We start from the raw sequence: 121,084 nt of genomic DNA on the forward strand, positions 1-121,084 counted from the left end.
CTTCTGGTGATCATGACCATGTGGTTAGCCATGTGGCCTTGCCCAGATGCTGGCCTTGAAGAGAAATGAAGGAGACCTAAGGTAGGATGTCTGATCTGGGCCAGGCTGAGATGAGCTTCTGAAGGCAGGATGGTGTCTGATGTCCTGTCTGCTGGTAACAGAATGACTGACAATCCCTTAAAGAAAGGATCTGGGGTGGGAAGATCCATTTAGCTGACCACCTTGGACTTGGTGCCCTGCCTACAAAGACCCAGAATCTCACTAGGCCTCTGCTGTTGAAAACTAGATGTGTTTTCCTATTTGGGGATGTCGCATGTTTCCATTCCCTTATGTAACAAATATGCATTTACCATCCACAATGTGTCGGTTTGCTATTGATGAAGCATTGATCAAAACAGACAAGAGGGGGTGCCAGAGTGGCTCCATCAGTTAAGAGTCCTACTCTTGATTTTGGCTCAGGTCATGATCTCAGGATTGTGGGATCGAGGCCCTGCATTGGGCTCTGCGCTCAGCCCGGAGTCTGCTTATCCCTCTTTCTCAATTTCTGCACCTCTCCCTGTTCTCTCTCTCTCTCTCAAACAAATAAATAAACTCTATCTCTCTCTTCTCTCTCTCTCACTCAAATAAATAAATAAAATTATTTAAGTGAGAGAGAGAAGAGACAGAGAGAGCGCACAAAAGCAGGGGGAGTGGCAGGCAGAGGGAGGGAGAGAAGCATGAAGTTTGTAAGTATACAAATTAAAACTCAAGTTGAGAAGAAAGGTAGAGTGGGGTGGGAGTCAGTGTCTAGTCTTACATAGGATGACTAAGGAAGGTGTATTGAGAAGGTGATATATAAGGAAGTAAGACAGGAAGATTTGGGGAGAAATTTTCCAGGGGAGGGGGGGAACAGCAAGTGCAAAGGCCCTGAGGTAGAGTTTAGAACTCTGGCCCCTTGCTTCCTGGCCAGGACTCTACCCACCACAGTATCAATCCAGCAAAGCCTTGGGGGCCCAAAAGTGGACAGGCTCAGCCCCTGGGTCAGGGCCCCCCATTTCCCTCTACTCCTGGACAAGAGTCTGGTGCTACTAGGGTTATGGGAGACATTGCACTTCTCATTGCCAACCGTGCCTCAGTGAACAGTCCACAAGAAAAAGGGGCCTCCGAATCACCAGGCAGAGAAGGAGGGAGGCAGGCAGGAGGTCAGAGGTCCTTGATGTGGAGCTAAACAGCCTATCCTGGGTCAAAGTTCGCATGCCTTTGCGTGAGAAGAACTTTGGCTAGGATTCCCTAGCCATCGATCCATTTGCTACCAGGAACATGGGGACAGTGGGGCAGTGGGGAGGGGAGAGGGCTCTGGGCTGAGGGTCTTGGCCCAACCAACAGTGTTTGGTCAGCACTGCTGAAGACTGCGGTGGGCAGGAGGCAGATGGAGAGACAGTAAAACCCACAATAAACCCCTCTCCCACGGTGGGGATGGGAAGCACGCCCCAAACACAGTCTATGCTGAATCTGGAAATGCTCCAGGAGCTGTGAGAAGGCTGACATCTTGGGATGGGGGCAGGTAAGGGGTTCTACCAGAGGGTAGACTCAGAAGAGTGTAAGGGGGACATTACAGGCTTGAGGAAAGGGCATGGCAATGAAGAGGTGGATTTACCTGTTTAATGGATTATTAATACCTTGCAAAGACTTAGCTTATCAATCTATTTCCTCCAGGTTGGTGTTTGTTCTGTGTTAGGGCATGGAGGAAGAAATGACAGGTTGGTTTGAGGTCATAGCAAGGATCAAATGCCCTAAGAGTTACTATGGAGGAGTGCTGGAAACATAGATCAGGAGACATTGAACTAGCTGTGGGGAGGACTTGGGGTGGGGTAAGGGCTTCTGAGAAGAAGTGATGTTTTAGCTGAAATTGACTGATTGATTTATTTAAAGATTTTATTTATTTGAGAGAGAGAGCACAAGCAGGGGTTGGGGGGAAAGAGGGTGCAGGGGAAGCAGATTCCCCACTGATCAGGGAGGCCGATACCAGGCTCCATCCCAGGACCTCAAGATCATGACCTGAGCCAGAGGCAGACCCTTAACTGACTGAGCCACCCATGTACCCCTATTTATTATTTATTATTTTTGTTTATTTCTTTAAAAGATTTTATTTATTTATTTGACAGAGAGAGATACAGTGAGAGAGGGAACACAAGCAGAGGGAGTGGGAGAGGGAGAAGCAGGCTTCCCACTGAGCAGGGAACCCAATGCAGGACTCGATCCCAGGACTTTGGGATCATGACCTGAGCCAAAGGCAGATGCTTAACGACTGAGTCACCCAGGCGCGCCCCTATTTATTTTTTTAAGGAAGATTTATTTATTTATTTTAGGGAAAGAGAGAGAGGGAGAGAGAGCAAGGGCATGGGCAGTGGGGGACGAGCAGAGGGAGAGAGCAAATCTCAAGCAGACTCCCCACTCCCTCTCATGACTCTGAGATCATGACTTGAGCCGAAAATGAAGAATTGGATGCTTTAACCAACTGAGCCACCCAGGTGTCCCCTAGATGAGATTTAAAATAGGGGAGATTGGGGCGCCTGGGTGGCTCAGTGGGTTAAAGCCTCTGCCTTCGGCTCAGGTCATGATCTCAGGGTCCTGGGATTGAGCTCCACATTGGGCTCCCTCCTTAGCAGGGAGCCTGCTTCCTCTTCTCTCTCTCTGCCTGCCTGTCTGCCTACTTGTGATCTCTGTCTGTCAAATAAATAAATAAAATCTTTAAAATAAAATAAAATAGGGGAGATTAGCAGTAGAGGTGGTGGGGCTCCCTGCTCAGTGGGAAGCCTTCCCTTCACGTATGTGCTCTGTCTTTCTAATAAATAAATAAAAATTTAAAAAAATAATAAAAAGTGTGACACCTTAAGATTAAAAAAAAAAAAAAAGAGGAAGTAGAGGTGGTCAGGCCTGGTAGGTTCTGCCAAAGATTCTGGTTTCCATCTAGATGGGAGCCACTCAAGGGGCATGGTTGCGACAGAATGAGAATTTCACACTTTTGGAAAGATACCTGTGGATGCCACAGGCTTGAGAAGGAATTGGAGGGAGCAACAGGCAAGTGGGAACCAGGTTTGGAGGCTATTTTTACTCTAGGGAGCAATGATAGGATCCCAGGGGAGGGTTCGGAAGATTTGCAGTGGGGTTGGACAGCTGTCAGGGTGGGTAACCTATCCTCTGTGATCTTCCTTGCCTCAAACCCCAAAATGTGTCCATCTCACACACAGGAGATGTTTCCCAACGGGGTGTGCTCTGCACCTGGGGATGGGGGCACTCCATGCTAAGAGAAATCCCCAGTCACAAGATCACTGCCATTTCCAGGGCCCCTGGTACTGTTCCTTCCCTCCGCCTCCGCCAATGACTGCCTTTAGGGGCCCTTGAACTTGCTGTCTCTTCTGCTTCCATATACCTGTGTGTCTGGGGTCTTGATTCCACACTCTTGCCTCTGCTTACTGTCATTTTCTCAGTGAGGCCTTTTCTAACTACCCTTTTTTTTTTTTTTTTTTTTTTTTTTAAGTAGGTTCCAGACCCAACATGGGTCTTGAACTCAGAACCTCCAGATCAGGAGTCCCTCCACCAACTGAACCAGCCAGGCGTCCCTGACCACCCACCCTATTTTGGAATTGCAATTTTCCCCTGGGGTGATTTCTACCCCTTCTCTCCTTAACTTTTCTCTAAAGCATTTTTCACCCTCTGACATTCTCTATGAGTGATCGGCACCCCGTCCCCGCCCCCCCGCCCCCGTCCCGACCTCAGAGTAAGCTCTATGTGAGCGGGAGCAGGGTCAGTTTTGATCACTTGTGGATCCATCGCCAGCATGCAGAACAGTGCCTGCCACATAGTAGGCATTTGTCCAGTGTTTGAGTGGAGTGGTGAAGGGGCGGGATTAACCTCTGTTTGCGGTTGGGCCAGCGGATGGCGGTGTCATTCGCTGGGTCGGGAAGCACGGTCGGGTTGGGCGGGTGAAGTGGTTAGTTGGGGACAGGATGAGCAAGACACGCAAATGCGACTTTTCCCTCCTGCGCGTTCTACAGCCCGAGGGCTCGGCACCGGCAGCGTCCAAGGCAGCCAGCCAGGCGATCCGTGTGGCGCTGGGGCTGCGTGTCCTGCCACAGGCGTGGACCACAAATAAGACACGCGCAGGCTCCTCCTGGCAGGCAAAAGCCTAGCTCCGCACGCAAGCCCCGGCCCTTTGCACCGCCCCCTCCCACCCCCCACCAATCGCGCACCCGCCAGGCTTCGCGGTTCCTCTCCCTCCACCCTCACCTCCAGGCTCGCCTAGAGACTGGCGCTTTAAGAGCCCCGCCCCCGACTCCCCTCCCCCTTCGCGTGACTGTGCCGGGACCCGAGGTGGGGAGTCTGGCAGCTGGGTGGCTGCGCCAGGCTCCAGGCCCTTCTCACGCGACTCCCGGGCACCGCGCGCAGGCCAGGTGGAGCGGGGATGGGCCGCGTGACCTCTGCCCCCTGGAGGGATGTACCAGACAAGTGCACGCTAGCCTGGGGAGGCTTTTGCGCTGGGCGTCCCCCTCCTCGGTCCCTGGGCCCCCTCTCCTCCCCGGTCCGAGGGTCCCCCTCTTCTCGGTCACCTGGAGCTGGCCGCACAGCCCGCTCGATTTCTCCGCCCCGCCACTAAGCTGGCAGCCCCGGAGTCAAGAGGGAACCTCGAAGGCCTGTGGGTCCCCCCTGGAGGTACCCCCAAAGTGGTCCTAGAGCTAGTGAGGGCCAGTGAGCGCTCAGCGAGACTGCGCGTTTCCATCCATTCCCGTCTATCTATCGCCTGTCTATCGGGGAGCTCAGACTTCGGCCAGTCACCCCGGCTCTGGGGGCTCTTGGGGAATGAAGCCAGCCCTTCGGCGCCTCTGGCCTTCCGGCCCCGGTGACCTCAGGGCTGGGGTCGCCCTGCTTCTCACGCGAGCCCGGACTCAGTAACCCCGGGGAAAGAGGTCATCACAAGGCAGCCCCGCCCCGCCTGCCAGGTCCCCGTCAACTACTAGCAAGAGGGAGGCACTTGCAAGCCCAGTGTCCTGGGGATGCAAAAATTAGGGTGAGGGGTTACCGCACCCGGGTCTGGAGGGCTTCCCATACCGTGTCTTTGGGCGGTTTGGGGACTTCTTCAAATCCCCACCTCAGGTGGGGTCTGCGCTGTCCGTGGGGACCTTGAAACTGGGGTCTCAAGTATCCCCAGCCATCTCCCCTTTTCCTGCTGGCACTTGGATGACGAGTCCCCATAGTGAGTTCTAACCTGTCCCTGAGTTCCCCGAACCCAGTCTAACCCCCACTTCCCATCTCCCGTTCCTCCCCTCTATCCCCTCTATCCTAGAGCAACCCCCTCTTCAGTCCGCCCCTCCCTCTGCCTAGCTCCAGGGGGTGTGGCCAAGCGCTCCAGCTGTTTATAAAGGTGGAAGCGCTTTTCACCCTCATCCTGAAGGTGACAGTTCCTAGGAGCCTTCCCTGATCTTCTTTGGGGTCTCTGGCTTAAGAGACCACTCGTCCCAGCTCACTTCAGTACCTCCTCACAGCCGCAGGTGAGTGCTGGGGACTTCTGGCTTGCCCTTTCCCTCCCAACAGCAAGAACATTTTGATGCCTCTTAGGTTTTCCTAGGTGGCCGCTGACCTGGCACCTCAAAAAAGGAGGCTAAGAGCGTCCTTAGTGACCAGGCACTCCATCTCCATAGTGGGAAGACTGAGGCCAGGGGAATAACAGGAATTAGCCAAGGTCCCACAGCTAGTGTCAGAATTCTAGATTTTCCATGGGCTCCCTTCAAGGACTCCGGGATTCAGCCTTCAGTTCCATTCCCACTGACTCTCTGAAAGCCCTCTGGGCTTCCCCATCAGGGTCACCTGGGAGGCTGGAATATGTATACCGTATACCACTGCGGGAGGCAAGAATGATGTGCAGCACCTTGTTCAAGCTGTGTGAGGAGGGGGGCTTCTCCCTGGGTGGACAGGTTGGATGGAGGGGCAGGTTGGGCTCTTATCTGTTGTACCTTGCCTTATCTAAAAGCTACCCCTGGCTGTCTCAACCCTCCCACCCCCAAGGCCTCGCTTGTCAGACCCAAGATGTGCTGGCTAGGACAAGAGATGCTGATCTGAATGGGAGTCCTGGGCACTGCCCAGGGCCCCTCCGTATCCCACTAACTGCCTTCTCTGTCCTGTGCTCGGGGGCAGTCTATGGGAGAGCCCACCGAGAGTTGGACTGTCAGTCCCTGAAAACTCACCAGTCACATCTTTCTTGGCCTCTTACTGTTGTGCTAAGGCTGGAGGTCATCTGGGCACCCCGTGTGCCGAAGGGAAACCATGGCACCCCAAGACCTGTCCCTACGTCACTCAGGGAGTCAGGGCTTGAAGGATCCAGCTCCTCCAGGAGGCCTCCCTAGACAGATGGCTGTATAAGGTAGGACCCAGGCAATCTCCCCATCTTGGGAAGTTCTGTGGGGAAACCAGGATTCAGATGGGGAGGCTCCCCAGGTCAGATCTGGATTTTCTCTTTTCTGAGATCTAACTGAGCCTCCTGAATCAAAGATCATATTCCCACCTCCACCCCAAGTGATATAACTGCCAGAAAGGCAAGATGACAAGTCCAAGGCCTGTGGACTTGGAATGGGGAAACCTGGAGCTCCTCATCTCCAGTCCGGGACACGTGGCAGGAGCCCCAGTCAGAGGCCCATGTCTTGAAGAGAATACTCAAGGAATTTGCACACCCTTTCTAGAACAAGCCTAGAGAGAAAGTATTGTCTCCACTTCTGTTAAATTTAGATTGATTCCTAATTTCCCCAATTCCAGTCTAGTGTTTTCTTGCAGCCCTTATCTGGTGGGAGTCTTCCATTTATTCTCTGTTCTCTGGTGACTAGGAAATGGGGGAGGCAATTTCTGTGACCAGGAGCCTCAATGTAGCTTGTCTCTGGTTGCTTTCAAACCCTGGGTCAGTCTGACTCAGAGAGCCTCATGAGGTGGAGTAGTGTGGCTTAGGCAGTGGCCTTGGGGTTCCCTGTCCCTTCCCTATCCTGTCCCAGGGTCTGGTCTGGCAGGATTCCCTAGACCCTGGGATGGAGATATAGAAAATGGAGAGTTCTAGGAGAGAATGTGACCACTCTTCAAAGGGAGGTAGCTGTGACAGGAGCTCCGGAACTTCCTAGGGAACTTTCCCTAAGAGGTCTGAGTCCCAGCTCTGTCACTGAGTGGTGGGTGACTTTAGTCAAGTCAGTGGCCCCTCTGGAGGTCAATGTCCCCAAATGTGAAATGAGCCAAAAGGAGCACATGATCCCTAGTTCTCCTGATATCCTTGTTTCCCCAAGTGAGGTGGATAGTACTCAAGGGGGTTGGTGGTGACGTATGTCGATTATGTGTTTGATAAACATTAGGGGGAAAAAAAATCAAACCTGTACTTTGACACAGATATTTTTGTTTGGGATGATGCTATGTGGGTAGATTTAAAGTTGATTATATTTTATTTTTTTAAGATTTTATTTATTTGTTTGACAGAGATCACAAGTAGGCAAAGAGGCAGGCAGAGAGAGAAGGAAGCAGGTTCCCTGCTGAGCAGAGATCGATGTGATGTGGGGCTCAATCCCAGGACCCTGGGATCATGACCTGAGCCGAAGGCAGAGGCTTTAACCCACTGAGCCACCCAGGCGCCCCTAAAGTTAATTTTAGAAAAGCATAAAATAAGTGACAGTACAGGTGCTATATGAGAATCACAGACTGATGTGTAGAAAACCCTTTTTTAAAAAAATTATTTTATTTTATTTTATTTTATCTTATTTCAGTTTAAGGGGGCTCCACACTGGGCTTAAACTCACAACCCTGAGATCAAGACCTGAGCTGATATCAAGAGTCGGATGCTTAACTGACTGAGCCACCTAGGAGCCCCAAAGAAAAACCTGTTTTAGATAGGTGCAGCAGTGTTCTGGAATTGGGCACTTTGGGTTGGGAGTGTGGATCCAACACTGTGTGACCTTGTGCTAGTTACTTAACCTCTCTGAGCCTCACCGTAGTCTACCTTATAGGCTGTGGCCAGGACTGAATGAATGACTGTGAAATTCTTGGCACATGGCGGCATCTCAGCAAACAGCTTCTCCCATCTTCTCCTCCCCTTCATGTCCAGATAGCTGTTCTGGATAGGAAAATTTCTCCTTTCTTTGACCAGCATGCTGACACTTTAGGACATTGGTTCCTCATATCCCCCCATCTGATATCTTGGTCTTTTCTCCCCACCCTGCCTCTCAGCAGTCATCTGGAGAACTCTACACTGATGATGTCCTCTGTGTCCATACTCTCCATCCCCATCTCGGCCACAGAGTTTCTTCTGGCCTCCTCCGTCTTCTGCCTAGTGCTCTGGGTGGTCAGGGCCTGGCAGCCTCGGGTTCCCAAAGGCCTGAAGAGTCCCCCGGGGCCGTGGGGCTGGCCCTTGCTGGGGAATGTGCTGACCTTGGGGAAGACCCCACACCTGGCGCTAACGAGGCTGAGCCAGCGGTACGGGGACGTGCTGCAAATCCACATTGGCTCCACACCTGTGCTGGTGCTCAGTGGCCTGGACACCATCCGGCAGGCCCTGGTGCGGCAGGGGGACGATTTCAAGGGCCGGCCTGACCTCTACAGCTTCACTTTGGTTACTGATGGCCAAAGCATGTCCTTTAGCCCGGACTCTGGACCAGTGTGGGCTGCACGCAGGCGCCTGGCCCAGAGTGCCCTGAAGAGCTTCTCCACTGCCTCAGACCCGGCTTCCTCGTGCACCTGCTACCTGGAAGAGCACGTGAGCAAGGAGGCAGAGGCCCTCCTCGGCAGGCTGCAGGAGCAGATGGCAGAGGCTGGGCGCTTTGAACCCTACAGATATGTAGTGGTGTCGGTGGCTAATGTCATCTGTGCCATGTGCTTTGGCAAGCGCTATGACCACGATGACCAAGAGCTACTTAGCTTAGTGAATCTGAGTAATGAGTTCGGGGAGGCGGTTGCCTCTGGGAGCCCCATGGACTTCTTCCCCATCCTTCGTTACTTGCCCAGCCCCACCCTGGATTCCTTCAAGGACCTGAATAAGAAGTTCTATAGCTTCATGCAAAAGCTGGTCAAGGAACACTACAGAACATTTGAGAAGGTACTGGCTGGGGAGAGGCAGGTGGCTGTGGGAAGCAGTAGGGTTGGGGCCGGAAGGTCAGAGACAACTGGAGGAGTAGGGGGTTTGGCAGGCTCTCAGGGACTTCGCCCTGGGATTTTGAGGCGAGCGGTTGAGTGGACTCCGTCCTTGGCAGGGAAATAGAACTTTTCCTTGATTGGCCTTTCTATCCTTCCATCAGACAGCAATATTTACTGAATACCCAGTCTGTGCAGGACCCAAGGCCAGTGGTTGTGGGCAACAGAGAGTTAAAAAGCTGTTCTCCTGGCCTCATAGATGACACCTCTGTCTCTGGGGTCCCTTGAATTGGGGCTGCCAGCATTCCAAGGCAGGAGAGAGCCTTAAAGAGGCCCGAGAAGTTGGTCTGGCAACCTTGGGGTGGTGGGGTCACCTCTTGAATGAAGGTGCTAGGGATGTGACGAACCAGGCCTAGTGGAAAGGTAGGCCTGGATTTGGGATCTCGTTCACCTGTGGGCCTTCCCTACCCAGGGCCACATTCGGGATATCACAGACAGCCTGATCGAGCACTGCCAGGAGAAGAGGCTAGATGAAAATGCCAACATCCAGCTGTCTGACGAGAAGATTGTTAACGTTGTCTTGGACCTGTTTGGAGCAGGTATGAGCTACCCCTTCATGCCTTTCCTATGCCCGGATGCCCAGACCTGCCAACTGCTTGAGCTTTCCCTTTGTTCTCCACGGGGCAGGATTTGACACGGTCACAACTGCCATCTCCTGGAGCCTCCTGTACCTGGTGACGAACCCCAGTGTGCAGAAAAAGATCCAGGAGGAGCTGGGTAGGTGGGGGCTTCCTTTGAAGTGCTCAAGGCAGAAGGCCTGGCCAGGTTCTGGGCAGCCCCTTCATGCACATAGTCCTTTTATTTTATTTTGTTGTAAATATTTTGTTTGAGACGGTGAGTGAGAAAGGAGAGCACAAGCTGGGGGAGGGAAGGGGGAGAGGGAGAGGGAGAAGTGGGCTCTCTGCTGAGCAGGGAGCCTGATGCGGGGTTCGATCCCAGGACCCCAAGATCATGACCTGAGCTGAAGGCAGATGCTTAGCAGACTGAGCCACCCAGGCGCCCCACATCGTCCTTTCTGTTCTGCAGACACAGTAATTGGCAGGGCCCGGCAGCCCCGGCTCTCCGACAGGCCCCAGCTGCCCTACATGGAGGCCTTCATCCTGGAGATATTCCGACACGCTTCCTTCGTCCCCTTCACCATCCCTCATAGGTGAGGCCCCATGGATCGACTGGTGTCCCTCCAGTCCGTGCACCCTATCAGGGCCAGTGGGAGGGACCAGTGTGGGAGGCAAGGGGATGTCCTTGTGGTCCTGAGCCTGATTGGACTTCCTTCTTCCCCAGCACTACAAGAGACACAAGCCTCAGTGGCTTTTACATCCCTAAGGGACGTTGTGTCTTCGTGAACCAGTGGCAGATCAACCATGACCAGTAAGTTGAGAGGAGGCAAGGGCAACTCTGCCCTCTCCCGAGCTCCAAACCCTGCTGTCCTCAGGCCACTTGGCCATCCCCTGCCCTTCCAGGCTGGGGTTCAACCCACTGGATGCTTCTGAGCCTCTGGGCTACCACTTTAGCTGCTTCTCTCTGATTACAGGAAGTTCTGGGGTGACCCGTCTGAGTTCCGACCAGAACGATTTCTCACTCTTGATGGCACCATCAACAAGGCACTGAGTGAGAAGGTGATTCTCTTTGGTATGGGCAAGCGGAAGTGCATTGGTGAGACCATTGCCCGCCTGGAGGTCTTTCTCTTCCTGGCCATCCTGCTGCAGCAGGTGGAATTCAGTGTGCCCCAGGGCACAAGGGTGGACATGACCCCCATCTATGGGCTGACCATGAAGCATGCTCGCTGTGAGCACTTCCAAGTGCGGGTACGCACTTAGGGAACTGAGAACCCTGCAGCCTAGACTCTGCCTACCTGGCCTGTCTGGGCAGCCGGGCTGGCCCAGGTCCAGGGGGTGTTCTAAGCCTCAGCCAGAAACCCACAGATATTGGTCTGGCTGGATTTTGCTGTCTGGGCTGCAGGCAAGGCTGAAGGATCATGCCTGCCCACCACCCTGGACATGCTGCTCTGCGTACTGACCATGGACAGTGGGCACAGCAGGAGCCCCAAAGGAGCAGATGGAGCCTTTTGGAATTGTGCTTGAGCCAGGAGGCTTGGTTGGTTTGGGAGGTCCTAAGCCCCTGGAGAGCTTGAGGGAATGCACTAAAAGGCCATAAACCCAGTGGCTGGCTGGCTTTCTGTGAGGGTGGATTGGCTGGAGAAACATTTAGAGCAGGCCACACCGGGGCCTGTCCAATCCCTCTGACACTTGGAAGCTGTCACTAATGAAGGGAAGAAGCATCTTCAGATCTGCTGAGCGATCTGACCACGGGGTTCTGGGCCACTGTGATGCCTTTTGTGTTCTCCCTGCAGGCAGCAACAGGGCTGCCTCCCAGCCTTGGAAGGCCCCTGTTCCTGTCCAGGAGGGGCTGGGGACTTGGACATGTCTAAGAGGAGTAGAGAGCAGAGGGAGGGCCCAGATTCAGACACCAGAGACCAGTTCTCTATGCCCTATATAAAAATGCCTTTTAAAAATGTTTGTACGCAAGAAGCTTTTTTTTTTTTGCCTGCATTTATCATACATAAGAACTTAAGAACAACTTACTGAGTGCAATAGAGAAAAAGTCGAACCCAAGTATCCAGAAATGTGTAAGAAACACCTACCTTGGGGCGCCTGGGTGGCTCAGTGGGTTAAAGCCTCTGCCTTCATCTCAGGTCATGATCCCAGGGTCCTGGGATCGAGCCCCACATCTGGCTCTCTGCTCAGTGGGGAACCTGCTTCCCCCTCTCTCTCTGCCTGCCTCTCTGCCTGCTTGTGATCTCTGTCTGTTAAATAAATAAATAAATCTTAAAAAAAAAAAAAGAAAGAAACACCTACCTAAGCTAAATAAAGATATTATCCAGCACTCCTATTGTGGAAATTTTTTGATTCTTGAGTGAATCCGTCACTCCTCTACCTGCCCAGTCTGAGCCCAGTCTCATGGTGGGTTTTACTCAGGGAGGAAGAAGAGGAAGAGGAGGCAGTGAAGAGGTGAAGCCACGGCTCTCAGACACTCAGCGTCCAGCTGGGGCCCAGGACTACCACCTCACTGCCTTCCTCTAACTGATCACACACCAATGAAGTACATTCTCTAGACCAGGCACTGGGAGATACACAGCAAATAAGACACGGTCTTGGCCTTCAGAAGTCTCCCAGACTCGTTGGAGGAACCAACTCCTGAACACATCACCCAGTTCATTGTGATGAGGGCTCTACCAGACAGATGCATGGAAGATGATGCCCTGAGCTGGGGCTGGGTGGCAGGGGGAGAGAGAGAGAGAGAGTGAGTGTGTGTGTAAGGGGATGCTGCAGATCTTGGGGATATCGATGCAGATTCTTCCTCAAAGAATGAGAGGCAGGGGACGCCTGGGTGGCTCAGTCTGTTGGGCCTCTGACTCTTGATTTTTGGCTCAAGTCATGATCTCAGGGTTGTAAGATCAAGCCCTGCCTCAGGCTTTGTGCTCAGTGAGGAGTCTGCTTGAGATTTTCTCTCCCTCTCCTTCTGCCCCTCTCCCCTACTCACATTTTCCCTCTCACTGTCTAAAATAAATAAATAGATCTTAAAAAAAGAAATGAACAATACTAAACTGCAGTGTCTGGGAATACACACTTGGCAACAACTCTTACAATAAGAAGGAAATGATTACTATCAGGATATAGAGAGTGGTCGCTCTGGTGGGGAGGGAGTGTGTTATAATTGAAATGGCCATGTAGACGGCTTCCAGGATGACCGATAAAGTTCCATTTATTTTTTCCCCAAAGATTTTATTTACTTATTTGACAGAGACACAATAAGAGAGGGAACATAAGCAGGGGGAGTGGGAGAGGGAGAAGCAGGCTTCCTGCCAAGCGGGGAGCCTGATGCAGGGCTCGATCCCATGACCCTGGGATCACAACCCGAGCTGAAGGCAGACACTTAACAACTGAGCCACCCAAGCGCCCCTAAAGTTCCATTTCTTAACCTGGGTGTGGTCCAAAGATACTTGCTTTATAAAAATAAGAAAAAAAAAAACCCAAAGTATCTTGTACTTCTCTTTGCTTTTTAGAAATGTAATGAATATATATGGTCAATCCCCTTCAACCAAAGACCACCAAGAACATACTTGTAGTGACACAAGCTGGGTTTATAATTCATTGCAGGCAGTGAGGGAAAACGGCCACCACAGGGAACTGTGGGGTGTCCCAATAAGAGGATGTTAGAATCTCTTACAAGATTTGGGCTTTGGCTAAGTATTTTAGGGGAAGGTTAGTTCTAGATTGGATTCTGTTAGAAAGTGGAGACAATTCTATGCTTGGGTGTCCTGTGGGTAGCAAGCACTGTGACCTGGCTTCTCTCAATGCTTAGACAAAACAAAGAAGTGGCCTTATGTTTTTTTTTCCTATATTTTAAAAAATTTTGGTAGAATACATATAACATGAAATTTGCCATCTTGGGGCACCTGAGTGGCTCGGCCGGTTAAGAGTTTGCCTTCAGCTCAGGTCAGGATCCTGAGGTACTGGGATTGAGTTCAGGCTTTGGGCTCCCTGCCCAGAGAGGAGCTTGCCTCTCTCTTTCCCTCTGCTACTCCCACTACTTGTGCTCTCTTGTTCTGTCTCTGTCAAATAAATAAAGAAAATCTTAAAAAAAAAAGAAATTTACTGGGGGCACCTGGTGGCTCAGTGGGTTAAAGCCTCTGCCTTCCGCTCAGGTCATGATCCCTGGGTCCTGGATGGAGCCCTGCATTGGGCTCTCCGTTCAGCGGGGAGCCTGCTTCCTCCTCTCTCTCTCTACCTGCCTCTCTGCGTACTTGTGATCTGTCTGTCAAATAAATAAATAAAATCTTGAAAAAAAAAGAAATTTACCATCTTAACCATGTTTTTTTTTTTTTTTTAAGGTTTTCTTTATTTATTTGACAGAGAGAGATAGAGGGGAAACACAGGCAGGGGGAGTGGGAGAGGGAGAACAGGCTTCCTTACCGTGCAGGGAGCCCAAAGCAGGGCTGGAGCCCCACATGGGACTCAATCCCAGTATCCTGAGATCATGACCTGAGCCGAAGGCAGACGCTTAACCCACTAAGCCACCCAGACATTCCCCATCTTTTCCTCATTCAATTATTTCTAGTTTTATACCCATGCAGCTGGAAAAGATACTTAGTATTATTTCAGTATTCTTAAATTTGCCATGACTTGTTTTATGACCTATCATATGACCTATCTTGGAGAATGTTCCTTGTGCACTTGAATAAAATATGTTCTCAGCTGCTATTGGATGGAATCTCCTGTGTATCTGTGATAGGTCTATTTGGCATAAAGTATGATTCAAGTCCAATGTTTCCTTGTTTTTCTCTCTGGATGATATATCTATTGTTGAAAGTGAGATTTTGAAATCCTTCACTATTATGATATTGCTGCCTACTTTTCCCTTCGGATCTGTTAGTATTTGCTTAATATATATTAGATGTTCTGGTGTTGGGTGATATATATATATATATATATATATATATATATATATAATTATTATTTCTTGTTGATGAACTGACTCCTTTAGCATTATACAGTGACATTCTTTGTCTTTTGTTAGTATTTTTGGCTTGAAGCCTTGTTTTGTCAAAATACAGCTACCTATGCTATCTTTTGGTTTCCACTTGCATTGAGTATCTTTTTCCATCCTTTCCCTTTGAGCCTCAGTGTGTCCTGAAAACTGAAGTGTTTTTTTTTTTGTTTGTTTGTTGTTGTTTTGTTCCTTTTTGTTTTTTGTTTGTTTTTGGAGAGGAAGAGCCTGGCGAGGACTTTGTGACCCCAGGAAAGCAGCTGCTAGGGAGCAGCACCTGGAGCCAAATGGGCTTCTGAGGGCAGGTAGGAGACGTGGCCTGCGGAGCTCGAAGCCGGGCTGGGTCCCAGTGGCGCTCCTTCCTGTTCACGTGATCTTCACCAAGTGTTGTAAACCGTAAAAAGTAAAGATCCGTCCGCCTCCGCGGAGGAGCAACAGGAGGCCTCCACAGAAGAGCTCACTAAGTGCCCGACTTCGTAAGCACGAGGCACCCAGCAGCTCAGTTAAGCCTCATCACGGCTGCGCGCGCAGGGACCGTCACCCCCGTGCTCCACTTGAGAAAACGGAGATGCAAAGATGGTAAATACCACGTCCGCGTGGTCCGTGGGGGCGGGGCCGTCCATACATTATTTCAAATCCTCCTTTACTTCCAGTCGGGGCATGTCGGTAGCGGCACCTGGGAGAAGGTCAGGTCAGGGCTGAGGTTGGAGAACTCGGAGCACAGCTTCCTCACGCCTCCCTCTCTCCGGCCGGAAACACCTGTTCTCACCTCTCGCTCTTTGTCACGCCCCCTGCCGGCTGGGTAGCCCTGAAGGACGCCGCCGGGGCTGCATTTCCCCTCTGGCCTCCTTCACGCGGAGAGGCGGAGAGAGGGCGGGAAGCATGGGGTCAGGGATGAAGCGTGGGTGCGCGCTCCGTGGAGAAGCGACCTTCGTTTCCCAGCTCATGCTTGAGGCCACATGGGCCTGCAGCCTGGAGGCAACAGAGAGGAAGGGACCCGTGGGCCCCGGGGAGGTGAGTGGGGCTGACTTTGTCGGGGTGAAAGGGAGATGGTCCGAACGGAGGCTCAGTGCCGGGGCTCACATCAGGCGGCTATCAGCTGCCTTCAGCCAGGCCTGCTGGGCTGCCGGGGACCTGGGAGGGAAACCGTGCAGGAAGGTGGTACGTGGGGAGCTGGGGCCCGGCTGCAGACCTTCTAGAAGAGACAGTGCTTCGCCTTGAGGAATGTGTAGGCGCTTGCTCCATATGAAAGTAGGGAAGGGCATTCCAGGAAGCGGGAACAGCATGCACAAAAACTGCGGCGCCTCAAACCCTGGCTGTGTTTAGGGAGCTGTGGAAAGCCAGGTGTGGCCGAGGCCTGGAGGGCCCGGGAGTGGGGTAGCAGCAGATGGGCCTGGAAGAGAGGCCGGGCCAGCTCATGGACACCACCGGCCTAGAGCTGGGCCTTTGGGAGTGAAAATGGACAGCAGGGGACTGGGCCTGTTGAGGTATGGGCTTTGGAATGCCCTTGTGTCAGAGATTGTGGAGTTGAATGGGAAGGGGGAGATTCTAGAAGGGGGTGGGGGGAGAGGCAGAAGAAGAGCTAGCAGGAGACTGAAATACAGTTTGAACATTTATTCTATTATTTTATTTCTTAAAAATATTTTATTTATTTATTTGAGAGAGATCAAAGTAGGCAGAGAGGCAGGTGGGAGGCGGGGGGGCGGGGGCAGGCTCCCCGCTGAGCAGAGAGCCGCCTGCAGGTCTCCATCCCAGGACCCTGAGATCATGCCCTGAGCGGAAGGCAGAGGCTTAACGCACTGAGCCACCCAGACAGCCCGCAGTTTGAACATTTAGCCATTTCCTCCTCCCCTACAGACAGTGTTAGTTGGATCTTGGTTTTTTATCCCTTCAACCACTTTATGTCTTTGGATTGGAGAATTCATTTCATTTACATTTAAAATAATTTTGGGAGTGCCTGGATGGCTCAGTTGGTTGAATGTGCTCTGGTCCTGGTCCCAGAGTCCTGGGATTGACCCCCACATGGGGGTCACATGGGGCTCCCTGCTCAGTGGGGAGCCTGCTTCTCCCTCTCCCTCTGCAGCCCCCACTGCTTTTGCTCTCTCTCTCTGTCAAATGAGTAAATAAAATCTTGAAAAGAAAAATAATAAAATAAGATAATAATTGAGGGGTGCCTGACCGGCTCAGTTACTAGAGCATGTGACTCTTAATTTCAGGGTGGTGAGTTCAAGCCCCACCTTTGCCATGGAGGCTACTTAAAATTAAAAGAAATAATAATAAAATATTTAAAATAATTTTTGATAGGCGAGAACTTACTAATGCCATCTTCTTAATTGGTTTACTGGCTATTCTGTAGTTCCCTTGCGTCTTTCTTCCTCTCTCTGCCTTCCTTTGTGAATTGATGGTTTTCCATTGTGGTATGCTTTGACTCCCTTCTCTTCATCTTCTGTGAATCTACTGTAGGTTTTTGCTGTGTGGTTACCACGAGGCTTACATAAAACTTCTTCAAGATATAATCATCTCTTTTACATGGATAGCAATTTAACTTCCAATGGATACATAAACTCCATTCTTTTATGCCCTCCTTTTGTTTTTGATATCACAATTTACATCTCTTTATATTGTGTATCCATTAATAAATTATTGTAGCTATAGCTATTGTAATCATTTTGGCCTTTAACCTATTTCTTTGTAAAATTCCGGTATAATTAAATGTAATGAGTGTTATATAGGTTTCAGGTGTACAATATAGTGATTCAAAAATTTTATACATTACTCAGGGCTCATCACAATAAGTGTCTATCCTTTAACTTTTATATTAGAGTTAAGTGGTTAACACATCACCACAGAACAGTATTAGAGGGGTGCCTGGGTGGCTCAGTGGGTTAAGCCTCTGCCTTCAGCTCAGGTCATGATCTCAGGGTCCTGGGATCGAGCCCCACATCGAGCCCCGAATCGGGTGCTCTGCTCAGTAGCAAGCCTGCTCCCACCCCACACCCGATTCTCTGCCTGCCTCTCTGCCTACTTGTGATCTCTGTCTGTCAAATAAATGAATAAAATCTTAAAAAAAAAAAAAAGAACAGTATTAGATTAGATTGTTAGGAAAACCCCCCCTTTTTTTAAATGATTTTGCTTATTTATTTGACAGAAAGAGAGATCAGGAGTAGGCAGAGAGGCAGGCAAAGAGAGAGAGGGAAGTAGACTCCCTGCTGAACAGAGAGCCCAATGTGGGCCTCCATCCCAGGACCCTGAGATCATGACCTGAGCCTAAGGCAGAAGCTTAACTCACTGAGCCACCCAGGCACCCCACTTGTTAGGAAAAGTCTTTATCTTGTACAGGGTTTAACTTAAAATAGCTGATGAAATATATGTTATTTAATATGTTCATCAAATTAATTACATTTTAAGATTAAGAATTAAAACTTTAAGTACTATTATCATCCAACATTGTGGTATGACTAAATCTTTACATATATTAAAATAATAATGTCATTTATCAAAAAATTTAAATATGAGGGGCACGTGGGTGGCTCAGTGGGTTAAACCTCTGCCTTCAGCTCAGGTCATGATCTCAGGGTCCTGGGATCGAGCCCCACATCGGGCTCTCTGCTCAGCAGGGAGCCTGCTTACCCCTCTCTCTCTCTCTGCCTGCCTCTCTGCCTACTTGTGATCTCTCTCTGTCAAATAAATAAAATATTTAAAAAAAATTTAAATATGGTAGGGAAAAAGGGACTTATAGGTAAAGGAATATTATAGGGTAGAATATAAATTTGCTCTGGATATGAAGAAACAAATAATATTCTTTGTCCTCTGTACACTCTACTCAGACATACAATTATATTTTGCCTCACCTATGTACATACTCTCAATTCTCAAAAGTCTCCTTTCTGTTTCCCAGCTGCTTGTTCCTATACTCCCTGGCTCTTTTATTTATTTTATTTTTTATTTTTTCCTACATTGTTCTAATAAAGCAACAAGGATTCTTTACTTCAGGATTCTTTACTTCTTTTTTTTTTTTTTAAGATTTTATTTATTTATTTGACAGAGACAGAGAGAGAGAGAGATCTCAAGCAGGGAAAGCAGTGGGCAGAGGGAGAGGGAGAGAGAGAGGGAGAAGCAGACTCCCTGCTTCTGGGGCTGGATCCCAGGACCCTAGGATCATGACCTGAGCCCAAGGCAGACAATGGACTGAGCCAATCTTTTTTTTTTAAATCAGTCAGAGAGAGAGAAAGAGACCACCAGTAGGGAGAGCAGGGGGAGCAGTAGGCATAGAGAAAGGGAGCCCAATGCAGGATCATGATCCAAGCCAACCACATGCCTTCTTCCTTACACTACCACAAGTTATAGATCAGAAATTGAGTTTTCTAGAAGGAGCATCAAAAAGCTTCAACAATGAACCATTACGGACACTCATCAGACTATACTAAATGACCAGGTCAGGACCTTTCAGACCTTTTTAGTCCAGAAACAGGGTCTTCATGAAAGTAGACCGCTCTATCCCAAGACTTTTCAATCAAGATCAATACCCGAAAATAAGGCTAATGATTTACCTTTTAATTCTGCTAAAAGATACATTGTTAACAACTTAAACCTTTCTTTAAAAGGTAAATCTTTTGGGGTGCCTGGGTGGCTCAGTTGTTAAGGGTCTGCCCTCAGCTCAGGTCATGATCCCAGGGTCCTAGAATTGAACCCTACATTGGGTTCCTTGCTCAGAGGGAAGCCTGCTTTTCCCTCTCCCACTCCCCCTGCTTGTGTTCCTTCTCTTGCTGTCTGTCCAATAAAGTCTTTAACCAAAAAAATCACAATGAGATTGCTTCACAGCCAATAGAATAACTATAATAACTATCATCTAAAAAGGAAGATAAAAAGTGTTGTGAGGGTGTGAAAAAATTCAAACCCTTGTATATTGATAATGGGAATACAAAAAAGCAGCCACTGTGGAAAACAGTTTGTTAGTTCCTCAATAAGTTAAACATAGAATTATCATATAACCCAGCATTTGCCCTCCTAGATAGATACCCAAAAGAACTGATAACAGGTGTTCAAACAAAAACTTGTACATAAATATTCATAGCAGCAATATTTATAGTAGCCAAAAGGAAGAAACAGCCCAAATATCTATCATGTGATAAATAGATAAACAAAATGTGGTTTGTTCATGCCGTGGAATATTATTCAGCCATAAAAAGGGATGAAGTGCTGGTACATATTACAACATGGATGGATCTCAAAAACAATATTCTAATGAAAGAAGATACAAAGTCCCTGTATTGTACTAATCCCATTTAAATGAAATATCCAGAGTCAGCAAATCCTTAGAGACAAAAGACAGATTAGTAATTGACAGGGGTTGTAGGGAGAGAGGAATGGGGAGCGACTGCTTTATGGGCAGGGTTTCCTTTGAGATGATGAAATGTTCTGGAATTAGTGGAGGTGGTTGCGCAACATTGTAAATATGCTAAATGTCGCTAGTGATAAATTTTATGTCATATGTATTTTACTTAAATAAAAAAAAATGTTCAGGGGTGCCTGGGTGGCTCAGTCAGTTAAGTGTCTGCCTTTGGCTCAGGTCATGATCCCAGGGGCTGGGATCAAGTCCTGTGTAGGGCTCCTGACTCAGCAGGGGGTCGGCTTTTCCCTCATCCTCTGCCCATCCCCCTCTGCTCATGCTCTGTCTCTTGCTTTCTCTCACTCTCAAATAAATACAAATAAACACTTAAAAAAATTTTTTTTAATGGAAAAAAAAAAAAACCTCATAGGGAGTGGGACCCTTGTGGAATCTTGAAGTAGCTTAGTTTGGGTCTAAGAAACAGTCAGAATCTTTTCTCGTGTCTGTTAGAGCCATTTAGAATCTCCGTTTCTGTTAGAGCCGATCAAAATCTCCTGCATTCACTCAGTGTAAAATCTATCAGACCTGCTCAAGCATTGCTGAGACTCTGAATGAACACAGGGCTCCCTTGCCTGGCAAGTTTAATTCATTCCTATCTTTCAGCTGGTCTTGGTATCTTATGAATAGGGCCAGCCTCAGCTATGTGATCCTCAGCAAGTGACTTCAATTCCCTGGGTCCATGTTTTCTCAACTATGAAATGGGGTAATACTTCCTACCTGTTCTATGTTGTGTACATGTTGCATATGGTAGGATGAAGTTGGTGAGGCCACAGGAGGAAACAGGAATGAGGCTTGGATGGAGGACATTTGTATTCACAGGTGCCAGAGAGGGGGTCACCGCACACCACGAAGGGCCACAAGAGAAGGGCCTTGTTACTTGCTTTGGTCAATAGAAGGAATTGCGGGGCGCCTGGATGGCTCAGTGGGTTAAGCCTCTGCCTTTGGCTCAGGTCATGATCTCGGGGTCCTAGGATCCGGCCCTGGGGGTCTGCTTCCCCGCCCTCCACCCCCCCCACCCCCTACCCCCGCTCTCTGCCTACTTGTGATCTCTTTCTGTCAAATAAATAAATAAAATCTTTAAAAAAAAAATAGAAGGAATTGCAAGTGATAGTGTGCTAGTTCTGAGCATCCTATTGTCCTTTCTTGGGCTCCTGATACCACCAAGAGCAAACCCAGGCTAGTCTGCTAGAGAATACAAGACTGTGTGGAACAAAGAGCAGTCAAGGCCACCTTCAACCAGACAGACCCTGGCCAGCCTTCCTTGAGCAAGTCCAGCAAAGATCAGCCATTCCTAGCCCAATCTGCAGAACTATCCAACTAATCCATAATGAGCTAATAAATCATTGTGGGTTTTTTTGTTGTTGTTTTTTAAATATTTTATTTATTTATTTGACAGACAGAGATCACAAGTAGGCAGAGAGGCAGGCAGAGAGAGAGGAGGAAGCAGCTCCCTGCTGAGCAGAGAGCTAATGCGGGGCTCTATCCCAGGACCCTGGGATCCTGACCTGAGCTGAAGGCAGAGGCTTTAACCCACTGAGCCACCCAGGCGCCCCTCATTTTTTTTTTCTTTTTCTTTTTAATATTTATTTGTTTGAGACAGACAGAGAGAGAGAGAGAGAAAACATGAGCAGGGGAGGGGGCAGAGGAAGAAGCAGACTCCTCGATGAGCAGGGAACCCTATTGGGGCTCGATCCCAAGACCCCAGGATCATGACCTGAGCCGGAGGCAGGCGCTTAACCCACTGAGCCACCCAGGTGCCCCAAATGGTTGTTAATTTTAAACCACTAAATTGGGGGGGGGGAGTTTGTTACATAGCAATAAATAACTGATACAGTGTATTAATTTGGTTTCCTTGGTTGAACAATAAGCTTCTTCATGGCAGGACTTATTTGTTGCCTCCATCCCAGCTTTTAACACCAGGGATGAGCACAAGGTTGCCATTCCATACATCCTTGTTGATTTCTTCCCTAATAACTTTCTCTGTTGATTGGGTGAGTTGGAGCCCCTTATTTTGCTTGTCTAGGTTTACTTCTCTCTTGTTTACACCTCTGTCTGCTTTTCCACAGGCTTGGGTCATGACTAAGTAAAGATGTATATTGCCCTGTTGGGGCTTTTTCCCTGAGCATTTCTTTCTTTCTTTTCTTTTTTTTTTTTTTTAAGAGAATGGAGAGGGAGCAGAGAGGGGGAGAGAATCTTCAGCAAGCTCCATGGCCAGTGCGCAGGGCCTCTCAGGGGGCCCAATCTCATGATCCTGAGATCATGACCTGAGAGGAAATCAGGAGTCTGATGTTCAGTCAACTGAGCCACCCAGGTGTGCGAGAGATGTTAGAGTTTAAGCCGATGGCCAAGAAAGAATTCTTGAGACGTCTTTGGTGAAAAAAGGTGGTTTTATTAAAGCATGGGACAGGACCCATGGGCAGAAAGAGGTGCACTGGGGTAATGAGGAATAGCCCATTATATACTTTCAAGTTGGGAGGGGGTTAAGGATAGCTCAAGCCTCCCAGGTATTTTGGAAAAAAGTTTTCAGGATCCTGTGGGGCTAGCTATTGTTAGGAAAAGGTCATTTATCACTATTTAGTAAAAACTCAGTCATGAGACCCTTCAGATGTATATCAGTGGGTCATATGCTTGGAGGACAATTGCCAAAATGCATCTTGGGGGATGGAGATAAAGGAAATTTCCAAAGGAATTTTTATGTGTTAAGGCAGACTTACAGGATCCTGGGGATTGGGCCTAAGATTGCCTTTTGCTCTTACCAAAGTATTAACATCAAAACAGCTGAGTTTCTAGGGGAATGTCACTCTGCCTGTTTCAGGGACTTGTCACTGGGCTTCAAGTAGTAGGGAAAATTAATAATTTTTCTTCTGCCTTTGTTTCCCAAATCACTGAGCAGACTCAATCTATGAGACTCAATCTATTTAAGAAAAATGCAGACTCATGAAACAGGCCATGAAATTCTTGGGTTTATCACAAAATTTGTTTAAAGGCTCTTACCCTGCATGTGAAACTATTCGTTGATTTCCCACTTGGCACTTCTCTTAAAGGGGAAATGTCAGTGATCTGAGGATGTGGTACACAGGTGAGTGGTAGTAGACAATAAGGCATCACGGAGATATACAACCTGTAGTCATCATCCATTTGGGCTGTGGGGAGCACCCAGAGGTGTCCTGAACTCAATTATTCTGCACCACGAGTTTAACCCTTGAGGTATGCTGGGGGAGGACAGCTGGCTTCTAGGTCCTCAGGAGCATAATGAAGCCGAAAGGGAGCTCACCGTCTGGGCCATCTGCCAGAATGACCTAGGAGGTTTTTTTCCATGCAACCCCCTCCCTGCTGACCTCTGAACTTCTACTGTGTCCTGCTCTGTACCTGTGTAGTGAGATCTTCTCTCCTGAGTACTTAATAGCAGGCTTGCAGGTTCTGGTAAGGAGAATTGCAAACCTGTGCACCCCTGCACAACCCCTAAGGCTTGCCTGGGAACCTGTGAAGGGAAGCAGGCACTCCTGAAACTGTTTAAAACCCCAAGGCCCAAGCAGGAAATGGTAAGTCAGCAACACCATTTGAAAAGGCCAACTGTAGGGGCGCCTGGGGGACTCAGTGGGTTAAGCCTCTGCCTTCAGCTCAGGTCATGATCTCAGGGTCCTGGGATCAAGTCCCACATTGGGCTCTCTGCTCAGCAGGGAGCCTGCTTCCCCCTCTCTCTGCCTGCTTCTCTGCCTACTTGTGATCTCTGTCAAATAAATAAAAAAAAATCTTAAGAAAAGAAAAGGCCAACTGTAGGGGAGCCTGGGTGGCTCAGTAGTTGGGCATCTGCCTTGTGTCAGGTCATGGTCCTGGGATCCTGGGATTGAGCCCCTGCATTGGGATCCCTGCTCAGCGGGAAACCTGCTTCTCCCTCTCCCACTCCCCCTTCTTGTGTTTCCTCTCTTGCTGTGTGTTTTTATGTCAAATACATAAATAAAATCTTAAAAAAAAAAATGAAAGGCAAACTGTTGCTGGGCCGGTGGACCTCCCGAGGATGCAGGAGGACAAGGGGAGGGAGGACGGGAAGCTGAGCCGCTGGAGCTGGGAGCCACATCCTGGGTGAGGGGAGTCTGCGGCCTCAGCTGGGACCTTTGTCTATTCTCTTCCTGGACATCCTTTCCAACAGAAAACACACCCTCCCTTATTACCCAGCACAGTTCTACACACCCTGCCCTATTACCCAGCACAGTTCTACCTTCCCCTGGTTCTTTATGCTCATAATCTATCCCTGCCTTATTGAAAAAATGAAAGCATTCTCTCATTTAGACATCGGGAAAGGGGGCGCCTGGGTGGCTCAGTGGGTTAAAGCCTTTGCCTTCAGCTCAGATCATGATCTCAGGGTCCCGGGATGGAGCCCCGCATGGAGCCCCGCATGGAGCACCCCCACAGCATTGGGGCTCTCTGCTCAGCAGGGACCCTGCTTCCCTTCCTCTTTCTGCCTACTTGTGATCTCTGTCAAATAAATAAGTAAAATCTTTAAAATAGAAAAAAAGAAAAAAAATAGACATCAGGAAAGGAGCTTGACAGAGAAGGCCAAGGAGAAGGTAAGGATCACAGGGTGTGGCGAAGAGGTGTAGTGGTGATGTAGTTTTGGAATACAGGTGAGGTTCGGTGGGGTGAGGTCTGGAGCAGATGACCAAGAAAGAATTCTTGATCCGTCATTGTTGCAAAATGGTGGTTTTATGAACGTACAGGGACGGAATGCATGGGCAGAAAGAGCTGCTGCCCCAGGGTGGTGAGGGGTGGCTGGTTTTATACTTGGGAATTGGAGGTGGGTAAGGAAAAGGGAGGTTTCAAAAGAACTTTCATATGCTAAAGAGGACCTACCAGATACTGGAGGCCTTGCTATTAGTCAAGCTAAGGTTGTTTTTCCCTCTAGTAAGACATTAACTTTAAGACAGTTGGGAGGTTCCTGGAGGAATGTCACACAAATCCCACCCAGGAGTGGGGGAAGGAGGTTGCTGGGTGTCAGCCTGTGCCTTGTCTTCAGTTAGCCTTCTGCTCCCTCATCTGGCCTGATTCCCTCTTGCTGTTAGCAAAGTATTGATATTAAGGCAGCTGAGTTCCTAGAGGAATGTCACTTGACCTGTCAGTGGGCCACGGAAAGTAAGGAAATTTAATAGTTTTTCTTCTGCCTTTGTTTCCCACATCACTAAACTACTTACAGCCCATTGACAAATCCCTGAGTCAGGTAGAGTCTGACCTTCCTCAAGGAATACACAACCGCCTTAAGGTATTTATCAATGGGCTGCAAGTTTTTTTTTTTTTTTTAAGATTTTTTATTTATTTGTCAGAGAGAGAGGGAGAGAGAGCGAGCACAGGCGGACAGAATGGCAGGCAGAGGCAGAGGGAGAAGCAGGCTCCCCGCCAAGCAAGGAGCCCGATGTGGGACTCGATCCCAGGACGCTGGGATCATGACCTGAGCCGAAGGCAGCTGCTTAACCAACTGAGCCACCCAGGCGTCCCAGTTTTTTTTTTTTTTTTTAAATTTTATTTATTTATTTGACAGAGAGAGATCACAAGTGGGCAGAGAGGCAGACAGAGAGAGAGGAGGAAGCAGGCTCCCTGCTAAGCAGAGAGCCCGAGGCAATGCTTGATCCCAGAACCCTGGGATCCTGACCTGAGCCGAAGGCAGAGGCTTTAACCCACTGAACCACCCAGGCGCCCCTGGGCTGCAAGTTTTAAGGAAATTTAATTTTACCTAAATATCTTTAGCCTTTGTTCTAATCTTGGAAGCAGCCAGTCACAAAAACCCACATGCTGTGTGATTCCATTAATGTGTCTGTAAGAGGTGACTCTGTGGAAACCCCCCCTACCCCTTTATGCATGGCAGCCCTTTCCCCATTTGCCCCTCCCTCCCCCAAGCCCCAGGCAAGCTCTAATTTAATTTGTCTCTACATTTATCTGTTCTTCTGTTGATGGACATTTAGGTTGTTTCCATCTGTGGCTATTGGAAATAATGCTCCTATGACCATTTGTGTACAAAATTTTGTTCCAACACAGGTTTTCAGTTCTCTGGGGTGTATACCCAGAAGTGGAATTGCTGGGTCATGTGGATATTCTAACTTTTTGAAGAACTGCCAAAGTGTTTTTCACAGCCCCTGTACCATTTTATGTTCCCACCAGCAAGCTTGAGTACTTTCCTCTCCCTTTACTCTCAGGGACTTTTAAAGGAGTCTTCTTTAATTTTTTAAATTTTTTTAATTTTTAATTTTTAAAGGAGTCTTCTTTAAAATTTTTTAATTAATTAATAATTTGTGAGAGAGAGTCAAGTTTGAGTCCAAGCTGGGGGGGGTGGGGTAGGGGCAGAGAAAGAAGCAGACTCCCTGCGGAGCAGGAAGCCCGATGGGGGGCTTGGTCCCAGGACCCCAGGATCATGACCTGAGCCCAAGGCAGAGGCTTACCCCACTGAGCCACCCAGGTGCCCCTAAGGAGTTGGCACAGTCACGTCAGTTGTTCAGGCTGTAATCGTCTAGCCTGTGGCTACTCTTTTGGGAGGATTGGAAGTTAGTACCCTGGCCATGGTGGTAATATTGATGAAGTTCTAGAACACAGGTGAGGTTCGGTGGGGTGAGGTCCGGAGCCAATGACCAAGAAAGAATTCTTGAGACATCTTTGGTACAAAATGGTGGTTTATTAAAGCACGGGGACAGGACCGTGAGCAGAAAGAGCTGCTGCCCCGGGGGATGTGAGGAGTGGTCTATTATATACTTGTAAGTTAGGGAGGGGATTAGGGATGATGTAAGTCTCTAAGGAATTTTGGAAGCAAGGTTTCTAGGACCTTGAGGGGCTAGCTATTGTTTGGGGAAAAGGTTATTCTTTACCAGTAATAAAAGCTTCTTGTGAGACCCTTTAGTTGTGTATCAGTGGACCATATGCTTGGGAATGATTGTTGACACTATCTTGGAGGTTTAGAGATAAAGTTTCCAAAAGGAATTGTTAAAGTAGACTTACAGGATCCTGGTTGGGGATGGGGGTTCAGTCAGGCTAGGATTGCTCTTTGCCCTTAGCAAAGGCTTAAGGTGGGGGTAGTTGAGTCCCTAGAGGAGAGTCACTCTGCCTGTTTTAAGGGCTTGTCAGTAGGTAAGGAAATTTAAATAATTTTTCTTCTGCTTCTGTTTCCCACATCAACATGACCCAGAAATTGGTGTCCTTTCTTTATTCCTGTTCTTTTATAAAGTTGTCTTGGGCACCGGAGAGCCACCTAAATCACCAGGACAGCTGCTAATCTTAAGATTCCTGCGTGAGTTTCCTCCTCATTGGTCTAATGTGGTCCTCTCCACATCCCTGGTGTCACCTCTTCCGGCCTCGAGAATGCCACTGTGAGCCGGCTGAAACCAGTACCTGATTGAATTGAAACCCAACTAGGCACCCTTTCCAAGGAAGTTGGCTGTAAAGGCTGCATGTGTTGGAATGTCACTTAGGCCATGATGGAATTCTATCTTTACTATTTTCTGTCAATGTCCTCTAACTACTTAAGCTACAAAACTGGGTACTTTCCTCTTGAAAAACTTTTTTTTTTTTTTTTTTTTAAGTTGAAAACCTTTTCTAGTGTTTTCCATGGGTTAAAAACAGCGGGTTCTTTGTGGCCTTCATGGTGGGGCCTTCAGCAAGACTAGCCAAGCTGCGGTGCAGCCTTTACAGTAAAGCAAACTTGGTCCATACATCAGCACCCATCATAGTCTAGAATGCAATGGTTAGGGGTGCCTGGGTGACTCAGTTGTTAAGTGTCTGCCTTCGGCTCAGGTCATGATCCCGAGGTCCTGGGACCAAGCCCCACATCGGGCTCCCTGCTCGGCGGGAAGCCTGCTTCTCCCTCTCCCACTCCCCTGCTGTATTCCCTCTCTCACTGTGTCTCTCCGTGTCAAATAAATAAAAATAAAATCTTAGAATGCAATGGCAAAGCTGGGGAGCGGGGGGGCGGGCGGGGGTAGAGGTGGGCAGGCCTTCATCCTACAGACGTTTATGGCAGGTGGTGATCCCAGCAGTTTCATTTGAGGGATCCCTTGGGTCACTTTGGCACTAGGAATCTCTGACAGTTTCATTTGAGGGATATCTTGGGTCACTTTGGCACTAGGAATCTCTGACAGAGGTGGGACTCCACCCAGGAGTTGGGAGTTGGAGGTCAAGGGTTGGGGGATGGGAGTTGGGTCGGAGTGGTGCACGTTGGGGGGTGATTTTCTTGGTAATGGACCTTCTCTCAGTCCCCAAGGACACTCCACTGGGATGCCTATTTAACCCACTGGAAACAATTCAGATTCCAAAATTTAAGAAGGGTACTACATGGCCTCAGTAGGATCTAGCAGTTAGATCTCTTCTGCAGGAAACAGGGCAAATAGATGGAGGTAGCCTAGGTCCTTCCAGACCTTTGGGGTTCTAAATCATCTAAATCTAAATACCTCTTGCAGAATGTGTTTGGTCATAACCAAACTAGTAAACTCCTTCCTGATATACTGGATGATAATGATCTAAACAGGCCTCTTCTGAATAAACCCAGATCGGAGGAAACACAGGCCATCCCTGACAAAGGGGATGCTGCCTCTCATTGTTCTCCTGATAGATGTAGGGCTTCTCCCTCATTCATTTCCCGGGTTAATGACTATAATTGGAACCAACTGTCTGTTAGTTTACCCCAGGATGGGGGCTTTAAGGAATATTCCCGGGGCACCTAGGTGGCTCAGTCAGTTAAGTGTATGCCTTTGGCTCAGGTCATGATCCCAGGGTCCTGGGACTGAGCCCCATGTCAGGCTCTCTGCCTATCAGGGAGCCTGCTCCTCCCCCTGTTTGTGCTCTCCCTCTCTCTAATTAATAAATAAAATCTTTTTTTTTTTTTTAAGGAATATTCTCAAGCAGCTGTCAAAACTCCCTTTGTTTTGGAATAATTCTGTGTTCCCCAGCCAGATGTGGACTGCCTATTCCTTCTTATTGGCGGGAAAATATGGCATCTGCTCCTCTGTTGAGCTGATTGCCTCTACAACTGGAAACCCTTTCTCTGCCTCTGGCCATACTTTGCCTCTTCAGTCTCCCCTTTCCCTTTGTGTTTCTGCATCGCCTTGGGTGCAGCCTGCATAAGTGGCTTCTAGACCGTCCTCAGTGCCTTTGCCACCTTTGGCTCCTTCTCCTCCCCTCCCTGTCCAGGAGCAGAGAGCATACTCTGGATTTAACACCGCCCACTTCAATTTCTCCACCAGTGTCTCAGGTAAAAATTAACGATGGGGAGCAAACTCACGACTTTTAAAAGCGAATCCAGGTGGAACAGAGTTCGGTATTTAAACTAATTTAAGTTTTTGGTTTAATTAAGGTAGCCCTGTCTTTTAGAGTTATCAGCATTACATGTGAAACTTTCATTCTACCAAGAATTGAAGGTCAGATAAGCTTGTGTTATCTCTGTTGCAATTTTATTTTTTTAAAGATTTTATTTATTTATTTGAGAGAGACCGAGCTCAAGTAGGCAGAGTGGCAGGCAGAAGGAGAAGAAATGCAGGCTCCCGGGTGAGCAAAGAGCCCGATGGGCTGCTGGAATGGGGGGGGGGTGGCTACTTATTACGTCCCACATCTGCAACTGATCAAGGATGGGGTCCACGTCACCATCCACTCTCTTCTCTAAAGCCCTCCGCTCTTCTTTGGGGATAAGCCCAAGGGGTGTAGAGGGAAAGCGGGAACTTTTCATCAGGACTGCGCCAGAGGGGAGTCCCCCAGGTCTCTGGGCCGGAGAGTGGGGCAGGACCCCAGCTTCAACCAAACCTCTACCCAACAATAGTAGGCGGGGCTCACAGAATGGACGCCCATGCGCAGTTTAGAAAGGCCGCAGCGCCTGCCCTCGCCACCGACTCCCAAACCCTCAAATTTCCCGGGCGCTCCGCCCCCCAACCGCCCGCCCTGTAGTTGCCAAGGCGTCGCGCTGGAAGTGACCTCACGACGGTGGCGTGGAGACGCGGGGCGCTTCCGGCCGCCGCTGTGGGGGTGGGTTGTGGAGAAGCCCCTCAGCCTCCTGGTCTTCTCCTGTTGCGGGTTGGACTTGGCGAGGTGTGCGGAGGAGGCGGCGGCCAGACGGCGTGGAGGTGGGAGCGAGGCGGCGTCTGGGCTGTGGGTACTTGCGGGAGGGGGCTTCCGGGGTTGCTAGGTGGGTTTGCTTTTAGGCTTCTGGGTTCCAGGCCTTGTAGACTTTTATCAAGGCAGGCGCGAGCTGGGGACCAGGTCCTGGGGGTTGCGTCAGGGGGTATGGTTTGAGGTGGGAGACTGAGGGCAGCAGGGTTCTAAATGAACCGGGAATCGTGTGAATTGTGAGGCATGAGGGGCCTAGGCTCTTGGTTTCGCCTCGTTGATGGCCGCTGCAGCTCGCCCACTGTTTGCTCCCTGCCTCAGTGTCCTTTTGCACAATGGAGTAGGGTGGCATGGAACAGCTCGGGTGCCCCAGCCGTGACCGATAGCCTGAGGACGGAGGTGAACTGGGGTCTGAAAGGGAAGGTGGTTGAGAAATTAATGATACCTGCCAGGGTGCAGCTTCCTGATTCTTTTCAGCTGTAGGTTTAAGTCTGAGCTTCTTCAAGTGTTCTTTGTGTGCTGTTGATTGAATTTATCAGTAGTTGGCTTGTTGAGTGGTTCAAGTGTTTTGGTGTGCAAGGCGTAGTCCTCGCCTGCTTGGCCAGTTTTCAGTGACTCTCCCAATTCCAGAGCTAGGAGGAGTCCTTAACAACTCTCGTATGGTTACTGATGAGAAATCAGAATGGTTTTTGTTCTCTTCCCTAGCCAGTCTAGACTAATTTCAGTCTGCTGTCAAAATAGAGGTCTTTCTACCCCATCAGAACATAAATGACCGTCTCTAAGCCGGTTAGTATTACAGCTGGAAACCTCAGATGGATTCTAGGCTTTTTTTTTTTTTTTTTAAAGAATGGCAGATTAGGTGTACCGAGTTCAAAATTCCTGTTGGTTTCTTTGTATGAAATGAAGATGGTTACAAACATAACTTTTTGATTACTAAGAATTTCTTTGATGGAGCTTCCTTGTGGGGGTAGGGCTGTGGGACTAGCAAAGTGTGTTTCAAACTTTTTTGATCTGGGACCCACGGTTAGATACATTTACATTATGGCTTAATGTGCTCCCAGCATACGCAGAGTACACACAGAACCCAAAAGTTTACCCTTTCTGCATATGATCCCCTTTGACACTTTCTGTTTAATTAAAAGAAAAAAAGTTGATTGCAACTCACTAAATTGACTATATGTCTGACCACTAAAGACCCATAGTTTGAAAAACAATGGACTAGAAAATGTTTAAGATATTTGTAATTCCTGAGATGCTGTAATTAACGCAAAGTGGGAAATGTGTCTTTTTCCTGTCCTTTATAGGCAGAGGAGCAAGGGTACTAGAGTTATAAATTCTGTCAGAACAACAGGACAGGACATTCAAATTGGTATCTCAAAGGAATGTAGTGATAGTGTGTCGGAATTTTAGCAAGGCATTTGGTAAGTCTTTTATGAGGACCTGGTGGGTGAGATAGGGGAAGTTGCTAGAGTAGGGTAAAATTAGATGGAATCCTGGTTTTGAGCATCAGTGTCGGGAGGGGTTTGATTTATGGATACAACTTACAGTTGGGATTCTGGTGAGTTGAGGCTGCATCACTTTCTTTATATACAGTATGTATTTAAAGCCTTATCTGGAAAGTTAGATTTGTTGTCTTTATGAAGTGAAGAGAGAAAATATCATCTGGTTAATCTCAAGATTTGTCCAGTGCAGTTTAATGAAATGGAAGGGTCATATACGTGTGAAAAATTCCAGTTGGGTCCAAAAAATGCAGTTATACCAGTTAATGAAGGTAGAGATATGACTTAGGGGCTCGAGTAGAGTCTCAGTCATCTGAATCAGTCACATGGTTAGAGCTGATGTGCCCTACAGTAGTAGATAACATTAGGAGAATGTAGAATCTAGAAGAAGAAAGGAAGGTTGACCCCAGCACTGGTTGACTCCGTCCTGGAGTAATAGGTGTATGTCTGAGTACTCTACAAAAATAAATTAACTTGGGGGTGAAGTTAAAAGGATTTGGAATTCATCAAATTTTCAAAAATAATTTGTGTGTGTGTGTGTGAAGATACGATGGAGTTGATTTGGCATGAATGATTCTTTTTCCCTTGTTACTCGGGTCTTAAAACATTTTTTAGTGTTCAGAACATTAGAAAATCTATGTATCTCTTACACTTTAAGTTGGCATTTGAAATTTTTCATCATGAATTTAAGTAGTCTTAATAGTTCAGGATGTAATTTTTGATGTGTAAATATTGGCTTTTAAAAAATAAATACCAAGGGCGCCTTGGTGGCTCAGTTGGTTAAGCGTCTGCCTTTTTTTGCCTTCTTCCACTCAGGTCATGATCTCAGGGTCCTGGGATGGAGCCCCGTGTTGGGCTCCCTGCTTGGTGGGAAGCTTGCGTCTCCCTCTCCCTCTTCTCCTCCCCCTGCTTGTGCTTGTGCCCTCTTTATCTCTGTCAAATAAAAAATAAAGTCTCTAGATAAAAAAATAAAAAATACAAAGTTATCTAAATACACAATTTGATATTTTTATTTTGTTTTATTTTTTTAAAGTAGCTCCATACCCAGTGTGGGGCTTGAACTCACAACCCCCAAATCAAGAGCCACATGCTGTACTGACTGAGTCAGCCAGGAGCCCCTTGATGTTTTAAAAATGTACAAATAGCTTTTTTTTAAAAAGATTTTATTTATTTATTTGACAGAGATCACAAGTAGGCAGAGAGGCAGGCAGAGAGGAAGAGAGGAGGAAGCAAGCTTCCGGTTGAGCAGAGAGCCTGATGCGGGGTTCGATCCCAGGACCCTGGGATCATGATCTGAGCCAAAGGCAGAGGCTTTAACCCACTGAGCCACCCAGGCACCCCCAAATAACCTTTTCTATATTAAAAAAACTCTTCTAAGATATGTATAAATGGTGTATTTACTTGAGTTTTGGATATTAAACCAGTCTTGTGTTCCTGGAATGGACCCCACTTAGTCATGGTGTATATATTTTTTATATGTTGCACAATTTAGTTTGCTAAAATTTTGTTAAGGATTTTTGTGTCTGTGCTCATGAGGGATGTTGAAATTTTCTTACTATGTCTTTGGCTTTAGTATCAGAGTGATAGTACCTTCATAATGAGTGGTGAAATGTTTCTTTCTCTTTTGTTTCCTGAAAGAGTTTGTGTAGCATTTTTTTATTTTTCTATATGTTTGATAGAATTTACCAGTGGACTCTTCGGGGCCTGGGCTTTTTTTTTTTTTTTTTTTTTTTTAAGATTTTATTTATTTATTTGACAGAGCACAAGTAAGCAGAGTGGCAAGCAGAGCGAGAGAGAAAAGCAGGCTCTCTGCTGAGCAGGGTGCCCGATGCAGGGCTTCATCCCAGAACCCTGGAATCATGACCTGAGGTGAAGGCAGCCGCTTAACCAGCTGAGCCACCCATGCGCCCCTTTTTTTTTTTTTTTTAAAGATTTTATTTATTTATTTGACAGGGAACACAAGCAGGGGAGCAGCAGGCAGTGGGAGAGAGAGAAGCAGGCTCCTTGTGGAGGAGGGGGCCTGATGTGGGGCTCAATCCCAGGACCCTGGGATCACGATCTGAGCCGAAGGTGGATGCTCAACTGACTGAGCCATTCAGGAGCCCCATTTCTTAAAAAAAAATTTAATTTATTTGAGAGAGAGAGAGAGAAAGTAGATGCATAGGGGAAGGGGCCAAGGGAGAGCGAGAGAGAATATCAAGCCGACTCCTCACTGAGCAGAGAGCTGGAAGGGCCCCATCCCTTCACTCTGAGATCATGACTTGAGCTGAAATCAAGAGCCAGAGGCTTAAATGACTGAGCTACCCAGGCGACCCGCTTTTTTTTTTTTTTTAAGATTTTATTTATTTGACAGAGAACAAGCAGGGGGAGCAGCAGGCAGAGGCTCCCTGCTGAGCAGGGATCCCAATGCGGGACTCGATCCCAGACCCCTGGGATCATGACCTGAGCTGCAGATAGCCTCTTAACTGACTGAGCCACCCAGGTACCTCCTGCTTCTTTTTTAAGTTCGTTTGTTATAACCTCTACACCCAACATGGGGCTCGAGCTCAGGACCTCAAGATCGAGAGTCATATGCTCTACCCACTGACCCAGCCAGGCACCCCACTAATTAAGTTTCTCTACTTGATACAGGTCCATCCAGATTTTCTATTCTTGAGTCATTTTTGGTAATTTGTATTATTCTGGGGATTTGTCTGTTTCATAGTTTTCCTTTTTTTTTTCTTTTCTTTTTTTTTTTTTTTTTTAACGATTCATTTATTTTAGAGAGTGTGAGAGTGCAGGAGTGGGAGAGGGAGAGAGAATCTCAAGTGGACTCCACGCTGAGCTCACAACCCCAGCCGAAAGGGAGTCCAGGAGTCCAAGGCTCAACTGAGCCATTGAGGCACTCCCAAGTGTGGCTGTGTTCTGATTCACCTTAATTGGTAGTGGGGCCTATTTGGCCCATGGGCTGTAGTTTTCAGACTCATGTCTGAAAACATATTACTTTAGGAGTAATAAATTTATGGTTAAAAATCTTTTATTGATAATCCAATTGTGTGAGCTGTTTAGGTTTATAAGAGTATGGAAATGGATTCCCTTGCATATCTTCGTGTACCCCTAAAGATGTGTGTGTTTCAGTTGAAGATTGGAACTTCATTTCCAAGATGTAGAGAATTTGTTTTTGTAGTTGCATTTTTGTAGTTTTGTTTGGGTGAGAATGGAGGTGGCCCTCATACTATGATTTTCTAGGGCCTTAACTCAAGTCCCTTATCCAGTCAATATTTCCACTAAAAGGAGACATTTGAAATAAAATTTACTAATACTAGAATATATTCTATTATATATATGCTGTAATACATATCATCTCTGTGTCTCAGAACACATCCTTAATGTGGAAAAAGTGGTAGTTTAGCATTTGAGCAAATAGTCCATAATACTCTAGGACTTCCTATGTAATATGGCCAGAATAATGGGTACGTTTGTTCCCCACAAAGACAAATACAAAAATGTTTAACTCTTTATTCTTGAAAGCCCCCCAAACTGGAAATAACCCAACTGTCTATCAGTAGTAGGATGAGGGGCTCCTGGGTGGCTCAGTGGGTTAAGCCTCTGCCTTTGGCTTGGGTCGTAATCTCAGGGTCCTGGGATCGAGCCCTGCATTGCCCCCCCCCCCCCACCGCCTGCCTCTCTGCCTACTTGTGATCTCTCTCTCAAACAAATAAAATCTTAAACAACAACATCAACAACAGTAGGGGGGGTTTATACATTGAAGTATATATAGTTACAGAATACTGTGTAGCCATGAGAAAGAATGAACTATTGCTACATGCAACAACAAGGATGAATTTCACAGGTAAATATTGAGCAAAAGAAGCCAAACATTTTATTTTTTTTAAAGATTTTATTTATTTATTTGACAGACAGAGATCACATGTAGACAGAAAGGCAGGCAGAGAGAGAGGAGGAAGCAGGCTCCCCACTGACCAGAGAGCCCGATGTGGGGCTCGATTCCAGGACCCTGAGATCATGACCCGAGCCGAAGGCAGCGGCTTAACCCACTGAGCCACCCAGGCGCCCCGAAGCCAAACATTTTAAAAGAGAACCTTTATGATCCCATTTACATGAGGTTCAAAAACTGGGATCGAGCCCCGCATCAGGTTCCCTGCTCAGTGGGGAGTCTGCTTCTCCCTCTCTACTCCCCCCTGCTAGTAGTGTTCCTCCTCTCGCTGTTTCTGTCAAATAAATAAAATCTTTTTTTTTTTTTTAAGGATTTAATTTATTTGGCGGAGAGAGACACAGTGAGAGAGGGAACAAAAGCAGGGGGAGAGAGAGGAGCAGGCTTCCCGCTCAGCAGGGAGCCAAATGTGGGACTTGATCCCAGGACCGTGGGATCATGACCTGAACCCAAGGCAGAAGCTTAACGACTGAGCCATCCAGGCACCCCCAAATAAATAAAATCTTTAAAAAAAAAATTGTCTGTCTTGATGTAGGTGGTAGTTATATAGGTGAATTAGTATGCAATAATTCATTCAGCTGTACACTTATAAAATGTAGACTTTATATATAGTATACCTTGATGGAAAGGTAGAATGTGAAAGGCATCAAAGGCTGGTCTCCTTGTGGCTCCTAAATCTCCTGCTTCAGCTGTTGTTCTTCTTTTAACATAAAGGTGTTAGCCCTATAATTGATGAAGGCTCTTTCCTTAGTGTGTTCATCTGATTAGGAACCCAGATGGTGACACTTGTTTTAGATTCACGGTTTTCAGTTAATAGAGGAATTTTCTTTCTTTCTTTCTTTCTTTCTTTCTTTCTTTCTTTCTTTCTTTCTTTCTTTTTATTTTTTAGATTTTACTTATTTATTTGACAGACAGAGATCACAAGTAGGCAGACAGGCAGGGAGAAAGAGGGGAGGAAGCAGGCTCCCTGCTGAGCAGAGAGCCCAATGTGGGGCTTAATCCCAGGACCCTGGGATCATGACCTGAGCTGAAGGCAGAGGCTTTAACCCACTGAACCACCCAGGCGCCCAACAGAGGAATTTTCTTTATAGAATAAACCTTTTTGATGAGTTTTGAATAATGCATTAATGTTGTATTTTACATAGAGGGAAGTTTCTGATAGTAACAAGAAAGGGCAGTTTGTTACATGTTGAGTAGTTACTTTTTTTTTTTTTTTAAGATTTTATTTATTTGACAGAGATCACAAGTAGGCAGAGAGGCAGGCAGAGAGAAGGGGGAAGCAGGCTCCCTGCTGAGCAGAGAGCCCAATGCGGGGCTCGATCCCAGGACCCTGGGATCATGACCTGAGCCGAAGGCAGAGGCTTAACCCACTGAGCCACCCAGGTGCCCCGGAATTTTGTAGCTCTTAATCACCTTCACTTATTTTGCCTATCCTCCCAACTCCTACCCCTCTGGCAGCCACCAGTTCTCTGATTCTTTTTCTGTTTGTTATTTGTTTTGTTTTTTAGATTCTACATGCAAGTGAAGTCATAGGATACTTGTCTTTATCAGACTTATTTCATTTAGCAGAATAGCCTCTTGTCACAAATGGCAAGTTCACATGCATTTTGATGGCTGAATAATATTCCAGGGTTTGTGGTGTACATTGCATCTATATCTTCATCTCTCAGTGTGCACTTAGGTTCATTTCCATTTCTTGGCTTTTGTAAATAATGCTGCAACGAATATAGGGGTGCATGTGTCTTTCCCTTTTTTTTTTTTTTTTTAAGATTTTATTTGTTTATTTGACAGACAGAGATCACAAGTAGTCAGAGAGACAGGCAGAGGGGGGGGGGAAGCAGGCTCCCCGCCGAGCAGAGAGCCCGATGTGGGGCTCCATCCCAGGACCCTGGGATCATGACCTGAGCTGAAGGCAGAGGCTTTAACCCGCTGAGCCACCCAGGCGTCCCACTTTCCTTTTTAAAAAATATTTTATTTATTTATTTGGCAGACAGTGAGAAAGGGAAGACAAGCAGGGGGAGAGGGAGAAGCATGCTTCCTAATGAACAGGGAGCCTGTAGTGGGGCTGGATCCCAGAACCCTGAGATCATGACCTGAGCAGAAGGCAGATGCTTAACGACTGAGCCACCCAGGTACCCCTCTTTTTTTTTTTAAGATTTTATTTATGTATTTTGAGAGAGAGAGAGCATGAGCAGGGGAGGGTCAGAGGGAGAAGTATGCTTCCTATTGAGTAGGGATCCTGATTTGGGGCTTGATTCTAGGACCTTGGGACTATGACTTGCGCCAGAGGCAGATGCTTAACTGACTGAGACACTCAGGTGCCCTGCGTATATCTTTTCAAGTTGATGTTTTCATTTCTTTGGGTAAGTATCCTGTAGTGGAGTTATTGGATTGTATAGTATTTATTTTTTTATCTTTTAATATTTTATTTTTGCATGTGCACATGTGTGCATGTGAAAGAGAACAAATGTGTGTCCACATGAGCATTGGGGAGGGGCAGAGGGATAAGCAGACTCCCCGCTGAGCAGGGAGACTCCATGCCAGGACGCAGGCAGTTGCTTAACCAACTGAGTCACCCAGGCACCTCCTGATTGTAGTTTTGATTTGTATTTCCCTTGTATTTTGATTAGTGATGTTTCATATGTTGGCCATCTGTGTCTTCTTTGGAAAAATGTCTGTTTAGGCCCTTTGGCCATCTTTAATCAGATTGTTTGTATTTGTTGTGTAAGTTCTTTATAAATTTTGGATATTAAACCTTTATTGGGTATATCATTTGCAAATATATTTTCCCAGTAGTAAGTTGCCTTTTTCTTTTGTTGGTTTCCTTTCCTGTGCAAAAGCTTTTTATTTTGGTTCAACATAAGTGCCTTTTTTTTTTTTTTTTTTTTTTAAAAGAGAGCGAGAGAAGCACACCCGTATGCAGAGAGGGGCAGAGGGAGAGGGACAAGCAGAATCCTTGCTGAGCGTGGAACATGTCACAGGGCTCGATCCCAGGACTCCAAGATCGTGACCGAGCCAAAGTCACGCTTAACCAATTGAGCTACCTAGGCACCCTTTATCATTAGTCTTGAAGATACATGTTGAGTGAGGAAGAAGTAAAAGTCTTTTTCACATCTGATTAATTTCTGGTATTCAAAAAAATTCTTGTTATTATGGCTTTCTTCATCTAATACAGGCATCAGAGTAGGATTATGATGGAGTATAAGTGATAGGAATTGAAATTCATACTTTTGTGATATTAAGTAGACAAAGTCTTGTTAGGACATTGGAAATAAGCCTAAAGTGTATTTTTGCCTTTTACCATCATCAGTATTGTGGAAATTGTGTTGTATTGGAAATTTACCTGATTTCTTAAATTCTTATATTGTTAATTGAAGCAGCTGAGTTATGGGTATGTGGGGCTCATTATGCTGTTCTGTCTACATTTGTATATGTTTGTAATTTTTCATAAAGTGTAAAAAAAGTCATGATTGAGTCTGCTAATGCATTATTTTCTGTTCTGTCGGCGTAGTTTTCTGATATTGCTTAGTTGGATCACTGGAAAACAACCTGAGTTTTCTCTTCAGGTTTTTGTGTTTCTGATGGGTCATACTCTCCCCCCAACAAGAGTGTTTTTTTATTTTCCCTTCATTAGACTCTGTATTTTATGTAGGTATGTTTCTTTTTTTTTGGTATTTATATTTTTTGAGAGAGAGCAAGTGAGCAGGACCAGGGGTGGGCGTGTGGAGACACTGCGCTGAGTGCAGAGCCCCATGTGGGGCTCAGTCTCACTACCACAAGATCATGTCCTGAGCCCAAACCCAGAATCAGGAGCTTAACTGACTGAGTCACTCAGGCGCCCCTTATGTAGATATATTTCTGAAATTGATATTTGAAACCAGCTCGAAATGCTATTTTTTATTTTTCATGGAGAACACTAAGCAATATTTCATTTTGTACTTAATACTGTATATTTATATTCATGTGCTATCTCTCCTGACTTCCTTCTGTGTGTAGGGCAGTGTTTGATTCCATATCTTATATAGGATTTTGCATAAAGGGTATTATGATTTTATTTTATTTTATTTATTTATTTTTTAAGATTTTATTTGTTTATTTGAGAGAGAGACAGTGAGAGAGAGCATGAGCGAGGAGAAGGTCAGAGGGAGACACAGACTCCCCATGGAGCTGGGAGCCTGATGTGGGACTCGATCCCGGGACTCCGGGATCATGACCTGAGCCGAAGGCAGTCGTCCAACCAACTGAGCCACCCAGGCGTCCCAAGGGTATTATGATTTTAGAACCATTTCCAAGAAGGGCCACAACATTTAGATATAAATAGATACTCTAGATTTTCAGCGATTAACTTCTGTCAGATTTTTTTAAATATAATTTTTATTTATTTATTTATTTATTTATTTGACAGAGAGAGAGAGAGAGAGAGAGATCACAAGTAGGCAGAGAGGCAGGCAGAGAGAGAGAGGAGGAAGCAGGCTCCCCGCCAAGCAGAGAGCCCGATGCGGGACTTGATCCCAGGACCCTGAGATCCTGAGCCAAAGGCAGAGGCTTAACCCACTGAGCCACCCAGGCGCCCAAACTTCTGTCAGATTTATTACATGTAATTCAGTCATTGATTGGATAAATATTTTGAGTTTTTTCTCATTGTAAGCACTCTGTTGGCTGAACAAGACAAAGTTTCTTGCCCTCATGAAGCTTACATTTTAGTGGGGTGATAGAACATAAACCAAAAAGATAATTCATATAGTGACGAATTTTGAGATAACAGAAGGTGAGGTGTTGAAGAGTGATGGGGAGTAGTGACATTAGATTAGGGTAGCCAGGGAAGGCCTCTTTGGGGGGTGGTGACATTTTAGATACCAGAAAGACAAGATAGAATTAGCTTTTCATAGAGTTTTGTTGTAGTGTCTTTTATTCCTTTTTGTTGTTGAGTAGCATTCTGTTGTATAATACCATAACTTGTTTATCTCTTCTCCTTGTTCCCAGTTTTCCTGCTCTTATGAATAAAGCTGCTGCGTACATTTGTGTACAAGTTCTTTTGTGAATATGTTTTCATTTTTCTTAGGTAAATTCTGGGGATGAAATTTTGGGTCATAAGTATGTGTTTAATATTAAAAGAAATCGCTAAACTCTTTCCCAGAGTTGTATCATTTTACATGGTCAGCAGTGTGAGGGGGTGGGTCCGGTTGCTCCACGTCATCACACATTTGGTGTAACCTACCAGCCCTTTTAATTTCACGCCATTTTAGTGGGTGTAAATGGTATTTTACAGTGTTTTCCCCAACTTCATGGTTTTTTTAATTGTTGTAAAATACATATAAAAGTTACCATTTTGGGGGCACCTGGGTGGCTCAGTGAGTTAAGCCTCTGCCTAAATTAGCTCAGGTCATGATCTCGGGGTCCTGGTATTGAGCCCCGAATCGGGCTCTCTGCTCAGCAGGGAGCCTGCTTTTCCCTCTGTCTCTGCCTGCCTCTCTGCCTACTTGTGATCTCTGTCAAATAAATAAATAAATACATCTTTAAAAAAAAGTTAACCATTTTTAAGTGTATAGTTCATGGCATTGAGTACACTCAAGTTGTTGTGCGACCGTCACCACCACCCATCTCTAGAATGTTTTCAGGCTCTCCCAAACTGAAATTCTGTACCCATTAAACAATAATTTACCATTCCCTGTTCCCGCAGCTGTGGCAGCCACCTTCTACTCTCCGTCTCTGATTGAATGGTCTCTTGTGATAAGTAGTCTCTTGACTACTCTAGGGACCTCATGCAAGTGGAATCATACACAATTTGTATTTTCGTGTCTGACTTATTTCACTTCTCATAATGTCAGGATTCATCTGTGCTGTAACATATGGTCAGAACTCCTTTTTAAGACTGAATGATGGGCGCCTGGGTGGCTTGGTTGGTTGGGCGACTGCCTTCGGCTCAGGTCATGATCCCGGACTTCCAGGATCGAGTCCCGCATCGGGCTCCCAGCTCTTTGGGGAGTCTGCTTCTCCCTTTGACCTTCTCCTCTCTCATGCTCTCTCTCACTCATTCTCTCTCAAATAAATAAATAAAATCTTTAAAAAAAAAAAAAAGACTGAATGATATTCCTCTGTATGTGTTTACCACATTTTGTTTTTCCATTCAACCATCGTGGATATTGGAGTTGTTGCATTATGTTTTAATTTGCATTGCCCTGATAATTAATGATGTTGAGCAGCCCTCCCTGTGTTTATTGGTCATTCAGATAACTTCTTTTGCTCATTTTATTTTTTTTTAATTTTTAAAAAGATTTTATTTATTTGACACAGAGAGCGATCATGAGTAGGCAGAGATGCATGCAGCGGGGGAGGGGGAAGCAGGCTCCCCGCTGAGCAGAGAGCCCAATGCAGGGCTCAGTCCGAGGACCCTGAGATCTTGACCTGAGCCAAAGGCAGAGGCTTAACCCACTGAGCCACCCAGGTGCCCCTGGATGTAAGTCCTTTATCAGATGTATCAATTGTGAATGTTTTCTTCTTGACTTGCTCGACCCTTTTTTTTTTCCCTCTCTTGCTTTGGGGTGGTAAGAGAAGAGGGCAGAAGTTTCTTTTTGCTTCTTGAAGTACTTCACTTGGCTGCCTGGGGGGTAGCCTCCATTGAGGTGATTTTGGGATGTGGCTAGGTAATGTGGAATACCTTCCTAAATATTTTATTACATTACTGTTATTTTGTTATTTATTATTTATTTACTTACTTTTTTGTCGGGGGAGAGGGTCTCCCAGTGCAGGGCTCAGTCTCACAACACTGAGATCATGACCTGAGCTGAAATCAAGGGACGCTTAACTGACTGAGTCACCCAGGTGTCCCCTTGATGAGTAGAACTTCTAGATTTTGATGAAATCTAATTCATCGGATTTTTTTTCTTTTATGATTAGTACTTATTTGTGTTTTCTCTAAGAAAGCTCTCTCCTCTAAGGCCACTAAGATACTCCAATTTTTGTTTTTGTAGTAGCTTTAGTTTTACCTTTTATGTTTAGTTTGTTTCAAATTGATTTTTTGTATCTGGTGTGGGATAGGAATAGGAGGTTATTTTTCCTCATATGTCCTGTTCTAGCACCATTTTATTTTTAAGATTTTTATTTTTTTTGACAGGGAGACCCAGGGAACAGCGAGAGAGGGAATGCAAGTAGAGGGAATGAGAGATGGAGAAGCAGGCTTCCGTGCTGAGCAAGGATCCCAGTGCCGGGCTCGATCCCAGGACCCTGGGATCATGACCTGAGCCGAAGGCAGCCGCTTCACCACTGAGCCACCCAGGCACCCCTCTTGCACCATTTGTTGAAAAATACTTGGATTTCTTCATTGATTTATCTTGGTGCTTTGATCATTAGTCCGTGTGGGTCTGAATCTGGATACTCTTCTGTTCCATGGATCTATTCACCTATCCTTGCACCAACACCATACTGATTTCTTTCTTTTTTAAGATTTTATTTATTTTTTGGGGGGTGGTCAGGGAGAGGGACAAGCAGACTGTATTGAGCACAGAGCCCAACTTGGGGCTCAACCTCTTGACACAGAGATCCTGACCTCAGCTAAAACCAAGAGTTAGCTGTCCAGCTTTGTCACCCAGGTGCCCCAACACCTCACTGGTTTTCCAGCTTTATAGTATATCTTGAAATAAGGTGGTGTAAAACATCTAGCCTTGTTTTATATTTTCATGATTATTTTGGCTAGTCTATTTTGCATTTCCGTATACAGTTTATTTTATTTTTTAAAAGATTTTATTTATTCATTTGACAAAGACACAGCAAGAGAGGAAACACAAGCAGGGGTTGTGGGAGAGGGAGAAGAAGGCTTCCCACCAAGCAGGAGCCTGATGTGGGGCTTGATCCCAGAACCCTGGGATCATGACCTGAACCGAAGGCAGCGGCTTAACCCACTGAGCCACCCAGGTGCCCCTCCAGCTGGGATTTTTATTGATATCTGTGTTTGATCCCTAGATCAATTTGGGGAGAATTGACCAACATTATCTCTTCGTTTATTTATGTCTTTTAATTTTTCTCAGGGGTCTTTTATAGTTTTCATTATAGCGTTCTGCACATTTTTCATTAGGTTTATTCCTAAGTACTTGATGTTTTTAAATACTATTATAAATGATATTTTAAAATTTCATTTTCAGGGCATCTCCATGGCTCAGTTGGTTGGCTTTCTGCCTTCATCTTCTGTCATGATCCCCAGGTCCTGGGTTTGAATGTTAAATAGGACTTCCTGCTCGGGATCATGACCTGGGCCAAAGGCAACATTGCACTGGGTAGGACATACAGTATAGTGTTGAATAGAAGTAGAAGTGGTGAAAGTGAACATCCTTGCCTTGTCTTAGTCTTTTGGAGTAAATAAGTCATTATTTCACCATTAATATGATGTTAGCTGGAATTGTTTTGTAGATGCCACTACCCTCCCCTTTTTGATATCACGAGTGGATGTTGAATTTTGTCAGATTATCTTTCGGCATTGTGTGTGTTTTTTTTAAAGAAACATCTTTTTTTTTTTTTTTTTTTAAAGATTTTATTTATTCACTTGCCAGAGATCACAAGCAGGCAGAGAGGCAGGCAGAGTGAGAGAGGAAGGGAGGCAGGCTCCCTGCCGAGCAGAGAGCCTGATGCGGGGCTCGATCCCAGGACCCTGAGACTGTGACCTGAGCTGAAGGCAGAGGCTCCAACCCACTGAGCCACCCAGGAGCCCCTGTTTTTTGTTTTTTGTTTTTAGATTTTATTTGAGCAAGATGGAAGTGAGAGAGCATAAGCAGAGGGAGCTGCAGAGGGAGAGGGAGAAGCATACTCCTCACTGAGCAGGGAGCCTGATGCGGGGCTCTATCCCAGGACCCTGGGATCATGACCTGAACAAGGCAGATGCTTAACCGACTGAGCCACTCAGGCACCCCTATTTATTTATTTATTTATGATTTTATTTTTAAGTAATCTCTGCACCTAATGTGGGGCTTGAACTTACAACCCTGAGATTGAGAGTTGCATGCTCTACTGATTGAGCCAGCCAGGCAGCCGTATGTTTTCCGCATTTACTGATTTTATACATGATTTCCTCATTTATTTTGTTAACGTGGTAGAAGACATTAATTTTATTTATTTATTTATTTGACAGAGACACAGTGAGAGAGGGAACACAAGCAGGGGGAGTGAGAGAGGGAGAAGTAGGCTTCCCGCTAAGCAGGGAGTTCAGTGCAGTGTTCAGTCCCAGCACCCTGGGGTTGTAACCTGAGCCAAAGGCGGACGCTTAGCGACCAAGCCCCCAGGCACCTGGCATGGATTTTTTTTAGTTAAACTTTTTATTTGAGATACTCGTAGATTCGTATGCACTTGTAAGGAATAATACAGAAAGATTCCATATACCCCTCCTAGTTTTTCTCATTGATAACATCTTCAAAAACTGTAATACAGTGTCACTACCAAGATACTGACATTGATGTTGTCCAGATACAGATTATTCCCACTACTATAAGGATCCCTGGGTGTTGTCCCTTTTATTAGCCATCCTCATTTCCCTCCTGCCTCACACCCTTCCTAAACCCTGGGAACCACTCATCTATCTCCATGTCTGTAGTTTGTAGTTTCAGGAATGTTAACATAGATTGATTCCTGCAGAATGTAACTTTTTAACTTTTTCTCCATGGTATGGAGGTACCAGTTTGTTTAACCATTCAGGCATTGAAGATCATCTGGGTTTCTAGTTTGGAGCTATTTTTGTGAACTTGACTTCCTTTCTCTGGGATAGATGACTAGTAGTGCATTTGCTCAGTTATGTAATGGTTGCATGTTCATGTTTTTTGTTTTTTTGTTTTGTTTTAAATAGATGGCCGAATTGTTTACCAAAATGGCCACATCATTTAATAGTCTCATCAGCAATGTATGAGGAATCCAGTTTTTCCATTTTCTTTCCAGGACTTGGTGATGTCACTGTTTATTTATTTTAGCTGTTCTGGTGGGTGTGTAGTGATCTTCACGGGAGGAGTTTTAATTTGCCTTTCCCTAATGGTTAATGATGTTGAACATTTTTTCATGTGCTTGCTTGGTGTCTGTTTATTTTCTAGGTTGAAATGTCTTCTTGTGTTTTTTGACCTTTTTAAAAATTGGATTGTTTGGTTTTTTTAACTACTGGGTTTTGAGAGTTCTTTATACTAGATATTAGTTCTTTGTCTTTTTCAGATACGTGGTTTGCAAATATTTTTTCCCAGCCTGTAGTTTTTGTTTTTTTAAATCTTTTTTTTTTTTTTTTTTTTTAATTTGACAGAGAGAGAGATCACAAGTAGGCAGAGAGGCAGGCCGAGAGAGAGAGGGGGAACCGGGCTTCTTGCTGAGCAGAGAGCCCGATGTGGGGCTCGATCCCAGGACCCTGAGATCATAACCCTGGCCGAAGGCAGAGGCTTAACCTGCTGAGCCACCCAGGCGCCCCTGTAGTTTTTGTTTTTATCTTCCTACCAGGGTCTTTACAGAACAAAACTTTTTAGTTTACAAGAACTCCAGTGTACCAGTTTGTGTTTTTATTGATTATGCTTTTGGTATCTAAGAATCTTTTGCCTCACCCTAGATCTTGAAGGTTTCTCTTATGTTTTCCCTAAAAGTTTTATTGGTTGACATACTACATTTAAGTCTATAATCATTTTTAGTAAATGTGTAAATTATGACACTTAAGTCAAAGTTTATTTTTACTGATGAATATCCATTTGCTCCACCACCATTTGTAAAAGCTGTGTCATCTTTGTTGAATTACTTTTGCACTTTGTCAGAGTCAGTTCAGGGATTATTTTGTGTGGGTCTATTTCTGGGTTTTCTGTTTTATTCCATTGATTTATATATCTGTCCTCCTACCTGTACCATGTAGTCTTGATTACTATACCTATATAATAAGTCTTGAAATTGAATAGACTGATTCCTCCCATTTTCTTGTCAGGATTGATTTAGCTATAAAATAGTTGCATAGTTTGTATGATTTGATGTCTAGGTAAATTTTATCTTTACTATTTGTTCTTTAGAGCATTTATAAAATTCAGTGTTATTTTTATTCACTAATATGCATGCTCCTACTAAAAACAGTAAAACAAATTTTTTTCAATTCTAGTATAGTTAACGTGCAGGGTTATACTAGTTTGAGGTGTACAACATAGTGATTCATCAATTCTATACATAGAGCTTATCAAGATGAGTGTACTCTTGATCCCTTCACCTATGTCACCCATCTCCCACCCACTTCCTATTTGGCAACCATCTGTTCTCTATAGTTGAGTCTATTTTTTATCTGATCTCTTCCCCCCCGCCCGCTGCCACCCTGCTTTCCTTGTTTGTTTTGTTTTTTAAATTGCATATATGGGGGCTCCTGGGTGGCTCAGTGGGTTAAAGCCTCTGCCTTCAGCTCAGGTCATGATCCCAGGTTCCTGGGATCGAGCCCCGCATCGGGCTCTCTGCTCAGCGGGGAGCCTGCTTCCTCCTCTCTCTCTGCCTGCTTCTCTGCCTGCTTGTGATCTCTGTCTGTCAAATAAATAAAAATCTTAAAAAAAAATAAATTGCATATATGATTGAAATCATATGGTAATTGTCTTTCTCTGACTGGCTTATCTTTTTTTTTAAGATTTTATTTTTTTATTAGCAAGAGAGAGCAATGGGGTGGGGAGGGCAGAGGGAGAGGCACAAGCAGACTCCCTGCTGAGCAAGGAGCAAGACAGGGGCCTCATTCCCAGAACTTTGGGATCATGATCTGAGCTGAAGGCAAATAGTTAACCAGCTGAGCCACCCAGGTGCCCCATGACTGGTTTATTTTGTTTAGCATTATACATTCTCGCTCCATCCATGTTGTTGCAAATGGCATGATTTCAGTTTTTTTGGTGTGTGTGGCCAAGTAATATTCTGTGTGTGTGTGTGTGTGTGTGTGTGTGTGTGTGTGTGTGTAAACACCATACCTACTCTTTGAGTAAATACCCAGTAGTGCAATTACTGGATCATAGATAGGTTAGTTCTGTTTTTAATTTTTTGATGAACCTCCGTGCTGTTTTCCACAGTGGCTACACCAGTTTGCATTTTCATCGAAAGTTTTACTTTACTTTATTTATCTATTTGTTTATTTATTTAAAGATTTTATTTATTTATTTAACAGAGAGAAAGTGCACAGCAGGAGAAGCAGTAGGCAGAGGGAGAGGGAGAAGCAGGCTTGTCTAACGGGAGGGCCCATGCAGGGCTTGATCCCAGGACCCCAGGATCATGACCTGAGCCGAAGGCAGATGCTTAATGACTTAGCCACCCAGATGCCCCAAAAGTCTTATTTTTTATACTTTACTACTTCAGTTAAGGATGTGACAGAATATGCAGTATTTTTTTTTTTTTTTAAAGATTTATGTGTTAGGGCACCTGGGTCGCTCAGTCAGTTAAGCATCTGCCTTTGGCTCAGGTCATGATGATCCCAGAACTGGGATCAAGCCCTGTCTCAGGCTCCCTGCTCAGTGGGGAGTCTGCTTCTCCCTCTCCTCTGCTCCACCCCGCAGTCATGCGTGCGTGTGCATGCCCCCCCAGATCTTTAAAATAAATAAGAAGATTTATGTATTAGCGTGCATGCACACAGAAAGGGGGGCCAGGCGGGGAGGGATAGAGGGGGAAGGGAAGAATCCCAAGTGGACTCCCCACTGAATGCAGGATCCTATCTCATGACCCTGGGTTCTATCCCACAACCTGAGCCAAAATCAAGAGTCGGATGTCTAATGAACTGAGCCCAGGTGCCCCCAGAATATGTATTATTAAGTTTCAGATTCTGACATAATATTTGCTGAGTTTAATGAAAGGTTTCTCTGTTTCTCAAGATTTGCATGACTCCTTCTCTCTACAGTGGTCTTACATCAGAAACATGGCTACAGATTGGCTGGGCAGTATTGTGTCCATCAACTGTGGAGATAGCTTGGGTGTCTATCAGGGAAGAGTGTCAGCCGTGGATCAGATCAGCCAGACCATTTCTCTCACCCGGCCTTTCCACAATGGAGTGAAGTGCCTCGTGCCAGAAGTCACCTTCAGGTGAGTGTCCTGACTGATTTCTTCAAATCTAGCCTGGTGGTCTGTGGAGCTTGAATCTAGGTCTAGTTGCCGACATTCTCTTGGATAGGGCTGCTTTTGAATAGTGTCTTGTCAGGGGTGAGATTTTGCAGTCTTAACCCTCGTAGTCTAGCTGTTGTTTCAGTATAGACTTTGTGTGGTAATTAGCTTTCAGCTACGAATCAGGGTTTGTGAAACCTTTTTCTTAGCTCTGTCAAGCCCTCAATATTCTTATTTAAATGGGCCAAATTTGGAATAAGCTTTCTATTTTCTTTCCCTTTTGTTATTTGTGTTTTCTAAGGCCTTTACTGATCTCCCCACCCCCACATTAATGTACCTCTCTTTGTAGATTTGTGTCTTAATTTATCTCTAGAAGCACACTGTCACCGATAGCTGATGTCCTTAGTTACAGGAACATGTGTTTTTTAGTGTTTGTCTGCAGATTTCAAGTTCACTTGTCTTCACATCCCTCTTTTCACCAATTTGTCACAAAATCTCCATTCTTAGGTTAAAATGGCAACAAAAACAACAACAAAACAGTCAGGCAAGAACTTCCTTGACTTTCTGAACAATACCTTCACTTAATCTTTTCTCTAGGAGTATCCATTCTTAATGTCTTAGCCCTTCTGAAGACTCAGTAGAAGGCATGCCCTCTGTGTTTAGGGCTACCCTTATCCCATATGCTTTATATACTATCCTTTTCTGTCTCCTTTGACACTGTTCTCTGTCTCTTTTGTGTCTTCATTTTCAACCTTCATACCTCATTTTCCTCTTTGCATTCTAACATTCCCAGCCTTCCCCCACAGGTCACACCCTCCTGCACACCCACATCCACTTACACACATGCACACCCACACACCTGCCACATCTTGGTGTTTGCCATTAGGTGCTGCCCTGTCATTTCCCTTCTCTTTATACCCACAGTTCTTTTCAGAGCAAAACAGTCTGCTTTCATTTCCTTTGTGGCCTCATTCTCTAGTCCTTCCTTAACCCCACATTTATCTTTCTTCTAACTTTATCATCTTGCTGAATGAGCTCTTGCCAAGGTTACAAATGACCAAATAGCCAAATTCAGTGGCAGTGTTTTAATGCTAACCTTAGTCAGATGCTCCCTAAGTGTTGAAGTGCCCTCTTTAATTTCTCTGTCACCCCTTTGGGTTTTCTTTCCATGTATTCCTCTATTCCTTTACATCCCCCTGGCACCAGATTCCTTTTCTTCTCACTTTTTAAGATTGGTTTATTCAGGTTTTATTTTTTATTCTTTTCTTAGTCTGTAATCTCCCTAGACCATTTCATGTGTACTTCTTACACATTAATGAAACTCCAGATCTTTTTTTTTTTTTTTTTTTTGAGAGAGAGAGAGAGAGAGAGAGATCACAAGTAGGCAGAGAGGGGGAAGCAGGCTCCCTGCTGGGCAGAGAGCCCGACTTGGGACTCAGTCCCAGGACCCTGAAATCATGACCTGAGCCGAAGGCGGAGGCTTAACCCACTGAGCCACCCAGGCATCTGGAGACTCCAGGTCTTTAATTAAGACCCATTATCTGAACTCGAGACACTTAGTCTATTGGCCATTTCCAGGTGGATATCCCAGAGAATATCTTACATTTAAGAATTTCAAAGCTGAGCTCATTATATCACCTGTAGGTTTCTTCTTCCAAAGGTCTTCCCTTAATTGGTGGCTAATGACAGCTTTCCAAATTAGAAACTTAGAATCATTGTAAATCCTTCTTTCTCTTTGTTCATCGTATTCAATTAGTCACCAAACCCTATGGATTCCAAATGTCTCTTGGGTTCATCCTCTCCTCTCCCTTTGTACTGTCACTTGTCCTGTTTATCCTCTCTTATTTCTTGCCTGGTCTCCTATTGGGTGCTTTTCCCTCTAGTTTTTCCACCTTTTCTATAGTCACCAGAAAAGTCTAATGTGATTATGATTTAGTCCCTGATTACCTCCACAGCTTTACCTCTTGGTGGTTTTCCACAAGCATCTTTCCCGTTAGTAACAACATGATGTTGGCACTTTCTCAGGTGGGCCACATTTTCTCAGTCTCTGATAGCACCCCCTGCTACACTGCTGGGCCAGCTCTTATATTCCCTCCCTGCTCAGGCTTTGTTTAAATGTTTCATCAGTTTCTGCCAGAGTAGCTTACATATTTTGCTTTTGGGTTCTTTGGCCCCTATACATGCCTCTGTCACAGTATTTAACACTTTTGATTATCTACTTGTTTTTTCCACTGACCAGACTCTTCGTTTTGGGCATGTGTTGGTTTTCGTCTCTATCTAGTTCATTCCTAGCACAGGGAAGACCATATAGTAAGTGCTGTATATATACTTATGGAATGACAAAGTGAGTGAATGAATGAAGAAAACACTATTAGGCATTCTGAAAATCTAAGATGCTGGTGATAGTTTTGTGATTAATAATAGGTCTCTTTAAAGGCCAGTGCTGTCACTTGTCTGTTGTTGCTGAGCCTTATCTTTAAGTATTCTACTACTTTTCCTCACTTTTGCCTCTGATACTTCAATGAAATGGAGCCCTGGATTAAGAGGTACAGATTTCCGGGGCGCCTGGGTGGCTCAGTGGGTTAAGCCGCTGCCTTCGGCTCAGGTCATGATCTCAGTGTCCTGGGATCGAGCCCCACATCGGGCTCTCTGCTCAGCAGGGAACCTGCTTCCTCCTCTCTCTCTGCCTGCCTCTCTGCCTGCTTGTGATCTCTCTCTGTCAAATAAATAAATAAAATCTTTAAAAAAAAAAAAAAAGAGGTACAGATTTCCAGTTACAATTAAGTCATAGGAATGTAAAGTACAGCATATAAAGTAACTTTATATGGTGACAGATGGTCATTAGGCCTACTGTGGTGATTATTTCATGGTATATATAAATATCAGATCACTGTGTTGTATACCTGGAACTAATGCAATATTGTATATTAACTATACTTCAGTTAGGAAAAAAACAAAAAACCACTGGTCTGCAAAAGTGTAGCTGGTTGCTATTGATCCCAGTTTCATAATTTTTATTACTGTTAGACTTTGTGTGTGTGTGTCTGTGTGTGTTTTACACTGCCTGTATTATTTTTTAATGTGGTAAGGTAGCCACAACATAAAATTTACCATTTTAACCACTTTTCAGTGTACAATTCAGTGGCATTAAGGACATTCACATAATGGGCAACTGTCACCACTCTCCATCTCGAGAACTTTTCCATCCTCCCACACTGAAACTTCATACCCTGTAAACTAACTACAGTCCCCCTTCCCCTGGCCCTAATAACCACCTTTTTACTTTCTTTCGCTATGAATTTGACGGTTCTAGATATCTCATATAAGTGGGATCATTTAATCACTGTCCTTTTGTGATGGCTTATTTTACTTAGAAATAGTGTCTTCAAGGTTCATCCATATTGTAGCATGTGTCAAAATTTCCCTCCTTTTAAAGGCTGAGTAAATATTTCACTGTGTGTTTGTACCGTATTTTGTTGAGCCATTCATCTTATGGGGGGACTTGGGTTTGTACCTTTTGGTTATTGTGAAGTATGTTCTTATGAACATTAGTTGTGACACCATTACAGTTTTGAGACTTGGATTCTTTTGTGTATTTCAGGGCAGGTGACATTACGGAATTAAAAATTCTGGAGATACCAGGTCCTGGAGAAAACCAACATTTTGGAGACCTTCATCAGACAGAATTAGGCCAGTCTGGTGTTGGGTACCAAGTGGGTATCAATCAGAATGGCACGGGCAAGCTGGTGAAGAAGCCAGCCTCTTCCAGCAGTGCCCCTCAGAATATCCCTAAGAGGACAGATGTGAAGAGTCAGGATGTTGCCATTTCCCCACAGCAGCAGCAGTGCTCAAAGAGCTATGTGGACCGGCACACGGAGTCCCTGAGTCAGTCCAAAAGTTTCCGCCGTCGGCACAACTCTTGTAAGTTGGATCAAGTTGATGTTTCTTCTTAACCTTGTGTTTCACGGGGCGCCTGGGTGGCTCAGTGGGTTAAGCCTCTGCCTTCGGCCCAGGTCATGATCTCAGGGTGCTGGGATCAAGTCCCACATCGGGCTCTCTGCTCAGCAGGGAGCCTGCTTCCTCCTCTCTCTCTCTCTCTCTCTGCCTGCCTCTCTGCCTACTTGTGATCTCTGTCTGTCAAATAAATAAATAAAATCTTTAAAAAAAAAACAAAAAAAAAACCTTGTGTTTCAGGCCTATAAGCTCTTATCCACTGCTGTTCTTTAAAGAAATTCTTTATTACCCTCATAAAAAAGGATGCTGGCAGAGCTTCACAAAAATATAGCATGATCGACTTCATGCAGGGCTAGTCCCTCAGGATATTAAGGGAAAGAAAATAAATAAATAAATAAAATAATAAATAAATAATCCTTTAAAAAAAAAGGAAGGGATTGGCCTATGCCTCTCTGTGATCAGACAGTTTCTAACAGACTACAGTTTTAAATTTGCTGTATTCCCTGTCCTTACACATCAAGGAGTAAATGTACAGGTGTATTGATTGCCCAGTTTTGTTTGGCACTAACAAATTGTTGAATGCCATTTAATCACTATGGAACCATAGGTAATTCACTAGAATGTGATTTGCTCTTTAGCATATTCAGTTATGTTATATGTAATGTTATAAAAAGTGAAATATAGGGGAACCTGGGTGGGTCAGTGCTTAAGTGTCTGCCTTCGGCTCGGGTCATGATCCTGGGGTCCTGGGATCAAGCCCCGCATCGGGCTATCTGCTTGGCGGAAAGCCTACTTCTCCCTCTCCCACTCCCCCTGCTTGTGTTCCCTTTCTCGCTATGTCTCTCTCTGTCAAATAAATAAATAAAATCTTAAAAAAAAAAAAAAAGTGAAGTATAACATTCACCAAAATCTGTATGGCATCTGTCTTAGGGCCAACATTTTCAAGTTTTGAAGATGCCTTGATTTTGTGAACAAGCTGTTGAAATTTTGGAAATTAAGGGGCGCCTGGGTGGCTCAGTGGGTTAAAGCCTCTGCCTTCGGTTCAGGTCATGATCCCAGGGTACTGGGGATTGAGCCCCACGTCAGGCTCTCTGCTCAGCGAGGAGCCTGCTTTCCTTCCTCTTTCTCTGCCTTCCTCTCTGCCTACTTGTGATCTTTGTGTCAAATAAATAAAAATCTTAAAAAAAATTTTTGGAAATTAAAAAAAATATATTTCTGGACATTTTCCTTCATTGCTTAGGTAACTGTCTGAATCGGGGCACCTAGGTGGCTCAGTCAGTTACGTGTCTGCAGTTGGCCCAGGTCATGATCCTGGGGTCCTAGGATCAAACTCCTCATGGGCTCCCCACCCAGTGGGGAATCTGCCTCTCCCTTTCCCCCTCCCTGCTGCTTTTGCATGTGCTCTCTCGCTCTCTCTCAAATAAATATAATCTTTAAAAAAAAAAAAAACAAACAACTGTCTAAATTGACAATAATTGAAAACCTGAGAGTGAAATTGAATTGTTACTTTGGTATCCTTGGAAAAAACTGTAGAATGCTTGGATAGAAAATCTGTTCTTTCCATTTCAACTTTAACCCTCACTACTTTGCTTTACTCTCCCTTTCTAATTTTTAAAAAACGTTTATTTATTTATTTATTTTAGAGAGTGAGCTTGCACGTGCCTGTGTGTACAGGATGAGAGGAAGGAGGAGCCAGAGGGAGAGGGAGAGAATTTTTTTTTTTTTTTGTAATTTTATTTTTTTCAATGTTCCAAGATTCATTGTTTATGCACCACACCCAGTGCTCCATAATACCCACCACCAGGCTCACCCAACCCCCCAACCCCTTCCCCTACAAAACCCTCAGTTTGTTTCTCAGAGTCCACAGTCTCTTATGGTTTGTCTGAGAGGGAGAGAATCTTTTTTTTTTTTTTTTTTTTTAAGATTTTTATTTATTTATTTGACAGAGAGAGATCACAAGTAGACAGGCAGGCAGAGACAGAGAGAGAGAGGGAAGCAGGCTCCCTGTCAAGCAGAGAGCCCGATGTGGGGCTCGATCCCAGGACCCTGAGATCATGACCTGAGCCGAAGGCAGCGGCTTAACCCACTGAGCCACCCAGGCGCCCCGAGAGAGGGAGAGAATCTTAAGCAGGCTTCATGCCCAGAATTCGGACTCTGAGATCATGACCTGTCCTGAACAGAAACCAAGAGGCGGGTGCTCAACTGACTGAGCCACCTAGGTGCCCCTACTCTCATTTTAAAAAGCTCTTTTTCTTGGGTTGCCCGGGTGGCTCAGTGGGTTAAAGCCTCTGCCTTCGGTTCAGGTCATGATCTCAGGGTCCTGGGATCGAGCCCCGCATCGGGCTCTCTGCTCAGCGGCGAGCCTGCTTCCCCTTCTCTCTCTGCCTATTGTGATCTCTATCTGATAAATAAATAAAATCTTAAAAAAAAAACAAAACTCTTTTTCTTTACCAAAAACATGGACTTGTTTGTTTAAAGTTCAAATAGTCAAGCAGTTTATAGTCTCATGTGCTTGGAGACAACCTTCATTAGCAATTTTTTCCTAAATATTTTTTCCTCCTGTTACTAACATCTTACATTACTAAGGTAGATTTGTTATAATTAATGAACCAATGTTGATATATTATTATTAATTAAAATCAGTATTTCATTCTCATTACCTGTTCTCATTGTAGACTTCTGTCCCGCACACCACCTTACATTTAGTAGTCATTCTCCTCTTGCTTCTGATGGTTTCTCAGACTCTGATTGGTTTTGGTGACCTAGACTATTTTGATGAGTGCTGGTCAGGTATTTTGTAGAATATCCCTTCATTGGTATTTGATGTTTTTCTCATGATTAGATTGGGTTATGTGTTTGGGGGAGGAATACCAAGGTGATAAGTTATTTTCATCACATCGTATTAAGGGCATGTGATATCAGTATGGTTTATGACTTGATGTTGACCTTGATATCTGGGCTGAGGGAATGTGTGTGTCAAATTTCTCCTCTGTAGAGGTTTTCCCACCCCCTTCCATATTGAAAGGACATCTGTGCGTGCAGTCCATACCTAAGGAGTAGAAAGATATGCAGCATATCTGCATAAATTATTCGGAATTCTTCTACATCAGAGATTTGTCTCTTCTCCCCTGTTTACTCAGTTATGTATTTTTTATCAGTAAGGACTCGTAGTTATCTTCTACCTTGGGTTATAATTCATCACTGCTTTATTTTAGTGCTCAAATTGTTTCTGTTTTCGCAACTGGTAGCTGTTTTAGTTAGCTCCTTTGTTCCTTTGACATTCCCCTATTCTTTTGGGGGGGGTGTTCCCTACTACTTCTCTACTTTCTGGCAGTACAAGATGCTCCAGGTTTATCTTCTTTATTTCCTACCCTACCCTAGAATTAACCATGTCTCCAGGGAGCCCTGTTTCTTTTATTGGAGAATGGTATTACAAGCCACTACTATCTGGGTGCTAGATGTGCTCATTGCTACCGAGTGTTGCCTTTTGGCTGACAGAGCAAGGAAATAGGTATCTGTATACATGTATAGACGTGTATCTATTATTATTTTCTATATGACTTTCTGTACTATATTAAGTTAATGTGAGTTCATACGGTTGTGTCCAACTCTAACCCATTACCATGTCGCATCATTCTAGCTGCCTCCTTTTTTAATGTGTAACTTCTCGCTCTAACAATGAGAGACCTGTCTCCTACTATCTGCCATCCATTGGCTTAAATGATTCCATTCTGCATGGATATAGCACTATCAGAGTTAACAACCTGCACCCACACTCCCTTCATTGACTTTTTTTGTACATTTGTAGCAGATTGTTTTGTCCCCTTCTGCCGTCTGTCTTGGGATCCTCCCACCTCCTCAATGGTATTTTAAAAATTTGCATACACTAAGGCTAATTCTTTTTTAAAGATTTTATTTATTTGAGAGGGAAAGTGAGAGAGAAAGAGAGCATCAGCTGGGGGAGGAGGAGAGGGAGAAGCAGACTCTGCACTGAGTAGGGAGCCTGGGGCAGGGATTGTGTTTAAACAGCTGAGACCCAGGTGCCCCATGGGCTTATTCTTTGTGCTCTTAAGTTCTTTGGGTTTTAACAAATACAGTGCCTTGTATCCATCATTACAGTATTGTACAGGATCCCTGTTTCACCATTTCAGTCCTTCCCCATTATCCTCCACGACCTCTCCCCCACCTCAGCAACTGCTGATCCTTTCACCATTTCTCCAGTTTTGCCTTTTCCAGAATATCACATAATTAAAATCATGCAGTATGTAGCTTTTTGAGACAGGCTTCTTTCATTTAATATGTGTTTAAGATTCATTCATGTTTTTTTTTGTGGCTGGATAGCTCATTTCCTTTTATTGCTGAACAATATTCCACTGTATGGATGTGTCCAAGTTTGCCTATCCATTTATCTATCAAAGGGCATCTTAGTTGCTTCCAGCTTTTGGTGATTATGAATAAAACTGATATAAACATTTGTGTGTGGGTTTTGTGTGGACTTAAGTTTTCAGATCAGTTGGGTAAATACCTAGGAGTGTGGTTGCTGGATGTTACGGTAAGAGTGTCTTTCTAATTTTTCCCCCCTTACCAACAATTATACCAGCTCTCTTGAAAGAGTGCAGTTAAGTTCAAAACAAATAATTTATTTGATCTTTACTAAGTCATTGGTAAAAAAGTGGGATCACTCTCAAAAGCATTCCCTGGTAGATGTTTCTTCTGCTTTTGCTGGTTGGTGTTCAAGTGCACATAAATAATGTAAAGAGGTCATGGCACTGAAATGTTATTCTAATTCAGAGAACTTCTTTTGAATCCAGGTTAGTGTGGAAAATGTCTGTGGCCTGGGAATCTGATGATGAGATGTGGCTCAGAATTGGTTTATTTTGGAAGGTAGAGTTGCCTTTATTTGTTCAGTGAACCCTGAGTTCACTTAGTAGACTGGTCTACCAGAGACTTTGCATTTTATGTGGCATTTTAAGGATTCCAAGAAAATAGAATGGTTTCTTCCCACTGTAGTTGTAATGTAGATTATCAGTGTTTTTCTCATCAATGAATGAAGAAATGGAGGTTAAGTATTTTTCTCATTAGAGATATGTAAGTAGAATTTTCTCTCGTGTATGTGCATTGATACTGAGACTAGTAGATTGATAAAGTGTAGGAATATAATAATCTCTCTGGTTTTTAGTGTTCTTTCAAGGTTAATGATGGGTTGTAGAGGATTTGTTGGTTCTGGTTACCTAATCCAACATTGATGAGAGATTTAGCACAAGCAGATTTTAATCTCTTCTTTAGGTTGTGTGTATATGTGGGGTAGTTATGGAGGATAGTTCCTGTGACCTTGGCTATTGAACTGAGCACTGAGTGTATTTGTCATGTAGCTGAATGGAACATGAGTGCTGTGGAGTAGAGGGAAAATCATTTGAGACCAGCTAAGGATACAGGTCTGTGTATAGTGTGTTCAGTGTAACAGGGACCGCACCATCCGAGGTTAGAAAGTTTTTATGGTCCTACTGAGGTCCTACTGTGACTTAACTCCTTGGGTGTGCTTCATCCAACAGGCTTGAAAACCCTGGTGCTGCTGCTGGAGCCCAAGAAGTTGACTGATTACTAAGGCCTGGAATTTGGGGAGTTGAAAATAAGGTCCCAGATGCTCTCAGTCACTTCCTCGTGAAGCCTGTTGAGTCTGACATTAAAACATTTGCAGTTTGACCTTCAGGTGCCCTTTAGCGTGCTAACTGCAGGACAAAGTTCCCCTTCACAATATGTGTGTGACAAAAACCAATAAATAAGTGGCAGTGAGGGTTACACAACAATGGGTTGTTGTTAAGTTATCCTGGCCAAAGGGCTTTTGTGCCAGAGGCTGGCAGCAAAATGGCACAGGAAGGCGGCCAGCCTCTAGTCTTAACACATATTTGGCCCTTGTAATTGAAAGGTAAAGAAATCTGCAAAGCGCTGTTTATCTTTTCCAAGGGAAGTGCTTTTCTCTCTTAGTGGCCAGAGGCCATTTTAAATACAGAGCCAAGACCTTTGGGCTGAGTAACCCAAGTATCGAGACCACTTATTCACCCAGGACTTCCTAATATTTGTATTCACTGTGAGCAAGAGGAAGAATAGGAAGACAACTAAGCATATTGGCCTGCCTTTCGTTTACTTTATTTTGTCTTCTCTTTTTCTTGCTGACCTGTGATGTCAGTATTTCCTCTTGGGGGTTTTTTTTCCACTGTCTGCTTTCCGGACAGTATTTGGAACATAGCTGGTCCTTAGTGTATATTTGTCAAACGAGTGAATGTAAGGTCTGTCTTTAGACAGAGCATGAGGAAAAACACCTGGTACTTTCTAAAGGCACAATCTGGTTTGGTTGGAAGTGGTGTTTGTAGAGCCTTTAGGCTGAGCCAAAAATGGCTTCCCATTTTGCTGCTTTTACCCTGCCTTCTCTTAAATTGATTAATTGCTTATTTTCATCTGTTGTTGTGATAGATCCGGGATAGTTCATGTCACTTCCTAGTGGGCACAGCTGAACTCCTTTCTTCTGAAGCCCCTGCCTTATGCTCCCTCTTGTATTACTGTTGACAACTTCATCTTCCTGCCCTTTTCAGTCACGCACAGTTTTGATAGATCCCTTTCTTTCCCATAGTTAATCTCAAGATGGCTTTTCTTTTGTGACCTCTTTAGACTCCTAACTTTTGTTGTTTTTTTGGGGGTGTTTTTTTGGTGTGTGTGTGTGTTTTGATATGGCTGTTTTTATTCAGAGATTTGTCTATTTATGATGGGTTGGGCATAGAATTGGGTGATGGTCTGAATGACATGGTTCTGCCCTCTGCTGGCTTATGTTGTCCTTGGGGAGTTAGAGTAAGAACACAGATAACTGCAGAACAAAGTAGGTGCAGGCGGTCCAGTGGGGATGATCTTTCAGCTGCAGCGATCAGGGTGGTGTGTTTGGGCTGAGTCTGTAACAATACGAGTGAGAAATAGCGTAAAAACTCAGCAGTAGGGACGGTGTAGATCAATAGGGTCTAACCTATAAAAAAATCATATAAAAAGATATTTGGAGAAATCTTTCATGAAACAGAACTAAGCTCTTAAGCAAGAAAACAAGGTATAAAATTTTGTAAGATGGATGCATATTGGGGCGCCTGGGTGGCTCAGTGGGTTAAAGCCTCTGCCTTCAGCTCAGGTCATGATCTCAGGGTCCTGGGATCGAGCCCCGAGTCGGGCTCTCTGCTCAGCAGGGAGCCTGCTTCCCTCTCTCTCTGCCTGCCTCTCTGTCTACTTGTGATCTCTGTCTGTCAAATAAATAAATAAAATCTTAAAAAAAAAAAGATGGATGCGTATTTTTGACTAAAAGGAAACGTCAAAATGTTAAGTGAGTATCTGGAATTTTCTATATATTTTATGCATTACTGTGAACATTCGTTAACAAAAAGTTATTTTTTTTTAAAATTTTTAAAAGGATTTTATTTATTTATTTGACAGATCACAAGTAGGCAGAGAGGCAGGCAGAGAGGGGGAAGCAGGCTTCCCGCTGAGCAGAGAGCCCGATGTGACGCGGGTCTCATCTCGATCCCGGGACCCTGAGACCATGACCTGAGCCGAAGGCAGAGGCTTAACCCATTGAGCCACCCGGGCGCCCCCAAAAAGTTATTTTTAAAAAAGGAATGCTTGTTTCCTGTTCCTTTTGAATTCCTTTTTAGCCTTGTTCTATACTGAAGAAGGTTTTTGCCTTTACCTTATGTGCTCATTTTCTAGACATGATCGTCTGTTCGTTCTTTTAACTTTGCCTGGGTCTATCAAAGTTTTATGGTTTCCCTACTTGTTTCCACAAATGGCGTGGAATTTGGAATCTGACAGCTCAGAGTTCAAAACCCAACTCAGACATTTATTAACCCTGTCAGTTTGGAGCATCCTTAGTTTCTTCATTTGTAGAATGCTGATTTTAATTGGGTTGTTTGGAAGACAGATTGAGAAAATGTGTCTGTCAAAGCCTAAGATGGTGCCAGGTACATAGGCTCAGCAAGATGACAAGTGGAGTGAGTCCTTAGTGTCTTCCTCTGCTCTTGGCTAGTAAATAGAGACAGTAATAACCATCTTAACTATTTTCTTGCCTTTCTAATACCTTAACGATACTTTAAAGTGTAACAGTGAAGTCATCTTTGGGAAAAAGCTCGTGGTAAATGTTCATGTACAGTGGATTATATCAGGGTGCTCTGATTTAGTAATAGAAACCCTACTTCATGGCTCAGATAACAGAGAAATTATGTCATAGGTGAAGTCCAGAGTTGGGATGTTTCCGGGGATAGTATAATCAGGCCTTCAGTCTTGTTTCTCTGAAGCTCTCCTCTGTGTGTTGGCTTTGTCCTCAAACTGAAACTAGCTGGGTGCAGCAGTTCTGTGTGTCTCATCCAGATTCTTTAGAAGGAGAGAAGACACTGTCTCTTCCAAGGTATCCTCTTTAGCAGGGGTTCTTAACCTCACTGCTCTTGATATTTTGGGCCAGATAACTGTTGTTGTTCTTGTGGGAGACTGTCCTGTGAATTGTCGAATGTTTAGCAGCATCCGTGGACTCTACCTTCTAGATGCTGGGAGCACTCCCCAACCACCACCAGTTGTCATAACCAAAAATGTCTCTAGACATTGTCAGATATCCCATGGGGGTAATATTGCCCCTGATTGAGAATCAGAAGTTCTTTAGGAGTGAGAAAACATTTATCGGAAACTGCTGGGATGCCTGGGTGGCTCAGTCAGTGAAGTATCTGCGTTTGGCTCAGGTCATGATCGCAGGGCCCTGGGATGCAGCACCCCATCGGGCTCCCTGCTCAGTGGGGAATCTGCTTCTCCCTTCCCATTGCTTGTGCGCTTGCTTTGTCTCTGACATAATAAGTAAAATCTTTAAAAAAAAAAAAAAAGACAAAACAAAAAACCTACTGCAAGAGCTACCCTTTGCCCTTCCCCCAATTCTATCTACTTGACCAGTATTCTTCTCGTGCCCATGCTTAAATCAGTTGTTGGCATGAGCACCACATGATTGATTCAGAAACTAATCCATTCCTTCACCTTAGAGGAGGGCATTGTATCTATCTGAACAAAAATGGGTTTTGTTTTGAGGGTAGAGGAGTATGGATGTTGGGTAGACAACAGCAGGGTCTGCTTACAGGGCAAAACCCTAAAATTGCTTATCTGTGGCAAGGGCCTACTGAAAGTACATGGTGGAAAATGTAAGCAGTTTGACTGTTGGGTCTCAGAAGTGATTGGGGGTGACCGTGAGGGGGGGTTGAGTGTAACAGGAGAGGACTGGGGTCACATCATATTGTTCACCATAGACTCTCTGGCACTTAGCACAGTCCTGGTGGACAGCAGATGCTTAATGAACATTTTTTTTAAGATTTTATTTATTTATTTGACAGAGCGATCACAGGCAGAGAGGCAGGCAGAGAGAGGAGGAAGCAGGCTCCCTGCCAAGCAGAGAGCCCGATGCGGGGCTCGATCCCAGGACTCTGAGATCATGACCCGAGCCGAAGGCAGCGGCCTAACCCACTGAGCCACCCAGGCGCCCCTTAATGAACATTTTTGAACAAATATAGAAAAATGCTGATCAGAATTTTCTCCTGAGTGAAATTTGCCCCCCCCAATTAATTAATTAATTAATTAATTAATTAATTTGACAGACTGCGGGAGAGGGAACACAAGCAGGGGGAGTGGGAGAGGGAGAAACAGGCTTCCCGCTGAGCAGGGAGCCCAATGTGGGGCTCAATCCTAGGACCCTGGGATCATGACCTGAGCTGAAGGCAGATGCTTAATGACCTAGCCACCCAGGTGCCCCTCGAAATGTGTTTTGGATTCACTAAGCAGTGGTATGATTATAGGTGCAGTTCGCTGAAATGAAGATACTCATGGAGAACCCCCATTTGTGTCTTTCAGATAAACTATATTCAGCTTCAAACAAATTACGCTTTGGCCTATATAGTGCGTTAAAATAAACATGAAGTGGGGGCATCTGGGTGGCTCAGTTGGTTAAGTATCTGCTTTCGGCTCAGGGTCCTGGGATTAAGCCCCACATCGGGGTCGCTGCTCAGCAGAGAGCCTGCTTCTCTTTCTCCCTCTGCATGCTGTTCTGCCTACTTGTGCTCTTTCTCTCTCTGTCAAATAAATAAAATCTTTAAAAAAAAAATCATGAAATATTTGACTCATAATATTATTTCATTAGGTTTCTTGTACTTCCTCTTTTAAAACTAAACATTCCTGTGACATTGACAACTCTTAAGTGGCTCATCAATTTATTGTTTTCTCTCCTACATACATACTATATGTATATATCAGATACAAGATACAAAAGGACAAATTTAAAAAGACTAGATAAACACGGAGTAAACCTTTACAGTGATACTGGTTTAAATTTGGCTCAATGGTTCAAAATGTTTTGCTTATTAACAAATTAATATTTAGTTAGAACAGTGAATTACTGTGAGTCATTGACTTTTGGGGGGGGTGATGGGAGGTGATGGATAGGTTTATTACTGTGATTGTGGGCATGGTATAATAAGTGTTTGAATTATGTCCAAACTTCTAAAATTGTATACATGAAGTATGTGCAGGTTTTTGTATACTGATTATACTTCGGTAAAGCTGTAAAAATGAAAATCAGTGCTGCACTTCTGAGCAGCTCAAGCCTGGCTGCATCTTTTCTTGGTTCCCAGGGATGAATCCAGAGCCACAGTAGACTCTGACTTTGTGTTTCTTTAGTATCTTCCCCTTTGACTAATTTTGTGTTTTTCTTCGTTTTTGGTTTGTTTATAACTAAGCTGTTCCCCCTCATTGGTAGCAGCGGTGATCAGGGGTTTGCCTTTATGGTTTGATCACTTGACCTCTGTTAGGGGATTAATGTTTCTAGATACCTACTTTGTTGAATTAGAGACTGTTAACAGAGAATTAGGTTAGTCTTTTTTAACCTTTTCTATTTGTCTGTTTGTCTACTTTGAGTTCCAGTCAATTAAGACTTCCATCCACACTGGGAGAAGATGGGCTCTTTAACCTCTAGACTGGTCTGTGTTAACTCTTGGCTCTTATCTAAGACTTTAGAATTGGAGTTGTAAGTGCTATTTCTCTGTATGTATGTCTGTCTGTAATTCAGAAAGTTCTTTACCTTTACAAATTAAAAAGGATTAAATAACAATTTTTTTTTTAAAGATTTTATTTATTTATTTGACAGAGAGAGATCACAAGTAGACGGAGAGGAAGGCAGAGAGAGAGAGAGAGAGGGAAGCAGGCTTCTTGCTGAGCAGAGAGCCTGATGTGGGACTCGATCCCAGGACCCTGAGATCATGACCTGAGCCGAAGGCAGCGGCTTAACCCACTGAGCCACCCAGGCGCCCCTAAATAACAATTTTTGAAGTAATATTTTATTAATGGTTCAGAACTTTTTTCCTCGTTAAACATTAACATTTGGTTAGAAGAGTAATTAGCTCTGAGTCATTAATTTTTTAGATCTTGATATACCACTAAAGAAAATAGTAACCATGCTAGTTATTTCAGACGAAATTTAATAGAATTGGTTAAGTAGGTGTCAGAAGACCAAAGAAGCAAAAGGAGACATTGAGGGAGAGGAAGCCGGGAAGAGGTTGCTGTTGTCAGAACGTGGACATTCAGAGAACGGGCTTCCCAGAGCCACTGGCGGTTCTTCCAGGGAGTTGCAGTGAAGCTTGTTCTGTCTACACCAGCGGAAAAGAAAAACTGGAGACTGGAACCAGCTGGCAGGGCAGTGCTGGTGCAGATAGCAAGCAAACGAGGAGGAAGTCCCTTCTCATTCCTCCTTCCTTTCTCCTTCCATTCTCTTCAGGTAACTACTGCTGGTAGTGGAAGCTAACCGGCAACCAGCTAAGGAAAGAAAATTGTAGTTTTAGAGTTCCAGTTTGGCACTGTGAAGATTGAGTGTAGAGTTGAAAGACAGTAGTTTAGGGACACTTGGGTGGCTCAGTCTGTTAAGTTTCCAATTCTTGATTGGGGCTCAGGTCATGCTCTCAGGATTGAGGACCCCACATTGAGCTCCCTACATTGGGCTCTGCATTCAGCTGAGAGTCTGATTGTCCCTCTCCGCGTTCCTCCCCCAGCCTGTGCTCATGCACTGTCTCTCAAATAAAATCTTAACAAAAGACAGTAGTTTAATGACACACTTACTATTATTATTCTTACTAATTATTATTATTGAAACAGAGGTTCAAAGAACTGATCCTGGGCTCAGTTAATTAAAAAATTTAAAATGTTGATGCCTGAAGAGTCATTAGCTGAAAAAAAGAAACTTATAGTAATCAAAAAGAATACCTCTGAGAGGCATGATGGAGAGCAGGGCGAGCGAACTTCTGTAAAAGGTCAGATGTTAAACACTTCAGGCTTCTCAGGTCATAAGGTCTCTGTCTTAAGTACTTTTTGTTGCTTTTGTAGCACAGAGGTAGCCTTAGACAATATGTAAACAAATGAGTGTGGCTGTTCCAGTAAAACTTACTTACAGAAGCAGGCAGTGGACTGGATTTGGCAGAGTCCGAATAGTTCGTAGACTCCTGATGTACAATATTCACTTACTGTGAGGTTGGTCAGTGATAGGCCATATGCATTCATGTTTGGAATAACCTTAATACTTTTTAATTTGGGAGACCATCTTCTTTAGATCTGAGGAATTTTGTAAGAACTTCATCCTAGCTAAAGAATGCCTGTAAGAGGAATAGGGGAAGTGTTAGATCTGCCATGTGCTTGTTCAGTTGTGATTGCATTATTAGTATTATTTTAATAACATTGTTTCTTTATAGGAATCTTTTTAAGCTGCTTATCTTATTAAGCTCTAGTAGCTACAAATTAATACAGTTGCACAACAGTGTGCATGTACTTACTGCTGCTGGGCTTCCTGTTATGTATATTTTACCATGATGAAAAGGAATTGATGTTACGTCCACTTGTATGGACGTCACTCTTACCTGTAATACCTTGAATACTGGCAGTGATCAGCTGGCATGAAACCTCATAAGGGTGCCAGTTTCTGTCCATACATTAAATTCATAAATCTTAACTTTCCTACTCTTTTTAGTTAAAAACTAAAGAGAAGTCAGTGTCTTTTCCCTGCATCCTGGTGGATCATCTTTTACGCTCCTGGGTTTGCACACACCCACTGGAGAGAGACCACTGGGCTAGAGACTGTTTTCTAATAAGATGCCTTGATTTCGTATTGAGGCAGAACATTCAGCCTATGCACTGGACTTTTTTTCTGGTTGTTCCTCTCCCTCCTATATTGCTGATGGTTTTATCCTGACCTATGTTTTCCTGCCTGTTCTCCCATTCCTAATTCAGTTCTGCTTTCTCATCCACATTTCTATAATACTTGATATAAAGTTATAGTATAATTCTTACCATGTTGTATTTCAGTTATTAGCTGATATAGCTCTCCTCCTTCCTTTTTGAGTAGCATGTCTTGGTTTATCCAGCATATTCCTAGCACCTAGCTGTGGCACACAGCATGCTTTCACTAAATGTTTTTGTCAGATTTTTGGAACTAGAACTTAACCCAGATTTTGACAAGCTTGTCATTGTTTTATAATTCAGGCTGTTTCTGGTGGCTCAGCTACATTTTCCTCTACTTTATAATTTTGGCCAGCCTTAGTTTTTTTCAGAGGTCTAAATCTCATCCTCTAGCTCAGCCCTTTTCTATACCAGTATTTGACATTAGGAAGACTTGGATGCGAGTTCTATTTACATGGTACACATCTTTCTTTTTTACTTTCTTTCTTCCTTTCTTTTCTTCTTCTTCTTCTTTTTTTAAAGATTTTATTTATTTGACAGAGCGTAAGCAGTGGGAACAGCAGGCAGAGGGAGAACCAGACTCCCTGCCTGAGCAGAGAGCCCAATGCGGGACTTGATCCCAGGACCCTGGGATCCTGACCTGAGCCAAAGGCAGATGCTTAACCAGCTAAGCCACCCAGGTGTCCAGTACACATCTTTCAGAATAGTTATTGTAATTAATTTTGTCAATGTTGATGAATTTGTTAAATATTTATTGACTGCTCACTATGTGCTAGGAACTGTGCTGGGGATACAACAGTGAGTGTTTTACATACAAGGAGATTGAAAGGTTGAATGACAGGTGTAAGATAATGTGGTAATGAGAACTGCAGCTAGATCCTAGGTCTCCTGGCTGGTCTTTAGGGCAGAAGGGAGTTGCTGTGAGAAGCTACTGTAGTGTAGTTGGAATGATAGGAGTGTGGGGGTGAAGGGGTTTGCTCGTGATCATTCTAACCTCTAACCTTAATAATTGAGGAGCTCAGTCTTTCAAAAGGAAGCACATTACATTTATTTAAACCATATTGGAGGTTCCATTTGGCCTACCAGTAACCTGGTCTACCCTTTCAGGGTGGTCGTATTGGGTCAGAGCATAAAGTCAGTTCAGGGTTCTCTGGGAATGGATGGTTTGTAGAGTTCTGTGGGGTGGTCTGTCTTGGCTGCCAGAAGACTCGTTAACTGATGTGTGGTGGCCATGTGGAGGGTAGCTGCTTTTGGTGCTGGTGTGCATCTTGGTGTGGTCACGACAGAATCAGGTCAGTGTGGTCCTTGTCATATTTGATGGTTCAGAAATTGCTTACCGACAAGTGTTACGTTCTGAGAAGAGAGATCACATGAACTAAGAGATCTAAAAACAGGTTTATAAATCAAAATACCAACTTACAGTGATAGATGTATGCTTGGCTCAAGATCTGGAATCTCTTTAAACCGGAGATTGTCTCCGGCTGGTGTCTAGGCTGAGATCAAACTAAAAATCAGAAGGTTGCTTGCTTGGTAAGCAGAGAATTAGGAGTCAGTTGAGTATTCTCTTCCTTTGAGCTTCAGGTTATGAGGAGTTGGCCTTATTTTACAGTGAGGGGGTGGGTATTTCTCTGTTCACTGCTGCTGGACAGTCAAGATCAAACCATTCAGACCTGTGGGAAGCTGTTGTACTCTTGCCCTTCCACTTTTTTGTTATTCAGTTGCCAAAAAAGCCTCTGTCATTACTAATTTCCTTATGAAGGATAGAACTGGTAAGATTTCCAGGAGTTGTACTTATTTTATCTTCACTGTTACTTGATTAATATATGAAATCTATTATTCCATGAGATTTGTGGTAGTTTGTGCTACTTAATATGATCTAGGAATAGCCTACCTTTCCCATCTTCACTTTGATTCCTTTAACACTTTCCATAAAAGACTAATGTATTTTCCATTTCTACTGAGTGCTTCCTGTGGGCACATTTACCTTAGTCCCTGTCTTTTCTCTAGGGTCGTCTAGTAGCAGACACCCAAATCAGGCAACTCCAAAGAAAAGTGGCTTAAAGAATGGCCAAATGAAGAATAAAGATGACGAGTGCTTTGGGGATGATATCGAAGAGATCCCAGACACAGATTTTGATTTTGAAGGGAATCTGGCCCTTTTTGACAAGGCAGCTGTGTTCGAGGAGATTGATACCTATGAGAGGAGAAGCGGTACCCGTTCCCGGGGCATCCCAAACGAAAGGCCAACTCGGTACCGCCATGATGAGAACATCCTGGAGTCAGAGCCCATTGTCTATCGGCGGATCACAGTGCCCCACAACGTGACCAAGGAGTTCTGCACGGGTGAGTTGTACCAGCCCATCTCACTGGTTCTCTCTGCTTTCTGTTATGCTTGAAAGAGAATGACCTAAATTCTGAATTGGAGTGTTGCGGTAGGAATTCACTAAACTCACTAAAGTGGCTTTGTGGTTGGCTATTATTATTGTCTCTTGGGAATTGTGGTTACAGTGGCATCCTGGCTACCACGGGGTTGTGGGGGTGTGGCGTAGGGGGCTGATTTCATATCTGTTTATTTCCCATATCTGACAGGTTCTGGTCTGCTCTTTATTTAGTGTGTCATGATTAGCAATGAAAGGCAGAGGAGCCATCTGTCTAGAATCACATAATCAGATCTTTGGCTTTTCACTGTGGCTTGCCTGTTATGACCTGTACATTTCACCAGAAGTTTCTAATTGTTTGTTGGGGTAAAAAACAGAGATGGACGGTTGAAACCACTGGCTAAAATTGGGGTTTCCATAAATTGTTTACTACAGTGTCCTCATCTTCTCCTGTCCCTGGTCAGAGAGGGTTTGGCTAGTCCCATTTCTCACATAACAAAGTAGTGCCTTGGTATTTCTATCGGCCATTGTATAGGATAGTCTAGTCTATTACCTCAGTGGTTTTTAAGCTTCTTTTTTTAACGTTAGGATCTTTTCTTCAAGCATGGCATTAGAGGGGCACCTGGGTGGCTAGGTCAATGAAGCATCTACCTTGGGCTCAGGTCATGATCCCAGTGTCCTGGGATGGAGCCCTGCCTTGGGCTCCCTGCTCAGTGGGGAGTCTCCTTCTCTCTCTGACCCTCCCCGCTCTCAAGCACACTCTTTCTCTCACACTCTCTTTCACTCTCTCTCAAATAAATAAAATCTTAAAAAACAAAAAACCCATGTACAAAAAAAGACATGGCATTAGAGGCAGATAAAACCAGCTATGGGGGGGGGCGCCTGGGTGGCTCAGTGGGTTAAAGCCTCTGCCTTCGGCTCAGGTCATGATCCCAGGGTCCTGGGATCAAGCCCCGCATTGGGCCCTCTGCTCGGCAGGGAGCCTGCTTCCCCCCACCCCTCTGCCTGCCTCTCTGCCTACTTGTGATCTCTGTCTGTCAAATAAATAAGTAAAATCTTAAAAAAAAAAAAAAAAAAACAGCTATGGGAGAGGTGGTCTACCTCATCCCTGTCCCTGTCCTTTCCCACTAAACCACATTATTACCTGAGCTGCTTCAAATACAGTTTGAAAACTATTCTTATTGAACGATCTTAAAGAGCTGAAGGAGGAATCGTAATCATTTTAATTAAGTAGGAAGGAACTAAGTACAATATTCATTTTGGTTTGAGGGTTTGAATATAGGGAATATAAATTTAGAACAGTAGTAGCAGTTATAGAAAGTGTTATGGAGATGGCTTAATTACATTTGGAAGAAAATCAGATATGTGTGGCTTTTTTGTAGGCAGCAGTAAGGCTGTTCTGTATTTAGTTTGCTGAATATAGAAGTTTGCACGTGCTTTCCATGTGGAAAAAAAATAAGACTGTCAGGCTAAGAGTACCAAATTATTTTTCCATCATTCACTGGGGGACTTGTGGGGATACCTCTTTACCAAGGTAGTTTCCCTAAGTGGCACTGACAGTGTGACTTCCTCTGATTTTTACCACCTGTGTGTAGGCAGGCAAACAGCCTGACTCAGAGTCAGGCTTCATTTCAGTTGCCAGGTGTTTAGCTTTTCAGAGGCATCCATTGTCCAGCAGGTCTGGTAGCACACTCAGTTCCTGTCATTCATTTGCCCCACTGCTCCCCTCTTTTACTATACTCATTTGCAAAATAAGCTGCTTCTGTGGGAGCTCTTGAGCTGAGGTGGTCCAGTATGCAGCAGGTCGTTTCCCTGAAATTCCTCAACTTGGGGAGATACAGCCCGCCTTGGATGTGGCTACAGGGAAGGAAAGAGAAGAGAAGAGTAGACTCAAGAAAGAGTCTCAGATCTAAAAGAGCCCGGAGAAAACATTGCTAAAGTAGACAAAGGGGAGGGTGGGAATTTTTTCCTACTACACACTCCACCTCCCCAACTTTTCACACCTTGTTTAATTTAATGACATAAGTAAAAAGTCCCCTTCTCTCGCATGAAACCATTTTTCCAGAATTGCCATTAACAAGCGTACAGCAGACTGCATGAGCTGGTCCTCAGCCAAGCATTCAGGTATGGCGGCTTGTGTGCTGGTGACCAGTTGCACTTCACTGAGGCATGACAGGGGATGGGAGGCCCTGCAGCTTCATGCCATCTGGTTTTCCTTTGTCCGCAGAAGTGGTAGGAGTGCAGATGAAGCCCTTTTTCCAAGCAGGGTCTGTGCTGGAAATAGAGCAAGTAATCCGTTGCCTTGCTGAGTAACTTCTACATCACGTTTTTATCTCTGCTCCAGCAACAAGACACAAGCCTCAAAGTCGGTTTCTACTCCTACCCAGAGAGTGTCTGGCTGGGGACACTTTTCACTTGGATCTTCTATGCAGACGTTATAGTCAGAGTGAGGCGAACTATCTAGAAAACGTGGGGAAACAACCTAAGACCATCAAATGTTAGTGTTAGGTTACTTGATCACTTAGTATGATTTTTCTCGTTCTGCAGATGAGGACATTGAAGCCCAGAGAGATAATGACTCTCACAAACCTTCTTTATCACATTTCCTTCCACCTTCGGAAGGTGGCTAAGTTGAAGAGGAGGAAGGACGTAGAATCAGAGGAGAAGGATAGTGTAATGGCACAACAGACCACAGTCATTTCTCTTTAGTGTCCTCAGAAACGGACCAGCTTAGATCAGCACTTGTGGAGGCTAGCTTGGATAGCTTCCCAGCTTGCTTTTTGGCATTCATGTCCTAGAACCCCAAAACCTTATTTTCTCCTAATCCCCAGGGTAGCAAAAGAACAACATGTTTTCTACCCATGTGGTGTGATGGCTTGGGTCTCAGGATTCTGACAGCTTGCTGCTGCTCTCCAGCACATCGACTGCATGCTAAGTGGTGTCAACAGTTTCTAAGCCAATATGCTGTAATTGCTCACACTCCTCTTGGCAGTACTCTACCAAATTTGTGTGTGTGTGTGTGTGTGTGTGTGTGTGTGTTATGGGGGCAGTCTTATAAAAGGTCTGTTGATTGGGAAAACACATTCAGGAAGCAACTAAATTCAGCTCTTTGTTTAACCCAAATCTTTTCTCTCTGGAAAGCCTTTTTGAGTCCTTTGACAGTGCTGCTGTCTCCCAACAATTGTGGATTGTCAGACATTCCTCCAGCTTGGATTTAGCCTGCTGAATAATATCCAGTGGTCACATACTTATTTATTAAGTTTGGCTGTAAAATGTGAGATGTGTGTGAGCACTCCATTCAGTGGGTTAAGAGCTTCTCAAAGAACACTGGTTAGGAGAGAGGTAAGGCTTCAAAGAAGAATCTTTGTTCAGCGTTCATATTCTTCTAAAACAAATAGGTTAGTCTAAATACTGTTGCTTATTTTGTGTAAGTCACTCTAAGATCTTGTATTCGTTATTCAGGTGTATTAGGAAGGGGTGCCTGGGTGACTCAGGTAAGCATCTGAGTCTTGATTTTGGCTCTGATCTTAGGATTGAGCCCTACATGGCGCTCTGTGCTCAGTGGGGCATCTGCTTGAGGACCCCCCCACCCCCTGCCATGCGCATGTGCACAGGTGCGGTCTCTCTCAAATAAATAATTTTTTTTTTAAGTCTTAAAAAGATGTGTTAGGAAGCGGCATATATGTACCATATATGCCTGGAGTCCAGTGAGTGTGATCATTAATTGCACTGAATGTTGAGAGGCAGAAGAGGTCCTGAAGGCTGGACTGATCAGGAACGGCTTCACAAAGGGAGCAGGACAGAAGCCTTGAAGCATGGGCAGGATTTCACCAGACAGAGAGGAAGAGGGAATATGTGGATAGGCTGGTAGGTGCTGGTGAATAGTGAGAGTAAAGGGCCTTGTGGGAAATTGGCCATCAGCCGGTTTGGCCAGGCCAGAGTGTTTGTTTGGGGGAGTAGCAGGAATTAAATAAGCTTTGGACCACAAGAACACAGAGCCTTGTGTGTGTATGTTATCCTTGTCCTGTGCCATAGGGAACAACTGAAGAATTCTGAAAATGACATGATCCCAATCTCATTTAGGAAGACTTTAGAGACTTCTTTTTTTTTTTTAATAAAGATTCCTCTATCCATTTGACAGAAAGAAAAAAACACAAGCAAGGGGAGTGGCAGGCAGAGGGAGGGAGAAGCAGCCTGATGCAGGGCTTGATCCCAGGATCCTGGGATCACGACCTGAGCCGAAGGCAGACACTTAACCAACTGAGCCACCCAAGTGCCCCAGGAAGATTTAGAGTCAGTCTCTCTCTCTCTTTTTTTTTTTTTTTAATTAACATATAATGTATTATTTGCTTCAGGGGTACAGGTCTGTGAATCATCAGTCCTACACAATTCACAGCACTCACCATATCACAGACCCTCCGCAATGTCCATAACCCCGCCACCCTGTCCCTCCCCACCCCAGATTTAGAGTCTTGAGGAAGACTGGTCTCATGATAGATTTCAGGGTGGAATGAGAGGAGAGAGACCGGAGTAGGAAGACTAGGTTCGTGACCTAACTAATGTACCAGAGGTTTGGACTGCTGAATGGGAAGGAGGAAAAGTTGTTGAAAGAAATGACAAAGGGAATTGATAGTTGAGAGCAGTTGGAAAAGGGTTGAGTGAGCGGAGGACTCAAAGGCATTGAACCTGTGGGGCAGGAAGAATGGCAGTGAGAGTCTGGTTGTCATTAGATTGCCTGAGTCTGTAGCGGGCCAAGTCTGCATGGTTTTGTGATTTCCCTCCTGTGGTGCTCTGCGGTTGAGCTCGGAGAAAGCAAATAGTAGAGTTACCACACTGAGAGAGAGGTCAGGGAGCTATTAAAAGGTTCAATGAGGAAGCTTCTGTAGAATCAGAGAATGGAGTTATATATATAGCCAAATGAGGGCTACTGAGCCTGTTTCCTTATCTGTAAAGTGGGATAAAATTGTAAATTAAATGAGATCATGTGGAAAAGCAGCTAGTGCAATGCCCAGTTTATGATTGTTAGTCAGTTTTTTAGTTCAAATATGAATTGCAGAGGTGGCCTCAGTAAGGTTATTTCAAAGCATCTACATTTGTAAAATGTCTACTGTGTGTGAGGTAGCATTCTAGATCCTCTGGATAAGTCATTGTCATCCCAGGGGCCTTACAGAGGAGCCAAACGTTACAGAGTAATTTTACAGAGTACTCTGTAACCAAATTATAGCAGTGTGTACAGGGTTTGGAGGTGGCAGCAAGGGGATGGTGGGAGCCTGGTTCAGGAGAAGCAACATTATCACGATCAGTGTCATAGCATTGAAAGTTCATTGGATATTTACTGTGTCACGGGCACCATTCTAAGCACTTCACGTTTGTCACAGTTTTCATGGTACATCTATGAGATTGCACTGTTCTCCCCATTTTGTTATTATCCCAGTTTTGTTAGCATTAAGTGATCCAGTAAGCCTTTCAAACCAGGAGTGACTTTAAAAAGTGTCTCAAATTGTTCGTTTCCTGAATGCTAATAAATTCTTCTTAGGTATATTTATTCAAGAACCCTTCCTATTGGGTTGAATTCTTATTTAACTTCTGCCATTTGTGTTCCACTGTGTAGCCTCCTTCTGCCTCCAAGTGTTCAAAAGCCCAGATGGGAGGCAGCGGGGTGCTGTTGATGTAGACAGTGAGTGTCCGTGGTTGTCCCATTTGCTTTGCCCGAAGGCTGTTGTTTTGCCCCCAGACTGTCTGCCTGCTGAGATTTGGGGAGCAGCAAGTATATGAGGAGGATGAGCTGAGGTAGAGTTACTGTTTACTGTCTTGCCAAAGGGTCAAGTCCGGGTTTGAGTGAGGCACTCTTGTCTGAGCTCCCTTTGAGTCTGGCATCACTTAAACATGCCCATTTCTCTTGGTAAGAGCAGTCATGGTTCCTTCTCTGGAGGGAGTTGCTGGTGAAGCCACGGTTGGTTTATTTCTGCTGCTTTACGGCTTCCCTCTTTACTCTTCCCACCTTGGCTAGCTAAATTTTTGAACTTCAGTGGGGATGTGTCTTGCCCTCAGGACAAGCTTGACTTTCATTCACATTTGAGGCTGGCAGTTGTCTTCCACAGCTAGTGTTCCATTTCTGCCTCTGAACTCTGGCTGCCTTCTTTTGCTTCTTGTCAAGAGTCCCTTAAGAAGTATTCAGATGCTTTTAAGACCAGCAATGTTTGTATCTCTTGAAGAACAGATAATCAGGAAATCTGCTTTGGGTTTGTATGTATGTTCAACAGGAATTCAGGAAGAAATAAATCTTTGAGTTTAGAAGTGGCCATTGAAGAATTTTACCCTCAGGTGGTGAGACCTCCTTCAGCAATTGTGCTCCTGAGAGCCACAGGGATGCATCGGGAGGTAAATTCTAGGAGATGGTCTGGATCAGAACATCTGCCCTGTCACACTTGTGCTGGAGCAGGTTCCGATGTAACTTTTCACAGAACAGAGGTAAAGAACCGAGTTTCTGAAATGGTGTCTGCAGGCAAAATTCCTTGACAATGACTTGGTTGATTTTAGGAACCTCAGGTTCTAAGCAGAACTCGCAGTGCCAGGAGTTGAGGGAGTAGACAGTCCCTTTAATGTGGTGTCCTTTGGAGTTTCTGGGCCTGGATAATCAGATGGATACTTGTAGACCTGAAGGTCTTGGTTGAACTCATTGGCAGTCTTACGAGGTTTTAGAGCTGCATTGGTAAGACAGGTGTCTTGGGGGGCGCCTGGGTGGCTCAGTGGGTTAAGCCTCTGCCTTCAGCTCAGGTCATGATCCCAAGGTCCTGGGATCAAGCCCCGCATCAGGCTCTCTGCTCGGCGGGAAACCTGCTTCACCCTCTCTCTCTGCCTGCCTCCCTGCCTACTTGTGATCTCTGCCTGTCAAATAAATAAAATCTTTAAAAAAAAAAAAGAAGAAGAAGAAGAAGACAGGTGTCTTGGGTAGGCTCTTGCCCCAGCAATGAATATTTGTGCTTCCTCCAGTCTTTGCATGGGACAAGGTCTCATGGCACCGTGTTGTTAGAGATTTAATTTAAGAATTTAAATTCAGGGGCGCCTGGGTGGCTCAGTGGGTTAAAGCCTCTGACTTCGGCTCAGGTCATGATCTCAGGGTCCTGGGATCGAGCCCCGCATCAGGCTCTCAGCATGGTGGGGAGCCTGCTTCCCCCTCTCTCTCTCTGCCTGCCTCTCTGCCTACTTGTGATCTCTGTCTGTCAAATAAATAAATAAAATCTTAAAACAAAATTTTTTTTAAAGATTTAAAAAAATCTTTAAAAAAAATTTAAATTCAAATTAAGGGCGGGAGGGTGTGGAGCCTTGGTACATTATGGCCCGACACCTGAGAGAGAGAGAGAGAGAGAGAGTGTGTTTTCTTTTTAAAGAGAGGACACTCGAAGGGCAGAGTGAAGGGCAGAGGGAGAGGGAGAAGGAGAATTTCAGCAGGCTCCTTGCTCGGGCTCAGTGCTGCTGAACCTGATGCAGGGCTCGATCTCATAACCCTGAGGTCATGACCTGAGCCGAAATCAAGAGTCAGACATTTAATTGTCTGAGCCACCCAGGTGCTGCCTCCCCCCACCTGAGTTTTTGATAAAACTCTAAATGGGACCACTTTGCCCTTATGTATCGTCTTGCCATTTCAGAACCACAGGTGTCTAGCCAGGGTGAGGATGAGGAAAGAGTTTGATTTCAATGTACTCACCATCCTCCTTAAATTCGACACACTCCAGCTAAGTCAGTCAGGACCCCCCCGCCCCGCCCCGCCAATTCCAGCAGTGTTCTTGCCTCTTTGCGTTCTTGTTTCTTTCAGTGCAGTCACCATTGTTAAAGTGTCTGGCGTAAAGCTTTGCAGCCACCTTTACCTTTTCCTTCTCATATAAATTCATGCCACGTGCAGAGCCTCACTTTGGATGTGACCGGAGCTTTGGAAGCTTGGCCTACCCTATGTCCTCCTAAACTGGAGGAGGCTTGTGTAGAGTTCCTAGCAGGGGAGTGCCGCTACTCGTGTACCCTTGACGGAAGAACAGTCCTCCTCTATTGGGGACGGTTTCCTCTTTGACCAGCAGGCAGCTTTAGGAGGGACACCCACGGAATGGTGAGAGAGGAAGGAGACACCCACTTAGCCAGTCAGACCAGCTGAATGAACCCTGGTGATCAGTGGGGTGACAGATGCCACAGCCAGATTGCCCTGACCTCCTTTTTTTCTGATTTCATAGCAGACATAGTGATTCCTTCTGTAGCAGCCCTGGCAAGGAGTTTCCTTTATCCTCTGTTCATTCTGGCTTGGGGCTCTCTAACTCCTTACTTGGTCACCATTGAAATGCTCATGATTTTTTAGTTTCTCCTGCTACCCTATGGGTTCCCTATGTCCCTTGACATCCGTTCTACCTAGTCTTTCTGTCTTCATTTTCTAGCCCAGTCAGCATAGCCTTCACGTCAGCCTCCAGGCTCCAGCAGGGAATTTGCATCTGCACAGTCACCCAGATTCTAGCCTATGGAACTTTGTTCATTGTTCCTCCCACCCCCACCTGGAGGGCTCTCTCTCCCTCCTGTCCTTCTGACTACAGTCCTGCCTGTCTTTCCAGGCACGGTTCAGTTTGAGAATTTGAACACTGCTTCGAGCTCCTGGGGATAACAGTTTACTGTGTGTATTTTCTGGTATTTGCACATATATATTTTCTGTTTTCAGCTAGATTGTAAGACTGTGGGAAACAGAGTCGGTTTTTGTATTTTTTTTTTTAAGATTTTATTTATTTGACGGAGAGAGACATAGAGAGGGAACACAAGCAGGGGGAGTGGGAGAGGGAGAGGGAGAAGCAGGCGTCCCGACAAGCGGGAGCCCAGTGAGGGGCTCGATCCCAGGATCCCGGGATATGACCTGAGACAAAGGCAGATGCTTAATGACTGAGCCACCCAGGTGCCCCCCCCCTTTTATATCGAAGACAATTTTACACTTTAAGTTGCTAGAATAGTATAATGAATACCATGCACTCTCCACTTAGATTCATCTATTAATATTTTGCCACATTTACTTTTAAATACAGACACACAGGAGCACACCTGAGCCACCTGAGGGTTCATTGCTCTCATCACGTTCCTGTACAGTCCGCAGGGTGTTGCTCTTACAGCCACGCAGTGAGACTGCCCTCAGGAGATGTACAGCTAGCACAAAGTGTTATCTAACACACACTCCGTATCCGTGGCTCTCCGGTTGTCCCAGCCATGTCCTTTATAGCTGTATTTTTAGTCGACAGTTGTGTATCACATCGAATGAGATGTAGTCGAGACAGCTGTCTCTCTTTTGTTCCTTTAACCAGGAGCGTTCCCACAACTTCTGTCATCTCTTGTGACAGATTTATGAAGAGTCTAGGCCGGTTGATTTGCAGAATGTGCCTTAGTTTTATTTACTGATTGTTCCTTTTGATTCATGTGATTTATGTTCCAGGTGATTCGTGTTAAACATGTTTCCCAAGATTTTGGTGGGGGTCTCTCTGTCTCAGGGTATCACATCATAAAAATATACAGTGTCGTTTTTTCTCACCATTGGGGCTGAGTTAATCGTTGGTAAGGCTTTGTCCACTGGGTTTCTCCTTTGTAAAGATACTTCTCCCCTTCACAGTTAGTAAGTCGTCTTGTCAGCAGGTCCTTCACCCCTTGAGTCCACAGCTGGTTCCAGTGGAGCTTTAGCCTGAAGGAATAAAGTTCAGGGTGGACAGGGGGGTTGTCTAGTTGTTACAAATAGGGGAAGGAAAAGGTGGGGAAGCATTCTGAAACCTCTCCCTCACCCTTACCTTTGGGTACAGCAGGCCTTTTACCCAGCGGCCGAATGGAGCGCGCTGAGGCAGTTTTATCCGTTTCCTTCCCATTCATTCACTAATTGCGCCTGTATTTATGTAAACCACCCAGGCCCTTCGCTGCCCCTGAAGGCACCGTGGTGAAGAACGGGTAGAGCCGTGAACAAGACAGACACGGCCACTGCCTTTGTGGAGTTTGCAGTCTGGCAAAGTAGATAGTCCAAAAAGAAAAACAGTTATTTACAAGTTGTGTTCAGCACAGTGAAGAAAATCAGCAGCGTGCTAAGACTGAGGAGTATTTAAGAAGAGGGACAGAAGAATGAGGGACCAGCCATGAGTGTGGGTAGAGCACTGGAAGAGAGAAGAGAGTCCCAGGAGAGGGGACATGCTTCCTGAGGCCAGCAGGGACTTGGAGTGTTTAGGAACCAAGAGGCAGCCAAGGTCCCTTAGAGCATGGTGGGATTTGGGGTTCAAGGTAAAGGGGGAGAAGTAAACAGGGGCCAGATCATGGGGGCCTTGTAGGCCCTAATAAAGAGTATTGAGCATTTAGGCTTCTTGTAACAAATCCTTCTTTCAGAGATAGACTTGACACCAAATTTCATTTTGTGTAGCTTTCATGCAAATCCACAGTGTGGATCTGAGGGTATGAACTGGGATCTGATTAACCTCAGGGTATCAGTGTGTTTAACTATAGAGAGCAAACTGGTGGTTACCAAAGGGGAGTTGGGGGGGGGGGGTGAAGTAGGTGGTGGAGGTTAAGGAGGGCACTGGTCCTGATGAGCACCAGGTGATTAAAAATAAAAACTTAAAAAAAAAGTGTGTGATATCTCCCTGCAATGGTGTGACTCTCCACAGAATAGAATTGGAATTCATAGCCCTAGAGAACTCAACATGCCCTCATTGAGGCATTGAGCCTTCAGTGAGCTATGCTCCTTGTTGGTAAGACATGGGGTGTGCACAGCCTTTCTAACTAAAGGGCTGTGTCTGTGTGAGGATTGAGTTTAGATCTGAGCTGACGCTTTGTTGTGGGAGTCTTTTTTATTTATTTATTTTTAATTTGACACAGAGGCAGAGACAGTGAGAGAGGGAACACAAGCAGGGGGAATGGGAGAGGGAGAAGCAGGCTTCCCGCTGAGCAGGGAGCCTGATGCGGTGGTGGGAGGGTGGGGCTGGATACTAGGACCATGGGATCATGACCTGAGCTGAAGGCAGATGCTTAACAACTGAGCCCACCCAGCCACCCCAAATTTCATTGTGGGAGTCTTGTCACACAACCAAAAGGCTGGGAGGTTTAAGGGACAGGGATGGATATACACTCAGAGACTGCCAGAGAAGGTTTGGACATAGTGCTGCTTGAGGGTGTGAGGACGTGTATAAATGTCCATACGAGAGGTGGAGTCCTTAAGTCGTATGTGCTGGAAGGAGCTGTGTGGCAGTGAGAAAGATTAGAGAAGCCCAAGCCGCAGCAGGCACTGTGGTGGCTGGCCTGTGAGCTTGCCTGGCCGCGGCCTCCTGCTGTGGAGTGCGCTGTGTGGGGAGGAGGCTTTACCTCCCAGCCCATACAGAGTGTGCTTAAGCTGTTTTCCTGGATACCCTGAGGTTAATCAGATCCCAAGATGTGCTCTGCTTGTCACGAACTGACTGGAATTCTATCTTCATTTCTTGTTCCACCAACAGCTGTAAAATACATATTGAGAGAAACCCTACCGACTGATTTTACTGCCTTGGATCCAGAACAATAAAGATCTACCTTCCAGCTCAAACATAATTAAGCTTGGCTCATGTTCAGGCTTTGGCAATGTTATTGTTTGCCATTTACACGCTATGTTCTAGGTTCCCTTCCTTTGGAGTTTATTTTATCCCCTCTGCCTGTTTCTGATAAGCAATCTGACTGGTGGAACTTTGTGTGTAAATGTTGAAAAGGAACATTTTGTGGTGCTTGCACATTCCTTCCAGAGAAACTGAGTAGGTGCAGCGGAGTCCTGTAGCTGGCAGGCTGGGAAGAAAGGGTGCAGCCTTGTCTGGCCTTAGGCTGTAGAGTGTGGGGGTTCATCAGCATGCCCTTGCCACCAGTGAGGGGCTGGTGACGGATACCCAGCTCCCAGATGTAGCAGCCAGCCAGCCGGGGTGTGGGGTCTGCTCTCCTCTCCCTGTACTGTGAGTTTTGTACCCTGCAGGACTGTGAGGAGAAAGGTAGCAGAAAACGCTCAGCTTGCCTCCAGAGAGCTGTCCGAATGGGAGAGGGGGCTGCTTGTACCTACAGCACAAGATGTAGACCCACAAAGAATGCTTGCTTTGTAGGGTGGTGTGCTCAGGACTCCCTGCCTGGATCTGTTTCAGATTCAACAGAAAGCAAATAAATGGGTGAAGAAATGCACAGGGTCAAGGGAACGCGCTCTCTTGCGTGACTCTGCAGGGAAAGAGGGTTTGGGAGTAGGCACGACTTGTCTGACAGGTTTAGGGTTGTTAGTGGCTTAGGACTCCTGAGAATTCCTTTGGCCTTTTCACACTGCTGTCAATGATTCCTAATTAGTTCTGATGAGATGTGCGTGTCTGGAGCAGGCCATAAAAATGGTGTGTGAATCAGCTGTTGACATGCAAGGTCAGGCTGCGGCCTCCAGCATCGGCGCCTAGGACTGGCATTTCAGAAAGAGAGAGGAGACCTTGTTCCTGATGGCACTGTTTGTGCCAGGGTGGGACTAGGACTCTGGTAGGTAGAAGGCTTCAGTTAAGCAACAGGATAGTGTTAATTTTGACGTGTAGACGTCTTTTATTGTCATTATTACAGTAAGTCCTTACTTCGCCTTCCTTTGAGAGGATGTGTACCTTGGTGTTTTCGGTTCAGTCTTTGTGCTTGGATTTCTGTTGTTCAGATGTACTACCGTAGCCTTGTTCTGTGTTGTTCTAAGAGTCTGTGTAGGCGGGACTGGATATCTGATAGAACTTCAAGAAATTATTCCTGAAATGATAAAAGAGGAAGACAGGTTTTTCCTAAACAGGGCTTTACAAACACTAGGATAAATGAGAAACTTCTGAAAACTTCTGCCACAGAGTCAGGCCAGACCAGGTTTGCATCATTTATGTGTTTGAGGACTTGATGAGAGCTCACCTCTGTTGATAAATGTAGTTGAAGCAAGTTGAGGAGATGGGGGCCAAAGGAGTAAAAGGTTTACTTCCCTGCTCAGAGGAGTGTACAGTCCAGTATAGACGAAGATGCAGGATCTGAGAAGGTGTCGGATCCAACCTGACAAAACCCGTTAGGTGCGGTCCCGCGCCGGCTTGCTGATTGGAGTCTGTGTGCGTTGGTCTGTCAGCCAGTGAGGCCAGGTGGGGCTCATGCATAAAGGTCTCTCTTGGGGCCAGTCCAGTGGCTTCTGGTATTTGTAAGATGGCATTGGTTGTCAAGACGAGCTGCTCGTTACAGATCACAATTTTTTACTTTGGCGTTTCTTTCCTGTCCTGGTTTTCTGGCCCTGAAACGGCCCCGGTGTGTTGGTGCTGATGCGTATGAGAGTCTTGCCTGTGTCCCAGCTGCTGCAGACTTTGGCCTTACGAAACCAAGTATTTTCCATGCTGTACTTTCAGCGACTGGCTCTCCCTAACCTTTACAGAGTTCCTTTCTCTATGGCAATAAAATATTCAAGATTCTTCTGAGTGGGCTGCTTTCCGTGTGCTCTTGCCCTGAGGTTTGAGTATTAGGTTACATTCACCCCAGATGTGGGGAGAAGATGATAAATTATTTGAGAAAACAAGTTGCTAATTAAATTTTTTAAGCACAGAGGAAGGGCTGAGTAGAAGAGAAGAGGAAAAAGAGGAAGCGGGGAGCAGACGGGATCAATACGTCATACAGCCAGGACCTGAGGGTCAGGAGGCTTAGTCAGAGTCTGTTCCACTTGTGGGGAAGGCAGAGGAGTCTGCTCCTGAGGACGGTGCCACTGCCAGGGATGTAATTTCCCCCACTTTGGGAAAAGCATGGTCTCTTCTGACATGGCCCACAAGTTGCTGTTCCACACTGTGCCAGCCCTCTCTCTGTAATAACCAAATAGATCTTGGTAGATTTGGCTTTTGTGGTCTAGAGCTGAACTGTTAGGAGAGTAGCGCCTGGGTGGCTCAGTCAGTTAAGTGACTTCATTCAGCTCGGGGCATGATCCCAGGGTCCTGGGATTGAGCTGTGTGTTTGGCTCCCTGATCAGCGGGGATTCTGTTCATCCCTTTCCCTCTGCCCCCTACCCCACTCCTGCTCGTGGGTGCCTGTGCTCATATAAAGAAAACCTGGAAGAATAAAGTGCTCAGAGAGTGCTCTTTGGTAATGGGCACAAGGTGTTACTTCCTCAGCTGCGACTGTGGAGGGCTCCATGGTACACCTCCATCCCACCGTAGGCAGCTAGACAGGGGAGGGCCAGTCTTAGATTCTTGGCTGTCAAAGAATTCCGGATCGAGTATGTCCATTTGTTGGTCTGGTTTCCTGTCATCTCTTTCCCTTTCTCTCTTCACCTCCTTTTGAACTGCAGACTCTGGCTTGGTTGTCCCAAGTGTTTCTTATGAACTGCACAAAAAGCTCTTATCTGTGGCTGAGAAGCACGGGTTGACTCTGGAGCGGAGACTGGAGATGACAGGAGTGTGTGCCAGCCAGATGGCCCTGACCCTGCTCGGAGGACCCAACAGGTAAACGCCTCTGGACTGGCGGGGGCTGCGGGTGGGGAGGTGCTGCCCTGCCGAGGCGCCACCGCGCCCCCACCAGAGGAGTCTGTCAGTGTGAAGTCCCTTCCCGGGGTGCTCTGAGGGTATTGTTTGCCCCTCTTACCCTCTCCCAGAAGTCCTCATTCTTCTCTAGGCAAGCTGCCCTTTCACCCTTTCTTTCCTGATAAAAGCTGGCTTTGACACTCCTGCTGGCTCCCAGATGCCTGCCTTCTAAGAGCCTTCAGAGACTCAGCCTTTGGCACGTGTCCTTCACTCAGAGGGGCTGGGATACAGATCAGCCGAAGTTCCATACCCGAGCACTGTTAGAACCACCCTGACAACTGGGTTGGGAGAGCTGGAGGTCGGTGTGTTCCTACCTTCCTTCTGGGTCCCTGTGTCAAGAGCAGTGCTTAATTTTATTTGTGGTCACTTACTGGTATCATGTGCCAGTCCGTGTGCTAGAACTAGGCACACAAAAAGAGTAGAATACTGCGCCTGCCTCTGGAAGGCTAGTGAAGTGTCCAGAAGGTACACCGTGGCGGGAGAGGAAGCAGGATCGCCCGGGAGGCCACAGGAGCATCCACATGGAGTCCTGCGGGGGCTGAGGGGGCATTAACAGGCCAGCAGGCAGGGCGGGGAGTCCAGGTCTGGGGAGTAGCCTGCGCTGAGGGCGGACAGAACCGAGAGTGTGGTCGTGGCTGGGATCTGTGAGGTCCTTCTGTGGGACTGGGAAGTCGGGCTTTGCAGCAGCTGCGCAGTAGGGAGCTGAGCTGACAATGGGATTTCAGAAACAGCCTTGTGGGGGCAGAATGTGAATGTCCTCACCCCATCACAGTGCCCTCTAGCTGGCTTCTTGGGGCCAGCTGTCCTGTCCATGGGCCTGGCTTTTCTCGCCGCCTCTGATCTCTCCAAAGGGCCATCTCCTGCAGCCCCTTTGAGAAGGGTTGCCACAGCTAGTAATCTTCCTCATGTGTGTCCAGTCCCGTGCAGTTCTCACTGTGCTCACAGCCGTGTTCAGTTTGAGCCTCATGGCTTCACCTCGAAGGTGAATAGTAGCCTGGTGTTTGAGGATGAGCCTGCTGAGGCTCCGAGAGTGGAAAGGCTTGCCCAACTTGGTGCCGCCGCTATGTGGTGGAGCCAGGTCTCCCGTCCAGACAGGCGTGTTTCCAGTGTCTGGTCCCTGCCCCTTGCTGTCGGCTGTGTGATGCCAGGGTCTGTGTCCTCCGACGGTGGTGCCTCTGTGAGAGCAGGAATCTTCAGGAGCAGCCGTGGGTGAGGCAGCTGCCACGACGCAGCAGCGTCTGTGTGAGGGGAGAGGCGCTCCTCGTATTTCCTTCAGATGCACACGTAGTGGGGGAAATGAGTGGTTTGGTATATATGCAGAGTACATCGCTAAATGCCCCCAAATTTACTTGGAGCATAGGGGCTTCCTCTCTGACTGGAACAGCATCTGTCATCTGCCTCCTTTTGGGAGACTAGTAAGTGACGTCACTGCTAAGGACGGATCCAAGCCCGTTTCTTGCTGTCCATCTCCCCCTGCCTTCTGCTCCTGAGGCAGGCCGTAGCGCCTGTGAGTTGGGAACAGCTCCAGAGTCAATCCGGACCTCCTGTGGCTCAGCTTTGAATGACAGGCGCTGGAAGTGACTTCATCAGGATGTGGGTAGCCAAGGGAGCTGCCGGTAGGAGCCCAGGAAGGCCTGCCTGCTGCCTCTTCCGTGACCTGCGATGTAGTCCTGTTCTGAGTGCTGTGCGTGCGTGGACACACAGCATCCTGTGGAAAAGGTCTTGTTCGTATCTGGTGTTGCCCTTATCCCACTTATTGGCGGCTCAGTGAGGAGCACTTGGCCTGGCACCTGATTGAGGATGATTTAGAATGGTCCTGTTTGCTGCTGCTGCTGAGTTTCTTAGGAGCTGAGCCAGAGTAACCCTGGAAGAGGTGAGGCTTGAGCTGGATTCCAGAGAAAGGGTGGGTCAGAGTTTGCCAAGCGAAGGGCTTTCTGAGCAGGGGACCTCATCTGAGGAGAAGCAAGGAAGACCCTTTCAGAAACAGTTCCGTGTTTCTGGTCGGAGAGCAGTGTTCGGGCAGCAGTGTTGTATGGCTCAAGATGTGGGTGAGCTGCCTTGTGAGAGGACCCAGTAGATGAAGTGACACCGGGGTGTGGGACCATGGGAATGCCACCCTGTAGCCCTGGGCTGCATGGCTTTTCACCCACTCTGGGACCCGGGACTGTCAAGAACTCAGCACTTATCTGGTTTAGGGTGCGAGGGATTGGCAGGTCTGCAGCTGATGATGCTTATTTGCCTTCTGTTCCAGGTTGAATCCCAAAAATGTTCACCAGAGGCCCACAGTGGCCCTGCTGTGTGGCCCCCATGTGAAAGGGGCTCAGGGGATCAGCTGTGGAAGGCACCTGGCTAACCATGATGTCCAGGTCATTCTCTTCCTGCCCAACTTTGTCAAGATGCTGGAGTCCATCACCAACGAGCTATCTCTCTTCAGCAAGACCCAAGGCCAACAAGTATCTAACCTCAAAGGTGAGCACTTGCCTAGGGCAGGCCTGCGCCCTCCTCCTGTAGTTCTGTGGTCCGGTGCTGCCGCCCAGTGGCGACAGGTGGAACATCACAGATGTAAGGCGTGCTCTGCCTGCCGGAGTCTGTGCGCAGAGGAAATACTTTGGGCGTTGACTTGTTTACTCCCCACCCCTTCACTGTTCTCCCTCTCTGATTACTCAGATGGAGAGCTGGGGGCCCACTTGTTCACTTTACAAACGTTTACAGAACAGGCACCACTGCTGACACTGAGTATGTGGCAGTAGATTGTTTTTTTGATCCGTACTTCCATGGAGCTTACACTCTATTTAGGACAGAGAAGAGACAGAAAAGTAACCTTTCTGTTAGGCCAGATGGTGATGTTATGAGACAAAGGAGGGAAGGGAGCTAGAGAGGGTCAGAAGGGGTTGTGTTAGGGAGGTGCAGGTGGTACAGTGCCTGCGGGTCGCTGTAAGGGTTTGACTTTCACACTCGCTGTGATGGAGAGTCACTGGAGGAACAAGCAAAGGAAGGCAGAGGCCAGCTCAGATTCCTAATGATCCCCTGGCTGCTGCTTGGGAGTAAACTAGAGATTTACAAAGACAAGTGTTAAGAGGCTGTTGTGCTGGGGCGCCTGGGTGGCTCAGTGGGTTAAGCCTCTGCCTTCAGCTCAGGTCATGATCTCAGGGTCCTGGGATTGAGTCCCGCATCGGGCTCTCTACTTGGCGGGGAGCCTGCTTCACCCTCTCTCTCTGCCTGCCTCTCTGCCTACTTGTGATCTCTCTCTCTTCAAATAAATAAAATCTTTAAAAAAAAAAAAAAAAGGGCTGTTGCGTGAAATCGGAAGGAGATGTTGGTGGCTGAGACAGTGATAGTGGTAGAGGAGGTAAAGGGGGGGGTGGGTTTTTTATTTTTTAAGATTTTATTTACTTATTTGACAGAGGTCACAAGCAGGCAGAGAGGCAGGCAGAGAGATCGACGTGGGGAAGCAGGCTCCCCGCCGAGCAGAGAGCCCCATGCAGGGCTCGATCCCAGGACTCTGAGATCATGACCTGAGCTGACGGCAGAGGCATAACCCACTGAGCCACCCAGGTGCCCCAGGGAGTTAGTTTCTAAGTTAGTTTTGGAGCTAGAGGCTGCAGAGTAGATATAAGGGATGTGACAGGGAAAGGTTAAGAACAACTCCAAGGTGTTTGGCCTGAGTGACCAGAAGGATGAAGATGCCATCCTGAGCTGGGAAGACTTGCGGGAGGATGTTTGGGGAGGAACGTGCCTGTTGAATATGCAGGTAGAAATGTTGACTGATGCAGATGAGTCTGCAGGTAGGGGAAGGGGTCTGGTCTGGGTGCTGAGGGTGTAGGTGGGAACGAGCCCTAATAAACCTGGATAAGCTATCTTCTAGGAAGAGGTAGGGAAGTTGTTAAGTCTACGTTCTTTGTTTAGAAGTCAGGGAGTTGAGAGAGCAGCTCAGGAGACAGGGTGGGAGAAGGAGAAGCAGGGGAGCCTGGCACCTGGAAGGCAAGTGAAGAGGGAGGTGTGGTGTGGTCAGCTCTGCCAGCAAGCCGCTCTGAGTTAGGCTCAGATGAAGGCTGAGAATCGACCACTGGATCTGTGTGGGTGCCCTGTGATGATCTCAACCAGAGCCGTTTCAGTGGGGATGTATGGGGGGGGTGCGAAATGATTAGAGTGGGTTTTAGTGAGAGCAGGGGAGAAGAGAGAAGAAATATGAAGGAAGGGTCTTGCCAGGGGTCAGATGGCAAGTTGGGGCCAGATCCTGGGCCAGAACCTCAGGCTCCTGTGTACGTGTAGAAGGTAAGACCCCATTCTTACTCTTGAGAGCCTACTGGCCCCCAGCAACACCCCCCAACCCCCTCGTCATGGTGGTCAGATCTAAGTACGGAAGCCCCGAGTCCCTAATTGAGAACTAGCATTACTGGAGCGGGGAGGCAGGCCTGTTCTGAGTTCCCCTGCTTGAGATCTGTAACATGATGCTCTGTTCTAGGCAATTCTTCCTCTGGCTACCTAAAAGCCTTCCAATTTCAAATCCAGGAGCCAAGTCTGAGGATGCTGACCTTGAATTTGGTCTGATTTCTCCTATTCTCAAGTTACTTTCTTAGGCTGGTCAAGGCTTACGTAGTTGTTGAGACATCTGTTCTTCTGCTGTCCCAGAGGCTTGGTTTGAGCAGAAAAACTTTTTAAAGTGTCTGAAGAAGTGATCAGTTCCCTCTCCATCCTTCAGATTGGGCTGTAAGGAGAGCCCGTTTTCATGAGATGGACGTGGGGCAGGCTGGCTCAGGTTGGGTGAGGAGGCTAGCCCAAGGTTCTGGCCAGCTTGCTGCTGTTGGGCTAGTCGCATGTGGCAGTCAGCCCATTTCTGCTGGGGTGTGGGCAGAGCTCCCTGTGAGGGCTAACTCAGTGGCAGTCAGCTCCCCCTTCTCAGATTTCCTAGTGTACCCTGTGTGTTAGTTGGATGTGTGTCTGCTGTCCCCGGAGACAGCCTGTACGGCCCGCGGCACAGGGCTTCGCCCTGGGGAGCTCCATGAGGACATTGGTCCATCGGGCTGACATGCCCTTTGTCTCTGGTGCCCAGCCCAGCCTGGCCTTGGAAGTCCTGGGGCTGGTGCCGCCTTGAGAAAGCCAGCCTGTGGTGAGGCCACAGAGTGGTGTCAGCACAAGACCCCCCTTGGGGCCATCTGGGTCCTAGTCCCCACCTGGGCTGCTCTCTCCTTATAGTGATTCCCATGTGACGCTCTTCCCACCTGCAGATCTGCCCTCTAGTCCTGTGGACCTGGTGATCAACTGCCTGGACTGCCCCGAGAATGCCTTCCTGCGGGACCAGCCCTGGTACAAGGCAGCCGTGGCCTGGGCCAACCGGAACCGGGCGCCAGTGCTCAGCATTGACCCTCCCGTGCATGAAGGCGAACAGGGTATCGATGCCAAGTGGTCGCTGGCTCTGGGCCTGCCTCTGCCCCTGGGGGAGCGCGCGGGCCGCGTCTACTTGTGCGACATTGGCCTCCCCCAGCAGGTATTCCAGGAGGTAGGAATCAGCTACCACTCACCCTTTGGCTGCAAGTTTGTCATTCCATTACACTCTGCCTAGAGGGGCTCTGGGCGAGTTGGACTCTGCAGTCCCCTGCTGCTCTGGACACACTGAACTTGACAACGAACGCCTTAAGGATGTGAAGCTTCATGGACCTTCAGTTTTTTCACTTTTGGATTTGTTACTTCTGTGAGAGAACAGATCATATTTAAAAATGACCTGTCACCTGCCGGTAGCCAGGGAAGGCTTTCCCACTGGGTGTCCTGGGTGGGCGGCAGGCCAAGTGGCTCTAGGCATCTCTACTCTTGGCCCCCTGTGTGGCTGGGTGGGGCTTTGTTTACAGACTTAGGCAGCTCACGGACCGTGTTTCAGGTTTACAGTCCCTGGGGCCTGGGCAAGCACCTTGCGGGGCGGGGCGGGGCGGGTCCTGTTTGGGGGCCTGTACTTGCTTTGGCTCCGTGTCCTCTGCTCCCCACCCCCCCCCAGCCCTTCTGATCATGTCGAACTGGCTGTGCTGCAGCCGCCCGCCAGAGGGCAGACTCGCACTCTGTTCCTTGCCAGAGCTCTGAGGAGGCCTTCCCAGAGCCCCGCCACAAGTTGGTTTGGGGGCTTTTGACCCTTTCTCCTGGGCTGATGCAAACTGTATGCTGGGATTTTTCTCAAGGGTCCTTCTTCCTTTCCACTCCATCATTCTGAGAGGCAGGGAAGGGGGCGGCATCAGGATGGTTTTACTGTATGGGGATTTTATACTGTCTGTTTTCAGCATAGGTAGTACAAGGTCATGTTACTCTAGAACCACAGTGCCCATCTTGCCAGCAGTGCCCCCCGCCCCATACCCTCTCTAGCTGGGGCCGGAGCCCTCAGGGTGCAGCTTTAATGTTCAGTATTGGGAAGGTCCCTGAGGGAGCCTGGTGCTGAGCCAGAAGAGGCTCCCTGGTGCTTCTTAGGCCACTACCATCCCGTTCCTGCCTCCTTGCCTGCCCATGTACCCTCCTTTCTTCTGTCCCCGCCCCGTCTTCCTGCTCCAATGGTCCTCTGCAGCTGTCGTCCCAGAGCAGGGCGCATGCCCCTCCCCTGTCTGGGCTCCACCCCAGTTCTTACAGTGTCTGGGCTTTGAACCCTTTATGGTTGTCCACTCGAGATGAGTAGGCTCGGGGCCAGCGCCCAATCTCAGAAAATGCCAAAATGCGGCTAGTTCTAGATGAGCTGCTGGCAGGGCTCAGCCACGGGAGCACGAGGCTGCTCAGACCCTACGGCGGGAAAGCCCTCGGACCTCACAGGCTTGGCCTTGGAGGCTGCTTTCAGAGCAGGAGCCATTCCCTGGAGTCCTTCACGGGGACTCTTGCAGAAAGTTCATGCTTTAAAGCCTTTTTCAGGCCTTCAGGCTTAGCTTCTCTCTGCACACCCACTCTGGTTAAGGGGGTGAGTGTGACGGCTTGCCAGGGATCATGGACACAGGATAGGCCCTGCTGCCATGGGTTTCAGGCTGCTTAACGCTTTTCTTATAGGAACATAGCCAGGAGCAGATGAGGGAGGCAGAGGGCTGGTCCCTCCTTCCCTCCCATCCTCCCTGAAGGTCTGATCGTCTCCAGCAGTGGGAGGAGGCCAGAGGCCCAGGGCCTTGTGTGTATCCTCCCTGAGCCTGTGCTCACTCAGGGCCGTAGTCTGAGGAGCAGTGCTGGGTCGTAGGCATTTTAATAAGCAACCACTGCATAGTTTCTGGGTACCTGCCTGGCCACGCAGTAAGGCCCCCCCATTTGGGTACGGTAGGGGAGCAGCTTTAGGAGCCCTGGCGCCACAGACTGCTGGCTTGGGTGAGCTGCAGCTGCCCTGGGGGTGAGGGCCTTGTGGAGGGGCACTGGGAGCTTGTGCCTGAGCCTGGCTTCTCCCCAAAGGGGGCTCTGGAGCAGCTTCCTGCCCTCAGCATGGGCCTTCCCTGGTGGTATTCACATCAGCATGATTCCTCTGCCTTCAGCTCCTTCCAGAGGCATCCTGTCCTCAGGGGGCCCCAGTCAGGGGGTCAGGACTCACTCATGCAGCTCTTGGGGAACCAAAAACCAGCACTTAAATAAAGCTGAATGACAGAGTCCTGGGCTCTGTGGTAAATCACTCTGTAGGCTGCAGTGAGGTGCCCCCCACCCTGCCCCAGGAGCCCAGCAGGGTCTGCTCACAGTTGCCCACCTGCAGTCAGTTGGTTGGGCAGGTGCAGCCTGAAGTGGCAGGTGGTGATGGGGCCAGAGGCAGAGGTCAAATCAGCTGCTGACCGGCCAGGGATTCCATGGGCGCCAAGGGAAACTTGCCTTCCAGCAGGCCTGCCACCTGCGGGCTCTTCTCCATGGCCCAGAGGGACACGCGGCTTCTGTCTGGTCACTGGCTAGCCCTTCCGTGCCAGCCCAGTTCACACTTAGCTCTCCACAAGCTGAACTGCTAAGAAAGTCTTTATTAATAAGGTGGGAAGGGAAGGCAAGGAGCCTGGAGACGGACACACCGGTACCAGGGGTTACAAACAGTAAGAAACACTTTATTATAACTTTACAACATATAAATAGCTTGGGTCAAATCTGTGCTTTCTGGCAGCTGGGCATCCAGTCTTGTCCCCCACAGGCTCCGGCCTTCCTTCACATTGCACTGTTCGCTGGGTGGCTCTGGCCCTGGGGCCCGGTGGTGGAGGATGGAGAGAAAGCTGGGCAGCCCCGTCCCGCTGTCCAGCTCCCAAAGTGGGGGGCCCGCCTGTCATCTGCTTGGGTTGCGGCTGGTGTGGAAGGACCGCTCCTCTGGGGTCAGGCCGGCAAAGAAGGGGTGCAGCAGGGCCTCCGCCAGTGTGATGCGCTGGGCAGGGTCGAATTCTAACATCTTCCTCATCAGGTCAAACAGCTGCACGTGCTCCAAGGCATCCTCGAGCATGTAGCTCTGCTCAGGGACACAAGGTGCCGCAGTGTGATGGCGGGGCCAGGGGGCCACCGCGGGTCCCCGGGCCTCTGGGAGGCCTTGCTGCAGGGCTCGAGGAGCCAGTGCTTGCCCCCCGGAGGACCACTTCTGCCCTCCTGGACCGCGAGCGGCTCTGCTCCTTGCATGCCCGCGTAGAGCTTTTGGCTCTGAGCGTCTCGCTGGCTTGGTGCCTCTGCCCCTGCATGCAACGTCCCGACAGGTGGGCAGTGTCCCCTCTGTAGAATTCACTGGTCCGGGCACCAGATGCCGTCGACAGAGGATTTCAGGCCATGTCTACATCTTCCCTCCCCCTCACCTCAGTCCTGCCTAGTTCTTCCCAAAACTGAGAGAAGAGGAGCACCGGAGGCAGCAAGGTCTCTGACATCGGGCTCTTCTGGTGCTCCCCCATTACATCCATGGCCACCCTGTGGGGGAGGGGCGGGGCTAAGGGCCCCTCGGGGGGGCGGTTGGCAAGCAGCCCCACGGCCCACACCCAGCAGCCTCAGGTGTGGCCTCCCACAGAGCCGGAGCGAGGAGGCAGCCTGTAGCTGCCCGGCCGGTCTCTGCTGTGTGTCTGCCCAGTGCCTGGGGCCTCCTTGGCATGAGCCGAGCTGGGGGAAGCCAGAAACTGACCTTCAGAGGTTTGCAGTTCTCCTTCACATACCGGCCATCAGAGCTGTTCTCATCCCAAACCAGGCCCCCTTTGTAGAAATATTTCTGTTTCCTGGAAGCGAAGAAAAGAAGGGGTCAAGCCTCAGGGGTTGGGGGAGACATGGCAGTCTGGGGAGTGACCGCAGAGCCACCGGGGATGCTAACTGGCCAGTGCAGCAGGGGAGGAAGATCTGGGCAAATGTCTCCCAGCTCGGAGTGCAGTACGGGAGGGAAGGCCGCTAGGAGCCTGGGGGAGCCAGGGTGTCCCGGAAGACTGGCTTGTGACCCAAGGCCAAGATGGGAAAGGCCCCCATGGCCACCCAAGAAGGCGTCTCCACGGCTGCTTACCTGGTACGGTGGATCATGTGTGAGGGGATGGGCCCTAGGATCTTCTCCATCATCACCAAATGTTCTCGGTTTTCGTGGGTCTATTGGAAGGTCAGGGATAGAGCAAGCAGGAGTCAGTACCAGCCTCTGCCCCCTCAAAAAAATAAGGGACCCAAAAAGATGGGCAGGTGCCTTCCTTGCCCCAAGAGATGTGAACCCACCAGTGAACAGTAATCCCAGCCTCTGATATGGTGGCAGCCTGCCAGATAGTTCTCTCAAGGTCAAGTTCACTCTCCTCAGCTTTTCGGGTGGACTTAACCATCACTGCACACCTCTCTCCAATGACTTCCCTCACTCTTTCCAAAATGTGCCCGACCTCAGCCCCTCTCTGCCCCCTCCTCCCTCAGGCTGTGCTCCTGCCTCAAATGCTTGCTCCTCTTGCTATGGTCCTCCACGCTGAGGCCGAGCATGAGTATCCCTGGGCGCTCCACTCCTCAACCTCAGGAGCCCGAGTGTCCCAGCGTGCTGACGCAGGATGGTCACAGGGCTCTCCCACGCCAGCCCCTGCAGCCTGCCCAGGGAGCAGAGCTCAAGTGAGCCCCGTGATGCAGGAGGCCTTACCTGGAAGAGTGTGAAGCCCCGGTAGTACTCAAAGAGAATGCAGCCAATGCTCCAGACATCGCAGGGCTGTGCCCAGCCCAGCTCTGAAAGCCAACATGAGAGGAGACCGTGACACTCAGCTCCCTGCTCCCAGCCCAGATGTCAAAGGACCGTTGCCACTCTGGCGGGCGGGACCCTAGCCCAAACCCCAACACAAGGCCCTTTCTCAGGTAAGGCCAAGTCAGCCGCCACAGTGACTCCGGCCCCTGGGGGCAGGCACATCCCCACCCCTAGTCCTCCCTTCCCGATGACGGTCCGCTTTATCGGGCTGGGGGCTAGCCACTCACCAAGGATCACCTCAGGTGGGCGGTAGTGACGGGTGGCCACAATGGTCGTGTGGTGCTCATGGTCAAAGGTGGCACTGCCGAAGTCAGCCACTCGGATGCTGGTATTCTTCACTGCCTTCTCCTCACAGCTCTGAGGCAAGGAGGGCGCGCAGGTCAGGAGCCTGTCCCAGTGGGTGACCTACCACAGAGCACGGCCTTGCCCTCTCCCGACCCCTACCTTGTGCTCATTGTAGAGAGTTTCAAACTCTGAATTCACAAACAAGATGTTCTCTGGCTTCAAGTCTGTATGGGTCAGTTGGTTTTCATGTAGAACTGGGGAAGCAGGAAAGAACCTTGAGAACCCCGGCTGCTTCTCGGGCCCCACTGCGGTGCGAGATGAGACTGCAACCCCACAGCTGGTCTGCTGGCCACCCTCATCCCCCCCAGCCTCTGCAGGGGGCACAGGGGACTCTGCCTCCACGCTGGCTTTCCTTGTGAGTTGAGTGCTGGGTGCTTGGGGCCGTGGCCAGTTCTGATACTTAACAACAGGGGCGGGGACACTTCCCATCTAGTATAGAAAACCTCCCTCTTCCTCCTCCTCAGCTTGTCTCTGGCGGAGGCTGCAGCATCAGCCTGGGGAATCCTTCTCCCCAGCACCGGCTGCATGATTTGCAGGATGCAGCCCGGGGACAAGATGAACATGCAGGTCCCCTCACTCAGGAGTCACAAAGAATGTTAAGGTGGCAGCGAGCGAACAATGAATAACCACAGGGCCGCGCCTGAAACACAACCTAAGGCCGGCCCTGCCTCTTCCTATCCCTCAGCCTGGGGAGACCTCTACCTTCTCCTTCCAGCTCCTGTCCCACCAATGCTGGCACCCAGACAGCACCTTCTGACTCCACGCTCCCAGCTGGTGGTCAAGACCCAGCCCATAGCATGACCCACCTCTCTCCAGCCTGGGCCCTGCTTCCTCAGAGGGAGTTTCAGCACATGGTGGGGTCTGGGGCCCCCGGGCCCTCCCACCCCTCCACCATCTGTGCAGACCCAAATAGCCTTGCTCTAGGCTCCTCCCCCAAGGAGGCTTTGTCCTGTGTGGACCACCATGCCCTATGGTGCAGGGCACCTCTGAAAGCCAGCTCTGAGAGGCCTGCGGACAGATGGGAGGGGGTGGTCAGACGAAGGGCGTCTGTGCGGACAGTGCCCGGGGCTGGGATCCACAGTCAGGCTTCAGCCTTCCCATCCTCCGCAGGATGGTGAGAGGGGACGAGGGGATGGATGGAACCGCCTCTCCTTTCTTCCTGAGTGCCTGGGGCATAGGTGGGCTCAGGGGCCCCCTGGAGGGGAACCAAGCCTCTCCTTCCTCCCAGACAGTCCTCCCTGAAGGCCTTTCAGCCAAAGGGGACCCAGTGCCTCTGGGGCCGGGCATGGACACTTACATCGGAGGGCGTGGCAGAGCTGGTAGGCCATGTGCCGCACGTGCGGCAGGGGGTAAGGCTGGAAGTTATTCTCCTTCAGGAACTCAAAGGTGTTCTTGCCCAGGAGCTCAAAGGCGATGCACATGTGCCCATGGAAGTTGAACCAGTCGGACATCAAGACACACAGGCTAGAGGAGAAGATTGGGGGGGGGGGCTCAGTCTCTGCCCCTCTCTCAGATGAGGCTGGTCCCCACCCCCAGGCCACTGGGTCAACCATGCCCATAAAGAAAAACCCTCAATTACAAAGAGCATGTCTCCCATCAGAGACCACCCTGATCAGCTCAGGGCAAGGACTAGACTTCCTGCTGCCACAGGGGAAGTTCTGGCCCAAGGCGTCCTGCCCCGTCTACTTAAGACGTGGCCATAATCCCTGCACCTCGGAAAGAGATGGAATCGTGCCTGCCTTTCTCCAGCTCCCTTAACTGAGCTTCCCGAGTCCGTGGGGCTCAGCACCGGGCTGACGGGAGGAACTGCTCCGTGTGGGTACACCGGGGCGGCTCGACTTTGGAGCCCTCCGGCTGTGTAAGCGCTGCAGCAGCTGCGGGGCTGCGTCTGGTCTGACCCCCGCCGTGACCCACAAGGCCCTCACTTAACGGAAGTGGGCCCGGGAGGCCGCCTCGGAGCACAGAACCCTTGGGGTGGAGCCTGCACTGCGACCCCAGGGCTCCTCCAGTGGGACTCACGGGGCCTGGGCGCGCTGCTCTGTACGCCAACTGGGTGACGGGCCTCGGCTCCGCCGGGGGTCAGGGCAACTGCAACTGGAGCGGACTCCGTCCCCACCAAAAGCTTCCCTCTCATTCCCTGAGACACTCACAACTTATTCTCTTTGTCCTTCTCCTTGATTTTCTTGAGAACGTTGATTTCTAGCCGGGCGGCCTCCCGGTACTTGCCCACGTTGCGAATGATCTTTAGGGCCACCTGAGACTTCCCTCTGGGAGCCGGGAAAGAGGCAGAGGTTCTCAGAAGTGCCCTAGTCCTTCCCCGCCCCCCACCCTCCACCCCAATCTCGCAGCTCCTGGCAAACCGTGCTCAGGACTCCAGGAACAGGACCTGCTCCAGAGGGCCCAGACGTCTGGTCCCCAGCCTGTCTCCAGGCAACGCCGCCGCCGCCGCCGCCCCACCCCGCCAGCTCCCCTGGCATCTGTGAATTAGTGCGTCAGGGCCAGCCTGGACTTCTCTGATGCCAGCCGCTGCCAGCTCCCCAGACAGCAAGCAAAGGAGTAGAGGCCCAGCCTGCCGGCCAGCACCAACACCAACTCCCTCAGTAACCTGACCTGTAGGCCAGCCAGCCCTGACCCTGGCCAGGCCATCCCAGCTAGAACCTTCCTACAGCACCTCCTGACCTTCCTAAAACACATCTCCAGGTCTGGGCAAATGGCTCCGCCTGGGGTGGGGGTTCCAGGATGAGACAAAGTTTTGGCAAGAGGGTAAGGGTGCCAGCAGTAGGGTCCCCGGGTTGCTCCCTTTACTACACTCCCTCTAGCTGCCTGCCAACCAACCAGCCACAGCGTTTCTCAGAGGCCCCCCAGTGCCAGGAGGCCTCTTCAGCATCTAGTAAGGATTTGAAGAATCCCTGCTCTGCGCTTCCCATCCGCCAGCCCCACCCCACAGGCTGCCTGTAGGACGCCCGCAGAGCAGGGACCATGCTGAGGTTCAAATGCCAGGCTCAGCGGCCAGTGGGAAGGGCCAGCCAGACTTCAGAAGCCCAGGGGGAACGAGAGTGAGACGGCGCTGGTCCACAGAATATGGCCTCTTGAGGCCCCTGGGAGGCTGGCTTGGTGCCTAAGGAAAAAGTTCACAAGCCCCAGGGCAAAGGCATCTTCTGGAAAATAACCTGTTCTTCTCTCCCTATCCCACTTTCCCAGATTTTCAGGGCAGGGAAAGACCTCAGAGGAAAGACCACTCACTCCAGGCTCCTAGGGCAGGATCCCTCAATGGCATTCTCACCTTCAGCAGAGACCTCATAGCTCCCGCAGGCAGCCACCGCCCAGGCTGGATGGTGCTAGGGATCAGGCCCTTCCTTCGGCCGAGGTCAATTTACCCCCCTCATTACCACCCTGCTGGCCAACTACCTTTGGATCCCCTAAAAGTCCCCCAAGTGTTGTGGCTGTCCCTTAGTGATTTCAGAGACTCACTTCCCCTCCACCTACTCGGGGTGGGGGGACACGGCCCAGACAGCTTAGCTGCCCCCATGTGTCACAGCTCGCAGACCTGCCCCCCACTTCTCAGGTCCCAGTATGGTTTACATGTCCTTCCCTATGCCCAACGACCCCAGCCCTAACCTCGGGGGCCACACTGAGTCTGAGGGGTGTTTAAATGGGAACTGGGAGCCCAGGGAGATTTCCTGTCAGTCACTGTCACTACCTTATATGGAAGGCCACCAGGCTAGCTGGATGGCTAGGTCTAACTGTCCTTTCTGAGCGCCCAGTACCATGGTGGCCTGGTGCCAGGGGAGCATGGGTCCTATTTCTTCACCCCGAGCACAGTGGGAAGATCATGATGGGCAGCACATGGCTCTGTGGGACAGGAGAGACAGGGCACCTGGTAGCTAAGGCATCAGACCAATGAGACTGCCCTCAGAAGGGAGGCAGCAGGCTCCCGGGAGGTGGCCTCCCAGCCTAAGGCAGAGGGGCACAAGTTCTGGTCTGCCAGAATGGCGAGGGAACAGAAGTGTTTCACCGTGCAGCCTGGAAGGCAGCACGGCTCCCCAGAAGCCCCCAAACACACACCGGAGGAGCCCCGTTCTACCTGCATGCACCCAGAGGGACACACAGTCCGGCCTGGCCATGCGGGAGAAGACAGCACCCGGCAGGGTCAGAGAGCCCGAATCTGGTTCCTCTCAACCCAGCCATGCACCAGGTTTAGGGGGTCCAAAGGGAGTTGGCCAGCGGAGTGGACAGCCGGGTGGCCAACCTCTCAGACAGACCTCCCAAGCCAGGGAGGGGTTGCTCAGGCGGGGCTCTGCGGTATATTCCCGACCCGCCTCCCAGCCCCAACCTGACGCAAGACGGCAGGAAGCGGGCCCGGACCACAGAAGGGCCACCAGAGCTGCGCCCCTCGCCAGCCAGCAGTTCGTGGGCAGGGAGGCCACCTGGCTGAGGAGCCCTGGGAACGGCTCCCTATCTCAGGGGATCAGCAGAAGCCCCGCACTCGCAGGCCGGCCCCCTGCCATGAGCCCGCTCGGACGCCCACCGCCCACCCCGCAGAGCCGCTCACCGGGCGTGGTCCAAGCACTCCACCACCTTGCCAAACGTGCCTTCGCCCAAGTTCCCCACGATCTCATCTAGGAGAGAAAAGAAGCAGTGCATGAGGGCCTGCAGGGCAGAGGGCCGGCAGCTCCTGCAAGTTCACAGCATTCAAATTCTCAAAAACAAAAAAGGTTTCTCTCTCACGGCTACACTCTTAAAAACAGAAGTTGCTAGCGTCTGCGTCATTCAGGCAATTACTGGTGGCCCCGCTAAGGCGCCACGCGCACTAGAAGCCCCTCCGGGCAGGAGAGGTCTCGTCTAACAGGGGGGAGGAAGTAGAGAGGTAAAGTTTTACGAAAGGTGGCTGTACATCGCTCCTGGAGCCAATCGCCGGTCCGACACACCAGGTGGCCCTCCTTGTCATCTTCCACACTCCGGCTGCTGCGCTTACTGCTCTGTTGGCTTCTCTGCATGCACCGCCCCCCGAAACGCCATCCGACCCATCGCATGGTAGGCGGTTCCGATTGACAGATTGAGGTGTCAGTCAAAGGCAGAGGTGGAGACGGTGAGGAGCCGGCGGGTTGGTTGGTTGGATTTTCCAGATCCCAGCATTTCATAAGGCACACAGCATATATAACGATAGGGATATTGCAAGGGACACGTCAAGACACAAACTGACTTCAAAAACAGAAAAGTAAAAACAGCTACAGGTATGTAAGGAAAACTCGGACATTATCTAAGAGAAGGGCGCCGCCGGCGCTCAGAAAGACCACCGAGCCTCTGCTGCCAAGGGGCTGGGCCGCGCGAGAGCCACAGCCCCGACTCCCTTCGCCACCGTGCGTCCCCCTCCCGGGCCCTCCCAAGACGGCCCCTGCCGGGCTGAAGCCGTGCTGAGGACGGCGCAAGAAGGCGGCCAGCTCCGCGCACGGCCAGTCGTGCGGAAGGGCCAGAGGCCACTCCGGCCTGAGCGGCAGGATGCCCGGCCCGCCCCTGCCTGCCTCTCTGCGCACACGCAGCCCTGCACGGCCCGACAGCTGCCACTCAGAGCCACGCCTACCACCTGCCCCCAGACGGCACCCGCGGCCAGAAGTCTCGTCACTACCACAAACGGCCTGCTGCCGGCGGCCCTTGTGCCGCCGGCCTGGAGCGGGGAAGGAGCCCGGGAACTGCTGGGCCAGGTGGCCTCCTACCACGACGGCCCCCGCGGGCCCCACGCCAGCTCCTGCCCTGGCCTCGGCGCCCAGGTTCTCATGGTCTCATGACGACAGAGGGCACCAGAAAGAGAAGAAGCAGAGCCCCAGCCCTGCACTGCCATCCTGCAGCAGTGTGTGGCTGCAGGCACAGAGGCCACCAGGCCGTGCTCAGTGGTCGCGGTCAACCCTCAACCTGTGGCCACTCAAGGAAGTCGCAGGAAAGCTGAGCAGAAGAGATGCCTGGCCCCCTGCACCGGGTCCGCCACTAATCCTCAGGGGCCTCCTGGCCGGCGGGAGGGAAGAGGGACGGGGAGGAGAAGAGAAGACAGCAGGTCCCCTGCCTGACAAGCGCACGAGGGGCCCGAGTGCCGCGTGGGCTCCCGGCCTCGGCCGAGATCGAGACCGCCTCCATCCATGCCAACACCACGGCGAGGGCCCGCACCTGGCGCCTGGCCAGCAAACAGAAGAGGCCAGGGCCGCAGGCCTTTCTGTCATTCATCCATGCGCCCCATCACATGGGCAGCCTGTCCCCTCATCTTGACCGCCCCTCCCAGAAAGAGGCGAGGCTGCAGAGGGCCCGGCTGGAGATCAAGGTCAGAGGGGCCGCTCCCGGTCTGAGCTGACGGGCAGACCTCCCCTACCCTACACTCCGGCCTCTGGGCCTCCGGGGAGGGCTGCGGACCCGAGAGACCGGGCCACACATCGCCAGACCACACACCAGCAGCCCTGTCAGGTTCCCTAAATGTCCCCAGCCACGCACATCATGTGGCCCGGAGCAGCGCAGAGACACAGACAGGTGGGGGGGGGGGCGCTATCGCTGGAGCCAGAGCCCCTCTTACCACCAGCACAGTGGCCCGAAGATGGAGGGGCCGGGCCTCTGGCTCAGCCCTGCACCTGGACCAGACGACACAGACACACACACAGGCACACACACCCAGTGCGCGGGCGCAGGGCTGGCGGTACTCACCCGGACCCGCCAGCCTGAGAGAAGGCTAGAAAGCCACAGGGCCCTGAGGCCCCAGCCAGCACACCCCGGCCACCACTCACCGAGGAGGCGCTGCTACAAGACCTGGTGCGGCGTTTGTGGCAGTGGTGGGCATGCTTGCGGGGCCGGTATGGCTCCCTGTCCCGCGACCGCCGCCGGTGGTGGGAACGCGAAGACCCGTAGCAGTCCTCCCCGAAGGACGGGCTCCGCTCTTCACACCGGTACGTGTCGCTGTCCCGGCGCTCCCGGTACCTCCTCTGGTAGGGCAGGCGGTCATGGCTGCCGGGAGGGGGCGAGGACACCAGTAAGATGGGAAGCTTCCTCTCACCAGCCCAGTTTTGCTTCTGGGCAAAAGGCGTGTGGTGAGGCCCCCACAAAAAGCTCATGGGGCGGCCCGTTGGAGCAGAGGCATCCAGATGGGGGTGGGAAGCATGTGCACGAAGTCCCACCTCCAGAACCCAGGCTGCTGGCAGCACCCCTCCAGGACAGGAGGCAGAGCACGGGGGAAGGTGAGCAGGGTGAAGGGCCTTGGAGGGTCCTATCACCCCAAGACTCCCTGTGGCTGCTAACACAGGATGAGGAGCCAACCTCCGGAAAGGACAGAGACTGTGTTATGAATCCCACTGAAGGAGGCTCAGAAGTCAGCAGGGGAGATGCTGGCCTAGAAATAGGGAACCAGTCTGGAGAAGGAAGACTCAAGGACAGAGAAAGGGGCAGCAGGATAGCCGCAAACACAGCTGAGATGAGGGGGGCAGAGGCGGCAGGCCCGGAAGGAGCCCAGGGCCGCCCCAAGCCTCCACACTGTCTCCCCAGCCCTGCCCAGAGATGGAGCCCGTTCCTCCCACCTAGCCCCCTGTCACCTTCTGGACCGAGATCTCCGGGGCGGAGGCTCCCTTCGAGACGGGTACCGCAGTCTCCCTTCATGCTCCCGACTGTAAGACCTCCTCCTCTTCCATCGGTAGCTCAGGTACGGGTCTGGCTCAGGGGAGCGGTATCGCTTACAGTGATGCATCTAGGCCACGGGAAAGGGAGCCCCGCTCAGTGGGCAGCCAGGCAGCCAGTCACCTCCGGCCACTCGGGGCGCCCAGGCGCTCCTGAAGAAGAGGCCCATTGTTGTGTTTGGGGGCAGCCCCTCCCAGGGGTTTATGAAGCAAAAAAGAGCTCTGAGGTCACACTGGTCCAACAGCACACAACGGGCAACACCCTTCTGTGCCAATAAACAAACACACAGCTGCCTCCCCAGCCCAGCATCCCAAGCACTCAGGTCACCCGGCCAGCCCGCACAGGTGCAGCGACAAAATGGGTGGGAGGGTGGCGCTGGTGAGCACCATCCCAGAAAACCAAGGCCAAGGAGAGAGGAGAGCCTCCTGGCCGCCGTTCTCTCCTGTCTGTGGGCTTCTATGAAGTGACTGGCCAGAGGCCCAAGGGCTGCTGGCAGGGAACACACACACGCGAGCAAAGGGTGAAAGCCCTCAAGTTTGAGGCCAGGTTGCCTGACTGAGACCCTGAACTGGACCTCAAGGGAGCAAAGGCCACACCTCCGTATCAGGGGCCATGAGCAGAAACGAGAAGGCCAGCCTTTAGAGAAGGAGGTCCACAGGGTCTTACAAACATTCCCCAGCCGATCCGACGGGCCGACCAAACAGACCTGGGGGTCTGTCCAGCCCCTGCTGCTCCATACTCTGTCTCAGCACCAGTAAACTGACGCCAGCCTCCTCAGAGCAGCAAGTCTTTCACCAGGACCCCTGGGGCACCCTCCGACCACCTGCAGTGCCATGCCAGGCAGCGCCTCGCCTCCAACTGTACCACCGCTGCCCCCTCTGCTAGATCCCCTGCTAGATCTGCTAGATCTGCTAGATCTGCTAGATCCTACCTCGAAGTTCCAGTCCCCTCTCCTATGCTCATCTCAGGAGAAGCCGGAGGACTGAGTGTATGGCAGCCTGTGTGCTTGGAGAGGCCTGCCCAAAGGGCCCTACCTCACCGTGCCTGTTTGGCAGGGACTTAAAATCCACCACAGGAAACCGCCAGGCTGAATCAGACACGAGCTGAGGAAGAAGGCTATGTGAGGCCAGCTCCTGGTTCCACCCACCCAGAACCCGGACACTGCCTCCGCTGGAAGGCTGGGCCAGAGATCGTGGCCAGCCTTCCTCCCAACCCTTTACTTGGCTTTCGCCAGCCTTCAGTGGTCAGTGCTGGGCTCGCCTTACTCAGCAGATTTGGACAAACCCACCGAGGCTGCCCCAGCTCACGAGAAGGGTCCATCAGGAGAGCAGAGTGAACCAGCTCCTGTGGACGGGCAGGGCAGCCAGGCCTATCTGACTAAACCCCCGGAAAACCTGAGAAATCCTCTGTTCCCGATCTCCCCACCAGCAGGTTTCTCCCCATATCTACCTTGAAGCCCAGGCCCCAGCAACCCTCGGAGGTAAACACCAACTGCTCCTCGAGAGCTTAAACTGCTGTTCTATTTTGACGATCAGCTGACTAATGAATGTTTCAGTTTTCCTGCAATTACCTGGGTCAGGTGCCCGAGTTATGGAATGAAGGCAGTATGTCACATCTCCCTAAGTGACAGCGAAGATGCTCTGGTGGCCAGGCAGGCAAAGCTCCAGAGCCGGACGATGTGGTCTGGTCCACACCAGGCCAACTCCTCCAGGGAACCGGAGGGTTCTCATGACCATCCCTGTACTTGAGTGGGCGGAGCAGAGGTTCAGAGTAGACAGATGTTGAGTCCCAACACTGCCACTTCTAGCTGTGTGCCTTCAGGCAAGTTATTAAACTACTCTGACCTTCAACTTCCTCTTGCAACAAGGGAATAATAATCTCTTATAAGGCTCTGTGAGGATTAAATCATGCCACTCCTTTAACAATGCCCAGCACACGCCTTTGGGTCATTTCATTAACAAGGTTAAAAAGACTCCAGGTAGGGACGCCTGGGTGGCTCAGTTGGTTGAGCGGCTGTCTTCTGCTCGGGTCATGATCCCAGCATCCTGGGATCGAGTCCCGCATCAGGCTCCTTGCTCAGTGGGGAGCCTGCTTCTCCCTCTACCTCTGCCTCTGCCTGCCACTCTGTCTGCCTGTGCTCACTCTCTCTGACAAATAAAAAAAAAAAAAAAAAGACTCCAGGTAACACCTCTGGGTCTAAGTTAGGACACAAAGGATATTTTATAAGTCCCTTCCAAGGAGGGGTGAGAGCCCTGGGTAGAAAATCCCAAACTAAATCCCAGTGCTCCACTTATTGGCCTCATGACTCTAGGTCGCCATACCTGAAAATTGCAAAAAACACCTTCCAGCCAACTTGGCAATGGAGATGACAAGGATGAGAGCTACAGAGTACCACGCAAGGTAATCAGAGAGGAGATAACCTCTGTTTCAACACTTTCTAGACAGGGGAAATATTGGGGAATACCAGATGTTCCTCATTATCTTCCCAGCCAGGGCTCTAGATCCCATTTCTCACCAATTAGCTCTGAAGCTCTGAGACCCCAGCAAATAGGTTATTTAAGGAAGCTAAGGGTCACAATTATGTTCAAGAAGTCTCTGCTCTTACACAGCAAAGAAAGAAATAATGTAGAGGAAACCAGGCCAAGGATGCCAGCTTTTCTGTGCAGGGGCCTAGTCGGCTTCTCATCTGCAGCTCCTGGCCAGAGAACTGGGTTGACAAGAGCAGCCAGCCAGGTCAGCGTCTGCACTACCGGATCCCAGCCACTCCAGCGCCCCATGGTTATTTTTGGCTGACGCGGCCCCACCGCTGCAACCTCAAACCTGCCACCTTACAAGCCGCCACCACCGGGTGAAACGCTCCTCCTTTTCAAGGGCATGGAGGAGGGAAGCTGGAAGGCCGCCAACTCCGCCTCGACGGGGGCCTGGCTCAGGCAACTCCCACCCCAGCTCCACACCAGGGCACCCGCACCCGGAACTAAAAAGCACACAGACTCCCCCGGACCAGGGAGCAGCCCGGGCATTTGTAGTGTCAGTTTGACTCGGCCCCTCCCCCGGGCTGGAGAGGCTCCATCATCACAACACCACAGGCTGGAGGCCTGCGGCCCTCGTTCGCGTCCCTTCCTGACGCGCCTTGGGTCTCAGAGATCCAAGCCCCTTCCCCCATAACCGCCGCCAGCGGCGGCGAGGGGCAACCCGGGGGACAGGCGGATGGCCAGCCTGAGCTAGAATCAAACTTCAGGCCGCGCGTGGAGGAGGAGTCTGCAGGCCTCGAGCAGAGGGTATGGGAGGGGTCTGAAGGCCCCTCCAGGCTCTCCCAGGTAGGACCCCGACCCCATTCCGCGGGAGGTGCAGGGCTGAATGTGGATCCCTGCAGGGGCCTCAGCCGCAGCTCAGACTCCGACACCGGGGGATCGAGAGGTCGGGGTCTGCGGTGACCGCCCCTCTGGGGGAGAAGCGGCGGGTCAGGGGTGAGAGGTCGGGGCCGCGACCAGAGGCGGGCCGAGGTAGAGAAAGAAAGAGACTAGACCGAGACGGAACCAAGAGCCCGGAGACCCGCACCCACTGTGCCCGCCCTTCCGACTCACCCCCCGCCGCTGCCGCCGCCGCCGCCGCCGCCGTGGGCCTGGGCCCACACTCACCGTCTCCCAGGATCCCGCTGCTGCTAGGCCCCACTCCCCACTCCGAGCGCCTCTTCCGCTTCCGGCTCCGGCCTCCGCCCGCGGCGGCCCCGCCCCTCGCGTGACGCAGCCGTCGCCAGTCCCTGCTCGACCCGGCTCGGTGGCCTGGCCGCTCTAGCCCCCGACTCCAAGGCTCTGGAGGACCCACCTTCGCTGCTCGGGTCCGGGCGGCAGCAGTGGAGACTGGTTCCGGGAGGGCAGAGGGGACGTCCCCGGCCGCGGCCCGCCCCCGCCGTATCGCGCCGCACGTAGGCCTCAAGACTCGACCGGGGTGCAGGCCCAAGTCCCGGGCGCCCGGAGGTGGAGCCCCGACCAGGCCGGGGGACCCTGCCTGCTCTGCAGACCCGACCCCGCCCGTGCCCGCCAACCCTTTCCTGCTCGCGGAGGGGCGGGCATTGTTTCGCTTTTGCCTCAGTGAAAACCGGGCGGGCCTTGAGCGTCCCCTTGCCCCCGAGACCCCGGAGGGCGCCACAGATGACGGAAGCTGGTGTCGCTAGGCTCGGGAAGCGGGCGCCATTCCCGGTTTCGGCAAAGACGCAAATGAGACCTTACTCTGTGTGGGGCTCTGTTAAAGATCTGCGGCTCGTCCCCGTTCCCGTGTGCGTCCAGAACGGTTTCGGGGAAGATACCCGAGAGCCACGTCGGCGGGTTTCTGGAGGGACGTGGTCTGGGGGCAAGGGAGTCCCCTCTTCCCCGAGCAGCGCCGGACGCAGACCGGCACTGTGTCACAGTTCATGAAACCCAGCCTCTCGCGGTCAGGCCGCGCGGGCCATTCCTCCCAGCCACTCGACGCCCCTTTTGCCGAGGCTGCGCGGGTGGGATCGCCAGGGCCCGTCCCGCCCCTGGCCCGGGCGAGATAACGAGACCCCACTTTCCACAGGAGAAAGCCAAGGTCGGGTCCTTTGCGGGAACCTCAGGGATTGTGAGCGTTTCACGCCCCACGGCTCTCGCTGGTACCACCAGGCTACGCGGCCGGGAGCAGGAGCACCCTCCCGGGACCGCTCTGTGGGGGGCGGGCCGCCCACTCCCCCAATGAGGGCTGGGCACGCCCCCGACGCGAAACGTCCTCTCCCCGCCCGGCTGGCGCGCTGCGAGCCTATCCGCTCCCTCCGGATTTGTGGCGGTTCCCTCGGTGTTTGGTCTCTGGCTCTCGCTTAAACTGAGGTCCGACGGCGTGGCCTGAGCGGGGTGCTTAGTACCCCCCGACCCCCAGTTCTCTGTTAGCCCCACCACGCCACCCGAAGTAACCAAGCGTAGCTAAGGCAACACGGAGGCTTTCTATGCTAATGCGGCCTCTAGAACGGATCCCGGTCCGCTCCCAACCAAATGCACCCGCGTCCCAAATTCAGAAGGCGCTTCCAGTGTGCTGTGGGTGACCGAGAGCCCGGCCGTCCCCTCCCCTCGGTCCCGCTCCCTTAGGATCCTGTCTCCCGGGGCCAGAGGTAATGAGTTGCCATTCTTGGCCCGGGGCGCCGTGCGTGGCCTGTGGCCACGGCCTGCATTAGCCTGGTTTCATCTCGGGGTTTCACCCACACAGACAAGATGAAAGGTGTCTCCCCCCACTTCACCCCAAGCGTCATGGCTCCTAGAAGCCGGGACTGCGTGGGCAGCTGAGGGTGGAGGAGCTCGGGAAGGCTCCTGTCTTCCAGCCATGCACTGGGCGCCGGGCTCCGAGGGGGCAAGTCAGGCGCATCTTCCCACATCGGGAACCCAGGAGTCCCTGCCTCCGGCTAAGGAAGCCACTCTCCTCCTCTGAAATGGGGCAGGAGCCATCTCCCAGCCCCCTCTCCAAAAGCAGTTCCATAGCTGTCCGGTGCCTCAGATTCTACCATTAGAGCTAACTTCTTTTGTCTTTTTTGTTCCTGAAAGAACTCACACCTAGAAGAAAAAGAGGCAGAGTATCAGGCACTTGGAAAAAGATCTAACCTGAGGTCAGGTACAGGTAATCCCCGCCCCCCATCTCATTACCGCCACTGCTGGAAGGCTGTAACTTTGACAGCTCTTAGCTGGGGAGTTCAAGTGGTGAGCCACCTTCAGAGGACCCTTGCTCCACATCCTCAGCCCCTTGGGACCCACCATTTTCCCCAGGTCTCTACCCTTGTACCCAAACCAAGCCTTTGCTGTGCAGGCTGAGAACTGCAACACAGTTCCAGGGCACCAGGGAAATGCCCCTGCCCGGTGCCCTGCTCCCAGCCGCCTGAGACCCACCGCAGCTTCCGTCCCTCTTGATCTCCCTTTTGCCCTGCTGGGCTCCTGGCTCAGCTCGATGCCTTCTCCAGACCCCAGGTCCTCTGATCCCCTCCTTGTCCTGCTGCCCTTGCTCTCTCTAGTCTGCCACATCCATCTTTGGCTTCTCTGGGGCAGTTAATTCACCTTTGAGCTTCAGCTCCAAGGGCAGGTTAGCCTTCCTGGGCGCTCCAAGGGAGAACCAGACTCCCTGCCCCTGTGCTCCCGCAGCATTGGGGGCTGCCCCTTCCTCTGCACAGGCTCTGTGAATTCAACATCTGGCTGGTGCCACTCCCCACTCCCGCAGACCAGCGGACCAGGAGCCCTCCCACACCCAAGTTAGGTAGAGTCTGGGTTCTCAGTAAGCGCTGGGGCCGTCTGTGGGGAGGACCTGTTTTTAATGAGAAGACTAAGCTCCCAGCCAGAGTAGAGTTGTGGTGGCTGCGCCAGGGCGTGGGAGATGGGGGCAGCAGACCGTCATCATAGTCCATCTTGGAGAGGCCTTGCATGGTGGTGAAATGTGGAGAGAGAAGCTCGGAAGTGGCTGCAAGAATGTGGGGCTGGAGTCCAGAGAGGAGAGCGTCAAGGTATCTGCAGGGAGAGGGCTGGTGGGTGGTAGTGCCATCCTGAGCTGGGAGCAGGTCTGGGAATGTGAGGAGTGAAGAAGTCAGCTAGGGGTCCGGGGGAGCTCAGCCCAGTAGCTCAGTAGGTATCTTCTGCTGTGCCCACACAGAGCTGGGGCAGGGTGCCTGGTGCCCACGTGTGTGGGTGGGAAGACAGTGGTAGGATTCTGAGGCTCAGTCCCTGGAGGTTAAGTGGGTGGGGCCTAGGGCTCACGTCCCCCATCTTCCAGCTAAAGCTATGGAAGCCAAAAGGGAATTGAAGCAGTAACTTGGTTTAAGGGTTTCTGACCTCTTACACTGGAGCTAATCTACAGTGTTCCCCAAATGTTCCCCTGTCCCCTGCAATTTCCAGACTCCCATACTGGGAAGGGGAGCTGCAGGGGTTGGGGAGTGTGGGCCCAGTTTGCAGTGGGCCCCCTTCATGACCTGGGACAACTGACATCCCCTTCAGGCTTCTGTGGCCCCTCCCGAAGCCAGGGAGGGCCAGGCGAGCTTGGCTGTTCAGCAGGTGGCTGGGCCAGAGTCAGCACCGAAGCTCATGGAAGCTGTTGGAACTGAGAACTGTTTGGCGGGGTTGGGGTGGACGTTCATCTGAAATCTGAATCACCAGGGAAGATCCTGAGCCAGGTTGTTGTCGGGTTTGTACAGGCTCAGTGCCAGGGCCTCAGTTTCCCCATCTGAAGAGGGGCCTCGGAAGCTGGTGCCCTAGCTCCAGGGTCTCCCATCTGTCCCGCTCTCAGGAACTGCACTGTGCAGGAGCCCCATGGACCTGCCTCCCCTCCTGCCCCTACCGCACTCCTGTCACTTTTGGCCACTGGACTGTGCCTGATCAATGAGCGCCACCTGAGGGTGCAGGTGAGTGTGGGAAAGGTGGGCATGGCAGCTCCTGAGGCCCAGGCTGAAACCTGGCTCCTCTTTCCTGGCAGGTGCTCAGAGAGAGCCCTGGAGCAGGTTGGGAGGCCCTCAGAGAAGGCCCTGTGTGGGTACAGCTAGCAGAGAGCTGGGGGCACTGGGCCAAGCTGGCTGGCCACCTGCGGGCATCGCTGGAGCCTGTGTGAAGCGAGCACAGGTGCTGCGGAGGTAGGGATGTGAGCTGGGGCTCTCCAGGGCCCCGGGCAACCTCCTCATGCAGGAGCAGAAAGTGAGAGTTAGGGTCCCATCATCCTCTCCCTGATCCTCCTTGATTATCTGTAGCCTCAGGGAGGTCCCCTAAGCTACCAAGGTCCTCTTCCCAGACTGAGAGCTCCAGAAGGCTCGGGGCTGGTGCTCACATCTGGGGTCATGTTCTCGGGAAGGCTTGTCAAAAGTCTGGGGCATCCAAGGAGGACGGATGGGAGGTGGGTTCCCAACAAGGCCGCTGTGCTTGTGTCCTCTCTGTGAACGGCACCCTCTGCAGGTGCACAGTGCATTGCTTGGTGTGGCTGGAGGCACTGACTGGAGGCAAAGGAAGGGCCTGGGTCCCTGTGGCTCCCCAGGAAGAGTCAGAGGGAGGGAGGGGCTGGTTTTAGCTCAGTGGACAGAGGAGTTTCCTTCAAGGGCCATTTGCCCCTTGAGAGAGCTGCAGTCCCCAGGGAGAGAGGAAGGCAATGGTTCATGCAAGCTGAGGGTTCTAGGAGAGGTATCCAGCATCCCTGCCCCATGTGAGGATGTGGCAGGCAGGGCCACCCTGTGATGGTCTAGGTACCTGAGCCTTTAGTGACCTGGGCGTCTCAGCCCACAGCTGCCCCTCCTAGAGCTCCTGCTCCTTACAGTGCCTGGGGTGACTCTGGGGACTCACCTGACAACCTGTCTGCTCCTGCCTGACAGCTCTCTGTCATTCCACGACAGTGTCCCTGGTCCTCCTGCTGGGGCTCTAAAGCCATCAGCAACTGGGATGTCCAAGGTCCAGCTGGAGGTGGAGGGTCACACATCTGGAGCCCGTAGTGGTAATAGTTGGGCACCCCTTGGGAGCTGCGTCCCTTATGCACAAGCCAGGACATGGGTCCGCGCTGGGCTGGCAGGTGGGCCCCTGGTGGGCTTATCGCAGTGGGTGGGAGCCAGCCGGGCCTGGTGGAGTCAGCCTGCTTTATCAGAATCTGCAGGCACTGCTGTGCTAGGGGCAGGGACGGCCCTCTCCAGGGGCTCAGCGCTGCCTTCAGCCCTCCCCGCAGCAGGAGGAATGCTTCCTGGCCCACCTGGAGCAGGGACAGCAGTGGAGGCCAGACCAGGGCGCAGAAGACAAACCAGGGCGCCAGTCGTGCAGGAGGGGCCTAGTGGCAAGAGGTCGGGCAGGATTCTGCCGTTGCAGATAGAAGTAGAAAAGGCCAGCTGTGTTTGGACCAGAGGAGCCAACAGCCCCTTGGCCTAGAGCCTCCTCTAAGTGGGTGCATGGGCAGGGCCCCGAAGACTGGCCCTACCTTTACTTCATTCTCTGGTCTTCATTCTTGGAGTAGCAGCTGGGGAGGGAGGGAGGGACATGCAAAGATTTCTGTGCAGCCCAGAGAGGGACAACCCCACCCCCATCATTTGGGAAGACCCTGCTGTTACCCAGCCAACTCCCCTCCTGGTTCAGATGGGAAAACAAAGCCCCACGGATGGGGAAGAACTCATTCAGTGTCAAAACAGTGTGGTTTGGGGGCGCCTGGGTGGCTCAGTGGATTAAGCCGCTGCCTTCGGCTCAGGTCATGATCTCAGGGTCCTGGGATCGAGTCCCGCATCGGGCTCTCTGCTCAGCAGGGTGCCTGCTTCCCTCTCTCTCTCTCTCTGCCTGCCTCTCCGTCTACTTGTGATCTCTCTCTGTCAAATAAATAAATAAAATCTTAAAAAAAAAAAAACAAAAAGCAAAAAACAACAGTGTGGTCTGGAGGCTGTGAGGAGACCCCAGGATCCTGGACTGAGCGGACCTGCAGGAGATGCTGGTGTCAGGCCTGCAGGGGTGGGGTGGGGCAGGGCCCAGGCACTTTGGGGCCCTGGTGGAGTCTTAACCCCTGCCTAGGCTCAGGACATGATCCTCCCGCAGAGCAACTGCTGATGCTTGCCCCGGGGGCCCGAGACAGCCGGCAGGGTCAGCCCCATGGGGTATCCAGGGCGCCAACTGAGCCAGCCTGTGTCCACCTGTAGCAGGGGGCAGAGAAGCACGGGAGTCTGGGCCCTGTCCTTGGGGGATTCCAAAGTCAGGGAGGGACCCTAGGGACAGCATGGAAAAGAGAGTGTCCAGGAGGGACAGGCTGGAGCAGGGCCTTGACATAGTACTACTCTAGCACGCACCACTCACATCCCGGAAAGAGAGCGCCCTTCGGTACTGTGTGTCTTGGTACTGTCCATCCTTAAATCATCTGGTCCAGAACCAAAGCCTGGAGTTCAGAGAAGCCTCTAGGGACTGGGTTTAGAGGAGGCCTTCTGGAAGAGCCCCACAGCCCCGATGGATGCTAAGCCATGACTGGGTGGAGTGGGAGGTCTTCACAGGTGAACAGGAGACTCAGAAGAGCTAGGCAGAAGTGCCAGTGACCAGTGGTCTGTTCACAGCAGCCGTCCTGGCCGCCTCAAGGACAGCAGGAGTCAGAGGGCCCTGGGCAGGCCCCGGGGGCAGAGCACCAAGGCCACGTGTGGGGAGGGCAGTGTGGCTGGCAGTACTGGGGGTGGCCCCTGGCCAGGAGACCCGGCAAGTGGCTGCTCAGGCAACCGCCCCAAGATTGTCTAAGCTGGAGTGGGTGTCCTGCTCCCCACTGGGTGAGATGACCCTGTAGGCAGGAGGTGGGCCAGCCTCTGTCTCCAGCTGCAACAATACTGAGCCCCAAATCCCGAACCATGTGGCCAAAGCCAGCCTCCCTTCTCCCAGGTATCAACACTCCTGCTTGTCCCATTCTGGCTCTTTTTGGGAGAGCTTGTGGGAAATCTTTCAGCTCCAACAAGTCCTGTCTCTGCCACACGTGGCCAAGACCCTGCTGCTGACCCAGAGCCAGGCTGGAGGGTGGGGGGCAGGGAGGCAAGATGACCTTCGCTGCAGGGTTCAAGTCAGGAGGCTTGGGAGTGGGAGTGCCCAGGACAGACGCTGTGTGTGTAGGGGCCTCGGAGGAGGCATCTCTGCCCCAGTCCCCATCCCAGCCAGTGAGACATAGTGAGGACATCTCTGCAACTTGTAAAGAAACCATTAAAATCTCCCCAGCTGGGGGCCCTCTGTCTGCCTTCCCATTCCTTCCCACAGGCCCCTCCTCCTCGCTCTCTTCCCCATTGCCCAGGCCTCCCTACTGCCGGTGAGCTAGTCTCTTCCTGCTCTTAGGACGCCCGATAGCTTTACCCTACACTTCTTCCCCTTCTCCTGCAGCTTCCTTGTTCTGTTCTACCCAGCCACCCACTCATCCATTCGTCCGTCCGTCTGTCCATCCATCCATCATACGTTCACTGAACATCCACTTCTGGCCTCTTCTGTGCACAGGAGACTGAAGTCCGATCAGACCACTCCTTGTCCCCAAAAGCTTGTGGTTTGGGTCTGCACAATCGTCAAGTGAGCAATTACAATTTAATATGCCTGCTCAGGGGGCAGACACTGTGGGAGTTGGGGGGATGTGCAGCAGATCGGTAAGTCCTCCATATCGAGGGGATTTCTGAGCCTCTGAACTGTCATGGAAGGATGAACAGGCATCCTCAGCAAAGAAAAGAAAAAGATGGCCACGTGTGGAGCACATGCAAAGGCCCAAAGACAAGAGGCATGAAGGTGGCAGTGCTGTGAACAGTCCCTGCCCCAACTGAGAAGCCGAGCGGGTAAGGGGGTAAAATGTGCATCAGGGGCCAGAGCAAGGGTGGGGTGCCCCGGGCCCTGTCCACCACACTTGAACTCGTTTAGTGACTGCCTCCTTCCAGCTGGTGCCCTCCCTTAGTCTCCAGGGCAAACGTTTGTGTGCACAGGCAGACAGACTGGTGGACACACACCTGTTCCCAGATGCACAGACACAGAGAAACAGAGGCAGCAAGGAGGTGGCTGGGAGAAGCAGAGATGCAGAGCCCCAGGTTGGGGGCGCGCTCTGCCGCAGTGGGGCTGATCTGTTGGTCCAGCTGGAAGGAGCATGAGAGAGGGTCTCGGCAGCCCTGCTTAGCTGGCCTTGAGCCTCATGAAATGTGGGGTTGGTCTGAATCAGTGTATCTCAAGCTGGGGTCCGGAGCTTTGCTCTGAGAGGGCTGTTCATTCTGCAAGGCAGCATATTTGCTGTGATTGTCTGCAACCGTGATTGTGTATTTATACAGACAGTGATTGTGAATTTGTATGGAAAGAAATCTCAAGTTTTTGTCTGTTTTTTGATCCAGACCCCTGAGGATGGAAGTGTCTCCCCAGGGCCTGGAGAGAGAGTCTACACTTTCTGGGGGTGCATGCTGGTCAAGATGGGGGTCTGCAGTGAACTATGTCAGTGAGAAAGCAGGGCACACAGTGCCGGGGGGCTGGGCCCTTGGGCAGATTCAGGTCCCTGGAAGGAAGCGATGTGTGTGGGGGGGGCCCTATGCAAACAACATGCAAAGGACCCCCAAACCAGTGTCCACATGGGCCCCAACTCTAGGGCCTTCCAGTCCTCTGCTTCTCAGGGACAGTGTAGGCCATTTTTCTCCAGTGCCCAGGGAGGCCTGCCCAGGACTCATCTTCTGTGAGCAAGCGGGTGTCCTGGGCTCTGTGCCTGTCCAGGGAGGGTGGCCTAGGATTCTGCCCTGGGTCATCGGCAGGGGTGCCACGGGGAGCAACCAAATGGCCAAAGTCGCAGCAGGGCAGAGGCCCTGAGGGAGAGTGGGCAACAGCTGGCTGGCAAGAGGGTGCGAGGGGCTCCCAGGGCCACCAGCACCCTCTACCTCCATCCATCCCAACCTCAAGCTCCTTCTACCCTGACCCTTTCCTGGGCTCTACCCCAGTCTGTCTTCCTCTGCTCAATCCCAAGATTCTCTGCTCTTCGCTGTTCCCAAATTAGTGGTTGATGGTGGGCTCTGGAGCCTGAATACTGGCACAAACCATGTCTCCACAGCGCACTCACCACGTGACCTTGGGCAAGTCACTCTCTCTCTTTGGGCTCATCTGTAAACCAAGAAACAGACACCGAGAGCAGCTGCAGTTCTCCATCAGCGGCGTATGAGGGTTCCGGCCGGCAAGCGTGGAAAAGGCTCGCGTGGCTTGCAGTCACGGAAGCGTCACTCCCGTCAGTCCGTGCTTCACGCCACCGCACGCGTGGCTGCCCGGAGGGGAGAGGTCCCCTTCCAGTCAGGGTCCTGCTGGGGCCAGGGAGCTGCCGCGCGGGGTTCCGCCTCACCCCCCTCTGTGGTAGTGTGCTAGGGCTGCCCTGACAAAGAGCGAACCCAGGGGTGTGTGTGTCCAAACTTTCCTTCTAGAAGAACACCAGACAGATTAGATTAGGGCGCTCTCTAATGGCTTCGTGTTACCTTGATTACCTTGCAAAGACCTTATCTCTAAAGAGGGTCACATTTTGAGATACTAGGGGTTAGAACACAAACATAGCTTTTTGGCAGGAGTATAGAGTTCAACCCTTAACGCCTCCCAATTTGCTTCCTGTTACCTTCCTGTTGGGTGGGTTGGATCTGACTGGAGATTTGGGGGACCCAGCTGTTCTGTCTTGCTCTTGCCCTCACTTGATACTAGGGGTTAGAACACAAACATAGCTTTTTGGCAGGAGTATAGAGTTCAACCCGTAACGCCTCCCAATTTGCTTCCTGTTACCTTCCTGTTGGGTGGGTTGGATCTGACTGGAGATTTGGGGGACCCAGCTGTTCTGTCTTGCTCTTGCCCTCACTTGATACTAGGGGTTAGAACACAAACATAGCTTTTTGGCAGGAGTATAGAGTTCAACCCGTAACGCCTCCCAATTTGCTTCCTGTTACCTTCCTGTTGGGTGGGTTGGATCTGACTGGAGATTTGGGGGACCCAGCTGTTCTGTCTTGCTCTTGCCCTCACTTAACACCAGGCCCCTGACATGGCTGTAGAAAGACCGTAGGGGCCGCAGGACGGGCCGCTGTGAGGAGCGGTGGGCCCTGCTCAGTGAGCCCCTGGGCAGGCTAGGGTCCAGGCTGGACACTGGACTCCTGTTTGCAGGCCAGGCCCTGCCCAGACCCAAGAGCCTGTGTGTGTGTTTCTGGGCACAAGAGGATGGGGTCCCCTCAGATGGACCAGCCACAGCAAGAGGCGGGCTCTGGGGAAGAAAAATCAGATGCCTGCCGGGATCCAGAGGTGGAAGGTGGGGAGGAGCTGGAGGCTGCCTGGGGTACCCTCAGATCAGTGTGGCCTGGGCCTGCCCTGAGCCCAGAACAAGAAGGAGAACCTGGACAGTCCAGTCAGCCTGGAAGGGAGGCCAGTGTCCCTGAGTCCTAATGGCCCACCCTCTTCCCACAGGTGCAGGCCATGGCAGAGCCTCCCCACCCCGCCAGCCCCCAGAGTCTGCACAGGGCAGGTGAGCTCCGCATCCCCTCAGCCCCCTGCGGAGGTCTGGGGACAAGACTGGCACGTGCTGAGTAGGCACCAGCCAAGCCTACTCCCCAGCCTGTGGGGGAGGGCCCTGGGGAGTCCTCCCTGGACCTCTCAGGCGGGGAGGACAGGACTCCTAAGCACACGGATGAGGCAGTGGCCTAGTAGCCCTGGCTGTCGTGGCTCAGCTCTTCCTCTGTACAAAGTGCATCAGGGCTAAGCCTCTGCAGGCCAGGCCTGGTGCCCAGGGACCTCACTCAGGGAGACGGGGGAGGGTTTGGAGACCTGGCCTGCTCTCAGAGAGCCCTCAGGCTGGGCGGTGTAGCGTCTAGGGAGCATTGAGGGAGTATCACCATTTGTATTTTTGGATTCGGGGGACTCTGTAGTCACCTGTACAGAGTAGAGGAGCGGAATGAGGCCATCCTGCTGCCTCCAGCGAGGGCTGTTCTGTCAGCCTCTCCCAGCACCTGACAGCCATTATGCCCCTTGTTTGGGTCAAGGCAGAGTTCCCAGGCAGGCCCCCATGAGAATAGGCCTCCGAGAGCAGGGTGGGGTGATGTCCTGCAGCACCAGATCAGGTTAGGAGCCAATGAACTCCCCTCTCCACACCCTTCCCCAGACTTCCCTATAGGATGGGCTTGGAGTTGGCCTAGATGTGTGCTGAGCTCCAGAAAATCTGGGACCCAGAGCTGGAGGGGCTCAGCGGCCGGCCCCAGAAGGTGCCCAGAACCCGGTGTTCGGCACCCCTCCACCTCTGTGCCTCTGCCGGGCCTGCACGCCCAGGGAGCCCACAGTCCCCTATGCCCAATCCCCCGTGCCCCTGACCTGCCCTTCCCAGACTCACTCAAACCCCTCCCCGCCACTCACTGCCCTCTGCCCTCTTCCCCAAGGTGGCAGAGAGCCCTCACCAAGAAGCTGGGGTTAGAGCAGCAGCTGGTAGAAAAGTGAGGACCATGGAGTGAGGGCACCCGGATCTGAGGGGCTCTGTGGAGAGAAATCCCCTTCCCTCACAGAGGTGCTCACACTTCCTCCCTTCCCGTAAGGATCTGGGATAGACAGGTGAGGACATCTGGGGACATGCTAAGAGAGCCCTCTCATCCCTGGGGGGGCAGTGGGGGGAAGCGGAACAGTGCCAGGCCTGGGACTTGATGTATCATCTCCTGGTCTGCCTTCTCTCTGGGGAGGGGGGCACAGGGGAAGAAGCAGGAGAGGCATGGCTAGGTGGGCTCTGGAGGCACAGGGAGTTAGGACATCTGGGTTCCTGGGCCTGGGGTCACGAATGAAAGGAGAGTGGCCTTCAGAGCCAAGAAGTCCTGTGCTTGCGTCAGCTCCATCACTGACCAGCTCAGTGGGCAATGAGCAAGTCTGCCTTCTCGAGGCCTCAGTCTCCGCATCTGTAAAATGGGGATACCACCTTGCCTACCTCAGAGGTTGGCGTGAGGATTACATGAGACGGTGCCCCTGGCTCAGTGCCTGTTGCCTGGTCCCCCTGAGTCTCCCCTGGGGTCCAGTTAGGGGGAGTCAGAACTAAGGTCATAAAACCATGGATGTGTGCCCAAGACCACCTGCACAGAGGGCTTTAGTCACAATGTCTCTTTATCCAGTATTTCGTCCACAAGTTATTATTTACAGTTAATAAACTCAGGAAACCATGTGCAGTCACGTGCAGCTGCCGGTGATGGACAATGTAGCAAGTTCCACTGCCCGGGACAGTCCTGTCTTACACTTGCATACCAGGGAGGGCCTCCCCTTTCTCACTCTGCATGGAGGAGCCTCGTGGGGTGGGGATTCCTATCTTTTGCCTCAGCTGCTCTCCGGGGACCCCTAGAGAATGGGGTCCTACCTGCAGGTGGGACCTGGGAGACGCCAAGAGTTCTGACCCTGAGGCTGAGAACCGGGTCCCCAGAGGGCGGGAGCTGGAGCTCTGAGCATCAGCACTCCAGCACAGGGAGGGCAGGGACCTCCAGCCACCTACCTCTCAGCACCTGAAGGTAAGAGCTGGGGACTCTCCAGAGGGGCAGGCGGAGTGAGCCCTGCCTCCCTAGGGGACCCAGGCCCAGTTACTCTATCCGCCTTCATCTCCCCATCTGCAAGCTGGGGGCGGGGAAGGCCCAAAGGGTCCTTCCAGTTGGGCCTTTGCTGGTTCTGGAAGGACTCCTCAGTTCGCCTCCCCTCCCTGGGAAGAGCTGGAGTTACTCCTCACTGGTACCCGGCCTGCCTCTCTGCCCTCTGTGGGGTCAGCTGCTGCTTCTTCTGTCCCCAGATGTCAGACAAAGCCCAAGAGCCATTGAAGAGAGGTCTGAGAAAAGCTGGCAACTGGGGCACTGCCCTGACTGGGGGAGAAAGGTGGTGTGGAGACTGAGGCTTACAGCCTCACTCTGCCAAACAAGACACTGAGGTCAGCCCTTTGCCCCCAGTGAGGTGACAGTGGACTGATAGGCTTCAGGAACCAGGGGTGGGCAAGGACTCCCTGGGGAGAGGGCAGGCCTGTAAGGCTATGCCTTTATCCCCTCATGCTGGGGTTTCTGTCAGGCCTGAGCAGTGGGACCTGTCACAGGTGGTTATAGTCAGAGGTCTCCCTGTCCCCTGCCTGCCACAGGGCCTGAAATGCCCATGTTGATACAAGGCCCCTGACTGCCAGTGCATGAGGCCCGTTGCCCTTTCCCAGGAGGACCCTGTGGCTAGGAGCTGGGCAGGGAGTGGCTAGTGGGGTGCTGGTTTCCTTGTGGGGCTTTGTTGGTCCATTCACTGCTCTGGTGTCAGCAGAATGATGACCACAGACCTTCTGCTTTCTGGTGAAGGCCTTGGGCACTGGGCTTTAGACTTTTCAAAGTGAGTTCTGATTCACTTGTGCCTCAGATCACTCTATAGTCCCCATTTTACAATAGGGAAACTGCCCAAACAAGGGCAGTAAATTGCCCAAATTCACTTAGCAGAACAGCAGCTAAGACCCCTGGTTCCCCGAATCTGTCCCAGAAAGGTGGTTTTTCGGTTTCAAGCTTGAAAGAATGGCCATCTTCAATGGCCACAAGCAAGGCCGGCCTAGAGTTAACCTCCCTCGAGGTTACCTGGTCATTTTCTCTTTCTCTCTTTCTTTCAAGATTTTATTTACTTACTTGACAGAGATCACAAACAGGCAGAGAGGCAGGCGGAGAGAGGGGGAAGCAGGCTCCCTGCGGAGCAGAGAGCCCAATATGGGGCTTGATCCCAGGACCCCGGGATCATGACCCGAGCCCAAGGCAGAGGCTTAACCCACTGAGCCACACAGGCGCCCCTCATTTTTTTTCTGAACTTCCTTCCCCACCTTGCTGTGTGTTTCCTTGCCCTACGGAGCTCTGTCAGCTGGGCCATGTGCTTCCAGAATCCAAACCCTACTCAACTCTGTTGCTCTACACTCTCTCCATCTACTGACTTAACTGAAGCAGAGTTTTGCAGAGGGGGACTCTGGCAGGGTGGAAGGACAGAATACCTCTGAGATTGCTTCTCCAGTGTCCTCTTCTGCAAAATGTTCTCTGCCCTCCCTGCCATTCACACCACCGCTGTGGGGGCAGCCGAGTTCTCAGTGGATGTGTCTAGCACGGGGTCCTGAGCCCAACTGAGCCAATGGCCCCTTCCTGATCACTAGACTTGAGACAAGATCATAGTTCTCACCAGGGCTGAAGACTGGACACAGAAGTTGGGAAGTGTCAACTGCTCTTTTTCACAGTGGAAAAGGCTGAATTTCAGTGACAGCAAATGGAGCCGACAATTTCCAGGAAGTGGAATTGGGATGGAGATATTTTGGTTCAGCCCAGGAGGTCTCCTGTACGCAGCAGACATAAACCTGACCTTTGGCACGGTCATGTCATGTTGCCCTGGGGCCTGGGCAGCAGGGTGGGCTGGTCTTCAGCAGAGGAGTACCTTCCATGGGCAGCCCAGGTCCCGCTGTCCTTGGGCTCCTCCACACCCTGAAAATAAATCCCTCTCCTTTCTGTTTACATGGACCCGGGTGGTTTGGGTCCCCTGCCAAGGACCCAGCGCGCTCCAGAGCGCGGCGCTCCTGGACAGCCCTCCCTCCGGCCAGGAACCCACCCTGCACCGGCTCACCGCCGCAGACCGACTCCAGTTTGCTTCCGGGCGCACAGCGCGACCCCGCCCCGGCCTTCCTCTCGGTCCCTGTGTCCCAGCAGCGGCCGGCTTTGTACCTCACTGTTTCCAAGCGTAGCAGGGCCCCCACTCGTCCCGGTCCTGCCTCTCTGGTCTGTTCCTTCTTCCCTTCCCTGCGGTGGTGATTCCGAACCTTCCTCCAGAAGCCGCAAGCCACCGACTCCCCTTTCCTTCTGGGCAGGGACCCACAGGCGAAGGTGCAGCCGGCGTCCGGGCTTCCCTCCCTGTCCCGCCCCCTCGCCCCCACTGGCTATGTGGAGGGCACGTGGCCAATTCTAGCCAATGAGATGGGGGCAGTTTGCGGCGCTGCTCTTGGGGAACTTTGGGGCTGCTAGTGGCCGACAGGCGACTCCCGGCTGTGCAGAGCAAGGGGCAAGTGGGCAGAACGGAGACTTGGGACACCTAGACTCCCCACCCCGCCCCAACCTCTGCTTCCTTCTGTCCCCGGGCTGGCTTGCCCCTGCCCCTCACTGAAGAGAGGAACCTGCAGGAGGAGTTTGGGCAGCTGATCAGAGTCCATCCCCCGCCCAGCTATTCACCAGATGTGTGACTTTGGCCACATTTCTGCTCTTCAGTTTCTTCATCTGTAAAATGAACAAACTCACTGCCTCATAAGGATGTGGGTGGAGTGGAAATGAGACAATGCGTATAGAATGCTTAGCTGTTCCTGGGAGGGCAGGCTCTGGGCGCTGTCACCACTGAATTATAACCCCTCTACAAGCTCTTCTCACTAGCTAAAGGACCTCATGCTAGTTACTCAACTTCTCCGTACCTCAGTCTTGGGCTCTGTAAAATGGTAACAATAGTCCCATCTCATAAATGTGTAGAGGATCCAAGTAGTTAATTCATGCAAACAGCTTTTTTATTTTTTATAGATTTTATTTATTTAAGACAGAGAACAGACAGAGACAGCACAAGCCAGGGGAAAGGGTGAAGAAGCAGACTCCCCCCTGAGCAAGGAGCCTGATGTGGGGGCTCAATGCCAGGACCCTGGGATCATGACCCAAGCCGAAGGCAGATGTGTAATCGACTGAACCACCCAGGTGCCCCTCATTCAAAGAATTTAAACAGCACACACTCTTCAGAAATTTGCTGTCAGGTCTCCTGGGGCACCCTTGGAGTTCCTTTGGGGTATGAAACTAGGAGCAGAATTGCTGGGCATGTGTCACTTTACTAGGTAATGCTAAAGTGTTTTCCAACGTGGTTAGACTAATTTACACTCCCTGGCAGTCTGTGAGAGTTTCCATTACTCGCCATCCTTGCCAAGACCCAGTATTGTAAAACTAAAGTTTGTGCCAATCTGATGGCATGGAATGGTTTTCTGTGGATTTCCTTGATCACAATGAAGTCCAGGCATTTTTATTTCCTCTTCTAAAAAACACCTGTTCATGACTTTGCCCCCTCCCCAGCCCTTCTTTTTGCCCCCCCCTTAAATGATTTTATTTATTTGACAGAGAGAGCACAGCAGGGAGAGCAGCAGGCAGAGGGAGAAGTAGGCTCGCTTAGCAGGGAACCGGATGCCAGGCTCCATCCCAGGACCCTGGGATCATGACCTGAGCCAAAGGCAGATGCTTAAAGACTAAGCCATTAACTTTTAACAGTAAGCATTAACACACACACACACACACACACACACACACTTTGTGTTGCACCTTCTCCCAGTCTGTCATTTTATTTAAAAACATTTTGAATTTTTAAAGAAGATATTATTTGACGAGAGAAAGAAAGCATAAACAGGCTGAGTGGCAGGCAGGAGAGGGAGAAACAGACTCCTCGCTGAGCAGGGAGCCCGAGGTGGGGCTCGATCCCAGGACCCTGAGATCACGACCTGAGCTGAAGGCAGAGGCTTAACCACCCAGGCATCCCCCACTCTCCCAGCCCCAGTTTGCCATTTTAAATACCAGTATCTTTCAGTAGTCTTTTGGAGGGTCTAATTTGAGTTTGAGATATTCTTTTGTGTTTTGTTAACCTGAAATGGGACAGAATTGCAGTGGCCTGGTGCCTTGCTCTTTTAGGTTCTCTAGGTCTGTCAGGAGCCTTAATCATCT

At 49.5% G+C, this 121,084-nt stretch overlaps 3 protein-coding genes and 1 long non-coding RNA gene across 7 annotated transcripts; 2 read left to right on the forward strand and 2 right to left on the reverse strand.

The window, feature by feature from the left end:
• Positions 1–5,379: 5,379 nt before the first annotated feature.
• Positions 5,380–11,832, forward strand: LOC125105138 (cytochrome P450 1A1). 2 transcript variants are annotated; one of them, XM_047738282.1, is made up of 7 exons: positions 5,380–5,528; positions 8,230–9,094; positions 9,602–9,728; positions 9,817–9,906; positions 10,216–10,339; positions 10,471–10,557; positions 10,721–11,832. In XM_047738282.1, exons 2-7 carry the CDS (start codon positions 8,255–8,257, stop codon positions 11,004–11,006), a joined length of 1,554 nt encoding a protein of 517 aa, XP_047594238.1. In that variant the 5' UTR covers positions 5,380–5,528; positions 8,230–8,254; the 3' UTR covers positions 11,007–11,832. The 2 variants fall into 2 exon arrangements, with proteins under 2 accessions (XP_047594238.1, XP_047594239.1); XM_047738283.1 differs by having other exon boundaries at positions 5,406–5,528; positions 8,233–9,094.
• An 18,224-nt stretch (positions 11,833–30,056) lies between these two features.
• EDC3 (enhancer of mRNA decapping 3) lies at positions 30,057–90,407 on the forward strand. The gene is made up of 7 exons (XM_047737351.1): positions 30,057–30,210; positions 48,471–48,652; positions 52,272–52,591; positions 67,904–68,239; positions 82,586–82,739; positions 85,069–85,286; positions 88,046–90,407. The coding sequence occupies exons 2-7, from the start codon at positions 48,489–48,491 to the stop codon at positions 88,378–88,380; spliced, it is 1,527 nt and encodes a 508-aa protein (XP_047593307.1). The 5' UTR covers positions 30,057–30,210; positions 48,471–48,488; the 3' UTR covers positions 88,381–90,407.
• A 413-nt stretch (positions 90,408–90,820) lies between these two features.
• On the reverse strand, positions 90,821–104,698 carry CLK3 (CDC like kinase 3). Of its 3 annotated transcripts, XM_047737355.1 has the most exons (13): positions 104,520–104,639; positions 100,854–101,005; positions 100,056–100,272; positions 98,186–98,282; positions 97,844–97,910; positions 95,442–95,558; positions 94,589–94,755; positions 93,391–93,485; positions 93,174–93,303; positions 92,848–92,930; positions 92,248–92,327; positions 91,882–91,972; positions 90,821–91,230 (listed from the first exon to the last, which is right to left on the reverse strand). In XM_047737355.1, exons 2-13 carry the CDS (start codon positions 101,003–101,005, stop codon positions 91,054–91,056), a joined length of 1,473 nt encoding a protein of 490 aa, XP_047593311.1. In that variant the 5' UTR covers positions 104,520–104,639; the 3' UTR covers positions 90,821–91,053. The 3 variants fall into 3 exon arrangements, with proteins under 3 accessions (XP_047593311.1, XP_047593309.1, XP_047593308.1); XM_047737353.1 differs by lacking the exon at positions 90,821–91,230 and having other exon boundaries at positions 91,237–91,972; positions 104,574–104,698; XM_047737352.1 differs by lacking the exon at positions 90,821–91,230 and having other exon boundaries at positions 91,237–91,972; positions 104,520–104,640.
• Positions 104,699–105,870: 1,172 nt separating this feature from the next.
• Positions 105,871–113,466, reverse strand: LOC125104672 (uncharacterized). The gene is made up of 3 exons (XR_007128692.1): positions 113,328–113,466; positions 111,796–113,200; positions 105,871–106,490 (listed from the first exon to the last, which is right to left on the reverse strand). It is a non-coding gene; the product is annotated as an uncharacterized LOC125104672 (long non-coding RNA).
• Between the last annotated feature and the right edge of the window lie 7,618 nt (positions 113,467–121,084).

Source organism: Lutra lutra, chromosome 7, assembly GCF_902655055.1.
Source record: "Lutra lutra chromosome 7, mLutLut1.2, whole genome shotgun sequence".
NCBI classification, from domain to species: domain Eukaryota; kingdom Metazoa; phylum Chordata; class Mammalia; order Carnivora; family Mustelidae; genus Lutra; species Lutra lutra.

Excerpts from the sequence above, each read along its gene's own strand:
- CLK3 (XM_047737353.1), bottom strand. The coding sequence starts at position 101,005 with ATGCATCACTGTAAGCGATACCGCTCCCCTGAGCCAGACCCGTACCTG. Across the intron at positions 98,283-100,055 it reads CTTGTAGCAGCGCCTCCTCG|AGAAGCCAACAGAGCAGTAA; the intron begins GTGAGTGGTGGC and ends CGGTGCATGCAG. Across the intron at positions 97,911-98,185 it reads CGATTGGCTCCAGGAGCGAT|ATGAGATCGTGGGGAACTTG; the intron begins GTACAGCCACCT and ends TTTCTCTCCTAG.
- LOC125105138 (XM_047738282.1), top strand. The coding sequence starts at position 8,255 with ATGATGTCCTCTGTGTCCATACTCTCCATCCCCATCTCGGCCACAGAG. Across the intron at positions 9,095-9,601 it reads ACTACAGAACATTTGAGAAG|GGCCACATTCGGGATATCAC; the intron begins GTACTGGCTGGG and ends TTCCCTACCCAG. Across the intron at positions 10,558-10,720 it reads TGGCAGATCAACCATGACCA|GAAGTTCTGGGGTGACCCGT; the intron begins GTAAGTTGAGAG and ends CTCTGATTACAG.
- EDC3 (XM_047737351.1), top strand. The coding sequence starts at position 48,489 with ATGGCTACAGATTGGCTGGGCAGTATTGTGTCCATCAACTGTGGAGAT. Across the intron at positions 52,592-67,903 it reads CCGCCGTCGGCACAACTCTT|GGTCGTCTAGTAGCAGACAC; the intron begins GTAAGTTGGATC and ends TCTTTTCTCTAG. Across the intron at positions 68,240-82,585 it reads GACCAAGGAGTTCTGCACGG|ACTCTGGCTTGGTTGTCCCA; the intron begins GTGAGTTGTACC and ends TTTGAACTGCAG.